Source organism: Salvelinus fontinalis, chromosome 18 (genome assembly GCF_029448725.1).
Source record: "Salvelinus fontinalis isolate EN_2023a chromosome 18, ASM2944872v1, whole genome shotgun sequence".
In the NCBI taxonomy this organism is placed as follows: Eukaryota; Metazoa; Chordata; class Actinopteri; order Salmoniformes; family Salmonidae; genus Salvelinus; species Salvelinus fontinalis.
This window is the reverse complement of record NC_074682.1, coordinates 6,640,356-6,783,823: the sequence shown is the minus strand read 5'-3', so window position 1 is coordinate 6,783,823 and position 143,468 is coordinate 6,640,356. Positions and strand designations below refer to the sequence as shown.

General features: G+C 42.9%; 3 protein-coding genes across 7 annotated transcripts; 2 read left to right on the top strand and 1 right to left on the bottom strand.

The window, feature by feature from the left end:
• The first annotated feature begins 35,482 nt into the window (after nt 1–35,482).
• On the top strand, nt 35,483–48,694 carry LOC129814864 (adenosine receptor A1-like). Its single transcript, XM_055867969.1, has 3 exons — nt 35,483–36,689; nt 45,936–46,230; nt 46,992–48,694. Exons 1-3 carry the CDS (start codon nt 36,262–36,264, stop codon nt 47,367–47,369), a joined length of 1,101 nt encoding a protein of 366 aa, XP_055723944.1. The 5' UTR covers nt 35,483–36,261; the 3' UTR covers nt 47,370–48,694.
• A 19,096-nt stretch (nt 48,695–67,790) lies between these two features.
• On the top strand, nt 67,791–122,707 carry LOC129814861 (SRSF protein kinase 1-like). Of its 4 annotated transcripts, XM_055867963.1 has the most exons (15): nt 67,791–68,126; nt 68,781–68,835; nt 97,384–97,505; nt 98,281–98,389; nt 101,300–101,475; nt 104,203–104,309; nt 104,529–104,694; nt 114,423–114,448; nt 114,661–114,865; nt 115,132–115,512; nt 115,955–116,055; nt 116,502–116,609; nt 117,644–117,713; nt 117,909–118,001; nt 119,725–122,707. In XM_055867963.1, exons 1-15 carry the CDS (start codon nt 68,027–68,029, stop codon nt 119,907–119,909), a joined length of 2,004 nt encoding a protein of 667 aa, XP_055723938.1. In that variant the 5' UTR covers nt 67,791–68,026; the 3' UTR covers nt 119,910–122,707. The 4 variants fall into 4 exon arrangements, with proteins under 4 accessions (XP_055723938.1, XP_055723939.1, XP_055723941.1 ...); XM_055867964.1 differs by lacking the exons at nt 67,791–68,126; nt 68,781–68,835 and adding an exon at nt 71,548–71,781; XM_055867966.1 differs by lacking the exons at nt 67,791–68,126; nt 68,781–68,835 and adding an exon at nt 73,689–74,022.
• Nucleotides 122,708–122,739: 32 nt separating this feature from the next.
• On the bottom strand, nt 122,740–132,695 carry lhfpl5a (LHFPL tetraspan subfamily member 5a). 2 transcript variants are annotated; one of them, XM_055867968.1, is made up of 4 exons: nt 132,416–132,695; nt 131,373–131,646; nt 129,322–129,570; nt 122,740–122,975 (listed from the first exon to the last, which is right to left on the bottom strand). In XM_055867968.1, exons 1-4 carry the CDS (start codon nt 132,542–132,544, stop codon nt 122,965–122,967), a joined length of 663 nt encoding a protein of 220 aa, XP_055723943.1. In that variant the 5' UTR covers nt 132,545–132,695; the 3' UTR covers nt 122,740–122,964. The 2 variants fall into 2 exon arrangements, with proteins under 2 accessions (XP_055723943.1, XP_055723942.1); XM_055867967.1 differs by having other exon boundaries at nt 122,740–129,570.
• Nucleotides 132,696–143,468: the final 10,773 nt, after the last annotated feature.

The following is a 143,468-nucleotide window of genomic DNA, read 5'->3' as shown; positions in this document are numbered from 1 at the left end:
AGCCATTTCTGAACCTGACACCAGAAACAGGCTGCCTGCCTGAGGGCAATATCAAAATAAATGGTCTATTGATTCTGTATCCTCAAAACAAAATCTGCAGAGCTTTGATTCTATGCCCCAAATATTCAACATTTTGTTGGTGGCAAGTATTCTACATAATAATTTTAGTTAAGTCTTGAATCTTGCATCATTTTATATATCAACTCATGGAATCGGTATATCAAAAATCTCTTCCCAACTATTTTTGCAATCTGTATGACACAGTTGTCAACATCCTGGTCCTCAAATGAAACTGGTATACTTTCCTATTTTTATTCCTCCGCAAGTTGATCCATTATATTGGGCAGACAGACCAGTTCCCTACCTCCTCCCGCTGCCTCCGTTTTTGGGGTAATGCTGTCATCAAATCAAATGTATTTATACAGCCCTTCTCTCAGCTGATATCTCAAAATGCTGTACAGAAACCCGCCTAAAACCCCAAACAGCAAGCAATGCAGGTGTAGAAGCACGGTGGCTAGGAAAAACTCCCTAGAAAGGCCAAAACCTAGGAAGAAACCTAGAGGAACCAGGCTATGAGGGGTGGGCCAGTCCTCTTCTGGCTGTGCCGGGTGGAGATTATAACAGAACATGGCCAAGATGTTCAAATGTTCATAAATCACAGTAGTTGTCGAGGGTGCAACAAGTCAGAACCTCAGGAGTAAATGTCAGTTGGCTTTTCATAGCCGATCATTGAGAGTATCTCTACCGCTCCTGCTGTCTCTAGAGAGTTGAAAACAGCAGGTCTGGGACAGGTAGCACGTTCGGTGAACAGGTCAGGGTTCCATAGCCGCAGGCAGAACAGTTGAAACTGGAGGAGCAGCACGGCCAGGTGGACTGGGGACAGCAAGGAGTCATCATGCCAGGTAGTCCTGAGGCACGGTCCTAGGGCTCAGGTCCTCCGAGAGAGAAAGAGAGAATTAGAGAAAGCATACTTAAATTCACACAGGACACCGGATAAAACAGGAGAAGTACTCCAGATATAACAGACTGACCCTAGCCCCCCGATACATAAACTACTGCAGCATAAATACTGGTGGCTGAGACAGGAGGGGTCAGGAGACAGTGGCCCCATCCGATGATACCCCCGGACAGGGCCAAACACGCAGGATATAACCACACCCACTTTGCTAAAGCACAGCCCCCACACCACTAGAGGGATATCTTCAAACACCAATTTACCATCCTGAGACAAGGCCGAGTATAGCCCACAAAGATCTCCGCCACGGCACAAGCCAAGGGGGGGGGGGGGGCGACAACCCAATTGTCATCAATTGGTTGTACTCCTGGATTGAGCAGACCGTCCCATACAATTCTGATAACTCTACCATTCCAACTTACAATATAATTTAAGAACAAAATACCCTTTTCAAACATCTTTCCCATATATACAGGTATTTTATCAACCAGCACATGAGTTCAGCCATGATATTTGTTCTCTTTTCAGGGGAAATTGAAGCCACCTCTGTAAAGCTGGTTTGAATAAGACAGATACTTTGAAAAATATATTATTTTCAATTAATTGAAAATGAGACATGGCAATCTGCAAAGGCAAAAAAAACACATTTCTAAACAATGGATGAGCTTTTCTTAGTAATCTACTTGAGAACAATTTAGGGTTCAAGTAAAACCTTTGAATAAGTGAAGCTTTTAGAGAGATTAAGTGCTTTAATAGTTAATTAATCATCTCAACCCACCCAATTCATAATATAAATAGACATGCTTTATTTTGTCTGGTTTAGCGTCCCAGATAAAGCGAAATATTTTATTTGAAAAAACAAGTCATCAGGAGTAGGCAGTGCCATAAGTAAGTGAGTAAACAGATATGACTAAGGAGTTAATCAGGGCAATTTTCCCATAAATACAGGTATTTACCTCTCTATGGTTGCAGGATCTTGTCTATTTTTACAAGTTTTATATTGAAATTCATTTTGGAGAGCTTATTTATATACACTGCTCAAAAAAATAAAGGGAACACTTAAACAACACAATGTAACTCCAAGTCAATCACACTTCTGTGAAATTAAACTGTCCACTTAGGAAGCAACACTGATTGACAATACATTTCACATGCTGTTGTGCAAATGGAATAGACAACAGGTGGAAATTATAGGCAATTAGCAGGACACCCCCAATAAAGGAGTGGTTCTGCAGGTGGTGACCACAGACCACTTCTCAGTTCCTATGCTTCCTGGCTGATGTTTTGGTCACTTTTGAATGCTGGCGGTGCTTTCACTCTAGTGGTAGCATGAGACGGAGTCTATAACCCACACAAGTGGCTCAGGTAGTGCAGCTCATCCAGGATGGCACATCAGTGCGAGCTGTGGCAAGAAGGTTTGCTGTGTCTGTCAGCGTAGTGTCCAGAGCATGGAGGCGCTACCAGGAGACAGGCCAGTACATCAGAAGACGTGGAGGAGGCCGTAGGAGGGCAACAACCCAGCAGCAGGACCGCTACCTCCGCCTTTGTGCAAGGAGGAGCAGGAGGAGCACTGCCAGAGCCCTGCAAAATGACCTCCAGCAGGCCACAAATGTGCATGTGTCTGCTCAAACGGTCAGAAACAGACTCCATGAGGGTGGTATGAGGGCCCGACGTCCACAGGTGGGGGTTGTGCTTACAGCCCAACACCGTGCAGGACGTTTGGCATTTGCCAGAGAACACCAAGATTGGCAAATTCGCCGCTGGCGCCCTGTGCTCTTCACAGATGAAAGCAGGTTCACACTGAGCACGTGACAGACGTGACAGAGTCTGGAGACGCCGTGGAGAACTTTCTGCTGCCTGCAACATCCTCCAGCATGACTGGTTTGGCGGTGGGTCAGTCATGGTGTGGGGTGGCATTTCTTTGGGGGGCCGCACAGCCCTCCATGTGCTCGCCAGAGGTAGCCTGGCTGCCATTAGGTACCGAGATGAGATCCTCAGACCCCTTGTGAGACCATATGCTGGTGCGGTTGGCCCTGGGTTCCTCCTAATGCAAGACAATGCTAGACCTCATGTGGCTGGAGCGTGTCAGCAGTTCCTGCAAGAGGAAGGCATTGATGCTATGGACTGGCCCGCCCGTTCCCCAGACCTGAATCCAATTGAGCACATCTGGGACATCATGTCTCGCTCCATCCACCAACGCCACGTTGCACCACAGACTGTCCAGGAGTTGGCGGATGCTTTAGTCCAGGTTTGGGAGGAGATCCCTCAGGAGACCATCCGCCACCTCATCAGGAGCATGCCCAGGCGTTGTAGGGAGGTCATACAGGCACGTGGAGGCCACACATACTACTGAGCCTCATTTTGACTTGTTTTAAGGACATTACATCAAAGTTGGATCAGCCTGTAGTGTGGTTTTCCACTTTAATTTTGAGTGTGACTCCAAATCCAGACCTCCATGGGTTGATAAATTTGATTTCCATTGATAATTTTTGTGTGATTTTGTTGTCAGCAGTAAAAGTATTTAATAAGAATATTTCATTCATTCAGATCTAGGATGTGTTATTTTAGTGTTCCCTTTATTTTTTTGAGCAGTGTATTTTGTGATATGAATGCCATGTATGTCTACTTCACCATCAGCTCATTTTATAGGTAAACTGCAGGGTCATGTAAAAGATCCAATACGTAATATTGTACACTTATCGTCAATGAGACATTGCTGGGATCTAGCTTGCGGACTTAATATAAAACTGGAGTCATCGGCATTATACTCCAAATGCATTTTCTACATTTTACAAACCTACTAACACATTCTCAAATCAATTTAGTCAATATACATCATTCCCCCCTCTGGAACAATGAACACCCTCATGTTCCACAAAACCTAAAAACATATTGACTTGAAAAGAAAAGAGAAACAAAGTACATGCTTAATAACTTAGCACCACTCATTGATGCGATGTAACTTAACTCTCAATACAGGGTAATACAAAACATATGTGTGTTCGTCCCAAGCTATCATCCAGTGAGTCTCCCAAACAAACCACCTACCCTCACGATGACACTTAGAGAAGTTTCTGAAACTCTCTCGGCCACATAACTGCTAGCAGCGCCCCAGCCCCTCATCGTGCTTTAGCCATTCTTTCTCGCAGTATCCCAATCACAACGAAAACTTTTGATCACTTATCCAAACCCGAATTTAGAATGACTGACCTCAGTGCTTACTTTGAGACTAAGGCTCAAATTCCAGTTTATCAACTCCGCACACATCATCCCTGTTAGAACACATTTCTAAGCAACCTTTTATTGCCGGTCATAACTCTTCTCATTACAGGCCCCCTTTGTCCCTGTTTTCCTGTCATGAGTGGCCTGGTAAAGAAAAATCAGTATCTCAATGCATTTTCAGTTTAAATTGTTAGCAGGGCGTATTACCCCCCCCCCCCCCCCCCCCCTTTCGCCCTGCACTTATCATTCTAGCGGGTCTTCTTCAGATATCGTTTACAGTTCAATTTCCCAACGTCACATGTAACTTTTGCCTGTCACATTTCATGGCCCTTGATAATGTCCCGATTTTAATATCCAATTAGATACTTCCGTTTTTTCCACGTACACGAGTCTCTCACCTGAGCTTGTTCTCTCTCTTTACGCTCATTCCACATCGGTTCTATACCCATTGCCATGTAAAATGATCCTGGTATTGTTACTGGTCCTATGTTTAATGACATGGGTAATAGTTGTATCGCCTTAGATTGTGCCCCTGTTATCCGCTGAATGTGATACTTTTCCCTGTCGTAAATTTAGCCAATTTCTCATCCGTATTCCGCAAGATTTAATCCCTGGCCTTTATTAAACAGTTCGGTATAACGTTATTTCATACGTCTTCATTCACATAGAAACTGTAATCTCTATGTACCACCTATCGATCGAACAGAGACTATACACCGTCAGGTGAAAGCTCCATTCCTCCTACTTTCCGGAGGATTTGTTGTTGCGCTTTTGAAAATGATGCAAACGCTTGCCTGGCAACATTTTCTCCGAATATAGCAAGCTCCTTACCCACTTTACACTCCCTCTTCCAATGACCAATAGCCACACACCTAATACAGGACTCAGTTTCCCTACGCTTTGATGCTTTTTCGTTACGTTTCTTAGTTTTATCGTGGCCATTGAAACTATATTCAGTGCTTTTCTCAATGGTCCTATTAACCCCTCGCACGCCTGCGAGGTGAGCGGAGTCATATTCCACTAACAAAACATAATCTTGAATTAAATCTACTACTCCCGCAATTACCGTTTTGATCAGAGGGTTCGACCTCGTCATTAAAGCAGAAGCGCAAATTCTATCAATACACTCCCGTTCCCAGTCCTTCTATTTTCTAAGATAGCACTACACACTTCCCCGGATAATAATTAATTGGACACGGCACGTAATACCTCGTATTAAAACCGATATCATGAACGTCTGCGAATCTATTACTGGAGAATGCGGATTTATTAATGTCTTTGTGCCGTATCTCCTCCAATATCCCTATTATTGATAACACATCGCCAAAATGATTCACACTTGTCTTCCTATTTCCACATAATCTGCCATGGTTCACCACCCCAACAGGACGCCTAACTAACCTTCCATTCACACTTTTATGGCTAATACAACTAGGCTCTCACCCCGTTATAGCTATGCAGGGAACCAACCCTGCTGGTATTTACCCCCTAGGACACACCCATCGCAGGTTCCAGCCTGCGCGGGCTTACCTTCCTGGATATTAATAGTAATCACAGATATTAATCCACTGGGATTTACTATTGACTTTATAGTACTAGCTGGAAACAACCTACTAGGGAGTTATCCCCTAGGACTTACCCTACAGGTACCAGCCTGTATGAGTTTACCTTCCGGGCCTTACCATTTACTATAAAGCTACGACCGGTCGTTACACAATGGGCCTTTTGAATAAACTCAGGCTTCCTAAATCCGTATTCCATAATTATTCATCCTACGATTCTCATCTCCCCAAGATGTCAAAATGAGTGGTAACAGGTGTACGAACTTGCCTACCTTATTTGCTGTGCCGGCTCCTGTTCCACTGATCTGGACTCTTTGGTTTGATTTAAAAATCGTGGTGAGTCCTGTCGACAACGCCAACTGTTAGGTTCTTATTTTTCAGAGTAAATAACTCACGGACACTAGAGAAGCTTTAACCAAGTTTATTCTTTTCCAAAGGTTCTTTACAGCTGAAATCAGACCGCTAAACATTTCAGACATCACAGTTTATATACATCCTACTTAAGACACTCCTCTTCCTTACAGTTTATGGCTCCACAGGATAGAAGGTAACCAGATAACAACCCTGATTACTCCCTTAAGGGGAACTGACCTCACCCCTCACCTCCTGACCCACAGATATCCATCGGTCTTCCCTATATCAACACATCGCTCTCCTCCGTCAAACACATTCCAAAGCCTTCTGGCTTTTTACAAACTCTTTCTTTTCAAGGCTTTGTCTCTATCATTTATTTTAAATCTTAATGTTCAAAGTTTAGTTGATTCCAACACAAGCATAGCAATCACTTGATTCTGCCACCACAACATAAATACAGAGAGGGTTTGTATTTGATTTGACTCAAGCCTGTCGTTTTTAAAAATTTAGGCCTAAAAGTACATTTTCTTTGCTGTTTTGTCTTGCAGTATTTGTAAGTGGCCTTGTTGCAAACAGAATGGATGATTTGGAGTGGATTTTCTTTTAACACAGGCTTCATTCTTTTCACTGTCATACACTATATCTACAAAAGCATGTGGACACCCCTTCAAATTAGTGGATTCGGCTAGTTCAGTCACACCCGTTGCTGACCGGTGTATAAAATCGAGCACACAGCCAAGCAATCGCCATAGACAAACATTGGCAGTAGAATGGTCTTACTGGAGAGCTTAGTGACTTTCAACGTACCACCGTCATAGGATGCCACCTTTCCAACAAGTAAATTCAACAAACGTCTGCCCTTCTAGAGCTGGCTTGACTGCAAGTGCTGTTATTGTGAAGTGGAAATGTCTAGGAGCAACAACGGCTCAGCCGTGAAGTGGTAAGCTCACAGAATGGGATCGCTGAAGCGCATAGCATGTAAAAATCTGTCCTCGGTTGCATCACTCACTACCGAGTTCCAAACTGCCTCTGGAAGCAACGTCAACACAAGAACTGTTCGTCCGGAGCTTCATGAAATGGGTTTCCATGGCCGAGCAGCCGCACACAAGCCTAAGATCACCATGCGCAATGCCAAGCGTAGGCTGGAGTGGTGTAAAGCTCGAGAGCAGTGGAAACGCGTTCTCTGGAGTGATAAATCATGCTTCACCATTTGGTAGTCCGACGGACGACTCGTTTGGTCATGTAGTGTGTATGTTGCCCTGAAGAGTTGTACAAAGTTGGTAGAATCTTATTCAATATGATTCACAGCTGTAATGGATGCCAAAGGTACTTGCACTAAATGTTAACTCTGGGCTAAGACATTAACAATCAAGACATCTTTGTTTTCTTTATTCATTAGGATCATTTTCTATAATTTCTTTAACTTTGGAAATGTGTATTAGGTTGTACATCAGTAGAACAAAATATAATGTTTAATCAATTGTTAGGTTTATTTTGAAGGCATCAAAATGTCAAATCAAATCACATTTTATTTGTCACGTGCCAAATACAACAAGTGTAGACTTTACTGTGAAATGATTGCGTAGGAGCCTTCCCAATGATGCAGAGTTAAAAATAGGTCCTGGGCTGGAGTGGATAGATGTCATGAGGCCAGTTGGACATACTGCCACATTCTCTAAAACGACGTCATGGTAGAGAAATGTACTTTAAATTCTCTGCAACAACTCTGGTGGACATTCCTGCAGTCAGCATGTCAATGCCATTCTCCCTCAACTTGAGTTTACATTGTAAACTTTCGTTCATAGACTAGGTTGTTGCAACTTCATGATGGGTAGTCCTATAGGGAAAATCTGAGTATCGTGTAATAGCCTAAAGCTATCGATGTTACATTGAGCTGGGTGACTGGAATATGAATGAGTCATCCAATATGGTTTGAATAGAAATAAGGCCATGTTCAGGAACTGATTCTTTAGAAGGTTGGGTAATCTTAGTAATGTGTCACAACTGACTGGCTGTCACTAATGTGGGAAGGGAAGTTGGTGTTGGCTCCCCACCATGAGAAAATACCTCAGTAAATATGTGCCAGTACAGACACGTTTAACTATTCGTCTACTTTGGAAATGGCATGATGTTGTGGTTGGCAGTGCCAGTACTAGTAACTACGGCAGTCTTACAGTAGACACTTACACTCTCACCGTCCTGTACTCTCTTCATCCATCCCCGCTTTCTCGCTCTCTCTCTTCTCCATCTCCAATCACAGAGTGATTCAGACATCAGATTAACTGTCAGATCCTATCTTTACTCTAGCTATCTATCCAGACTCCAACACTTTGAGATGGTCTATAAATATATTATTGAATTCGGTCGTGCTTCTACCCCTGGTATCATCCAAACTCACAAGACATGGAAAAATGTGTAGAATTGCAGGAACATAGCTTTAAAACTGCACCATTTTTTTCTTTGCCAACAAGAGGTTGTGAACAGTTTGGGGTCGCATGGGTGGAGGTTTGTTACTACGCTGATAAATGACTATTTTAGTAATTGTTTTATCTTGTGATAAAGTGTCCTGGTTTAAGGTTTACTAATGCAGAAATCGATCCGCCATTTCTCCAAGGCCAACTATTAAAATTCTAATAGTTCGCCTAATTTCAGTTTAAGTGACAAGACAAGTAGACATTGTGTAGAGAATCATTGTACCGTCTAAATCGCTGTGCAATGTATTTTCCATAACCAAAAATATTGTATTTTCAGCTGTTTGAAGCTGGTTTACAAAACTGAAAGTTAAAAGACGAAACTTAAGAACGGGAAGTGATGAAAGAGTGCACATAAATTAGAACAGATCTACCACTTCTTAGACTTACTTTCAATGACAATGAAAGATCTATAAATCATATTTCTATGACAATTTGGTTGGGTCACCCAAAAGTGACATTATTTTAGCTTTAAAGAGAAAATGGAGTATGAAATTTACAGTAACTACAAAATCCAAGGAAAACGGCAGTAAATGAAGTTCCTGCAGTGTGTCTTTGTTTCAGCATATTTAGACTGCAGTTACCCGCTCTGCCCTACAAAGGCAAAGAGCAGTAACTATGCAAACAGTGAAACTGAGAAAAATGCCTTTAAAGTTTTTTTTGTTGCTGTCCAGCCAAGTATGTTTGGTATTTTGGTATATTATTAGCATCCCCATTAGCTGTTGCAAAAGCAGAAGCTACTCTTCCTGATGTCCACACAAAGCATGAAACATAACATAATACAGAACATTTATAGACAAGAACAGCTCAAGGAAAGAACTACATTAATATCATGGAACTCCTTTCTCCCATGAGCTAATAATGTTCTTTCTTTTAGAGTCACTGTGAAATCACAAGTTTGCTTCTCGCATATCAGTTACCAAACAAATGATCTTCAGCTAGAATGAGTTAGTAATCTGCTTCTATAGTCAGAGCTAGCAATATGCTCCAGCTCATGAGTTTCCAGAATAGCTGTATTTGCGTAAAATTAACACTGTCTGCTATTGTGGCTAATTGTTAGTGTTGCCAACTTCACACTGTCAGTGTCCGTTCACACTGCTACTATCCCGTTCTATGAATGACATTATGTCTAAGTCCAATAGTGACAGTTTTTATTTCCTTTCACTGTAGTTCAATGTCCGCAAAAAAATCCAGCCCAATGACCACTCAAAACTCGCCCACAAGTCCTGAAAACTAGCCCAATTTCTTTTTCCCAGAAAGGGAAGATTTGCCATATTTATGCAATAAACCCTTTTTCCATAACGCTATCGAGCCAATTAAGAAGGAATATCGTAGTAACTTGTAATAATGGCGTTAGAAGCAAAATTCTGTTTTCTTCAAAATAATAATAATTGCGAGCAATGAAATGACAAAAGGAATTTGAATATGTCGCAAGAGAAAATATAATTCACCGTTATTTAATTCGGCAGATCATTTTCCATCAACGGATGTCGGTTTAACTCGTTTGACTGCTATGATTAAAACTTCTTAGGGATAGGGGGCGACATTTTCACTTTTGGATGAATTGGTGCCCAAATTGAACGGCCTCGTACTCTGTCCTAGATCATATGATATGCATAGTATTATTACTATTGGATAGAAAACACCCTGAAGTTTTTAAAACTGTTTGAATTATATCTGTGTAAAACAGAACTCATATGGCAGGCAAACTTCCAAACAGGAAGTGAAAATTCTGAAATGGGTCGCTGTGAAAGGCATCGCCTATTCAATTCTCCTATATTTATGGATCTGTATGCACTTCATACACCTTCCACTAGATGTCAACAGGCAGTAGAACGTGGAATGAAGCATCTAGCTTGATGTGGGACCGGATGAGAGCCATTGGAGTGACAGGTCAGGCAGATTGCCAGTTTTTGGTCACGCACACTGGGAATGTGATGTCCTTCTCTGCCATGAATTATATAGACATGAAGAAATGCTCCGTTTGGGACGTTATTGGATATATATGAGAAAAACATCCTGAAGATTGATTCTCAACTGAGTTTGACCAGTTTATTCGATTTGTAATATCACTTTTTGAAGTTTTCGTTCATTAGCGTAAAGTTCTAAGGACACGTGAACTACACATGCTAGCCAAAGTTGCTAATTCGACAGAAGTAATGGACATTATAAAACAAAAAAACTATTTATTGTGGAACTAGGATTCATGGCACTGCATTCTGATGAAAGATCATCAAAGGTAAGGGAATATTTATGATGTAATTTCGTATTTCTGTTGACTCCAACATGGCGGAGAATGGCTGAGCGCTGTCTCAGATTATTGCATGCTGTGCTTTTTACTAAAGTTCTTTTTTAAATCTAACACAGCGGTTGCATTAAGAACCAGTGTATCTTTAATTATATGTTAAACATGTATCTTTCATCAAAGTTTATAATGAGTATTTCTGTATTTCATGTAGCTATCTGTAATTACTTTTGCTATTTTGGAGCCAGTTCTGAACATGGCGCCAATGTAAAACCACGATTTCTGGCTATAAATATGCACATTTTCGAACAAAACATAAATGTATTGTATAACATGATGTCATATGACTGTCATCTGATGAAGTTGCTCAAAGGTTAGTGATTAATTTTATCTCTTTGTGAGTTTTGTGAAAGCTATCTTTGTTGTGAAAAAATGGCGGTGTGTTTTTGGATATTGTGGTGAGCTAACATAAATATGTGTTGTGTTTTCGCTGTAAACCATTTAAAAAATCGGACATGTTGGCTGGATTCACAAGATGTTTATCTTTCATTTGCTGTATTGGACTTGTGATTTCATAATATTATATACCTGGGGCGCTAGGCTAGGCTATGCTAGTCAGCGTTTCTGATGACAGTTATCCCGGATCCGGGATGGGTGGTCCAGAGAGATTTTTAAGCAATAAGGCACAAGGGGTTATGGTATATGGCCAATATACTATGGCTACAGCCCCGTGCACACTAGCACAAGATGCCGCGCGGTTAAACACCGCTTCCCATTCATTTTCAATAGAAGGAAAGCGGTGAGAAGCGAAGAGGGCGGGGACCTTTTGGGCAGTGCGAACATGGTGCAAGAGGTGGCGAAAAATAAACTTTTCCCAACGTTATGCATATCACCAGCGGAGACCGCTGAGCGATGACCAATCATATCGAATGGTTCCCATTATGAATTTTACGCTATTTGACCCAAGGCTAGAGACTTTCTTCAGCAAATATGGCTGACAAAAATACTAAGATGGAAGCAAATGTAAGTGATTATAACATAATGAATCATGCAAAAAATGTACACTTGATAGGAATCTGTTAATGTAGAAACAAACAATTATGCATATTTTTTTTATCATAAAGCTAATTTATGATAAATGTTAGCCAGATAGCTAACATTTAATTTGGGCACACTCAACAGCCTTGGTTTCTCTGATTGCCTTGCCTGGTTCACTAACTATTTCTCAGACTGAGTTCAGTGTGTCACATCAGAGGGCCTGTTGTCCGGACCTCTGGCAGTCTCTATGGGGTGCCAGAGGGTTCAATTCTCGGGCCGAGTCTCTTTTCTGTATACATCAATGATGTCGCTCTTGCTGCTGGTGATTCTCTGATCCACCTCTACGCAGACGACACCATTCTGTATACCTCTGGCCCTTCTTTGGACACTGTTTAACTAACTTCCAGACGAGCTTCAATGCCATACAACTCTCCTTCCGTGGCCTCCAACTGCTCTTAAATGCAAGTAAAACTAAATGCATGCTATTCAACCGATCGCTGCCCGCACCTGCCCGCCCGTCTAGCATCACTACTCTGGACGGTTCTGACTTAGAATATGTGGACAACTACAAATACCTCGGTGTCTGGCTAGACTGTAAACTCTCCTTCCAGACTCACATTAAGCATCTCCAATCCAAAATTAAATCTAAAATCGGCTTCCTATTTCGCAACAACACCTCCTTCACTCATGCTGCCAAACATACCCTCGTAAAACTGACCATTCTACCAATCATTGACTTCGGCGATGTCATTTACAAAATAGCCTCCAACACTCTACTCAGCAAATTGGATGTAATCTATCACAGTGCCATCTCTTTTGTCACCAGAGCCCCATATACTACCCACCACTGTGACCTGTATGCTCTCGTTGGCTGGTCCTCGCTACATATTCATTGCCAAACCCACTGGCTCCAGGTCTTCTATAATAAGTCTTTGCAAGGTAAAGCTCCACCTCATCTCAGCTCACTGGTCACCATAGCAACACCCACCCATAGCACGTGCTCCAGCAGGTATATTTCACTGGTCATCCCCAAAGCCAACACCTGCTTTTGCCGCCTTTCCTTACAGTTCTCTGCTACCAATGACTGGAACGATTTGCAAAAATAGCTGAAGTTGGAGACTTATGTCTCCCTCACTAACTTTAAGCGTCAACTGTCAGAGCAGCTTACCGATCAATGCAGCTGTACACAGCCCATCTGTAAATAGCCCATCCAACTACCTACCTCATCCCCATATTTGTTTTAGTTTTAATGCTCTTTTGCACACCAGTATTTCTACTTGCACATCCTCATCTGCACATATCACTTCAGTGTAAATTTCTAAATTGTAATTACTTTGCCACTATTGGCCTATTTCCTTACATCCTTACTTCATTTGCTCACACTGTATACAGATTTTTCTATTGTATTATTGACTGTTCTTTGGTTTATCCCATTTGTAACTCTGTGTTTTTGTCACACTGCTTTGCTCTATCTTGGCCAGGTCACAGTTGTAAATGAGAACTTGTTCTCAACTGGCCTACCTGGTTAAATAAAGGTGAGATAAATAGAAAATACTGTAAAACCAGTTCATCTCAATATCTAATTTCCTTAATCTGCATTGATCTGATAAACACAGGACAGGTGTAGTATTTCATCAAATGAGACTTAATTTCAACCAGTAGCAAATGTGAAACGCTTTATTGAAAGAAGTTCATTATTCAAGTGGTAAAATGACATGCATTATACATATTGTAATATTATAAATACAAGTTCAATCTTTACTACAATGCACGTCTGTTGTGCATTATAAAAACAGAGGAAGAAAGAGGTGGTGAGAGAGATGGGAAAGAGTTAAGAACATAGGATAAAGGAAGGCAGCATATGATTAATGAATCAGTGCTACCCTAATATTCTCTCAGTTCATCACAATTACATAGTGTCTCTAGCCGGCCCGAAGGTTATCTTAAGAGCAGGTGAGGTGGCGATGACTGGACTGGGGGTTGGCATCCTCTCTTACATCAACACATACCTGCAGATGAGAGACAGATGGAGAGAGAGCATGTTTAAGCCTTGTGTTTTTTTAATATTCTAACACTGTCAGTCATATAATCAGGAGGTGAAATGCAAAACTGACCTTGGATCATTAACTCTGGGACTACTACATCTCTATCTGTATTTCAATGTAAAGCATATCTTTAATACTTCCTGTTGGCCTGACCTCTCACCTCTGATCATGCTGTGCCCTCTATGTAGCCAGTTCAGATGCAGGAGGGGTTCACCGACACAGCTGAAATGACCTAGAGCAGGGGTGTCAAAGTCAAATGGACGGAGGGCCAAATAAAAAATTTAGCTACAAGCCGAGGGCCGGACTGTTCGAATGTTCATTGAAAATTTTTTAAATGACGCATATAGTCTAGTGAACCTAATTGAACCTACTGAAAACCTAACAAATATATTCCAATATGATCAGATAAATAAAGCAATATTTTCTTATGGCTCTGTCAGTAATCTTTAATTTTCAACAGACACAAAAGACAAATTTCCTTTATATAAAAATCCCCATAACATGAACATTAAATGAAAGAAACCGGTATTCAAGGCACCATCAGTAGCCTATATTTTCTATTTTAGCAAAAGTGGGCTAAATTTACTTCAAAGAAAAAAACAATAATAGCAATTTTCTATCATCCACTCAACTGAAATATTTTTTAAATATAATTGGATTGAAATACAATAAAATAAAGTGCAAAAATCTATTCATCAAAAACAACACTTTGTTTAAGGAGAAGTAACATGCAGTGAAAACAAATATTAAACTTTAACTTTTAAACTTGAACTGAGTAAAAACTCTAAATATGTGATTGCACAGTAATGTTCACTTGTTTGAGGTTGAGGGTGATACTTGGTGGTGTCCCATCTTTTCCACAAGTTCATCAATGTTCGGGGTAAGGCTCTGAGCTGAGGAAATCCTCAGAATTGAGTGGAGGTGTTCAGCAGTAAGTCGACTTCTGTGTGATGTTTTGTTCAGGTTCATCAAAGAAAACAGTTGTTCACACAGGTATGTGCTGCCAAACATAGACAACGTTTGAGCAGCCTGGATGCGCAGCTGGGGCATTGTGTCGGGGAGGAAACGGGCGAACTCCGCAGCACCCACTGCCGCATATTTTGCCCTCAGTGCATCATTGCATTGGAGGTCAATCAACTCCATTTGGAGGTTTGGTGGTGAGCTTTCCACGTCAACAGCAAATGGGTTACCGAGCAGTTCCAACCTGCTTTTTTGTGCTTCAAAGTCAGCAAATCGGCGTCGAAAGTCAGCGGCAAGCATACCTATTTTATCAGCCAACTGTGCGCTCGGGAACGCACTGGTAGAGAGCTTCTCTTTCATGGTCTGGCAGCTGGGAAAGTGGCTCAAATTTTCTTTCCGCATCTGCGTCTCCCACAGAGTCAGTTTGGTTTTAAATGCCTTCACTGTACTGTACATATCAGAGATGACATGATCCCGACCCTGCAGCTGCAAGTTCATTGCATTCAGATGACTCGTAATGTCACACAGAAAAGCCATTTCACACAGAAACATTTCGTCTCGGAGTTGTGTTGTGTCTTTCCCTTTGCTGTCCAAGAACAGACAAATCTCCTCACGAAGCTCGAAACATCTTTGAAGCACCTTTCCCTGGCTTAGCCATCGCACCTCTGTGTGATAAGGCAAATCACCATGCTCCGTTTCTAACTCCGTCAGAAATGCCTTGAACTGGCGGTGATTCAAACCTTTGGCTCTGATAAAGTTAACTGTGCGCGTGATGATGCTTATTACATGCTCCATTTTCAAGGCTTTACCGCACAACGCTTCCTGGTGTATGATACAATGATAAGCTGTCAGCTCACCTGTCGCGTTTTCCTCTTGCATCTTTTCCCGTCCGCTCCTGTGTCCACACATCGCAGGTGCTCCGTCGGTTGTCAAACCCACGAGTTTTTCCCAAGGCAGCTCCATCTCATTTACACATCTTGACACCTCTTCATACAAATCATGCCCCGTAGTTGTGCCATGCATAGGACGTAAAGCCAAAAACTCCTCTGTCACGCTTAGGCTGGAGTCCACTCCGCGGATGAAAATTGACAACTGGGCAATGTCAGAAATGTCGGTGCTCTCATCCACAGCCAAGGAATATGCAATGAAATCTTTTCCCTTTTTCACAAGCTGCTCTTTTAGATTGATGGACAACTGGTCTACTCTCTCGGCAATGGTGTTTCTGCTCAGACTCACATTTAAAAAGAGTTGCCTTTTTTCTGGGCAAACTTCGTCACAAACTTTAATCATGCAGTTTTTGATGAAATCCCCCTCCGTAAATGGCCGGGCTGATTTAGCGATCTCTTCTGCCAAAATAAAACTGGCCTTGACAGCAGCCTGGCCTTGTGATTTGGCTTTTTTGAACAGAGCCTGTCGAGATTTGAGGCCTCGTTTTAATTCCTCTGCCTTTTGTAGCCTTTGTTCCATGTCCATATTCTTGTTTTTGTCCGCGTGTTTCGTTTCATAATGTCGTCTCCGATTATACTCTTTCAGTACCGCCACACTTTCTCCACACAGAAGACACACAGGTTTTCCAGCTACCTCCGTGAACATATACTCCGACTCCCACCTTGTTTGAAACCCCCGGTTCTCAGTGTCCACCTTCCGTTTTGCCATTTTTGATGGGTATCTGAAAGTTAATTTTACTGTGATGCTGACGACTGCTGTGCCAATAAATATTGAAATGAAGCAGCCTACTGCTCGGTGCGTCACCGTTGCATTGTGGGAAATGTAGTATTGGTGCGTGTAAAAGATCTGCGGGCTGCCGGCTTGCTGCGGTCTGCGGGCCGGTTCTAATAATAAATCAAGATCATCCCAGGGGCCGTAAAAAACCTTCTCGCGGGCCGGATGTGGCCCGCGGGCCTTGACTCTGACATATGTGACCTAGAGGATTTAGGGTGGAGAGAGGGATGACGTGAAGGAGAGAGACTGTTATTGCGAAAATAAGGTAGTTATAGATTCCTGTTGAACACAGTGTGGACAATCTATAAGAAAAAGAAACCTATTTAGGCGAGGTGCTGGCTAGCGGAGTAGAAAACTTAAATAAAGGAGAGCCGCACACTCTAGGAGCTCAGATGCAAAAATCACCACACACAAAGTGGCTGTGAGGCCACACACAAAGTGGCTGCAGAGTACTTTATGCTGAAAAACATGAATGGACACACGAGGACAAACAATATTGCGTAGTTATAGAAATAAAGAAGTGTCTTACTATTCTCCATGGTTGGCCCTCTTGCCTATTCTTTGAAGGTGAGTCTGCTTACTACACAATCCATCAATCATATTGATACAGGAGTGTATGGGTTATAGGGTATCTAGACATCACATCCTTACCTAAACAGCACCCTCACCTGAGAAGTAGAAGGGAGAGAAACTGGGAATTGAATAACTGCAGTTGATATAGCTAAGTAAATGGAAGAATACTCTTAAAAGAGCCTTTGGTTGTGCATAGTGTAGACTATGGTGTTGCCAGGGAACAGCGCCCTCTTTGAAGAAGTAGGAGGTGAAGATCTCCCGCACACAAATTGCCTCTCTTGCTGCGTTGTTGGACCCCATCCTTGAAACATCCTGCAGAGCAGCAGACTTCTCCTCTGGAACACGTCGGCAAGCTGCAGATCCCCTCCTTGTCCTCGTGTCCATCCTCATGAAGTTATGCAGGACACAGGTAGCCTTCACACACCTGAATTCCTCCAGGAGGCAGTCCCAGATGGCCCTGGTCACCCAACCTTGCAGTGCCCTACATGTTAACTGTCGGCAATTGTTTTGAAAGAATCTCCAGTTACAAGGTATCTGTAGGAATATGGAAGATAATGTCATTATTAGACTTTTACATCACCAGGTCATTGTGGACTATTGAAGTATAATTTACCTTATAACAAATCATGATAACATTAGATTGATAGATGCATGTGACAATAACAGGATCATATCAAGGAAGCGTCACAAATGAATACATAAATACCACTTGAAGCTTGATGATGAGTTGATCATTTGAATCAGCTGTGCAGTGCTGAGGCAAAAACAAAAATGTGCACCCCTTTGAGTCCCCAGAACTGAGACCCACTTCTCTTCATTGGGACCTCTTCATCTGTAGACAGGCTTTCACAGCTCTCTTTATCTGAGGACAGAAAACCTCACAAGAAACAGACTTCATTATACTCAAATTACACCGCACTGAATATTATGTTACTATTATCTCTGTCCTCACTTCTAGGGACAGGAACTACACAAAAGTACCTGCCCCATCCAGAATAGCCTACTCTCTCACTTTGACAGTTGGGGCTGCTATCCTTTCACCCTCCTCCGTGGCTGTTATCTAGCTACCTACAAAGGCATTTGGTGTTTGTTTTTTACAGTGATAAATACATCAAGATAGCTACCTAATGTGATGTTAGGTAGCTGCTCATTTAGCAGCTCATTTGAGTTAGCCTGCACTGTAGCTACTATAGTTAGCTAATAATACATATTTTTTTTTTTTTTTGCATCTTCTAAATGTATTTACTTCCTTGATCCAATCACAATCCCCCTGGGTGCCTTAGTGCTATTATAAACTGGTTACCAAAGTAATTAGAACAGTAAAAAGTATTGTCATGCCTGTGGTACATGGTCTGATATACCACAGCTTTCAGCCAAAACCACATTCAGGGTTCAAACCAGGTTTATAATTGTTTAAAAAAATGTCCTTTGTATTTTACTGGGTGATTTCCACTTTTACTTGAGTAACTTTCTATTAAGGTATCTATACTTTTACTCAAGTATGACAATTGGGTACTTTTTCCACCACTGCTCAACACACACACACACACACACACACCCCTTCGGCTCTCCTCACCACTCACTCAGCAACAACCTGCCTCACTGCCTGACAGTCAGCAGCAGGTCATAGTGAAATATATATTTGTATAAATGCCATGGCGGCCGCGGTGCAACTTAGCGGATGTACAATCATTGCAAATTGAATTATAGCCAGTGTTGCCATGTTCACGGTTTTATAGCAAATTGGACAGCTTTGAAAACGATGTCTCGGGTCAAAATGTATTGGGGGTTTTTGGGCTATTTTTAAGAAAAGTCAGCCAAAACTTAAAACCTCAACATCAATATGGAGCCAACATACAAGTGTAAGTAAAAACGAACGGAAATAAGTTAGAAATTGTGCTACTAATGCACAAACATGTCTCATAAATGTGATGTTTTTGTTTGGTTAGCTTTTGGAAATTGGAGAAATATAAAATTTTCCTTCTTCAGAAGTAGCTAGGCAGGCTAACGTTAGTTAGCTAATTAATTTGCTAGCTATCATACAGTAGGCGTATATTAATAATTATATAGTTAATATAAGTAGACATGCAATCCTAATTGACTATAGCGCATATAAAGCACCCACAAGCTACCAGTGGCTGAAAACACAATCATCGCGTGCCAATATATCCACCCAACCCCGGCTTCTCGGGCATTATGACTTAAATCAACTATCCCTTACATATACTGTCAGTCAGGAAGTCGTTTACAGCGATACCAGCTTCCCACACACAAGCACGTACATATACTGTCAGTCAGGAAGCCATTTACAGCGATACCAGAGATGTGAGATTAAGAGTGATTTAACAGTGAAGATTAAGAATGAAGATGACCAAACAAACATGACAGTCAACTGTGGGAACCACAGATGCTTCAGTCCTGCTAAAACTATAATTGTAGCAATAGTGTAGTGATCGAGAACAGACAGAAAATGAGTTGAAGAGGCCTAGATGATGTCAAAGATATGATTCAGATGCCGCCAAATATATTGGCACCCTTGCACTTTTCATAAATAACAGCCTTTAAAATAACTTGAAATTGATAATAAACATTGGATCACCACACATTGCAGAACCAATTTTATTTTTGTAAACATGAGTTTACAATTTGAATGTAGAAAATAAAGACAAATGACATGTACAAAATGATCGGCACCCCGGAGCTAGTACTTGGTTTCACAGCCTTTGCCAAGATAACTGCAGACAAACACTTCCTGTAGCTTGCTGCATCTTTCAACTGACAATTTGGTCCCCTTTTCAGAAGCAAACTCCTCTAAGTCTTCAATATTTGAGGGGTGCCCTCCACCAACTGATGTTTTCAGATCTCGCCGTAGGTTTTGGATGTAATTTAGATCTGGACTCTTCACTGGTCACTCCAGAACCGTCCAGCATCTCATTATCAAAAGCACCATTCCTGGCTTTTTGATCGTTGTCCTGCTCAAAGACCCACAACCTTCAATGGAGACCCAGTTTTTAGACACTGTGTTGAACATTGGACTTCAAAACACCTGATGATCGTTCAAGGCCCCCAGTACCGGAGGCAGCAAAGTAACCCCACAGCATTATCAAAGCTCCCCCATCTTTGATTACAGGAAGAATGCTTCATTGGAAATTAGGCTACCTGATGTGACTTTTGATGCTGAAAATGGCTCATCAAAATAAACGTTCTACTACAATGACCATGTTCATTTTGCAAAGACTATTTAGTTCTGAGATCGGAAATATAACTTTTGTATGTGAAAATTATTTCTAAGCTGCAGACTTTCCGTTTTTCGAACTCACCGAACACTCTCATGCATAAGAGGGAGGATTGCGCTACTGGTGCTGGCACATATAAATAAGAATTTGTTCTTAACTGGCTTGCCTAGTTAAATAAAGGTGAAATCTAAAAAAAAATGTATATTATTTATCTCTGTCAGACTTGTTACATTGACATACAGTGAGTCTACAGAAGCTTTTAGCCCAGATCTTTCCATGTAACACATCACCAACAGGGTGTTGCACGTGAGGAGAGGCTCCCACCGTCCGTTCCCCACGGGGTCAAACAAACTTTTCTATTCGCCACCAGCCAGAGAAGGGCAGTGGGGTCTCTCTCACTTAACGTTCTCTCTCTCTGGCCAAACCTAATGTAGCAGGCGTACAAATAAATGCCTGAAACTAGATCCCCTACATACTGGTCTTGATGAGAAGAAAAATAACTGTCAGTGAGGTTCTCTTTTGCACTGTTCATCCAATCCAGTAAATGTGGAGTTAAGATGGAGTGTCATCTTGTTAACGTCCAAAAGCGGAAGCTCTCTTTCTATTTCCCTTGCATACCGGAAGATCCACTTGTTGGTGACTCGGCAGCGCAGAGTCTACTCTGGCCTGAGCTACCGTTACGCCTCAACAACCTTCAGAACAATCTGATCCCTCTCAACCATCTCATAATCAGCCTTCCAATTAAGACGACACCGACATTTCAGTTTGCAGGTCTATAACGGTTTAAAGCATATACACAATGGGTTTGAAAATGAAACATATCCGGAAAACACATGAAAACACATAATTATGGGCAAACTAACCTTTGTCTGAATAGCAAATGATGTCCATATTTGCTCTCTCCTTAAAATGATATAGGCTATCTCTTAAAGTAACTTTCCAGTGTTTCCAAATTTCTATGAAAGATGGACTATAATTAATTACAATATGAGTGAATTAGTTTTCCTTCCAATTAAAAAAAATAAATAAGTATGTTAAAAAGCAGCTTTCCTGTGTTGGAATGGCGTGGGCATATACCGGTCATAAAAAATATGAATGTGAATAGACCGCTGATTGGCCAGTTTATCTGCCGAGGTTGGGTTTTTGAAGTGTTTTTTCTACAATTCACAAAGCATTATTTGGGTATGAGTTTACAGAATATGAACTTTTAAAAGCGAGAATTTCACAGGACAGTTACTTTAAGCTCTCTCTTGTCAAAACACTGCCATTTCTTAACTAGGCAAGTCAGTTAAGAACAAATTCTTATTTACAATGACAGGCTACGGGGGAACAGTGGGTTAACTGCCTGATTCAGGGGAAGAACGACAGATTTTTACCTTGTCAACTCGGGGACGTGATCCAGCAACCTTTCAGTTACTGCCCCAACGCTCTAACCACTATGCTACCTGTCACCTCATTGTTAAAAAGTCTTTCCAAACAGTGGATTCAGAGCTTATTTTGGCACTGTGGTTCTATTGGCTCTGAGACTGAACAAGCACTCCAACATATACCTTGAGTCATGTCATTGTAGTTGGTGAACAGTAGGCCTAGGACTGCAGTTAGCCTCCGGAAACAAATACAAAGACATAACAACACTTTCGCAATCTTGCTCTACATTCCAACCAACATTACCATATTTAGCTTGAGTCTCTCTGACCTCAACACATACCACTTGTTCTTTCTTAAACTGTAAATAGGGACGTTGTGGTTAGGAAGCGCCGTACTTCCTCCTTGTCTGGCCAGATGGGTCATAGCCAGTGATGTAGTGATAAGAAAATAGGTGGGTAAACTCCAACTGACAGTCGCAGTGAAAACAAAAACACTCCCTATACTTTCAATGCAAATAGATGGGTCAACTCCACTACACCGCTGGTCATAGCCTGAGTAATACCATGTTATATGATGGCAGCAACCTTTTTATATTTACATTTAGCCAGGCCTCTAAACACAATACATACACACTACTTATGACTCTTCTCCTTACAAACAATTCTGTGGCTGCTCTATAACTGCACCGTGATGTTGTTTCTGGAATGTGGTTTCCTGTGTGAGTAAGAGCGTAAAGTGTGCCGACAAACAGTGTGAATAAGGTGGAGTCAAGGACAAGCTCAGTAAATATCAAGATGTTCTGTACGATTGTATACGGCCTTGGGAGGCTGTGGGCGAGGATGACTTAGAAGAAAAGTAGCTGGTAAGTTCTGTAAAAGGTGCCGGCCACACACACACAACAGTGGCGGTCGGTGCCGTTTAAGACGAGTGAGGACGACTCTTTTTTTTTCATGAGCATGGCCTTATTTCTATTGCAGCATATTGGATGACTGTCATTCACTGTCATCTATTCACCCAGCTCAGTGTAACGTTGGTAGATTTAGGCTACTACACGATACTCAATGTTCCTTTTACCTATCAACTTAGCCTATGAATGAACGTTTACAACGTAGGTGCACAGGTCGAGAGGAATTTGAGTATTCAAGGTGACAGACAATAACACATTCAATACCGCCTTGCACACTCTTGCCTGCATTTAGCTGATCTAGGGTGTAGTCATTAGTTGTTCAACTGTTCCAAACATGAGTTTCTATTGGACAAATTCAGGTATGTTTATCCCCATTTCGTTCTGTTTAAGAAATGTTTTTCAACAGAATTGACGGAATGAATACACCCGATCACACGCAAACAGAGTTCACTTTCATAGCAGCCACATACAAACAGCATGATCCCTTTGATTGTTGTATAATTCCTTCAAGCATCTACACGCTCTCCTCTCACCTTTTCCCTCAGCTTGTGGACTTCAGCGCACAACACATCAGCTGTCTGTGACCAGGCAAAAATAATCTGTCCAAACCAAACCTTCATATCATAACCGCTAACCTCTACACACAGCCTACATCGTTGTCACCATATTAGCTAACGTCATAATCAACATAGCTACTACATCTAACGTGTTAGTGTTATAGAATTTTGTAATCAATGTTCATAAATTTCAATTATCTTAATCGGTCTGCAACCCAGAGGTTGTAAAGTTCTGGTTTTAAATGAAACAGACAGAATTCCCAGCTCACAATTGATCAAATCCAAGTTTATTTGCGAGAGCTTTCCTGTGCCTATCCAAAGATGTTCCTCTTATAACATTCTCTTAAAAACTTCTCTAGGATAGGGGGCAGAGTTTTCACTTTGGGAAAAATAGCGTGCCCAATTTCAACTTCCTTCTACTCATCCCCAGAATATAAGATATGCATATTATTAGTAGATTTGAATATAAAACACTCTGAAGTTTCTAAAACTGTTTGAATCATGTCTGTAAGTATAACATAACTTATGTAGCAGGCAAAACCCTGAGGACTAACCATTTATTTTTTTATGTCACTGTCTGTTCAATGAGTTTTCATTGGAATACAACATTTCTGATCACCCTGTTCTCAGTTCCTACTGCTTCCACTGGATGTCACCAGTCTTAGGAAATAGGTTGAGGATATTAATTTGTGCAATGAAGAAGAAGGCCATCAGGAAGTAGAGTAACGTCATGTGTACTGTTTGAGAGTTGCGCAAGACTTGAAAAGTAGCATTAGTTTGTTGTCCTCCTGTATTGAAAACAGATAGACCCGTCTTCAATTTGATCGATTATTAACGTTTACAAATACCTTAAGTTGTACTACAAAAGTAGTTTGAAATGTTTTGGCAAAGTTTAGAGGTCATTTTTTTAGATATTTTGTAGTGACGTTCTTCAAAGTGGAAGCTGTTTTTTCTGGATCAAACGTGACAAATAAATGGACATATATGGACGGAATTAATCGAACAAAAGGACCATTTGTGATGTTTATGGGACATATTGGAGTGCCAACAAAACAATCTCGTCAAAGGTAATGCATGTTTTATATTTTATATCTGCGTTTTGAGTAGCGCCGGCATGGTTGAAATATGCTACATTCTCTTTGTTGACATTGTGCTATCATCAGATAATAGCATCTTATGCTTTTGCCGAAAAGCCTTTTTGAAATCTGACATGTTGGCTGGATTCACAACGAGTGTAGCTTTAATTTGATATCTTATATGTGTGATTTAATGAAAGTTTGATCTTATATACATTTTTTGAATTTGGCGCTCTACATTTTCCCTGGCTATTGGCCAGGTGGGACGCTACCGTCCCGCTATCCCAGGGAGGTTTTAACCTACGCACATACATACACACTAACAGGAGGAGAGCTATCCTATCTACTTTTCTACCATTCTCACCACAGTTTATTACCACTCAGCTGACAGTTCCAGTCCCCCCAGATACAGGAAACCTGGAGGGGCTCTCCCTGTCCTATCTTATCTCCCCAGAGTTATAGCTGGGTTGGTTCAAACATCGGTTAAGAAGTCTCTTGTTTTCTTTCGGCACACACATACATTTCTCTCTTCCCCAATGGTTATCAGCTTTAATTACTCCTTGTCCATGCTACATAACCTCTAATCCTAATGGTTAAGTTTCCGGGTAGAATTATTTAATCATTTATCTTAAACCTTGATAAAATATTTTAATAGTTAGTAAACCCCCTACAATCATGCAGTGCAGTTTAGCAGTTACACTGCCGGGCCCCGTGACAGTAAATGTATAAAACCAAAAGCTTAGCTTGACTTGGAAGAGTTCCAGTGTTGGATAGTCATAGCCAGCTAGGTGACATAGCACCCCTCTCTGTTTGAGCCTGGTGTTTGAGTAGGCTAAACTAGCTGGCAAACTCAGCGAGCTAAAGTAAGTGAACATGAAAAAAATATAAAATATATCTAGTGCTCTCTCTTTCTTGAGTCTCCTTCAATTTATCAGAAATTAATTTAATAACTATTGTCTTTCTCTCTCTTTGTGTCAACTATTCACCACATGTTATGCACTGCAGTGCTAGCTAGCTGTAATTTATGCTTTCAGTAATAGATTAATTCTCTGATCCTTTGATTGGGTGGACAACATGTCAGTTCATGCTGCAAGAGCTCTGATAGGTTGGAGGACTTCCTCCGGAAGTTGTCATAATTACGGTGTATGATGGCACTGACAGAGATGGTCGCCTCGCTTCGCGTTCTTAGGAAACTGCAGTATTTCGTTTTTTTATGTATTATTTCTTACATTGTTACCCCAGGAAATCTTAAGTCTTATTACATACAGCCGGGAAGAACTATTGTATATAAGAGCAATGTCAACTTACCAACATTACAACCAGGAATACGACTTTCCCGAAGCGGACTGTTCGGACCACCACCCAGGACAATGGATCTGATCCCAGCAGCCGATCCAAAACAACAGCGCCACAGAAGGAGTGGCCTTCTGGTCAGGCTCCGTAGATGTGCACATCACTCTCTTGACAACAAGGTATTTGAGCGAGGGTTTCCTTCCAGAGAGACATCAGAGATTGTAACATTCTCTGTTTCACAGAAACATGGCTCTCTCGGAATATGTTGTCAGAATTGGTTCAACCACCGGGTTCTCCATGCATTGCGCCAACAGAGATAAACACCTCTCTGTGAAGAGGAAGGGCAAATGCTTTATATATTTTACCAAGCAAGTCAGTTAAGAACAAATTCTTATTTTCAGTGACTGCCTAGGAACAGTGTTGTTTAGGGGCAGAACATCATATTTTTACCTTGTCAGCTCAGGGATTCGATCTTGCAACCTTTCAGTTACTAGTCCAACGCTCTAACCACTAGGCTACCTGCCACCCCACGATTAACGACTCATGGTGTAATCATAACAACATACAGGAACTGAAGTCCTTCTGCTCACCCAACCTAGAATTCCTTACAATCAAATGTCGGCCATTTTACCTACCAAGAGAATTCTCGTCAGTTATAGTCACAGCTGTGTACATTCCCCCTCAAGCGAACACCAAGACGGCCCTCAAGGAACTTCACTGGACTCTATGCTGTAACGGCTGTCCTCCTCTTCTTCATCCGAAGAGGAGCAGGGATTGAACCAAGGCGCAGCGAAGTTTGAACACATAATGAATTTAATGACAAGACGAAAAACGAACACGAACTACACTTGAAATGATACAAAATAACAAACGACGTAGACAGACCTAAACATGAGAACTTACATAAACACGAAGAACGCACGAATAGGAAACAGACTACATAAACCGAACAAACCGTATACAGTTCCGTATGGTGCAGACATAACACAAACACGGAAGACAATCACCCACAACGAACACTGTGACAACGCCTACCTAAATATGACTCTTAATTAGAGGAACGCCAAACACCTGCCTCTAATTAAGAGCCATACCAGGCAACCCAAAACCAACACAGAAACAGAAAACATAGAATGCCCACCCAACCTCACGTCCTGACCAACTAACACACATAACAACTAACATAAATAGGTCAGGAACGTGACATTACCCCCCCCATAAGGTGCGAACTCCGGACGCACCAGCACAAAGTCTAGGGGAGGGTCTGGGTGGGCATCTAACCACGGTGGTGGCTCAGGCTCCGGGCGAGGTCCCCACCCCACCATAATCCATCCTAGCTTCCTCCCTCTAAGAATGTCCACCCTCTTTTTACCCCCACAAAATCCTCTTAATAACATCACTAATAAGGACAGCACCGGGACAGAGAGATAAATCAAGACAGAGGGATAGATAAGAATTTAGAGGTAGATCAAGATAGAGAGGGAGATCAGGATAGAGGGGCAGCTCCGGACAGAGAGACAGCTCTGGACTGATGGGCAGTTCTGGGTATCTAGCCGTTTCAGGCTGAAGGGCAGCTCATGGCTGACTGACGAATCTCGACGCTCATGGCTGGCTGACGGCTCTCGACGCTCATGGCTGGCTGACGGCTCTCGACGCTCATGGCAGGCTGACGGCTCTCGACGCTCATGGCAGGCTGACGGCTCTCGACGCTCATGGCAGGCTGACGGCTCTCGACGCTCATGGCAGGCTGACGGCTCTCGACGCTCATGGCAGGCTGACGGCTCTCGACGCTCATGGCAGGCTGACGGCTCTCGATGCTCATGGCAGGCTGACGGCTCTCGACGCTCATGGCGCTCTGACGGCTCTGGCTGCTCATGGCGCTCTGACGGCTCTGGCTGCTCATGGCTCTCTGACGGCTCTGGCTGCTCATGGCTCTCTGACGGCTCTGGCTGCTCATGGCTCTCTGACGGCTCTGGCTGCTCATGGCTCTCTGACGGCTCTGGCTGCTCATGGCTCTCTGACGGCTCTGGCTGCTCATGGCTCTCTGGCGGCTCTGGCAGATCCTGTCTGGTTGGCGGCTCTGGCAGATCCTGTCTGGTTGGCGGCTCTGGCAGATCCTGTCTGGTTGGCGGCTCTGGCAGATCCTGTCTGGTTGGCGGCTCTGGCAGATCCTGTCTGGCTGACGACTCTAGCGGCTCCTGTCTGGCTGACGGCTCTAGCGGCTCCTGTCTGGCGGATGGCTCTGTAGGCTCATGGCAGACGGGCGGCTTTGCAGGCTCATGGCAGACGGGCGGCTTTGCAGGCTCCTGGCAGACGGATGGCTCAGACGGCGCTGGGGAGACGGATGGCTCAGATGGCGCTGGGGAGACGGATGGCTCAGATGGCGCTGGGGAGACGGATGGCTCAGATGGCGCTGGGGAGACGGATGGCTCAGATGGCGCTGGGGAGACGGATGGCTCTGGCCGGATACGGTGCACTGTAGACCTGGTGCGTGGTGCCGGAACTGGAAGCACCGGGCTAAGGATAAGCACCTTCCTACTAGTGCGGGGAGCAGGGACATGGCACACTGTATTCTCAAAGCCCACTCTATAACTGATGCGTGGTACCGGCACTGGTGACGCCGGGCTGAGGACAAGCACATCAGGATTAGTAGGGGGAGAAGATACAGTTTGTACAGGGCTCTGGAGACGCACTGGTAGCTTAGTGCGTGGGGCCGGAACTGGAGGCACCGGGCTAGATACACGCACTACAGGGAGAGTGCGTGGAGGAGGAACAGGGCTCAGGATACGCACTGGTAGCCTAGTGCGTAGTGTAGACACTGTAGGTACTAGGCTGGGGCGGGGAGGTGGTGCCGGAAATACCGGACCGTGGAGACGTACTGGCACTCTTGAGCATTGAGCCTGCCCAACCTTACCTGGTTGAATGCTCCCGGTTGCCCGACCAGTGCGGGGAGGTGGAATAACCCGCACCGGCCTATGTAGGCGAACCGGGGAAACCATGCGTAAGGCAGGTGCCATGTATGCCGGCCCGAGGAGACGCACTGGAGACCAGACGCGTTGAGCCGGCCTCATGACACCTGGCTCAATACCCAATCTAGCCCTACCAGTGCGGGGAGGTGGAATAACCCGCACTGGGCTATGCACTCGTACAGGAGACACCGTGCGCTCTACTGCGTAACACGGCGCCTGCCCGTACTCCCGCTCTCCACGGTAAGCCTGGGAAGTGGGCGCAGGTCTCCTACCTGCCCTTGGCCCACTACCTCTTAGCCACCCCCCAAGAAATCTTTGGGAATTACTTGCGGGCTTTTTGGGCTTCCGTGCCAGACGCGTTCCCTCATAGCTCCGGTTCCTCTCCCCGGTAGCCTCTGCTCTCCTCAGTGCCTCCAGCTGTTCCCATGGGAGGCGATCCCTCCCAGCCAGGATCTCCTCCCAAGTGTAGCAACCCTTTCCGTCCAATACATCGTCCCATGTCCATTGCTCCTTCTTTTCCTGTCCCTTTCTCCGTTGACTCCGCTGCTTGGCTCTGGAGTGGTGGGTGATTCTGTAACGGCTGTCCTCCTCTTCTTCATCCGAAGAGGAGCAGGGATTGAACCAAGGCGCAGCGAAGTTTGAACACATAATGAATTTAATGACAAGACGAAAAACGAACACGAACTACACTTGAAATGATACAAAATAACAAACGACGTAGACAGACCTAAACATGAGAACTTACATAAACACGAAGAACGCACGAATAGGAAACAGACTACATAAACCGAACAAACCGTATACAGTTCCGTATGGTGCAGACATAACACAAACACGGAAGACAATCACCCACAACGAACACTGTGACAACGCCTACCTAAATATGACTCTTAATTAGAGGAACGCCAAACACCTGCCTCTAATTAAGAGCCATACCAGGCAACCCAAAACCAACACAGAAACAGAAAACATAGAATGCCCACCCAACCTCACGTCCTGACCAACTAACACACATAACAACTAACATAAATAGGTCAGGAACGTGACATATGCAAACTGGAAACTATATGTCCGGAAGCTGCGTTTATTGTAGCTGGGGATTTTAACAAAACAAATTTGTTAACAAGGCTACCTAAATTCTATCAACATATTGATTGCACGACTCGCAGGGCTAATACTCTTCACCACTGTTACTCTATCTTCCGTGATACATACAAAGCCCTCCCCCGCCCTCCCTTCGGCAAATCCGACCACGACGCCATCTTGCTCGTCCCTTCTTATAGGCAGAAACTGAAACAGGAGCTGCTGGCCCAGACGGCATCCCTAGCCGCTATAAGGGCACAAGGCGAGACCCAGATGCAGACACAGGAGGCAGATGGTTAGAGTCCAAGATGTTTATTAACAATCCAAAAGGGGTAGGCAAGAGAATGATCGTGGACAAGCAAAGGTCAAAACCAGTTCAGAATTCCAGAGGTACAGAATAGCAGGCAGGCTCGAGGTCAGGGCAGGCAGAATGGTCAGGCAGGCGGGAATGGAGTCCAGAAAACAGGCAAAGGTCAAAACAGGGAGGTCTAGTAGAAGAGAATAGAAAAGCAGGAGCACGGGCAAAAACACGCTGGTTGACTTGAACATACAAGACGAACTGGCACAGAGAGACAGGAAACAAAGGGATAAATACACCAGGGAAAATAAGTGACACCTGGAGGGGGTGGAGACAATCACAAGGACAGGTGAAACAGATTAGGATGTGACAACTGCATCCTCAGAGCATGCGCAGACCAGCTGGCTGGTGTGTTTACGGACATATTCAATCACTCCCTATCCCAGTCTGTTGTCCCCGCATGCTTCAAGATGGCTACCATTGTTCCTGTACCCAAGAAGGCAAAGATAACTGAACTAAATTACTATTGCCCAGTAGCACTCACTTGTGTCATCATGAAGTGCTTTGAGAGACTAGTCAAGGATCATATCACCTCCACTTTACCTGCCACCCTAGACCCACTTCAGTATGCATACTGCCCCAACAGGTCCACAGACAATGCAATCGCCATCGCACTGCCCTATCCCATCTAGACTTAAAGAATACCTATGTAAGAATGCTGTTCATTGACTACAGCTCAGCATTTAACACCACAGTACCCTCCAAGCTCATCATCAAGCTGGAGGCCCTGAGTCTCAACCACGCCCTGTGCAACTGGGTCCTGGACTTTCTGATGGGCCGACCCCCAGTTGGTGAAGATAGGAAACAACATCTCCACTTCGCTGACCCTCAACACTGGGGCCCCACAAGGGTGTGTGCTCAGCACTCTCCTGCACTCCCTGTTCACCCACGACTGCGTGGCCATGCACGCTTCCAACTCAATCATCAAGATTGCAGATGACACAACAGTAGTGGGTCTGATCACCAACAACAACGAGACAGCCTACAAGGAGGAGGTGAGGGCACTCGGAGTGTGGTGTCAGGAAAACAACCTCTCACTCAACATCAACAAAACATAGGAAATGATCGTGGACTTCAGGAAACAGCAGCGAGAGCACCCCACTATCCACATCGAAAGGACAGCAGTGGAGAATGTGGAACGTTTTAAGTTCCTCGGCGAACACATCACAGACAAACTGAAATGGTCCACCCACACAGTGTGGTGAAGAAGGCGCAACAGCACCTCTTCAAACACAGAAGGCTGAAGAAATTTGTCTTGTCACCCAAAACCCTGACAAACTTTTACAGATACACAATCGAGAGCATCCTGTCGGGCTGTATCACCGCCTGGTGGTGCGGTTTGCACAACGCATCACCGGGGCAAACTACCTGCCCTCCATGACACCTACATCACACGATGTCACAGGAAGGCCAAAAAGATGATCAAGTACAACAACCACCCGAGCCGCTGCCTGTTCACACCGCTATCATCTAGAAGGCGAGGTCAGTACAGGTGCATCAAAGCTGGGACCGAGAGATTGAAAACAGCTTCTTTCTCAAGGCCATCAGACTGCTAAACAGCAATCCCTAACTCAGAGAGGCTGCTGCCTACATTGAGACCCAATCACTGGACACTTTAATAAATGGATCACAAGTCACTTTAAACAATGCCACTTTAAATAATGCCACTTTAATAATGTTTACATATCTTACATTACTCATATCACATGTGTATACTGTATTTTATACCATCTACTGCACCTTGCCTATGCCGCTCGGCCATCGCTCATCCATGTACTTATATGTACATATTCTCATTCACCCCTTTGGATTTGTGTGTATTAGGTAGTTGTTGGGGATTTGTTAGATTACTTGTTAGATATTTCAGCACTGTCGGAACTCGAAGCACAAGCATTTCACTACACTCACATTAACATCTGCTAACCATGTGTAGGTGACAATACAATTTGATTTGATTTGAGTCTCTGGAAAGGGGTGAGAACAACGAGCCTCCTAAGTTTTGTATTAAAGTCAATGTACCTAGGACGGAAAGTAACTGTCCTCCGTCTACACCATGGTGCTACCCTACAGAGTGCTGTTGAAGCTACTGTAAACCTTCATTACAAAACAGTGTGTTTTTATCTAAAAAGGATAACTTTTTCAATGTTTCACAATTGTTTTTTAAATGAAATTCACTGAGGAGGATGGTCCTTCCCTTCCTCCTCTGAGGAGCCTCCACTGATATACACAAGCGTCAACAGTGTGTGTGTGTGTGTGTGTGTGTGTGTGTGTGTGTGTGTGTGTGTGTGTGTGTGTGTGTGTGTGTGTGTGTGTGTGTGTGTGTGTGTGTGTGTGTGTGTGTGTGTGTGCCTGCTTGTGCGTGTACAGTCGTGGCCAAAAGTTTTGAGAATGACACAAATATAAATGTTCTGTCTGCTGCCTCAGTTTGTATGATGGCAATTTGCATATACTCCAGAATGTTATGAAGAGTGATCAGATGATTTGCAATTAATTGCAGAGTCCCTCTTTCCCATGCAAATAAACTGAATCCCCGAAAAAACATTTCCACTGCATTTCAGCCCTGCCACAAAAGGACCAGCTGACATCATGTCAGTGATTCTCTCGTTAACACAGGTGTGAATGTTGACGAGGACAATGCTGGAGATCACTCTTTCATGCTGATTGAGTTCGAGTAACAGACTGGAAGCTTCAAAAGAAGGGTGGTGCTTGGAATCATTGTTCGTTCTTCCTCTGTCAATCATGGTTACCTGCAAGGAAACACGTGCTGTCATCATTGCTTTGCACAAAAAGGGCTTCACAGGCAAGGATATTCCTGCCAGTAAGATTGCACCTAAATCAACCATTTATCGGATCAAGAACTTCAAGGAGAGCGATTCAATTGTTGTGAAGAAGGCTTCAGGGTGCCCAAGAAAGTCCAGCAAGCGCCAGGACCGTCTCCTAAAGTTGATTCAACTGCGGGATCGGGGCACCACCAGTGCAGAGCTTGCTCAGGAATGGCAGCATGCAGGTGTGAGTGCATCTGCACGCACAGTGAGGCGAAGACTTTTGGAGGATGGCCTGGTGTCAAGAAGGGCAGCAAAGAAGCCACTTCTCTCCAGGTAAACATCAGTGACAGACTGATATTCTGCAAAATGTACAGGGATTGGACTTCTGAGGACTGGGGTAAAGTCATTTTCTCTGATGAATCCCCTTTCCGATTGTTTGGGGCATCCGGAAAAAAGCTTGTCCGGAGAAGACAAGGTGAGCGCTACCATCAGTCCTGTGTCATGCCAACAGTAAAGCATCCTGAGACCATTCATGTGTGGGGTTGCTTCTCAGCCAAGGGAGTGGGCTCACTCACAATTTTGCCTAAGAACACAGCCATGAATAAGGAATGGTACCAACACATCCTCCGAGAGCAACTTCTCCCAACCATCCAGGAACAGTTTGGTGACGAACAATGCCTTTTCCAGCATGATGGAGCACCTTGCCATAAGGCAAAAGTGATAACTAAGTGGCTCGGGGAACAAAACATCGATATTTTGGGTCCATGGCCAGGAAACTACCCAGACCTTAATCCCATTGAGAACTTGTGGTCAATCCTCAAGAGGCGGGTGGACAAACAAAAACCCACAAACTCCAAGCCCACAAATTCTGACAAACTCCAAGCATTGATTATGCAAGAATGGGCTGCCATCAGTCAGGATGTGGCCCAGAAGTTAATTGACAGCATGCCAGGGCGGATTGCAGAGGTCTTGAAAAAGAAGGGTCAACACTGCAAATATTGTCTCTTTGCATCAACTTAATGTAATTGTCAATAAAAGCATTTGACACGTATGAAATGCTTGTAATTATACTTCAGTATTCCATAGTAACATCTGACAAAAATATCTTAAGACACTGAGGCAGCAGACTTTGTGAAAATTAATATTTGTGTCATTCTCAAAACTTTTTGCCACGACTGTGTGTGCGCGTGCTTGTGCGCGTGTGTCACTGACTGAGACAGTCACATCTGGAACCTGCCAATGCTTCTGCTTAAGCATCCAGTTTAAAGTCTTCCCAGTTCTGATTCCATCAGAATAATTTCTTCTAACCTTTCACAGGCACGCACACAGACACACACTGTGTTAGCTTGGTTTTGTCTGTATATCATCTATTTACCTCCACTCCTATCTCTCTCTTTGTTCCTCTGTGAGTAGAGAAGAAATCCTTTGTTGGTCTGGAAGCCTTCTTTCCTGGAACCGTCAATCAACCTATTAACCGGCTTTGTCCACCTCCATGGGGGTGGACAAAGCCATGGAAACCACCGAAACGTTTGAATATGAAAGCACACATTTAGTTGAGAAGCAGATATTTGATTTACATACATGGGCGTTCTTAAGTCACAGGCTACATTTCCAGCTTATGACGTTATTGTGTATTCATTGCGCTTTGTGTCATTATATTGCACCCCTTCTAGCATAAAAAAAGGTGGATTTCACAATCACACCAAATGACCTTGACAAATGCATCCAGTAAATAAAAGCACTGGCTAGGCCTTGATAGCATTCAACATTTCTCCGTCTCTCACCTGCTCACATTACCTTTTTACTGCAGTGTGCTAAATCAGGGTCCTACAGAGTGATTCTTGGTAGTAAAACACATCTACTTTGAAACACCTCACACACATGGTTATGGGCTTAAAAATAAAGAAGACACCTGTACCATGTCAGATATAGAGTTGATATTTATTTAATTTGAGTTTGCATCCCAATATTACACATTACGTACATCACAGATTGAAATATAATTAAACCGTTTGACATAGAAACACCGGATTTTCGTCATTAGTAAAAAAACAAAAACAAAAAAACTTTTTTATTTAGCCTATGAAGTTATGAAAAATATGAATAACTGTCCACTTATGACGCCAATGAGGGAGCATTTGGTCATTGACTGCAAGTAAGGGCTACACAATATCGATTTCATAAACAAATAAGATAGCTTTTTCTGTTTTTCATGAGAATGGGCATGTCACGTTCATGCGCACTGGCCAATGCTGGGATAGATTGGCGGCACCATGTGTCCTCTCTCTCTTTCTCTCGATTCAATTTCAATTGAAGGGACTTATTGGCATGGGAAACATATGTTAACATTGCCAAAGCAAGTGAAGTAGATAATAAACAAAAGTGAAATAAACAATACAAATTAATATTACACTCACAAAAATTCCAGAAGAATAAAGACATTTCAAATGTCATACCTTGTGCAAGTAGTACAAAAGGCATTACAGAGGGTAGTTAAAGTACAAATGGGAAAATAAAGAAACATAAATATGGGTTGTATTTACAATGGTTTTTGTTCTTCACTGGTTGCCCTTTTCTTGTGGCATCAGGTCACACATCTTGCTGCTGTTATGTCACACTGTGGTATTTCACCCAATAGATATGGGAGTTTATCAAAATTGGGGTTGTTTTCTTTGTGGTTCTGTGTAATTGGAGGGAAATATGTGTCGCTAATATGGTCATACATTTGGCAGGCGGTCAGGAAGTGCAACTCAGTTTCCATCTCATTTTGTTGACAGTGTGCACTCTCTCTCTCTTTCTCTTTATCCCTCTCTGCATAGATGTCCGCCGGTGCATTTAACAGAACGTACAGAGAACGGGGAGAAGACAATTCCCTCGCCGCAATTACTAGAGATTGTATTGGAGCTGATCGTACCGTCAGTCAGCATCCTGTGTCTGAGTTCGGGACAGTTGCCGCTGTAGCCTTTAAAAAACACTCTGCTCTGCGTTTGTGAGCAAACTTAGGTTTTGGCAAAGAAGACTGGATTCTACGCGGAACACCTTTGTAAAAAGAACCGGAATATAACGGACGAACGAAATAGAGGAGAATGGGGGAATAATCAATCTGATTAAACGTTCCGGAAGTAGCCTAAACATATTTATATATTTTTTAATTCCTTGACAGCTTTCTCCGTTTATGACACCAGCGTCATATATTTAATTTTTTAATTTTCTATTCTTACTAATGATGACAACTAGTGGTGGTGCGAACTGAATTGAGGAACTATGTGGCCAGTGTGACTCAATTACACATTCTCTGGCAAAATTGTTCCTCCTCATTTTTGGGGAGTGGGACACCAGACTTTCACTAAAACCTCAATATGCATGATGTGTCCAAACCAAGGTCCACATTCTGCCCAGTAATGCAGGCTCAAAAATGACTTTTCAACCAATAGATCTAGATTCATATCCTCCTAAGGATCGAACGACAGAACACCATGCGCAGGCTTAAAGAAGAGTTCCAATGGCTCTGCGAATTCCACAAAGGAATATGAGGACTTATCCACTCTGTCTTTCTGAGATACTAGCAGCACCAGACAACAGGACCGACCAGGCTAACGGCACGATGACCGTCGAAGCCATCTACATCGTGATGGAGGTGATCATCGCAGTGACTTCGGTGATCGGAAACGTGATGGTTATCTGGGCAGTGCGGATCAACCGTTCGATGCGAGACACCACCTTCTGTTTCATTGTGTCTCTGGCTCTGGCGGACATTGCGGTGGGGGCTCTGGTCATCCCGCTGGCCGTCACCATCAACATCGGTTTCAAGATGCACTTCTACAGCTGCCTGCTGGGCACGTGCATCGTGCTGGTGCTCACGCAGAGTTCCATCTTCGCGTTGCTGGCCATCGCTATCGACCGTTACCTGAGGGTGAAAATACCCATGAGGTAATAATAAGAGAGAGAGAAAGGGGAAATATTGGGCTTGGCTGAGTTTTCTTTTGTCTCTGTTTGCATGCTTTCTTTGCCAAGGTCAGTAGGTCAAACATTTGTCTCGTTTGTGTGTTGGCAGTGGGATTTGAGATAATGTGCAGTATAGGCTATTTTGTTGCAGATTGCCTGAATAGGCTACTTAGCCTATTTTACAGTAAGCTCCAAATGTATTTGGACAGTAACTTTTTTTCTTTCTTATTTTTTGCTCTGTACTCTAGAACTATGGATTTGAAATGGTACAATGACTATTAGGTTAAAGTGCAGCCTGTTAGCTTTCATTTTAGGGTATATAGAAATGAATTGTAAATAATGTATTGCATCATTTTGGAGTCACTTTAATTGTAAATAAGAATAGAATATGTTTCTAAACACTTCTACAACAATGTGGAAGCTACTATGATTATGTATCATCCTGAATGTGACAAAAAACAAAATACACAATACATTATTTACCATTAATTTCTATTGGTTACAAAATTATCTGATACACAACCAAAACAAGCAGCAAATGCATCCAACAAATTTGTAGAGTCACAAGCTTGATGTAGTCATTGCGTGCTAATACTTAAATTTGTATTAAAATAGTAAAAAGTTAAGTACATTTTTCCTAATACTTTTGGTGCCCTAAAATGGGGGGGACTATGTACAAGTGCTGTAATTTTGTAAAGATCGTCCTGGGAAGAAGGAGTGGACCAAAACGCAGCGTGGGAAGTGTTCATGTTAACTTAATAAATAAACTGAACACTGAAATAACAAAAACAACAAAGAGAGTAAACGAAACGAAACAGTCCTGTCTGGTACAGACACAAAACAGAAAACAACTACCCACAACACACAGGTGGAAAAAGGCTACCTAAGTATGGTTCTCAATCAGAGACAATGACAGACAGCTGCCTCTGATTGAGAACCACACCCAGCCAAATACACAGAAAGGAAAACATAGAACACAAGACATAGAATGCCCACCCCAACTCCAAAATAGAGACATAAAAAGGATCTATAAAGTCAGGGCGTGACAAATTTCGAAACGGTCCACCTGATATGGATGAAAATAGACTCAAATTAAAGCTTTAACTTTAACCTCATAAGTCATTGTAGCATTTTTAAATCCAAAGTGCTGGAGTAGAGAGCCAAAACAACAAATCATTTGTCATTGTCCCAATACTTTTGGAGCTCACTGTAGCTGCAACTACACAGCCCATTAACAGTTTTGCCAGACAGGCCTTTTATCAATTCGATTTGCTCACCTCCTGCGTCCTCTCTCCTTCGTCCACTCTCACTCTCCTCCTTTTGGAAAAGGTCAAAGTTAATCGAGTCGGCAAGGAGAGTGTACATATTATTGGCAATGCGCAGGCTTGAAATTTAGACGGTGCTTCTGCACTCGCGCAAAGGCAAATTACGTTAGGCAAATTACAAATTACTTTAGGCAAATTACGTTAGGCAAATTACGTTTACAGAGGCGGATCCCAAAATAAATGTGCAAAGTGTTCAAAACAAATGAAGCTAGTTGTGCAAGACATTTTTATAGATAAAACAATAAGTAGCATATTGATTTCAAATGTGTGCATGTTTTTCTCCTCTGGCAAAACAAAAGCTGATTCAAAAGGGGGTGTGGCAGATTTCCAAACTCTTCCGTGGTAGGATACACATGAATATCTTTGGCGAAAGGAGGAGGGGGCTATCGAGGAGGGGAGGATACTCTTTAGTTTGCCTATTAACGAATTGACACTCCTCAACCACTTATCAGTTTCCGGGTTGCGGAGGAGAGAGGATGGATGACAGTCCTTTGCCCAAATGAGAATCTCCCACAATCAGCTCTTAGACAGAGCTACATGTCAATATGATGTTGCTTCCAGCTGGAGAAGCATTAACTGTATTTTATATCACATTGTATATCAAATATGGAATTCATTCATCTACAACTGATATTCCCCAACCACAACAGACTGCAGACAGACAGTGTATTCATAGCCAGTATCCGTTGGTGTCAAGTCCATAGTCAAGATGAGATGTGTGTAGCAGACCCGCTCTATTTGAATTCCACACCAGCTGTGAGGTTTGCTCTCCTAGTGAGTCTGTAACGCTCTCCATCTGTTGACCGACTTGGTAGTAATGTGAAGAGAAAATCATTATATATTTCACTTACAATGAGCTGCTACATATGGACTTAGGTAGATGTACTTTCTGCACTCCACACCCAGTTCTAATATGTTAACATGAATCAGGATATTTCAATATGTCGAGTTGGAGCCGAAGTTAAGATGACACCGAAGAGGATGGCTGACGTTTTACGTGCTCCTAACCTACTGTGCTATTTTGTTAGTTTTTTTGCGTTGTTTGTAACTTCTCTTTTAACTTATTTTGTACATAATGTTGCTGCTACCGTCTCTTATGACCGAAAATAACTTCTGGACATCAGAACAGCGATTACTCACCTTGAACTGGAAGAAGCTTTTTCTGATGAGAAGGATATACTGCTTTCCAAACTCCTACCAATTCTACTGGCTAACATGCAATCATTGGAAAATAAAATTGGTGACCTATGATTACGATTATCCTACCAACGGGACATTAAAAACTGTAGTATCTTATGTTTCACTGAGTCGTGGCTGAACGACGACACAGATAATATAGAGCTGGCGGGATTTTCCATGCACCGGCAGAACAGAGAAGCGACATCTGGTAAGACGAGGGGTGGGGGTGTGTGTCTTTTTGTCAATAACAGCTGGTGCGTTATGTCTAATATTAAAGAAGTCTCAAGCTATTGCTCGCCTGAGGTATAGTACCTTTTGATAACCTTATGATCTACCAAGAGAGTTCTCATCTATATTATTCGTAGCCGTCTATTTACCACCACAGACCAATGCTGGCACTAAGACCTTAATAAAACCAAATAAAACCAATGCCATAAGCAAACAAAAAAATGCTCATCCAGAAGTGGCACTCCTAGTGGCGTGGGACTTTAATGCAGGCAAACTTAAACAGTTGAACTACATTTTTACCAGCATGTCATATGTGCAACCAGAGGGGAAAAAACTGTAGACCACCTTTACTCCACACACAGAGACGCATACAAAGCTCTCCCCTGCCCTCCATTTGGCAAATCTGACCATAATTCTATCCTCCTGATTCCAGCTTACAAGCAAAAACTAAAGCAGGAAGTACCAGTGACTCACTCAATACGGAAATGGTAAGATCAAATCACATTTTATTAGTCACATCCGCCGAATACAACAGGTGTAGAGACCTTACAGTGAAATGCTTACTTACGAGCCCCTAACCAACAATGCAGTAAAAAAGAAAAAAATAATAAGAATAAGAAATAAAAGTAACAAGTAATTAAAGAGCAGCAGTAAAATAACAATAGCGAGACTATATACAGCGGGGTACCGGTACAGAGTCAGTGATGTACTGGGCCGTACACACTACCCTCTGTAGTGCCTTGCTGTCGGAGGCTGGGCAGTTGCCATACCATGCAGTGATGCAACCGGTCAGGATTCTCTCAATGGTGCAGCTCGAGAACCTTTTCAGGACCTGAGGACCCATGCCAAATATGTTCAGTCTCCTGGGGGGATTAGGTTTTTTCGTGCCCTCTTCACGTCTGTCTTGGTGTGCTTGGACCATGTTAGTTTGTTGGTGATGTGGACACCCTGTAACTGATGTGGATGCTGCGCTACAGGACTGTTTTGCTAGCACAGACTGGATTATGTTTCGGGATTCATTCAATGACATTGAGGAGTATACCATCTCAGTCATCGGCTTCATCCATAAGTGCATCAACGACGTCGTCCCCACAGTGACCGCACATACATATCCAAACCAGAAGCCATGGATTACAGGTAACATCTACATTGAGATAAAGCTGCCACTTTCAAGGAGCGGGACACTAATCCGGACGCTTATAAGAAATCCTGCTATGCCCTCAAACGAACCATCAAACAATCAAAGCGTCATTACAGGATTAAGATTGAATCCTACTACACCGTCTCTGATGCTCATCGGATGTGGCAGGGCTTGAAAACTATTAAGGACTACAAAGGGAAACCCAGATGTAAGCTGCCCAGTGACGCGAGCCTACCAGACAAGCTAAATGCCTTTTATACTCGCTTCGAGGCAAGCAACACTGAAGCATGCACAAGAGCACCAGCTGTTCTGGACGACTGTGTGATAACGCTCTCGGTAGCCAATGTGAGCAAGACCTTTAACCTCTATCCCACCTCGACAACAGCCAGTGAAATTGCAGGGTGCCAAATTCAAAACAACAGAAATCCCATAATTAAAATTCCTCAAACATTTTCCTTAAAAATCATACAATGTGATTCTGTATTTCTGTATTTTTGTTTTAGATTCCATCTCTCACAGTTGAAGTGTACCTATGATAAAAATTACAGGCCTCTACATGCTTTGTAAGCAGGAAAACCTGCAAAATCGGCAGTGTATCAAATACTTGTTCTCCCCACTGTACATGTTTCAAGCAGACCACCATAGTCCTTGTGCCCAAGGAAGCAAAGGTAACCTGCCTAAATGACTACCGCCCATAGCACTCACGTCGGTAGCAATGAAGTGCTTTGAAAGGCTAGTCATGGCTCACATCAACAGCATCCTCACGGATTCCTGAGACCCACTCCAATTCGCATACTGCCACAACTGATCCACAGATGACGCAATCTCAATCGCACTCCACACTGCCCTTTCCCACCTGGACAAAAGGAACACCTATGTGAGAACGCTATTCATTGACTACAGCTCAGCATTCAGCACCATAGTGCCCACGAAGCTCATCACTAAGCTAAGGACCCCGAGACTAAACACCTCCCTCTGCACCTGGATCCTGGACTTCCTGATGGGCCGCCCCCAGGGGGTAAGGGTATGCAACAACACGTCTGCCACGCTGATCCTCAACACGGGGGCCCCTCAGGGGTGTGTACTTAGTCCCATCTTGTACTTCCTGTTCACCCACGACTGCGTGGCCAAACACGACTCCAACACCATCATTAATTATGGATAGGGGGCAGCATTTTCATGTTTGTATGAAAAGGGTGCCCAGAGTAAACTGCCTCCTACTCAGTCCCAGATGTTAATATATGCATATTATTAGTAGTATTGGATAGAAAACACTCTGAAGTTTCTAAAACTGTTTGAATGATGTCTGTGAGTATAACAGAACTCATATGGCAGGCAAAAACCTGAGAAAAAATCCAACCAGGAAGTGGGAAATCTGAGGTTTGTAGTTTTTCAACTCAGTCCCTATTGAATATAGTGTGGGATATGGGTCATCTTGCTTCCACTAGATGTCAACAGTCTTTAGAACATTGTTTCAGGCTTCTACTGTGAAGCGGAACTGAATGAGAGGGGAATGAGTCAGAGGTCTACCAGCAGCCTCGGTCTCGTGATGCGCGGTCATGAGAAAGTTACCTCTCGTTCCATTGCTTTTCTACAGACAGATGAATTCTCCAGTTGGGACATTATTGAACATTTATGATAAAAACATCCTAAAGATTGATTCAATACATCGTTTGATTTGTTTCTACGACCAGTAATATAACTTTTTGGAATTTTCGTCCGACATTTCCGCTGGACTCCGCGCCTCGTGAGTTTCCATTTGTTTACTAAACGCCCTAACAAAAGGAGGAATTTGGACATAAATGATGGACGTTATCGAACAAAACAAACATTTCTTGTGGAACTGGGATTCCTGGGAGTGCATTCTGATGAAGATCATCAAAGGTACGTGAATGTTTATAATGTTATTTCTGACATGTTGACTGCACAATATGGCGGATATATTTGTGTCTTGATTGGGCTCTGAGCGCAGACTCAGATTATTGCATGGTTTGCTTTTTCCGTAAAGCTTTTTTGAAATCTGACACAACGGTTGCATTAAGGAGAAGGGCATCTAAAATTCCATGCATAACAGTTGTATCTTTTAGCAATGTTAATTATGAGTATTCCTGTAAATTGATGTGGCTCTCTGCAAAATCAAAGGATGTTTTGGAACTTCTGAACGTAACGCGCCAATGTAAACTCAGATTTTTGGATATAAACATGAACTTTACCGAACAAAACATACATGTATTGTGTAACATGAAGTCCTATGAGTGTCATCTGATGAAGATCATCAAAGGTTAGTGATTAATTTTATCTCTATTTCTGCTTTTTGTGAATCCTCTCTTTGGCTGGAAAAATGGCTGTGTTATTCTGTGATTAGGCACTCACCTAACATAAGTATTTGGTTTGCTTTCGTCGTAAAGCCTTTTTGAAATCGGAGACTGTGGCTGGATTTACAACAAGTGTATCTTTAAAATGGTGTAAAATACATGTTTTAGGAATTTTAATTATGGGATTTCTGTTGTTTTGAATTTGGCACCCTGCAGTTTCACTGGCTGTTGAAGAGGTGGGATGCTACCGTCTCACGTACCCTAGAGAGGTTAACTTGGCTTTCGAAGACCTTAGAAAGGCAGGGTAGGGTAGATATAGGTCTATAGCAGTTTGGGTCTAGAGTTTCATCCCCTTTGAAGAGGGGGATGACCGCAGCAGCTTTCAAATCTTTGGGAATCTGAGACGATATGAAAGAGAGTTTGACCAGGCTAGTAATAGGGGTTGCAACAATTTCGGCAGATCATTTTAGAAAGAGAGGGTCCAGATTGTCTAGCCCAGCTGATTTGTAGGGGTCCAGATTTTGCAACTCTTTCAGAACATCCGCTATCTGGATTTGGGTGAAGGGGAAATGGTGGGGGCTTGGACGAGTTGCTGTGGGGGGTGCAGGGCTGTTGATCGGGGTAGGGGTAGCCAGGTGGAAAGCATGGCCAGCTGTAGAAAAATGCTTATTGAAATTCTCAATTATAGTGGATTTATCTGTGGTGACAGTATTCCTAGCCTCAGTGCAGTGGGCAGCTGGGAGGAGGTGCTCTTATTCTCCATGGACTTTACAGTGTCCCATAACTTTTTTGAGTTGTGCTACAGGATGAAAATTTCTGCTTGAAAAAGCTAGCCTTAGCTTTCCTAACTGCCTGTGTATATTGGTTCCTAACTTCCCTGAAAAGTTGCATATCACGGGGGCTATTCGATGCTAATGCAGAACGCCACAGGATGTTTTTGTGCTGGTCAAGGGCAGTCAGGCCTGGAGAGAACCAAGGGCTATATCTGTTCCTGGTTCTACATTTTTTGAACGGGGCATGCCTATTTAAGATGGTGAGGAACGCACTTTTAAAGAATAACCAGGCATGCTCTACTGACGGGACGAGGTCAAAATCCTTCCAGGATACCCGGGTCAGGTCGATTAGAAAGGCCTGCTCGCAGAAATGTTTTAGGGAGCGTTTGACAGTGATGAGGGGTGGTCGTTTGACCGCAGACCCATTAAGGATGCAGGCAATGAGGCAGTGATTGCTGAGATCTTGGTTGAAAACAACAGAGGTGTATTTGGAGGGCAAGTTGGTTAGGATTATATTTATGAGGGTGCACGTGTTTACGGATTTGGGGTTGTACCTGGTGGGTTCATTGATAATTGTGTGAGATTGAGGGCATCAAGCTTAGATTGTAGGATGGCTGGGGTGTTAAGCATGTCTCAGTTTAGGTCACCTAACAGCACGCAATCTGAAGATAAATGGGGGGCAATCAATTCACATATGGTGTCCAGGGCACAGCTGGGGGCAGAGGGTGGTCTATAGTAAGCGGCAACGGTGAGAGATTAGTTTCTGGAAAGGTGGATTTTTAAAAGTAGAAGCTAGAATTGTTTGGGTACAGACCTGGATAGTAAGATAGAACTCTGCAGGCTATCTCTGCAGTAGATTGCAACACCGCCCCATTTGCTTCTACACCTGCATTGCTTGCTGTTTGGGGTTTCAGGCTGGGTTTCTGTACAGCACTTTGAGACATCAGCTGATGTAAGAAGGGCTATATAAATACATTTGATTTGATATGGCAGTTCTATCTTGTTGGAAGATGTTGTAGTTAGGGATGGAAATTTCTGGGTTTTTGGTTCCTAAGCCAGGATTCAGACACGGCTAGGACATCCGGGTAGGCAGAGTGTGCTAAAGCAGTGAATAAAATAAACTGAGGGAGGAGGCTTCTAATGTTAACATGCATATCGTTCACAATTAGCTGTCCTTCCTCTACTACGAGATATCTCCTGTATCACTATACACAGAGGGGTATCATTCCCCAGAGACTCTATTACCTACTTCCTTAATTTATGAGCCACACAGATCTCCTCCCCAGTCACATTCCATTCTGCTCTCCCAATTGCCTGTAACATTAAAGCCTTGGTTTTTGGGACTCCATAGAACACACGGATGTCGGTCCTGCCAAACTCTGCAACTAACACCCTTATGCAAACATTCTGTCTTTAACACAGAATGTGTATGTACCTTGCCTCCGGCCACAATTACAGTACCAGTCAAAAGTTTGGACACACCTACTCATTCAAGGGTTTTTCTTTATTTTTACTATTTTCTACATTGTAGAATAATAGTGAACACATCAAAACTATGAAATAACACATATGAAATCATGTACTAACCATAAAAGTGATAAACAAATCAAAATATATTTTATATTTGAAATTCTTCAAAGTAGCCACCCTTTGCCTTGACAACGATTTGTAGTGCAGGACACAAATTTCTTCTATTGATTCAAAGTCAAGAAAGTATCAGGTTTCAGGTAAGACCCAAGTGCAGACTGTGTAGAAGTAACAATTTTTATTGTAACACGGGCAGGCAAACGACAGGTCAAGGCAGGCAGGGGTCGATAATCCAGAGTGGTGGGGCCAAGGTACAGGACGGCAGGCAGGCTCAGGGGCAGGCAGAGTAGTCAGGCAAGCGGGCTCAGAGTCAAGACAGGCAGGGGTCAAAACCAGGAGGGTGAGAAAAGAGAAACTGGGGAAAAAGCAGGCGCTGAGACACAAAACGCTGGTAGACTTGAACAAACAAGACGAACTGGCACAGACAGACAGAAAACACAGGTATAAATACCCAGGGGATAATGGGGAAGATGGGCGATACCTGGAGGAGGGTGGAGACAAGCACAAGGACAGGTGAAACAGATCAGGGCGTGACACAAAGAAAGCACTTGGAAGCATATAAACAGGGAAAACAGAAAAGTATGCACTAAAACTCCAGCAATTGTTGCTCAATACACACACGCACACACACCAACCCAGTATACTCTAACTCCTCATTCTTGTCTTATCCCCCATCTCCATAGCTACAAACATGTGGTGACACGGCGGCGTGCAGGAACGGCGGTGGTGGTGTGTTGGATGGTTGCCATAGTGGTTGGCCTGACGCCCATGCTGGGCTGGAACAACCGGCAGGGTCTCCATGACAATGTCTCCCAGGTGACCCATGACTTCTTAGTGATGTGTAAGTTTGAGAAAGTCATCAGCATGGACTACATGGTCTACTTCAACTTCTTCGGCTGGGTGCTGCCGCCCCTCGTCCTCATGCTGCTCATCTATGCTGAGATATTCTACAAGCTACACCACCAGCTCAACAAGAAGGTAGCTCACTGTCTGTAGAGAAGTACCTGTCTTGAGAATCAGATGACTAGAACAGGGTAACCCTACCTTCTTTACCATGAGCTATGTGCATTGTCTCTATTATATGTGCAAGAATGATCTATGCTGCGGTATTGTATGATCCAACGCCAGCTCGGTAAGAACATTAGCCTGATTTAGTCTTACCAATGTCTTGCCAAGGTTAGCTTGAGCTAGTCTTTCCAATGTCTTGCCAAGGTTGGGTTGAGCTAGTCTTTCCAATGTCTTGTCAAGGTTAGCTTGAGCTAGTCTTGCCAAAGTTAGCTTGATCTTGCCAACTCCTATGGTCATTCTCACATGGCCTGAGAATGATCCTAGGAGTTGGCAAGACCACACAAACAGTTCTGGGACCAGGTTACATGAAGGTCACTGACTAGACTAGAGTCAGGTGAATGAAGCGGGTGCATTTGATGAGTACAGCAGGGAGGTGGAAGGAGATAATGGGGTGTTGAAATTCGCTGTCCTTTGGCGTAACAGATTACTTATTCCCCTCAGGGATGAAAGCTTAGACAGGCATAATGAGCAGAGATGTTGATTTGTTTCTAAATCAGGTGTCAACTCACTCCACCCAGGACACAGTGCTGTGCAAATCAAACACACTTGGAATAGAATAACCCAAAAATGTACCGTCAGTTAACATCAGTTAACTTTTAAGTATGCATTGCAGAAATGTACAGCCTCTGAATCTAAAGTCTAAATCCTCTTCTCCCTCCCTCCTACCCCAGGTGATGGAGAGCCAAACAGACCGTAGCCATTACTACAGTAAAGAGCTGAAACTAGCCAAGTCATTGGCTCTGGTCCTCTTCCTGTTTGCCATCAGCTGGCTTCCTCTAAACATCCTCAACTGCATCACGCTGTTTAGCCCGAATGGTGACAAGCCCGCGCTTCTCATCTACATCGCCATCCTGCTCACACACGGCAACTCCGCTGTGAACCCCATTGTCTACGCATTCCAGATCAAGAAGTTCCAGAATGCGTTCCGGAAGATCTGGAAGCAGTATGTGCTGTGTAGGGACCCGGTAGGCAAGCTGCCCCAGAGAGGGAGTCAGAGGTGCCAGAGCAGATTGGAGAGGATGTTGAGGGCGAACGATGATGACAATTAAGTCTGATCTGGTGATGAAGGTCACAGGGGGCACGGGTCTGTCGCATCCCGCAATGTGTGTGTCGTGTGTTGTTTGTTAACCATCTGTCAATGATGGCTTTTCAGTGGTGGGGTGTTGGACTGATCTTGTTGATCGCGTATATACTCGTTATTAACTTTTACTGCCTCTGAAACCCGGATCCGGGATCCCCCCCCACCCCCCCCCCCCCCACACTGATTAGCATCGCTAGCATAGCGTCACATTTAAATAGTAGCATCTAAATATCATTAAATCACAAGTCCAAGACACCTAATGAAAGATACAGATCTTGTGAATCAAGTCACCATTTCAGATTTTTAAAATGTTTTACAGGGAAGACAAAATATGTAAATCTATTAGCTAACCATGTTAGCAAAAGACACCCTTTTTCTTTGTCCACCATTTTTTCTCAACACCAGTAGCTATCACCAATTCGGCTAAACTAAGATATTGATAGCCACTAACCAAGAAAAAAGCTCATCAGATGACAGTCTGATAACATATTTATGGTATAGGATAGGTTTTGTTAGAAAAATGTGCATATTTCAGGTATAAATCATAGTTTGCCATTGCAGCCACCAACACATCTCACCAAAGCGACTAGAATTACTATAGAGAGCAACGTGTATGACCAATTTACTCATCATAAAACATTTCATAAAAATAGACAAAGCATAGCAATGGAAAGACACAGATCTTGTGAATTCAGACAACATTTCAGATTTTCTAAGTGTTTTACGGCAAAAACACAATAAATCGTTATATTAGCATACCACATATGCAAACGTTACCAGAGCATAGATTCTAGCCAAAGAGAGCGATAACGTAAACATCGCCAAAAGATATAAATTTTTTCACTAACCTTTTCAGAATTCTTCCGATGACACTCCTGTAACATCATATTACAACATACATATATTGTTTGTTCGAAAATGTGCATATTTAGCCATAAAAAAACGTGGTTATACAATGAAAATAGTAGCAAATCAAGCCTGAACATGTCGGACGCCATCTTTCATAGTGATCTAGTTTAATTGAAAGCTAATCATATACTTGACTAAAAAATACAGGGTTGACAGGAATCGAAAGACAAATTAGTTCTTAATGCAATCGCTGATTTACATTTCTAAAATTATCCTTACTGTGCAATACAGGGTTCGCCAAGCGAAGCTATAGCAAACAAAATGGCGGATTATGCGTTTAAAATATTTCGACAGAACAACGATTTATCATATTAAATATTTCTTACTATGAGGTGATTTTCCATCAGATTCTTGGGCAATGCATCCTTTCTTGGGTCTAATCTTCTTTTGGTTCGAAAGATGTCCTCTGTCCGTCGAAATGACCACTAACGTTCGACCGGGACCCATAAACGTGCCCGGTGCTTGAAAGTGCATAACAAAGCAATGCCTCAAAATCGCACTAAACGGATCTAAATTGCTATAAAACGGTTCAGATTAACTACGTTATGATGTTTCTAACTCCTATATCGAATTAAATTACAGACAGATACATTTCACGTTGATAACCGAGCCTCTGAAAATGGCGTCCCGAGGTCCTCTTCTGCGTAATGGCAAGAGTCGAAAGGGGGGCTACCCTCACTCCTTCGCGTTTTATAACCTCTGAGAGCTACGCAGAAAGCCCATTCCACTTCTCATTGGTTACTGACATCCAGGGGAAGGCGGGTGCAGTTCATGTCGTTCCATAGGATATACAGAGACTTTCAAAACTGATCTGAAATCAGAGCTTCGCTCTCAGACCATCGCAGTACCTGTCATGGATTTCGCTGTAGAAAGAGTTCTGGGTCACCCACAGACAAAATTCCAACGTCTATAGAAACTAGAAAGTGTTTTCTATCCAATAGAATTAATAATATGCATATTGTACGATCAAGAATTGAGCACGAGGCAGTTTAATTTGGTGACACTCAGAAATAAAAAATGCTAATTGCGCCACCTATTGGCAAAAGGTTAAAGGACTGTTATGGAAACGCTGCTGGCAGCGGAATCCAATACAGCAGAGAGTTTCTACTACAATTCAACTCAAACACGAACGTAATGGATATCCCAAGGGCTCATCTAATCCCTGATTGTCTGCGAGTGGATTACAAACCCAAATGTAAACGTGGAAAACGCAGGGGAATCAGACAGAGAAGTATGACAAGGTAGTAGACAGTACCCACCACCTTGCTGATCAACGCCCAGTCACTGAGGGGGAAAGCGGGTGAGCTGTCAGCGAATCTGCGCTTCCAACATTAATACTGGGAGGCCTGTTTGCTGGCGTTTACTGAGACTTGGCTGGATGAGTCCCAGACAGGGAAGTGGAGCCAGCTGGCTTCACACTGTTCACATCGTGATCTGACTGTCACAGGGACCAGTGGTGTAAATGGACCCCGGTAAGAGAGAGACTCTGTACCCCTGACATTGAACTGTTTTCTGTGTCACTGCGACCCTACTATCTGCCCCGTGAGTTCCCCCAATTGTTTGTTACCGTTGTGTACATTCAACCAAACGATAATATAGCGAAGGAATCAGAGATGAATTTTTTTTTTTTTTTTTTTTTTTTTTGGGGGGTGGATCAGCTTAATATTGCGGAAAGAATGTTGCTTCCAATGTAATTGTCTGCATCATTTCCAATCCCCCATATTTTTGGGGGTAAATATATATATCCATTCACGTATGCATACATATACACATATATACATACACATACCTACATAGACATACATACTTTTTTTAAAGAGTATACCTTTATTATTATTCCCCGCAAACCCTACTACCGATCCCCTAATTGGAGTAAACTGATAAACATTTCTGTTTTTACCTTCAATTTATACATCTTATACACATTTTACAGACACAGTCTACTTTATAATAGTTCTCTCTTGTTTGTTCTTAGTCCTTCCTCTATTTCTGTTGTCCATCCAGTTTGATTTCCACTTGTAACTGTGCTATTTCACAATAGCTCCGCACCTATACACATTTCACAGATCCCGTATGCCCTACATTGTTTATCTTGTTATTAGTCCCACCCTTCAGCTCCACTCAACCTTTCCCATCTATCTTCCAACATCATCCATTTCGGATTTTTATTTGCCATATATTTTTCAACTGTGCTGTGATGCTTCACAAAAGATTTGAATCTTCCTATTCTCATAGCTTCCACGGATTGTAAATTAAAAATAAACATTTTTGCTAAAATAATTATCATATTATTGATTGATTGACTATGGCTTTTCAAATCCTCCAGTATTGCTATCTGTAGCGTTAGTTCTACGCAAATGTTGCAATTCTTCAACCATTCCTGGACCTGTGACCAAAAACGAGCTACATGCGGACAATACCAAAATAAATGGTCTAATGACTCTGCCTCCTCACAGCAGAATCTACAGCGCTGGGAAGATTGTATCCCCCATATATATAACATTCTATTAGTTGCAAGAATTTTGTACAATAATTTAAATTGAAAAATTTGAAGTTTTGAATCCGGCGTTGTTTTGCGTATCAATTCATAAACCATGTGCCATGGAATGGGTACATCGAAAATCTCTTCCCAACTATTTTGCAATTTATATGGCACAGCTGTAAGTTTTTTGGTCCTTAAATGAAATTGGTATATGTTTTTATTTATCACACTTTTCTTTAACCATTTATGTTCTTTAATATAAGGCCGACATACAAGTTCCTTACTTTTATCCCCTTCCACCTGCCTCTTCCATTTTTGTGGTAATGCCGCAATTAATTGGTTGTAATTTTGGGTAGAGCAGACATTTCCATATGTCTGTGTTAGCTGCATGTGTGACATTACTCCACCAGTCCTATTTATGATATCATTCACAAAAATTATACCTTTTTTAAACATTTCTTCGATAAATACAGTTTTTTTATCAATTACTATATTTGAATTTAACCACAAGATTTGTTGTACTATTTGTTCCGTCCTTTCAGGTGGATTAAACTGAAATTGCAACCAACTTTCTAAGGCTTGTTTAAAAAATAAAGATATTTTGGAAATTATTTCCTTTTCAAGCAACCGAAAGTGAGCAGGTGTAATCTGAATAAAGGGAAAAAGGCCCTTCTTGAACATAGGATGAGACATTCGTACCAATCTACTAGAGAACCAGTTTGGATTTAAGTATAACTTTTGTATGACTGATGCCTTTAGTGAGAGGTCTAATGCTTTAATATTTAATAATTTCTGCGAAGATGATTTATAATCTGTCACAGAAACTGGAGTCCATCTCCCCCGACGCACCCACATTTATTTGAAGGGATTTTAACAACTGCACTTTGCACAAGGTCCTGCACACGCACCACCAGTATGTGAAATGTCACACTAGGAAAAATAAGACTCTTGATTTGTGCTATGGGAGAATACCAAATGCTTTCTCTGCCACCACCGGACCTCCCCTAGGGACATCTGACCACAATGTTGTCTACCTCCAGCCAACCTACTGTCAGCTCTTGGAGAGGGAGAAACCCACAGTTAAAACTGTCCAGATCTGGAACGACAATAGTATCACTCCTCTCCAAGGGTGTTTTGACTGTACTATGTGGGAGGTATTTGAAGACAGCAGCTCGGATCTTAACAAACTCACAGATGTTGTTTCAGTGTATGTCAACTTCTGTGTTGAGTCAGTTGTGCCTACAAAAACCTGTAAAATGTTCCCTAACAATAAGCTTGGGTATCAAGACATCTAAAATCACGAATTAATAGGAAGAAGGCAGTTTATGCTGAGGGTGATAAAAAGGCTTTAAGAGATGCACAACGTGAGATCAAAAGACAGATACTGGTGGACAAGGAGGCATACAAGCAAAGGGTGGAGAGGACCCTCTCCTCAGGAAACTCAAGGGTGGCCTGGTAAAAGATTAAATCCATGGCTAGTTCCTCCCACATAGGCAGGAGAAAACCAGTGCTGAGCTTGGGAGACATGAGGGACAGAACATGGCTAATGAACTGAATGTTTTCTTCTCAAGATTTTAATCAGACGACTTAGGAAGCAAACAAACAAATGGAAGCATCATTACAATTGTTTGAGAGGGTTGTTGTTAAACAGGCGGATGTTTTGAAGTTGTTCAGTGGATGTAATGCACAAAAAGGCCCAGGCCTGGGCAAAATAAGTGGACATTGAAGCACTGTGATGAACAAATAGCTGGTGTTTATACAGACATTTTCCAATCCTCGCTCGACCGGCAACACGTGCCAGTATTGTGGAAAACTCAATAATTATACCCATTCCTAAAGCATCTAATCCCTCTTTGCTGCATGACTACTGCCCTGTCGCCTTGACATCCTTAGGAATTAAATGATTTAAGAAAATTGTGAAAGGTCATATTCTCAGCAACACCCAGAAGCTCCTCGACCCATTTCAGTTTGCCTATCAGCCCAGCAGAGGAGTTGATGATGCCATTCTTACTCTTCTCAACATGATCTACAGACCTCAAGAGGGCGCCAAATCCGTCAATGTTCTGTTTGTTGACTTTTCTTCTGCCTTCAACACAATCCAGCCTTATATTCTGGCACAGAGAATCATAAGTGACTTCCCCTGAGATGGGGTGGCTGGTTTTGTAGCTGTTGGACTTTCTGAACCAGATGTCACAGCGGGTCAAGTTGTGTCCCCGAGTGTCGGACATATGCACCACCAACACAGGCTCCCCACAGGGATGTGTTTTGTCCCCACTCCTGTACATTTTGTACACTAATAGTTGTACTAGTTCCCATCCTGACAGACACTTTGTTAAGTTTGCTGATGACACTGCCTTGATCAGCCTGTTGCATGATGACGAGGAACAACATGGCCCGGTCCAAGATGACTTTGTAGAGTGGATCACACTTGGTCCTCAATACCAACAAGATCAAAGAGATGTGCATAGACGTCAATAAGCATACAACACCTACCTCTGCAACATCTGTCAGAGGTCAGAACATAGAGATAGAGGAATACAAATTTATGGGTGTCCTCTTGGACAATAAGCTTCAGTGGAGTAAGTGTACAACCCTGATCTACTAAAAGAGTCAACAGAGACTGTACTTTCTAAAAAAGCTGGGATCTTTTAATGTTGAGAGTATTTCAAGTTTTTGTATTGTTTGTTGGTTTGGCAATGCCAGTGTCAGCCAGAAAAATATGCTGAGAAGGATTATCACCACAGCAATCAAGGTACTTAGAGTCAAACAGATAGGCCCTCAGTAAGGCTCATAAAATTATTTTAGACCCAAGCCACTCCATGTACCCGGACTTTAAACTACTCCCCTCTGGGTGCAGGTATAGGGCACCCCCTGGCATGAAAACCAAACTAGACAATAATTTGTGCCAGGTGTGATATCCCTCCTAAACAGTTCAGGCTGATGTTCCTATCGACCCAGTAAGGCCAGCAAGCTAGTCTTTTTTTTATTTGTGTCACGCCCTGACCTTAGAGAGCCTTTTTATTCTATATTTTGGTTAGGTCAGGGTGTGACTAGGGTGGGTACTCTAGTTTTTTGTATTTCTATGTTGGCCTGGTGTGGTTCTAAATCAGAGGCAGCTGTCTATCGTTGTCTCTGATTGGGGATCATATTTAGGCAGCCTTTTCCACCTGTTTTGTGTGGGATCTTGTTTTTGTATTGTTGCTTTTTAGCCCTACAAAGCTGAACGTTTCGTTTGTTACTCTTTCTTGTTTTTGTGCCGGTTATCATAAATAAAAATGATTAACCTACCCCACGCTGCATCTTGGTCCGACCATCCTTCCAACAACGATCGTTACAGAAGATACCACCACCCACGGACCAAGCAGCGTGCCCAGGAGGAGCAGGGATCCTGGGCCTGGGAGGAAAGCCAGGAGTGGAGGACATCCTGGACGTGGGATGAAATCATGGCAGGAGACAGAAGCCTGCCATGGAAGCAGGCGGAGGCAGCGAGGGAGCAACAACGACGACACCGGGGTTCGCGGCCACGACGGAAGCCCGAGAGGCAGCCTAAAAAAAAAAATAGGGGGAGGCACACGGGGTGGTCGGCAGAGCCGATGGGTGAACCAGAGCCAGAATTTGGAGGGGAGTGAATGGAGTGAATCAGAGACAGTTAAGAAGTTGATGGGGAAATTGGAGGAGGGAATTATGAGAGAGCTGTTGTGTTGGTGCATGAGGGACGACATTCGCCCTAAGGAGCGTGTCCTCAGTTTAATGCCACCTGAGTCAGCTCTCCGTACTCGTCCCGAGGAGCGTGCTAGCCGTCTGGTGAAGACTGTGCCAGCCCCACGCACCAGGTCTCCAGTACGCCTCCCCAGCCCTGCACGTCCTGTGCCAGCTCTCCGCACTCACTTTGAGGAGCGTGTTATCGTTCCGGTACAATGTGTGCTGGTTCTACACACCGTGTCTTCAGTGCGCCTCCACAGCCCGGTACGCCCTGTGCACGCTCCAGGCATCCTGTGCGTCTCCCCAGCCCGGTACGTCCTGTGCCAGATCCACGCACCAGGCCTCCTGTGCGTCTCCCCAGCCCGGTACGTCCTGTGCCAGCTCCACGCACCAGGCCTCCTGTGCTTCTCCCCAGCCCGGTACGTCCTGTGCCAGCTCCACGCACCAGGCTTCCTGTGCGTCTCCCCAGCCCGGTACGTCCTGTGCCAGCTCCACGCACCAGACCTCCAGTGCGCCTCCCCAGCCCGGTACGTCCTGTGCTAGCTCCACGCACCAGACCTCCAGTGCGCCTCCACAGCCCGGTACGTCCTGTGCCGGCTCCACGCTCCGGGCCTCCTGTGCGTCTCCCCAGCCCGGTACACCCTGTGTCAGCTCCACGCACCAGGCCTCCAGCGACGGTCTGCAGTCCAGAGCCTCCAGCGACGGTTCCCAGTCCGGAGCCTCCAGCGACGGTTCCCAGTCCGGAGCCTCCAGCGACGGTTCCCAGTCCGGAGCCTCCAGCGACGGTTCCCAGTCCGGAGCCTCCAGCGACGGTTCCCAGTCCGGAGCCTCCAGCGACGGTTCCCAGTCCGGAGCCTTCAGTGATCATCCATGGCCCGGAGCCTCCGGCGACGATCTACGGTCCGGAGCCTCCGGCGACGATCCACGGTCCAGTTCCTCCGGCGTCGATCCACGGTCTGCAGTCCCCGGCGACGATCCATGGTACGGTTCCTCCGGCGACGATCCACGGTCCGGTTCCTCCGTCGACGATCCACGGTCCGGTTCCTCCGGCGTCGATCCACGGTCCGGAGTCCCCGGCGACGGGGGAAAATGTATGGCAAATCCAATAAGGATTAATCTCAGGGAAAATAGGGAAAACCAGGGAAAACCAGGGAAAACCAAATACTTTTAGACTTGACCTAAAGTAGGATTTTACTGGGTGACTTTGACTCGAGTCAATTTCAATTAAGGTATCTTTACTTTTACTCAAGTATGACAATTGGATACTTTTTCCACCACTGACAGAAACAACCACACACAAAGTTTATAACAATCAATTAGTTCAACTGTAGTCAGATACAAACATTAAATGTATTATTATTACTATTATTATTATCATGCTAGTCACCTACACATCCTTCACAGACTCCTGTAACGATCTTCTTTGGGAGAAAGAGAAGAGGACCAAAGCGCAGCGTGGTAAGTGTTCATGATGAATATTTAATGGAACAAACCTGAACACTGAAATACAAAACAATAAAGTGAACGAACTAAAACCGAAACAGTTCCGTGTGGAACACACAGACACAGACACAGAAGACAACCACCCACGACACCCAGGTAAAAAAAGGCTACCTAAGTATGATTCTCAATCAGAGACAACTAACGACACCTGCCTCTGATTGAGAATCATACCAGGCCAAACGAAAAAAACAACATAGAAAAACTAACATAGATAACCCACCCAACTCAGGCCCTGACCATACTAAAACAAAGAAATAACAAAAGAACTAAGGTCAGAACGTGACAGTACCCCCCCCCAAGGTGCGGACTCCGGCCGCAAAACCTGAACCTATAGGGGAGGGTCTGGGTGGGCATCTGTCCGCGGTGGTGGCTCTGGCGCTGGACGTGGACCCCACTCCACCATAGTCTTAGTCCGCTTTAGTGGTGTCCTTTGAGCGGCGACCCTCGCCGCCGACCTTGGCCTGGCAACCCTACTAAAGGACCCCACTGGACTGAAGGATGCCTCTGGACTGAGGGGTGCCTCTGGACTGAGGGGCGCCTCTGGACTGAGGACAGACGGACGGCTCTGGCTGCTCAGGACAGACGGACGGCTCTGGCTGCTCAGGACAGACGGACGGCTCTGGCTGCGCTGGACAGACGGACGGCTCTGGCGGCGCTGGACAGACGGACGGCTCTGGCGGCGCTGGACAGACGGACGGCTCAGGCGGCGCTGGACAGACGGACGGCTCAGGCGGCGCTGGACAGGAGGGAGACTCAGGCGATGCTGGACTGGAGGAAGACTCAGATGACGCTGAGCAGGCGGGAGCACCTGTAGTGCGGAGACGGAGAGACAGCCTGGTGCGGGGGGCTGCCTCCGGAGGGCTGGTGCGTGGAGGTGGCACCGGATAAACCGGACCGTGAAGGTGCACTACAGGTCTCGAACACCGAGCCTGCCCAACCCTACCTGGCTGAATGCTCCCCATAGCCAAGCCAGTGCGGCGAGGTGGAATAGGACGCACTGGGCTGTGCTGGCGAACCGGGGGACACCATGCGTAGGGCTGGTGCCATGTACCCCGGCCCGAGGAGACGCACTGGAGACCAGATGCGTTGAGCCGGCTTCCTGGCACCTGGCTCGATGCCCACTCTAGCCCCGGCCGATACGAGGCGCTGCTATGTACCGCACCGGGCTATGCTTGCTCACCGGCGACACCGTGCGCCTCATGGCATAACACGGTGCCTGCCCGGTACCTCTCTCTCCACGGTAAGCACGGGGAGCTGGCTCAGGTCTCCTACCTGACTTAGCTACACTCCCCGTGTGCCACCCCCAATACATTTTTGGGGCTGCCTCTCGTGCCTGTTGCGCTGCCGTGTGCGTGTCGCCAACTCCATTCTCCTGTAACCCTCCTCGCACTGCTTCAGAGAATCCCAGGCGGGCTCCGGCACTCTCCCTGGATCGACCGACCACCTTTCTATTTCGTCCCAAGTTGTCATATAGTCCAGATCTCGCTGCTGCCCGATACCATGCTGCTTGGTCCTTTGGTGATGGGTGGTTCTGTAACGATCTTCTTTGGGAGAAAGAGAAGAGGACCAAAGCGCAGCGTGGTAAGTGTTCATGATCAATATTTAATGGAACAAACCTGAACACTGAAATACAAAACAATAAAGTGAACGAACTAAAACCGAAACAGTTCCGTGTGGAACACACAGACACGGAAGACAACCACCCACGAAACCCAGGTGACAAAAGGCTACCTAAGTATGATTCTCAATCAGAGACAACTAACGACACCTGCCTCTGATTGAGAATCATACCAGGCCAAACGAAAAAAACAACATAGAAAAACGAACATAGATAACCCACCCAACTCACGCCCTGACCATACTAAAACAAAGAAATAACAAAAGAACTAAGGTCAGAACGTGACAACTCCTGAATTTCATACTCCTCCAATGACCCGTTAATCGTGCTCTCCAGGGTAGCAAAGCCGCTGCCACCTGGAGAGTAAAAACCTTGCTCGAGGCATCATCATCCTCCCCCACAAAATCAAACATCATCTATATAACACAAGACCAACATTAACTATTGTAATTCAGCCTGAAATGTACATTTATCGTGCTGAGTTTCTCAACAAGTGAATGAATGACTTACCTGAATGGATTCAGAGAGCCGGAATCTCTTCCATTAGGCTGCTCTGGATGAGAGACCACCCTCTGTCTTCTCTCCTCTATTGACTACAATATAAATTACTGTTAGTGTTCGGTTATAAATATAGTTATATCACAGCTTTGTTGAATTCTAGAACTGCACGTAGAAATAAGTTGAACCATTTATTTTAAGCAATGAATAATGCAAGTCTTCGAGATATAGGCTCTGCTCCTTCAGGGTAGCTCACTGCCCAGGGTAAAGCGTCAAAATAAAATAGCCTACAGAATACTTATGTAAATGTAATATTTCAGTTTTTGTTTTTTGTGCAAAAATGTCTAAAAACCTGTTTTTGCTTTGTCATTATGGGGTATTGTGTGTAGATTGATGAGGTAAAAAAAAGCTATTTAATACATTTTAGAATAAGGCTGTAATGTAACAAAAAGTCAAGCGCTCTGAATTATTTCCGAATGCACTGTATTGGCCTACAGTTGTGCGCAGGCCAGTTAGGCTCGTGCTACTTCTCTATGCGAAATCAGGTGCGCACCCTTACTCAACATTGACAGAAGCATGTCAAACAAAAGACGATGAATACATTGACAAAACTCGTAAATGGAATGAAATAAACAAAAACGTGTTTCTTACAAGTGTAGCATAGGTTGTGAGTTTTGCAAAACACATGTTCACTCTGACAATGAGAAAGGTAAATGACTGGAATAAAATATATTGACTGCAACCAAACCAAACAAACATTGCAGATGAGAAATGATGGGAATTAACGGTAAATGTAGGCTACAGCTAGTTATATACTGTAGGGTAATGGGGAATTGATAGAAACAGCAAACAATGTACACAATAAAGTTAAGAATTGTAAAAAGAACAACGTGCAAATATTGTACAATCCAGACGTGCATAGCTCTTAGACACTTTCCCAGCTGCCCCGGTCAACTGCAAGGGGTTGAATACTCATGCAAATTAGATATTTCTGTTTTTCACGTTAAGTAAATGTGCAAATATTTCTTAAAACATGTTTTCACTTTGTCATTACGGGGCATTGTGTGTAGATGGGTGAGATTTAAAAAAAAACATCTATCCATTTTGATTAGCTGTAACACAGGCTGTAACACAACAAAACGTGGAATAAGTCAAGGGGTATGAATACATTCTACTATATTTGACTGCTATTTCAATCCAGGTGTTATTTCCCACTGGCAAGCAGCAGCATAGAAAAGCTTCTGGACCCCCTTCTTTCAACAACACTCCCTCTCACACACAATCTACCCTATGAATATATTTAGGTCAAAGGTCCCTGCAGCACCTCAGGTCTCCGGGCATTTTTTACCGTAGTCAGTTGACAGTTTTTGTTGTTCATCTGTGGGACTACATGCTGAGGAAAGTGTTTGCCTTGCACCTGTGATAAGATGTGATGTTTGACTTCTCTACAGTATCTTTTCACAGTATAGGGAGTATAGACTCAAGCCTCATCATCTTGGTGTGAACTGTGGTGACCCCTGCCACTAAACAGCCAACTCACCTCTGGTTTAGGACAGGAAACGTTCAAGCAGATTTTTGGGCTTCGGCTGAAGTACTGTATGTGAAAATATGTAGTTGCCGTGATAGATATTCTTGGCTTTTTGTTGTGTCTACAACTAAGGATGTATTTTTTTTTAAACACAGTAGTTGCTGCAAACACCCTAGCCTCAGTGTACAATCCGATATGTCGTCTGACATGTAGGTACATTTTGTGAAGATGTGTGTTTGTGTGAGGACGCATGCTTCTCTCACTGTTGCCACAAAACATGAAAAAATTAAATTGCAACAGAAGACAACAGTGTGATGCCTGGTCACCAATACATATCCTAATATAAAACATATTGCTGAGTATGGTTAATCCCTCTGTGATCCTATTGTCATCAAATGGTGTGTATGGCAACATTAGGAGGGAGTACTTTCTAGAGAAAATAAGTAAGACGCTGTTCTCTAGTGGTCAGAAGTTAGAATTACATCACCACATTCTCTCTCGGTGAGAAGCAACCCGATCACGTTGAGCTCATGTGAGAATGTGGGAGGCAACCCGTCTGCCTAGCGAGACTAGATCACGTTTGGTAGACTAGTACCAGCCAGGTAGAGTGCCAAGCCGTCCGGCCTACATCTGGCAAAAGACTAAGCTGTATGTTGTTTGACATCAGTTGCTTGAACTCACTGATTGAAATGTTGTTCATGGAATTGAACAAGCCGTCTGAGTCATCATACAGACTGAACCAAATACAGAAGACTGAGATTACAAATACTGGTAATAATTAACACCAAAACACTGAGACACAGTCCAGCTGTTTCACAATGCAGCTCTATTTTTTATTAAAAACATAAAGACACAATTACACACAACTAGGCACAACCATACAATTGAAAACAAAGTTGTTTTGAGTGACCAGTGTAATTTCTTATTAATACCTTGTTAAAGTGAATCTTAAAGGGCTAGGCTACATATTGAACTTCAATCTTTTCTGGCCAGTGGCACAGAATATTAATTTATTGATAAATTTGAATCGCCCTCATAATCATTGGCCTGTCAACACCATAAGTCCAAATCCACATCTCCATCTATGGAATAGGAATGGGCTGATTTAGCAAGCTAGCTACTGCAGGACATCAACACAAGTGGACAAGAAATGAAAATGATGTACTTAGGATGTGATTTGATTGGTGTGAAGCCAAATCCAAACTGGCCTCCATTGGGAGGCATTTTGCTGCACCAGGACAACCCACAGCTGAGATCAGCTCAACACTGATTGGCAAATTATTTTATTTAAAAAATATAAAAAGGGAGCATCAGATACATGGGCTACACATACTGAGACTGAGGGGTTCTGTTTCCCTCGCTCTGATGATTTCTCCGGTGAGATTCAGCCACTGAGGAAAATTATGAAAACACAGAGGCGAAAAATCAATAATTGAATAGTAATAAAAAAAATATTGGTCAAATATTTGGGGAAGCCTGGCTTGCCTTGGCATCCATGAATACAAGCCATAGGTTGCCTGCAAGTTACCGCTGGATTTCTCTATTAAATGGGAGATTACGCAGCGCTCCTAGCTAAAATAACGCTGCTTGCAATGAAAAAAAAAATCGAAATAGCAGACCAGCTGATCTGACGCTGTTACGTGTCTATCCGAAAGTTGGAACTACACCACCATTCATAATTTGACTGGAAATGTAGCCTGTGTCAATTATGATGATTTAGATAACATGTTTACTTGCAGACAATTACTTAGCCAAATTATGCCTAGGTCGAGGCTACGCTTCTGCGTCAATATATTTCTGACCCATCTACACACACTACCCCATAATGATGATGTGAAAACATGTTTGTAGAATGTTTAGCAAATTTACAGAAACATCTAATTTACATAATTATTTACAGCCCTTTGCTTTAACAATCCAAATTTAGCTCAGGTGCATTCAATTTCCTTTGATCATCCTTGAGATGGCACTACAACTTGATTGGAGTCCACCTGTGGCCAATTCAATTGTTTGGAGACAGGCACAGGAATACGAGATAGGGGTTTTAAGAGTCGACCCCAAAATACAACATGCCATGAAAAGGCACGGGAATGAAGCCCAAAACAAGTATACAAAAACACAGGGATGAAACCCAAACAAAGGTTAAACCTCTAATAAATACACACGGGACGAGACCCGTAATAGCATCTACACAATGGTGAACAGAGAGCACATATATGCAATTACTAATCAGGGGGGAATGGGAACCAGGTGTGCGTAATGAGACAGTTCAGTAATGCCTAGAGGCCGTTGACGTAGACCTCCTGTACTGGTGCATAAAATGACGTGCTGCACCAGCAGCGGGACGACACCGGCCTCGAGGTTGACCACAGGGAAGCAGTGCGGGTCGGTCAGGGCCAGTTGTAGCTGCCAAAGTTGTGTCGTCAGACGGGCTAGTTGCAGCTGCCGTAGTTGCGGCGGCATCAGACGGGCCAGTTGCAGCTGCGGAACTGCAGCTGCGTTGGACGGGTCAGTTGGAGCTGCGTCGGACGGGCCAGTTGGAGCTGCGTCGGACGGGCCAGTTGGAGCTGCGTCGGACGGGCCAGTTGGAGCTGCGTCGGACGGGCCAGTTGGAGCTGCGTCGGACGGGCCAGTTGGAGCTGCGTCGGACGGGCCAGTTGCAGCGGCCAAAGTTGCGGCCAGAAAAGGTTGAACACATTGGCCATGCTGTCAATTCCACATGGCTTCTGTCACGTTCAAAACAACTGGAAACTCGGAACTGGGAAATCTCAGACTTCAGTGAGTGCAAGACAACTGGTAACTTCAAAATATTTTTGGGGGGAAAAAATAGCTTTGAACAGTCATCTAACTCGAAATTCCAAGTTCGGAAACTCAGGCCTCTTCGACCTGAAGATCACTGAGGTCATAATTCGACCTTGTTTTTTTTCAGAGTTCCGAGAACGGTAGGGAGTCGTGGGCCAAGTTGTACTGTAGTGTTAGTTGGAGTGTTATTGTCACCTTGGGAGGACCCTAAAATACCACACTTGTTCTATATTAAACCTTGTTGATCCTTCTGTGAGTCCCAAAATGTATTGTATGCTGCTACATAAATTATGTGATTGGCCAGGGAGATATGTATACTGTTGCTAAGAAAGTAATACTAAGTGTTCGTTGTGTAGTAATTTATTAGTAGCCCATGTGCCTCATCCTAATAATTTGGTCCCTTTCCACATCATAACTTAGCCTACTGTTCTGACTGTGGTGCACATGTAGCCTATAGCCTGTTTTAGAGAAATGTCATCATCGAATATTGTAAGAGAGTAAGGATCGACTCTGGTAGAGATGAGAAGCAGGTACAGGGAGTGAACATTTAATTATCAACGGACATGGAAGAGCACAGGACAGGGCAGCGTCTGGACAAGAACACATAAAACATTAATGCAGACACCAGGAACAAACGGGGGAGCAGACAGTTATAGACGGGGCAATCAACAAAGTGAAGGAGTCCAGGTGAGTCCAATGAGCTCTGATGCGCGTAATGACGGTGACAAGTGTGCGCAATGAAAGGCAACCTAGGGCCCTTCCCTTCCCTCGGCGACGGCACCTGGACCCGACATCACCAACCAAAACAAAAACAAAAAACTCCCTGATGCTTCTTTTAGTGGTGTCAGCATTCTGAAAAGATCGACACTGGTAGAGACGAGAAGCAGATACAGGGAGTGAACATTTAATTGTCAACGGACATGGAGCGAAACAGGACAGTGTCTGGACAAGAACACATTACGACATTAATGCAGACACAGGGAACAAATGGGGGAGCAGACAGTTACAAACGGGGCAATCAACAAAGGGAAGGAGTCCAGGTGAGTCCAATGAGTGCTGCTGCGCATATTGATGGTGAAGCTGTGCGTAATGAAGGGTAGCCTGGCCCTCGAGCACCAATGTGGGAGAGTGAGAGCAGGCGTGACAAAGAGCTTTCATTGTCTGCTTATATGCCTCCTTTATTTATCCTACGGTTCTGACTTGGTGTACAGGGAGAATACTGTAAGAATGGCCCATGTTCTGAATTATGTTGCTGTACATTTCAAAGGTGCTGAACAAATAGTTATATTGACTACGTCCGTCTTAGCTCGTTCATTAATGTCTTAATCGGAATTACAGATTGCCTCTTATCTGCTCATTGTTCCATTATCTTATGCCATAGTTTATGCATTTCTATTGTCATTAGAAACCACATTTGTTTAAGCAAGTCAGCCATATCAGCTATGTTTTTTAAGAAGGCAGTAAATGAGGCTGAATGAACTGTTTCGCTGCCAGACAAGGATCCGCTGATAGCCAGGTGTAGCGGTGGAAAGGATTCCCTCCATGGTGCTGAAAAGAAAGCTCTGCTGTTGGGACAGCTATAAGTAGGCCCTAACAGTTTGCGGGCACCATTTGTCACCGTTATAGTGCAATTCAGGTATTGTTTAGTGTTGTGTAGTGGCTTTGCTGGCATGAATAAAAAAAAAAATGATGTTGAGTTTTGTAAAACGAATCCTGTCCGAATAGGGCTATATATGGAGGGTTTTACGCATATCCAAACGGGACCTGCATGGGTAAAATAATGTGGGCCTGCCTACAATGCATATATAAAAAGGGAACGTCAGCTAACTGTTTTACACCTCTCAAACTTTTCATATTTTAATAAAGCTTTGGTGATTAAAATGTATTTCCAATTGGTCTCAGGAGCCAAACCCTTTATCGACAATCTTGGCTACTTTGCAATTGCATTGGGCAGACAAAACAAAGCCTTAATTGAGGAAGGGGCCTATTGGAACTGGATTCATTTTACTGGGGAAGGTCGGGTTATGTAATTATGTGCAGGAGCAAAAAACACCACATCTGTCATTTTAGTACCATTCATTTTTTAAATTTAATTTAAAGTACTCCAGAGCTTTTTACTATAATTCTTTATATAATTTATTCTATATCCACAAAAGCATGTTGACACCCCTTCAAATTAGTGCATTCTGCTATTTCAGCCACACTCTTTTGCTGACAGGTGTTTAAAAGCGAGCACACTGCCATGCAATCTCCATAGACAAACATTGGTGGTAGAATGGCCTTACTGAAGAGCTCAGTGACTTTGAACGTGGCACCGTCATCACCGTCAAGTATGTTCGTCAAGTCAGTTCGTCAAATTTTTGCCCTGCTGTTATTGTGAAATGGAAACATCTAGGAGCAACAATGGCTCAGCCCCAAAGTGGTAAGCCAGGCTCACAGAATGGGACTGCCGAGTGCTGAAGTGCGTAGCGCGTAAAAATCGTTTGTCCTGGGTTGCAACACTCACTACCGAGTTCCAAACTGCCTCTGGATGCAACATCAGCACAAGAACTGTTAGTCGGGAGCTTCATGGAATGGGTTTCCATGGCTGAGCAGCCGCACCCAAGCCTAAGATCACCATGCGCAATGTCAAGAGTCGGCTGGAGTGGTGTAAAGTTTGCCGCCATTGTAGCAGTGGAAACGCATTCTCTCCCTTTGTTGTTGGTTCATCACACCAAATTATTTAATCAGCCTCCTGAGTTTTCCTCACCACTGTTTGTGTGGATGGACCATTTCAGGTTGTCAGTGATATGTACGCCGAGAAACGTAACGCTTTTCACCCTCTCCACTGCACTCCTGAAGTCCACGATTAGCTCGTTCATAAGAGGTTATTGTCCTGGCAACACTTAGTGCAGCTGTACAACTTTTTGAGGATCTGAGGGCCCATGCCTGAATCTTTACAGCCTCCTGAGAGCGAAGAGGCATTGTCGTGCCCTCTTCCCGACTGTGTTGATATGTGTGGACCATGATAGTTCCATAGTGATGTGGACCCTGAAAAACTTGAAGCTCCCGACCTGTTCCACAACAGCCCCGTGGATGGGGGCATGCCCGGCCTTACATTTCCTGTAATACATGATCAGCTCCTTCAACTTGCTGATGTTGAGGGAGAGGTTGTTGTCCTGGCACCTCACTACCAGGACTCTGGCCTCTTCTCTGTAGGCTGTCACATCGTCGTTGGTGATTAGGTCTACCACCATCATGCTGTCTGCAAACTTAATGATGTTGTCGGAGTCATGTGTGGCCACGCAGTCGTGGGTGAACAGGGAGTATAGGAGTGGACTAAGCATGCACCCCCGAGGGGCCCCCATGTTGAGGATCGGCGTGGTAGATGTGTTGTTGCCTACCCTCTCTACCTGGGGGCGGCACGTCAGGAAGTCCAGGATCCAGTTGCAGAGGGAGGTGTTTAATTCAAGGGTCCTCAGCTTAGTGATGAGCTTTGTGGGCACATTGGTGTTGAACGCTGAGCTGTAGTCAATGAACAGCATTCTCACATAGGTGTTCCTTTTGTCCAGGTGAGAAAGGGCAGTGTGGAGTGCAATAGAGATTGCATCATCTCTGGATCTGTTGGGGTGGTACAGGAATTGGAGTGGGTCCAGGGTGTCTTTCAAAGTATGTCATGGCTACAGATGTGAGTGCTATGGGGGCGATAGTCATTTAGACAGGTTACTTTGGCGTTTTTGGGCACAGGGACTATGGTGGTCTGCTTGAAACATGTAGGTATTACAGACTGGGTCCAGGAGATGTTGAAAATGTCAGGGAAGACACTTGCCAGCTGGTCACTGCATGCGCTGAGTGCGCGTCCTGGTAATCAGTCTGACCCTGCGGCCTTGTAAATGTTAACCGGTTTAATGGTTTTACTCACATCGGCTATGGAGAGCATGATCACACAGTCGTCCGGAACAGTTGGTGCTCTCATGCATAGTTCAGTGCTGCTAGTATCGAAACGTGCATAGAAGGTATTTAGCTTGTCTGATAGGCTCGCGTCACTGGACAGCTCATGGCTAGGTTTCCCTTTGTAATCTGTGATAGTTTGCAAGCCATGCCACATCCGACGAGCATCAGAGACGGTGTAGTAGGATTCAATCTTGGTCCAGTATTGACACTTTGCCTGTTTGATGGTTCGTCAGAGTGCGTAGTGGGGATTTCTTATAATCTTCCGGATTAGTGTCCCGCTCATTGAAAGCGGCAGCGCTAGTCTTTTGCTCAATGTAGATGTTGCCTGTAATCCATGGCTTCTGGTTGGGATATGTACGTACGTACTTAATCCCATCAGATTGATCCTGGAACATTTCCAGTCTGTGCTAGCGAAACAGTCCTATAGCTTATTACTGAAAGGTCGCTGGTTTCGAATCCCTGAGCCAACTGGGTGAAAAATCTGTCTATGTGCCCTTGAGCAAGGCACTTAACCCTAATTACTCCTGTAAATCGCTCAGGATACAAGTGTCTGCTAAATGACGTTCATGTAAAATGATTCCCTACACTTCCTTGTGTTGTCACATAAACTAAAATTAGGTTAACTATTCTAATTTTAGCAACCAGGAGGTGGCGGAGCGATTTCTGCATATTGCACATTAATCTCTTGTTACTTTTTCTTGTTATTATGTGTATATTGTTATTGTATTGATAAATATATTGCTGCATTGTTGGAAATGCAAACATAAGCATTTTGCTGCACCTGCGATAACATCTGAAAAACTGTGTACACAACCAATAAACTTTTATTTGATTTTACTGTACCTATGATCAGGGGTATAATCATTAGTCAAAACAGTTGCAAAACGTTTCGTTTTCCAACTAAAACGAGAGTTTCTATTTTACAAATTCAGGTAGGTCACTCCGTTGTTTGCTTCCGTTTAAGAAACGTTTGCAACAGAATCGGCGTAATGAATACGCCCCAGGTATGGTGTTGTGCATACTGCTACCACTAGGTGGAACCACTACACTGGTGTTGGGTTGAACACGTTGGCTCTTGACAGTGCAGCATCCATCCAACCTGCATGCAGTTCTGGAAAATGTAGTAATCGATTTAATGCATGGCAAACTCCTATTATTAATAAAGTGGGCCTAGATTTGGCCTGGGCCACATCTGCATGATGAAGATAGATTTTGGGGCAAGTGAACCAGGAATACTGTTTATCCAGTTAAAGCGATTCGATATAATCATATATCAATATGATCCGTAAACATTTGTTTTCTAAGAGGACATGTAGCAAAAATTACCATTTTGTTTCATGTAGGCCTATCAAAGGGACAGACGGTAACGATGACGCCGTGGTCAAAGAGGGAACGTTTGTGAAGTTTTGCCTGTAAGGGAACGCCGGCCGTGCTCTTTTGGATCGTTGGGACGTCCCCCAAGGATGGCCCAGTAGTCACAAAAAATAGATGGGTGTTGGTTAAATTGTGATTTTAATGAATGGAGCGGCCGTTTTTTTTTCCTGAGAGCGTGAAGCGGTAGGAAATTACATCGATCGATGAGCGCTCAACTCCGTTCACATTCTCTGGTACAGATTTGGGTTATGGACGTCCCAAGAATTCCAGATTGCAATGACCAAGGGACGCCTGCGCTCTGACTACTACACTGAAAACATCGCTGAACTCCAATTTGAACCCCATCCCCGGCCCGTTTACAGCATGGAAAGGAAAGGTAATCTGCTTAAAGAATAAGGATGATAAATGAACAGTATCAGTGAATGCGCACATCAATGATCCAACAAGCTGAGGCCGCTGATTTTGGACATATGACTGTTATTGAAGGAATTGTCAAGGCCGTGGATTTTTTTGTGGAACTAGACAATAGCGAACCACGCGTTGTAGCTAGCTAGGCACGAAATGCTAACTATCATGAGCTGTAAAGCTAGTTAGCTAACGTCACTAGTTAGCGGTGGAGGTTTTCACAGCTGCACAATCCTGATATTATTTGATAAACATTATTAAACTCGTTTGTGCAATTGAATAAACAAAACCCACGTGTGGGAAACACCTGTATTTTGTAGCTAGCTAACTTAACTAAGTCTGGCCATTTCAGCATCTAACACCTGCTTGCTAGCTTTCTTAGCAGCTAACGTTATCTGGCTAGTTAGTTCCATATTGCAACTTTGTGCGAATATACTTTAGCCCCCCCTTATCACTGTAACACTATGGTGTTTACGTTATAACTAACAACCAATATTATAATTAACTAGCTAACGTTAGCTACAAGGTTGTGTATCAAACTAACGTTAATACGTGCTGTTATGAAAGTGAAAGGTCTGCCAAATGAAACGATGGTAACGTTATTTTGTCATCTACCCCGTGACAGTTCTTGCACTCCAGGCGAGGAAGAAAAGGACAAAGACGAAAAAACCCGGCAAAAAGTGAGTGCCTAGTAACTTTTATTAGTTAGTAATTTGGACTGTCGAGAGAGCGCCCCTCTGTATGACCGAATTGACTTTATAGTCTTCGATCCTGGTTATCAGTTAGATATGTCTGATTGGAATCTTTCTTGTTGGTATTTGGTTTTCATTATGCCACAAAATCCTAATTTTGCTCTCGTCCATTAAGTGCATTCCGTATCCTGGTTTGTGTGGTTGACTCATTCACTGAACTGACATGTGAAGTGAATGTTGCCCGATGCCATTGTTTTGTCCAGAGCTGCATCTCAATTGTGTCAATGGGGTTCCTCCCCTCCTTCACTACCTCAGGGTTTAATGGAGAAGGAACCTGCGCTTTTACTACTCATGAATGAATTAACAAATAAATGAAAGGACAGTTGACATTATTCCTGTTGACAGTGGTGCTCCTATAACGGTATGGTCCATTTTATGCTTTCACTGAATACCTGTGTGTGTGGGGGGGTGGCGATTCAGGGAGATGATGCTCGAGCCAAAGCTCTGCCAATTATTGATGAGCTCGATTAGCTTCTCCTCTGAGCACACAAACACTGACACACACACAATCTATCTCCCTCAGTCAGTATACATCACACACAACCCTACAGACCTTCGGCCCTACGAGCACTGCTATGCAATCACACCTACAGCCCAAAGCATGAGAGCAGTACAGCCTTATTCTAAAATTGATCAAATGTTTTTCCTCATCAATATACTGGACAATGAAAGAAAGTTCATTTGAAAAACAATATGGAAGTCTTTATTAAAAAATTACATCCGGATGTGGTTGGATTTTGGCTAGGCTACTTTGAAGCAAGGTAAGACATGCCTCATAATACGTAGTAAAACGTTAAGGTTTCAAATTAAGCATATGCTTTCAAAATGCATACTGCCTCCAGCTCATTGCAAAGTGAAGCCTGTCTTCTGTTGCCTATGCATTTGAATGGTGAATGGGAAGCGCACTTCAATTACCAGTTGAGAAATAAAAATAGTTGCTCTTCGTAGCCATCAAAACAGTTTTTAACACGCAATTACGTGTAGAATTGTTGCGCAATGATTGGGCTAATAAAAGCAGGTTTCACTCCAGCAGCAACGAAAGAGCTGTTTGAGGACCTGTAGCATCAGCTCTCGTGCTGTCTGGCATATTTTCTGCTCAAAGGCAGAAAATGCTGTGTAAGATACAGAACGAATATACACATGCCAATTTAATTGCACCAAATGATGCAAATTAACCGAATAGACCGATAAGCATGACTGGTCAAATGAATTACATTGACTCCAGTGGTAGGCTTGATTACCAACAACGACGAGACGGCCTACATGGAGGAGGTGAGGGCTCTCGGAGTGTGGTGTCAGGAAAATAACCTCACACTCAACAAAACAATGGAGATGATCGTGGACTTATGGAAACAGCAGAGGGAGCACCCCCCTATCCACATCGATGGGACAGTAGTGGAGAAGGTAAACAGTTTAAGTTCCTCAGCGTACACATCATGGACAAACTGAAATCGTCCCCCCACAAAGACAGTGTGGTGAAGAAGGCACAACAGCGCCTCTTCAACCTCAGGAGGCTGAAGAAATTTGGCTTGTCACCAAAAACACTCACAAACTTTTACAGATCCTGTCGGGCTGTATCACCGCTCCACCCACAACCGCAAGGCTCTCCAGAGGGTAGTGAGGTCTGCACAATGTATCACCGGGGGCAAATTACCTGCACTCCAGGAGACCTACACCACCCAATGTCACAGTAAGGCCAAAAAGATCATCAAGGACAACAACCACCGAGCCACTGCCTGTTCACCCCGCTATCATCCAGAAGGCGAGGTCAGTACAGGTGCATCAAAGCTGGGGCCGAGAGATTGAAAAACAGCTTCTATCTCAAGGCCATCAGACTGTTTAACAGCCTTCACTAACATTGAGTGGCTGCTGCCAACATACTGACTCAAATATCTAGCCACTTTAATAATAATAAATTGGATGTAATAAATGTATCACTAGTCACTTTAAACAATGCCACTTTATATAATATTTACATACCCTACATTACTCATCTCATATGTGTATATACTGTACTCTATACCATCTACTGCATCTTGCCTATGCCGTTCGGCCATCGCTCATCCATATGTTTATATGTACATTTTCTTATTCATTCCTTTACACTTGTTTGTGTATAAGGTAGTTGTTGTGAAATTGTTAGATTATTTGTTAGATATTACTGCACGGTCGGAACTAGAAGCACAAGCATTTCGCTAAACTCGCATTAACATCTGCTAACCATGTGTATGTGACCAATAACATTTGATTTGACTGGTATTTCCATCAATGAATAGGCACAAAAGCATTATTTCGCAATGGGATTTTATTTCTTCTCCTGGACAATTGGCCTGGCCGCAATTTTGTTTGTCGGCATTTAAATTACCATCTAAAGGAAACCCAGACACACACACACACACACACACACCTCCAGTCCTCCGGCTCTGTCTCTGGTTGTCCTAAAATGGCCTAACAGTGCCAGTCTCAATCTACACAACACTGGGGAAGAATCTTCCCGTTTTTGAATTCCGCTGCGGCGCTCTCGCACACTTGCCTTCGATTCTCCTGTCTCAGTCCTGCTCTCTTCTCTCCTTCCTTCCCTCCCTCTTCTCTTTTTCCAGTCTTCATCCCTCCACACCCTCCCTTTCCTCCTCTCTTTCTTCCTATTTCTCTCTCGCCTCAGTAGCTCACTAGCATTAGTTGCGCAGTGTGTTCAGTTCTGGTGTGGTACAGGGGAGAGCTGGGGAGCGGTGTTGCGAGCGAGCCCCAGATCCGAGCACCGTTCCTGGGTTAGCCTGGCCGAGCCTTCCCCTGCCTCTGGGCCATGTGGCTTCTCGACTGGATTGTCTCTCTCAACACCGCCGTTGTCAAGCTGGCCACCGGCCTGAGGTGCAAGTGAGTGGCAGATTGGATGCTGTGTGTGTGTAGGGCTCTACGTTAGTAGAAGTAGAAAAAAAGAAATTGGTCATACAACCAGAATACAGATTTCAGTTGTCATAATGGACAAGTAAAATAAAAAAAATCTCTCGGTTACTCCGATCAGAATTGGATCAGGCAGGGCAGTGCATGGTTGACATTGAGTAAATTGCCTGTATTCCTAAAGCCTACTTCAATAAATGTTATATTTACACAAAGCAAGAGAACAATGTAGCCCGAGCTAAGAGTTTCACCAAAGCAGCGCAAAATATCGTTTTTTTTTCTCTCTCAAATGTCAGATGATCTAGGCCAATAGACACTCACGTGTCTTATTGTTAAAGAAGGCCAACTGTTCAATGTTCTCTCCACTTGATATGAATGTGCGTCCCTATTAAGACACTCCTTCAGTTTCATGCATACTAGATCTCTTCTGCCGCGCTATTTCATGATCAAACGATGAATGAATCGAACGGTGTTCTCGGCTACCTCTAAGTTTTAAGTTTGTTTTTGAATAACCCCAAAACATGGGAAGCCTAAGGTAATAATGAGAGAGATTGAAGAAACAATAGCAGGATGTACAAATCCAATGATACATTTTAACAAACCTTACAGTTGAGCAAAGCATTATAAGACTGAAGGAAATCCCTTGTCATTGCGAACCAAACGACCAAAGCCTAATCCTACTAGCTGAAATTTCATTAAAGCATGAAGATAAATTATAGTTATGAAGAGTTTTCCAAACTATTCCAATAAAGTGTTTATTGTCCTAAAGTTGCAGCTTTTAAATTGGAATGAATTATGAAAGTAGGAGTCTATGCTGTTCTCATTCACAGATTTATTTTTAATGACATATTTTAGGCCACAATGAGTGATGGCGCAAACGATCCTCAGATGGTCAAATCTAATGAGTCAAAAGAACTTACGCTACAGCTGAGGAAAACCTATAAAATAAATGATGCATAGTTGGCCTAGGCCAATTGCCATATTATTCTAGCAATGTGCAACCTACCTACAACACATGTAGTAGCCTAGGCCTAAGAGAGGAGGATGAGGCAAAACAAAAAGCAAATCAGTTTATATTTATCCAGTTCTGAGGACAGCAGATTTGCTCTGCAGCCCATGATGATTTACAACCCATCACAGACACACAGCCAGCAAGGCTTGTTGACTGTCACTCATTCCACCTGTGCGCTTCGGCCGACACAGATAGCCAGATAGGGTTAGGCTACTACACATCTCTGACGAGCCACAGCTCCACCAGAGTGGAATGGGCTATTTGAAAAGATTTGTCTCCACTAAATATATTTTGTCAATGTCATGATTCCTCTCGTCTCTCGAGCCAAATGCGTAGCAGTCTTCCATTTTTTTTTTTACTTTTTAAAAACAGTTTGGGGATGGCCGCTAGGGGGTGATAACATTGTCAATGAGCAAGCGCCCTTTTGGACGAAAGTGTTAGACCACAAGTGGCTTAAGCTTTTGGACAAGTAAAAAAAATCTGTCGGGCCAAAAAAGTTAATGTCAATCCCTGATCTGTGTGTGCAGCACACCTGACTTACTGGTGGCCTGATCAATTTTCTTTACTACGCAGCAGATGTTGACTGACATCACTCCACTGGGCACCTGATTAGATGAGAATGCCGAGTTTAGGAGGAGTGGTGTGTGTGTGTGCATGGTGTATTACATGTGTACATGAGGTGAATGCAGAATTGCGTGTGGCGTGTTTGGAGACGTGTGAGTAGGGTTGCAAAATGTATTGGAAGTTCCTGGATTTCCAGAAATCCTGGTTGGAGGGTGTGCAATTCCTGCCCAGTGGAAATGCTCGTTTAGGTCCCACCTCCGAAGGATGACGCAAGCTACTGACACAGGCTAGTGTATTCACGAATTTGGGGTGGGAAAGAATCTCCTGGTGATATCCACGTTCGAGCTCTGCTACCCGAGTCCGACGGGCCGCGACATATGGGTTAGGGTCGGGTAGGGCCTGTTTTAAGACGGGAGAGATTATTTCACCGAAAATAATGTTCCTTGAGTTTTGTCGGTGTCTCGTGTGACAAAAAGTAGCTGACGGCTAACTGTTCTCATGTGTCTTCATTGAGCAGAGCAGCCCAAGCAGAGCCGTTGCTATGGATACTCAGACTGAGCTGCCAAGAGCAGAACTCATGCGGCTTGCTCTTCATGCAGGGAGCAAGTGACAGAGGACCAGCTAATGGATTTACTAATGGAGTAAGTTATTTTGGGCCTGGCCTTCATTTTGGCAGATGCACTCAGTCCTGGGTAAAGTAGGGCCTGAACGTTGCATCTTGGCCTTAGGCTTAAAATGAATGCCAACAAATAGGGAAATGACAGCTGTTAGTGTATCTTGCTAGCTAATGTTATCTGTTGCTGATTTTTGTTTTAACTACACTGTTCTCAAAAGATTAGCCAGCTGGCTAATAGTTCTGGAGCTGGGTTTGTCACTCACATAAGGAAAACGTTGCCACAGATGTAAATCGGTTTCTTTGACTTCGTTATCTATTATCTCCAAAGTTTTGGCATCTTCCACCAGAGACATGTGCTTTTTCTACATTGAAATGGACATGGTGCTGTCTTTGGTAGGTAGACTACTGGTAGGCTGCGGTACAGCAAAGCCAAGTCGGCCCTTGCTCATGGTGCTCACAGGGGCTGCACCAATCAAAGCAGTAAAGTGTGTAGTGAAGTGGTCAAAACCATTCATCTTGGGTTGACGGGGGGAGCAGGGTATGCAAGTGTAACCGACGTGAAATGCCAGTCAGCTCTACTGCGTGGTGTCGAGTTGGAATTGGTTCTACATCGTCTGTCTCATCACAGTGTCGTCACCATCGACAATGTAGGTCAATCCTCTTCGATATCTGATACTATTGTAATATCGCCCAACCCTAGTGTATGTGTCAGATTGATGTCTCAGCGTCCCTGGCTGTAGCCCCAGGTGACTGTATCCTGCTGCTCAGTTCTCATTTAAGCAAGCCTTTATTGGCCCATCCTAGGGCCCTATAAAATCTGCGTTGTGGAGAACCCGGACCGAATCACGGAATCCAGACATTATAAACGGAATTCAACAATATTCAAAAATGTATTGAACAGTAGGAAATCTCCTAAATGTATTAAACTTAGGAATTCCTTAATTTGCCCAGGGGTAATCATAAGACTTTAATAAAATGCATCAGTGATTCATATTTTCCTGGAACTTTTTGAAAGGAAACGTGTGTGTGAGATGCGGGGGTACGTCTACACAGAAATATAGCCGGTATGATGCGTTTTGCATTAAATAATAACATTAAATGGGTGGATCTTCCCATGGCTGAATGATATCATGATTATTTGCATCAATTCAGTGGCAATTTATTTTGCAAACTACAATAACATGAGCGCTACAGACACATCAGCAAGCAGTACATATGTTCTATGTTTGCTAACATGAGCGCTACAGACACATCAGCAAGCAGTACATATGTTCTATGTGTGCTAACATGAGCGCTACAGACACATCAGCAAGCAGTACATATGTTCTATGTGTGCTAACATGAGCGCTACAGACACATCAGCAAGTAGTACATATGTTCTATGTGTGCTAACATGAGCGCTACAGACACATCAGCAAGCATTAGATATGTTCTATGTGTGCTATTTCTATGGTTCCCACTCTGAAGTTTGGTTTTTGCGTCTTTTAATTGTGGTTTTGTACACCAGCTTCAAACGGCTGAAAATACAATATTTTTCGTGATTGAAAAGATATTTCACAGTGGTTTAGATGGTACAATGATTTTCTACAATGCTTCTTTTGTTACAAACTGAATTTAGGCAAGTATTACAATTTTAGCAACCAGGAAATGGAGTAGCGATTTCTGCATAGTGCACCTTTTAATAATAATGGATAAGGAAAATACATTCTAGACCTGATTTCACCAAATGTTATTCTGCAACCAAATGTTTTATGTTTTCAATTAAATTATACATATTCTCTTACGGAAAGTGAATAGATCAATTGATAGTGACAGAGTCACATTGGACATTGCTTGGGAAGTAATCTTATACAATTTCTTTGTCATGGAGACAAACCAATGTGCATCAGTCGCGTCTTCCTCTAGCATTTTACCTCTAATTTATAGCCGAAAGCAGTGTGGATTTATGCGTAATTTTAGATGGGTAAAACCAAGTGTGAATTGTACCAAAAGTTCTTTATTAACATACACTACTGGTCAAAAGTTGTAGAACACCGACTCATTCAAGTGTTTTTCTTTATTATTACTATTTTCTACATTGTGGAATAATGTGAAGACATGAAAACTATGAAATAACACATATGGAATCATGTAGTAACCAAAAAATTGTAAAACAAATCAAAATATATTTGAGATTCTTCAAATATCCACCCTTTGCCTTGATGACAGCTTTGCACACTCTTGGAATTCTCTCAACCAGCTTCACCTGAAATGCTTTTCCAACAGTCTTGAAGGAGTTCCCACATATGCTGAGCACTTGTTTGCTGCTTTTCCTTCACTCTGTGGTTCAAGTCATGTTAATTGAAATGCATTCCAGGTGACTACCCCCTGAAGCTGTTTGAGAGTGCAGACGCAAAAACCATCAAGCGCTATGATGAAACTGGCTCTCGTGAGGACCGCTACATGAATGGAAGACCTGTAGAAAATAGGAAAAATAAAGAATAACCCTTGATTGAGTAGGTGTTCTAAAACTTTTGACTGTGTGTGTGTGTGTATGTGTGTGTGTGTGTGTGTAAGGGATGCACGATATATCGGTGAACATATCGGATTCGGACGATTTTAGCTAAACATGCCAGCATCGGTATCGGCCCGATGTCTAGTTTTTTTACGCCGATGTTATAAACCCATGTCAAAGCTGACGTGCATACCTAATATAACGTAGGTACATGATGTAATGATGCCACGGAAAATGTTGCTTTATACGTGCAACATAGCATTCCTAACCTAGCCCACAATGTCTGCTGTGTGGATCGAGCAGTCATTTGAAAGAGCAAGAAAACTCAAAGGCGAAATCCATTAAAACCAAGATGATGGGATTCATTTCCCTTGACAATCAACCGTTCTCTGTCGTGGGTGATGTTGGCTTTCGTCGATTGGTCGGGCACCGGTACACACAACCAAGTGCGCTTTTTTTCAGATGTTGCACTACCGGAGTTACACAGTAATGGCATCACTGCTAGAGAAAGATACAGTAGCACTGTCAAAGCTGTACAAAAAAGTCTGCAAACACAGGCCACGAGAGATGTGTTTACAATACCGCAGTGGTAATAAAGCATAATTTGTTCGACCGCAACTTCTGGCGTTGCTAGCTTTAGCTTGGTACCTAGCTAGCACCAATACAACCAGCCTGAAAACAATGACCAGTAGAAACTGCAGTCATTTTCATTATTCTTAACAACGATTTAGGAATCCTTGTGAGTAAGTATTAGCTAGGTTGTCACTTGTTGTTTGCCTATTGAAATTGAACTTCAGTTCATGAAAATAAATAGCTAGCCAGCTACTTAACCCTGTTGCCCAAAGCTTTTCGGTTTGCTTTCAAAATTAAAGTATGGCATAATAACAGTGACGCAAATGAATACAAATAGTAGAATGTATGCCATACTTTTTATTTTGAAGGTTAACCGCAAAGTCCACTATTGTGGCTTATCCTTATTGTAGATAGCTTCACATAGATGGGTCCGACCACCATTTATCAAATAAGAACTGTCTTTTATAACTTAGAGATGATTTAGATGACACCTAGCTATATAGTTAGCTAGCTAGCTATAGCTACTGAAAAAGATTGTCGTTTTGCAATGTTTTTGGGGAAGAGCATTGCTTGCATCCATGAGCTGGCTAGCTTTTTTAATTAAATGCCAACAAAACAACTTTTTGGTGTGTGTGTAAACTTTATTTAACCTGGCAAGTCGGTTCAGAACAAATTCCTATTTACAATGACGGCCTTCTCCGGCCAAACCTGGACTACGCTGGTCCAATTGTGCGCCGACTACGCTGGTCCAATAGGACTCCCAATCACGGCCGGATGTGATACAGCCTGTATTTGAACCAGGGACTTTAGTGATGCCTCTTGCACTGAGATGCAGTGCCTTAGACCGCTGCGTCCATGTGTGTGTGTTAACTATTTAACTGTACTAGAATGCTTAAAAGGCCGCAAAAAAATGTTTTCATAACGGTATCGTTTTTTTTGTTGCAAGGAAAATAATGGATATCGGTATCGGCCAAAAATGTAATATCGACGCATCGTGTGTGTGTGATATATTGTTTTTAACCCCCAAGTCAAGGTCCACGAAACGTTGGCACCCACTATGGGGGCTGTGACCCCTAGGTTGGGAACCCCTGATCTAGTTTATTCCTTTCCTCCCAATCCTAACCATTGTCCCACAGATTTAGAAAGGGAAGGCCAGTCACTTCCAGTTGTATTATCCAGGGCAATGGACTGTATGTTACTGTAGGGTTTTTCTAACGCACTATAATTCTCTGCTCCATTTTCATCCTCGATCTCGCTCTGCTTGCATAGCCGTTGCTCTTGCTCTTTATGTAACCCATTTCTTCCTGCAGTGAGTATGTGTGTGTTGGACTGCAGAGAGCCCCCCCAGCAGTGAGACTGAGTTAGTTAGGACATGAGGAGAAGGGGCGGTAGGGGGTGGGGGAGGAGCACTGCAGACTGTATGTGTGAGTGTGCAGATAGGTTACAGAACTACGGTTGTAAGTTAACTGTTTTGTACTGACTGTCTCACTGATTGACACTCCCTGACTGACTGATTGTCTCTCACTGACTGACTAGCTGATTGTGAGTGGACTAGGCAGACGTAGGAAATTAAGAAAAGGCCACCTCTTAGTCTAGCTGGCAAGTCACATTCTGGTGTTTTTCCTGCCTGAAGTTTTAAAGGTCCAATGTAGCTGATTTTACAATTAAGTACCATACTGTGATTGTTTTCAATTTAAATTGTTGAAAAGAAACAAAAATGGATTCTTAGCATAAAGTAATTTCTCAAGCTAGAAGTTTGCTAGGACTGTCTGGGAGTTGTCTGAGTGAGGAGGGGAAATCTGAAAACTTGCTGTTATTGGCAGAAAGGTTTGGAACCCTCTTATTGGTGTATTAGTTAATTTACCTCCTGGTGATGTCACCAGGCAGGCTTCAACTCCATCCCCCCCAAAGCAGGTTGAAATCTCAAACGGTCTTTTCAAATGACTTTTACACTAAAAAGAGTCATTTTCATACTTATTCCAACTTCATAGTGTGGAAATACTTTTGGTCATGTAGATCAGAAATATATTTCACAGCGGTTTAGCTAGTACAATGATTCTCTACACTATACTTGCTGGTTTTGTAGCAAACTGAAATAAACCAATGAATACAAGTCCCATGATGGTAGTACCTGCCCATTACTGCTTATCACTTATTAACAATAATTTATTCACATTACTTCACTTAAGTCAAATTTTTCGGTTGTGCATATTACATTTTTGTTTGATTACTATTATTTGATTCCATGTCATCCTCTCATCTCAAGAGCTGCTGCCTAAAAAACTATTTTAGTAGTTCTTCAAAGTAAATAAGGCTTACTGGTCGTCTAAATTTGCAATGCTGTCAGTCCGTCCATTAGTTTGGTTTGGCTTTCCATTGTGAACCACACACACTGTACTCGGTGTCTGATTTGACTCTGAGGGGAGATTATATACCATTTCCAGCCTTTCATAATCAAATAATTAGACCGCCCACAAATAAATATTCGTAAAAATATAAAAAGGATATGTTTTGTGTTATTCTACAAAGGCATACTGCAACACACAGACCTGGCCTATTTTAGTTTCTCTAAAGGACAGCCATTACAGCTGTGAATCATTTTAAGAGTCTACCAACCTTGCACAACTCTTAATGCAACATATTTCTTGTTTTTAGCCTAATTGCTCAAGCTCAGTAAATTTGGTTGGGAATCATGGATGGACAGCAGTATTCAAACCGTGTCTCTGATTTTCAAGCAGATTTAAGTCAGTACTCAAACTGGGCCGTTCAGGAACACTCAACACCTATTGGACAGTCATTCTGATGCGTCTTTGGCATTACTAATTTGTGTAATTGTTCCGCTGAATCCCAGGGTTAGCTTTGCCAAAGACTACGGCGTGACAAACTCCCCAGTCCCTTCTGGTGACAGGCATACCCATAACATTATGCTGCCACCACAATACTTCAAAAATACTCTGGGGTGTAAAGACCTTGGCCAGTTGAATATGGATTTACATTACTCTGTCTGTTGCTCAAGTCATTGCTAACAGCCATCTGAGTAAAAGGAAATGTACTACGGTCAAATATCATCTTTGTTTAGCCGAGATTCTTGGAGACTATGCTGTACATGTTTTGAGGTGACAGGACAGTGTTCCGTGTGTGCAGAGTTACCCCTGGCTCCATAGTAACAGTAATAAGTGGGGAAACATTGAGAGGAACACAGTAATGTAGGGTAATGGGCTGAGTAATTTATGAATAAACTCTCTGCCACTTTACATAAAGAGAGGGAGATGCACATGGACACAGAGACGGACGACCACGTTGTGCAGCATTGCTAAGAGTAGTGAACACAAAGAGAGTGAATAGGGTGAGATGGTACAGATGCAGATTGTGATGCGTTGTAATGATAATGAGAGAAGGAAGCAGAGAGAGGGAACGAGAAGAAAGACTGGATGAGGGGCGGGGGGGGGGGTTGTTTTGGTCTGAGGTGGAGGAGGTGTAAGCATTCATCACCTGCAATGCAGTGCTGGGCTGAGTCAGCCAATCATAGCTGAGCAGAGAGGGGAGGAGGTTGGGCCAGGCGCTGACGACAGCCAAGGAGAGTTCTCGGTCAGCGAGAGGGTGAGAGTGAATGAGCGGGGGAGAGCGGGGGGGCAGTAACAGCAGTGTCTAGCTCCTTTGCCTGAGCCTGCAGCGAGACTGGGGCTCACAGATTTCTCCTCTTCATTCTTATCCTCTTCTCCTTCTCTGCACTGCTCTCTCCCTCTCCCGCTCTCTTCCTCCCTTTGTACTTTTCCCCTCTGTTTTCTGGACTCTGTTCATCTCCACGCTGATCCCATCTCCTCCTCTTCACTCATCTCCTCATTCTGTTGTATTGTGGTGTATGGAGTGAGGATCTCAGGTCCCGCCTGCACCCATCCTCTCTACACCTCCTTCCATGGGCATCCGAGCATCCTGCAGGTAAGAGCAGGGGGAGAGGAGGTGCGCGTGTGTGTCAGGGTCTCTGCACTTGCATGTCCTTGAAGTACCCCTGATATATATATATATGTGTGTGTGTGTGTGTGTGTGAGCTGTAACAGCTGGGCTTTGTCCTCTGCAGTGGTCCTGAGGAAGCAGGAAAAGACACTTCAGTGATTTTAGGGAGAAGAGTCTGACTGAAAACACTGGTCTTTCTGCCTGTCTGTCTGGTGCTATAGCCCAACTGAGAATTCAACAGTGGTCAGGGAGGTCTGTGAGTTTTTTCTGTCTCTGATGTTTGACCCTGGTCAGGGTATTAAAGGTTAGATTAGCGAAGTAGTGACCGAAGGAGAAGAGGGTTAATAGAGAAAGGAAGTGTGTGTGTGTCCGGGCGTGACATGAACTTTTTTAGCCACATGTCCTTTGGACAAGTAGGACAGATTGTATTTACTCGTCAAAGAAATATAAAATGGTCTAACACCATTTTACATCATTGTATGACGCAAGGAACCACTTTAAAAAATATAATGCATTACAATGTTTTTACGATAGAAAATGTAGGCTACACTCTACCTATTAGCTTCTTTGCATACAACCAAATACTTTTGTCTTTATAAAATGAATAGAATTGGCATAATAAAGCAATCCCCATAAATCTGTCGGTTTAAGATAGAAATATTGCACTTCAGCATCTGTGGTGAAAGGTGAGGAGTTAGAGCAGTTTGTGTCAGACCATAAGACCAAAATCGTCTGTAGCGTCCCAACGATTTGGCCTACAAACATTTTTGACCCCTCAATGGAAAGGCGATTCTCGCGAACACATTTATGTCTGTTGTTTTGCTCTTGGAAGTATATATGGAAACTGTTTAGTGACACAAATAAGGGGTTAAATTATTTTGTGTGTGTGGACAACCCTTCAAATTAGTGGATTTGTCTATTTCAGCCACACCCGTTGCTGACCGGTGTATAAAGTCGAACACACCGCCATGCAATCTCCATAGACAAACATTGGCAGTAGAATGGCCATACTGAAGAGCTCGCAGAAAGGGGGCGACCGCTGAAGCGTGTAGGGCGTAAAAATCATTTGTCCTCTGCAACGCTCACACTGCCTCTGGAAGCAACGTCAGCACAAGAACTGTTCATCGGGCTTCGTCAAATGGGTTTCCTTGACCAAGCCGGCCCACACAAGCCTAAGATCACCATGCGCAGTGCCAAGCATCGGCCGGAGTGGTGTAAAGCTCACCGCCCTTGATCTCTGGAGCAGTGGAAATGCCTTCTCTGGAGTGATGAATTACGCTTCACCATATGGCGGTCCGACGGACAAATCTGGGTTTGGTGGATTCCAGGTGAACGCTACCGTTTTGGGCTAGGCCCCTTCATTCCTGTGAAGGGAAATCTTAATGCTAAAGCATACAATGATGTTCTAGATTATCATGTGTTTAACTTTGTGCAACCGTTTGGGGAAGGCCCTTTCCTGTTTCAGCATGACAATGCCCCTGTGCACAAAGCGAGGTCCATAAAGAAATGGTTTGTTTCGAGATAGGTGTGGAAGAACTTGACTGGCCTGCACAGAGCCCTGACCTCAACCCCACCGAACACCTTTGGGATTCATTGAAGCGCCGACGTCGAGCCAGGCCTAATCGCCCAACATCATTGCCCGACTTCACTAATGCTGCTCTTGTGGTTAAATGCTATGGGGACTTGCTTCCAATGTTCCAGCATCTAGTGGAAAGCCTTCCCAGAAGAGTGGAGGCTGTTATAGCAGCAAAGGGGAACCTACTCCCTATTAATGCCCATGATTTTGGAATGTACTTTTGGTCATATAGGGTCAGTTTCCTGATCTTTCTTATCTCTCAGATATAGGACAGACACTTCAGAACAAAGTTCCTTTTTTTGGGGGGGGGGACAACTATCTGTTGTACCGTGTAGTGAATCTGTGATTCAAAGTGTTTGTTTGGGCTAATAGCAGGAAGGCCAAATACAATTTTTCATCAAATAATATACATGTATGTATGTATATGTGTGTGTGTGTGTGTGTGTGTGTGTGTGTATAAATGTATTTGATACTTTTTAAAATCTTTAAAATTCCTAATCAAATAGCGAAAGGATCCTTGGTATGACCTTAAAAGGTCATATGTTTTCTAGTTTAGTAGAAACCCCTCTCCTGGCTTAGACAGGGTTTTGACTGGAATGGGTTAAAGTCTGGCTACATTTTCTGGTTCCTGCCTCATGTCAGCATCGGTTTGGACATGAAGCTGTAGCCAATATGCATATCACCTATAATTTGACATGTTGGCTTGTTATTTATGTACATGAACAATAGATTTGAATATTGTGCCAATGTTTGGCCTCTTCTGATCGACGTTATTGATATTGTGATGACATTTTTTAAATATATATTCCGTGTCCATTCAGACAACTTAAATCTATATTCTTGTCTGATTTATATATATATATTTTTTAAACTTGTCTCGGACAAGAGGACAAGCATTAATGTCGAGCCGTGTGTGTTTTTGCGAGTGTGTTGAGCGTGTGTCAGGAATGAATGCAACAGCAGCTGTGACGGTTGCTCATCAATGGAGACGGGAAAATGTCGGTGACATTGTCGACACGTCCTTCCCTTTCATAATTGTCCGGCACCCTCTCTCGCTCCACCTCATTCTCCACCCCTCTCTCCCCGCTAGGGTTGTGAACTTTTAAACGATATGGGGATCGTTAACGTTGAGACAATGCCTAACCGAATCCTTTAAAAGAAATTACTAAATGAAAATCTGTGTAGTTATCACAAAACTACCACTAAGAGGAACGGATCATCCTCATCATAAAGGGAACATTTTCGTTAGGCATTTAACAATGCTATAAAGTTAGTAGGAGGATATGTGCATCTTTGAAATGATTTGCCGTGGATATAAAGCCCTCGGCATTAACAGTTGGGAGAATGGCAGACGGTGAGACAGGGAAGTGACTGCAGCGAAGTCCTCTATGGCAATATTTAATTACATGAGGTGGTGGTTAAATAAATGCAAACCTTGTGAGGTGGATTTAATTTACAGTGACTGTGTGAGAATGTTGCTTGTTTATTCCTGGTGTGTGTTTTGTGTTTTGTTGTGTAGGATGATGGATCCCTGTAGCCTACAGCTGTCGTCGATGAGGACCTTGGTTCTTTTGCTATTGATTTTTCCTTTATTCCTTGTATCCTCTTCATTTCACCTCCTTTTCAAAATGCTATGAGATGGGAATCAAGGACGGGTGAATTTGTAGTTGTCCCTGAGGTTCAGAATAGTGTTGCTATACTTGATCCCAGTCAGCTGACAGGTGTGTGTGTGTGTGTGTGTGTGTGTGTGTGTGTGTGTGTGTGTGTGTGTGTGTGTGTGTGTGTGTGCGCTCTCGAAGAAGGAAATGGGGAGAGAGCAATTCAATACTAATTTTTGATCCACAATCCAGTTTTCCTCAGTAGACTTCCAGTGTTGAACAGAAAAACACCAGACAGTGTCTTAGTCTAAAAACAAATGGGACGTGCTGCTCTGTTTTCACCCACTGATTACCCCATGGCAAACATCAGCCTCTCAAGCTGACTGGAGAACTTGCACACCCGCTGAGGCTGTGGCGTAGATATAGAATGAATTCTAGTTCTGTGGGCTGAGGTCCCATGCGTCTGAAGGCTGAAATAGACTGCACGATTTTTGACCGGTCTACAGGCTCTAACCAGAGAACTTCTCACATTTGAACTATTCAGTCAAGCCAAATCGTATTGAACTTGTAACCATATCTAGTAAATGCAGCTGGTGGCACAATCAGGTCAGATTCGTGCTATATTTTGCTGGGCAGGTTTGCACGTGTAGTAGGGAAATCATTAGGGTTCTTTCCCTTCCAAGATGATTCGATACGTCTAGATACAGTGCATTCGGGAAAGTATTCAGACCCATTGATTTTTTCCACATTTGTTACGTTACAGCCTTATTCTAAAATGTATTCAATCAATTTTTCCCCACATCAATCTACACACAATACTCCATAATGACAAAGAGAAAACGGCTTTAAACATAAATAAATCACATTTTATTTGTCACATGCTCCAAAAAAAATGCTTGCTTAGAAGCCCTTAACCAACAATGCGGTTTTAATACCTTATTTACTTAAGTCTTCAGACCCTGTGCTATGAGAATCAAAACTGAATTCAGGTGCATCCTGTTCCCATTGATCATCCTTGATGTTTTTTTCCTACAACTTTGAGTCCACCTGTGGTAAATTCAATTGATTTGGACATAATTTGGAAAAGCACACAGCTGTCTATATAAGGTCCACATCAGAGCAAAAACCAAGCCATGAGCTTGAAGGAATTGTCCATAGAGCTCCAAGAAAGGATTCGAGGCACAGATCTAGGGAAGTGTACCAAAAAATGTCTGCAGCATTGAAGGTCCCCGAAGAACACAGGGGCCTCTATCATTCTTAAATGGAAGAAGTTTGGAACCACCAAGACTCTTCCTAGAGCTGGCCACCCGGCCAAACTGCGCAATCAAGGGAGGAGGGCCTTGGTCAGGGAGGTGACCAAGAACTCGATGGTCACTCTGACAGAGCTCCAGAGTTCTTCTGTGGAGATGGGAGAACCTTCCGGAAGGACAACCATCTCTGCAGCACTCCACCAATCAGACCTTTATGGTAGAGTGGGCAGACGGAAGCCACTCCCCAGTAAAAGGCACATGACAGCCCGCTTGGAGTTTGCTAAAAGGCACTTAAAGGACTCCGACCATGAGAAATAAGATTCTCTGCACTGATGAAATGAAGATTGAACTCTTTGGCCTGAATGCCAAGCGTCACGTCTGCTGTGCAGCCTTGCGCCCTATCCAACCTGACAGAGCTAGAGAGGATCTGCAGAGAAGAATGGGAAAATCTCCCCAAATACAGGTGTGCCAAGCTTGTAGCGTCATACCAAAGAAGAGTCGAGGTGCTTCAACAAAGGACTGAGTAAAGGGTCTGAATACTTATGTTAAAGATATTTCAGTTTTATATTTGTTTATACATTTGACCAAAATTGATAACCTGTTTTTGCTTTGTCATTGTGATATTGTGTATGGATTGATACATTTTAGAATAAGGCTGTAAAGTAATAAAATGTGGGAAAAGTTACTTTTCACTGACAATTCCAACTCAACAATAATCTGTTTAAACTGCGGGCGCTGCCTTTTCTTCTTACTATAGGCAATGCGATTTAAAACAAGCCACAATTTTTTTTTTGCCTTCAAGAGGTGCCCATTGCATCCAACATTTTAATAGGACCTCGGTTGTTCGAGATGGTCAACCTCGCCTATTTTCTTGTTGTATTCCATTACAATATAAGTTCCTAACACTTTTAAAAACAACTCCAGAACCTCGCTCTCTCGCCAATGAACTCTGTTTGTCAGGCAAGAAAGCAAAACTACAGAGTTTGCCAATGTTCGCTGATTAGTTACGAAGCTGGGACAGTTTCCAAATGAATTGCATTGGTCAAAACAAGCAACTTGTTAGCTGGCTATGTAAACAAATATCCAACTCATCATCAAATCAAATGTATTTATAAAGCCCTTCTTTTTTTTTTTTTTTTTTTTTTTTTTTTTAGGAGTGGATCAGCTTAGTATTGCGGAAAGAATGTTGCTTCCAATGTAATTGTCTGCATCATTTCCATTCCCCCATATTTTTTTGGGTAAATATATATATCCATACACGTATGCATACAGATACACATATATACATACACATACCTATATAGACATACATACTTTTTTAAAGAATATGCCTTTATTATTATTCCCCGCGACCCTACCACCAATCCCCCAATTGGAGTAAACTTATAAACACTTCTGCTTTTACCTTCAATTTCTACATCTTATACCTATCTTACAGACACAGTCCACTTTACAATAGTTCTCTCTTATTTGTTCTTAGTCCTTCCTCTATTTCTGTTGTCCATCCAATTTTATTTCCACTTGTAACTGTGCTATTTCACAAAAGCTCCGCACCTATACACATTTCACAGATCCCGTATGCCCTATATTGTTTATCTTGTTATTAGTCCCACCCTTCAGCTCCACCCAACCCCTCCCATCTATCTTCCAACATCATCCATTTCGGATTTCTATTTGCCATACATTTCTCAACTGTGCTGTGATGCTTCACAAAAGACCTGAACCTTCCTATTCTCATAGCTTCTACAGATTGTAAATAAAAATAAACATCTTTGCCAAAATAATTATTATATTATTGATTGATTGACTATGGCTTTTCAAATCCCCCAGTATTGCTATCTGTAGCGTTAGTTTTAGGCAAATGTTGCAATTCTTCAGCCATTCCTGGACCTGTGACCAAAAACGAGCTACATATGGACAATACCAAAATAAATGATCTAATGACTCTGCCTCCTCACAACAGAATCTGCAGAGCTGGGAAGATTGTATACCCCATATATATAACATTCTATTAGTTGCAAGAATTTTGTACAGTAATTTATATTGAAAAATTCGAAGTTTTGAATCCGGCGTTGTTTTGCGTATCAATTCATAAACCATGTGCCATGGAATGGGTACATCGAAAATCTCTTCCCAACTATTTTGCATGGCACAGCTGTTAGTTTTTTGGTCCTAAAATGAAATTGGTATATGTTTTTATTTATCACACTTTTCTTTAACCATTTTTGTTCTTTAATACAGGGCCGACATACAAGTTCCTTACTTTTTTCCCCTTCTACTTGCCTCTTCCATTTTTGTGGTAATGCTGCAATTAATTGGTTGTAATTTTGGGTAGAGCAGACTTTTCCATATGTCTGTGTTAGCTGCATGTGTGACATAACTCCACCAGTCCTATTTATGATATCATTCACAAAAATTATACCTTTTTTAAACATTTCTTCGATAAATACAGTTTTTTTATCAATTATTATATTTGAATTTAACCACAATATTTGTTGTACTATTTGTTCCGTCCTTTCAGGTGGATTAAACTGAAATTGCAACCAACTTTCTAAGGCTTGTTTAAAGAATAAGGATATTTTGGAGATCATTTCCTTTTCAAACAACCGAAAATGAGCAGGTGTAATCTGAATAAAGGGAAAAAGGCCCTTCTTGAACATAGGATGAGACATTCGTACCAGTTTACTAGAGAACCAGTTTGGATTTAAGTATAACTTTTGTATGACCGATGCCTTTAGTGAGAGGTCTAATGCTTTAATATTTAATAATTTCTGCCCTCCGAATTCATATTCGTTATATAAATAGGCCCTTTTAATTTTATCTGGCTTGCCGTTCCAAATAAAATTGAATATTTTTTGTTCATATAATTTAAAAAACAGGTCACTAGGTGTAGGCAAAACCATAAGCAAATAGGTAAACTGTGATATGACTAAAGAGTTAATTAGGGTGATTTTTCCACAAATAGACAGGTATTTTCCTTTCCATGGTAGCAAGATCTTATCTATTTCTGCTAACTTTCTATAAAAATTAATTGCAGTGAGATCATTTCTTTCTTTTGGGATTTTTATACCGAGTATGTCCACATCTCCGTCAGACCATTTAATTGGTAAACTACATGGCAATATAAAATGTGTATTTTTTAGTGATCCAATACGTAATATGGTACATTTATCATAATTTGGTTTTAATCCAGAGAGGATAGCAAAGGTATCTAGATCCTCTATGAGGCCCTGGAGAGACTCTAGTTGTGGTTTTAAAAGAAAACATGAATCATCAGCGTACAATGACACCTTAGTTTTTAAGCCATGGATTTCTAATCCTTTAATATTAATGTTTGATCTAATTTTAACAGCTAACATTTCGATGGCAATAATAAATAGATATGCCGATAGTGGACAACCTTGTTTTACTCCTCTAGATAGTTTAAAACTTTCTGAGATGTAGCCATTATTTACTATTTTACACCTAGGGTTACTATACATAATTTTAACCCATTTTATAAGAGATTCCCCAAAATTGAAATATTCTAGGCATTTATATATAAACTCCAGTCGTACTTTATCAAAAGCCTTTTCAAAATCAGCTATGAAAACCAGGCCTGGTGTCCCCGATATCTCAGTGTTCTATTGTTTCCAGTACTTGCCTTATATTATCTCCAATGTATCGTCCATGTAAAAAACCTGTCTGATTAGGATGAATAATATCTGACAAAACTTTTTTTATTCTATGCGCCAAGCATTTTGCTAGGATTTTTGCATCACAACACTGAAGTGTAAGAGGTCTCCAATTTTTTAATTGGACTGGATCTTTATATATACCACTTGGGTCCTGTTTCAGTAATAACGATATCAGACCTTCTTGTTGTGTGTCTGATAATCTACCATTTATATAGGAGTGGTTAAAACAAGTTAATAATGGTCCTTTGAGTATATCAAAAAACGTTTTGTATACTTCCACTGGTATGCCATCCAGCCCTGGAGTTTTCCTATCTTTAAAGGCCCCAATTGCAACAAGCAGTTCCTCCTCTGTAATTTGGCCTTCACATGAGTCTTTCTGTTCAGATGTTAATTTTACATTATTAATAGGAAAAAAATCCATACAATTAGTTTCAGTTAGTGGAGATGGAGGAGCCTGAAACGAAAACATATTCTTAAAGTACTTTACTTCCTCTTTCAAAATATCATTTGGTGAATCATGCGTGACTCCATCATTTGTCACAAGTTTTAATACATTTTTTTTGGTAGCATTTCTATATTGAAGATTGAAAAAGAATTTGGTGCATTTTTCCCCATATTCCATCCAGTTCGCTTTATTTTTATAATATATTACACTGGATCTTTCTTGAATAAGTTCCTCCATTTCTTTTTGTTTTTCCTCTAAATTATTCTGTGCCTCTATGGTACCGTTTTTATTGCTATCTAACTGTACTGTTAGTCCTTCAATTTCCTTTGTTAATATGGACTCTTTTGATCTAAATTGCTTTTGTTTTATAGATGAGTACTGAATTGCATGGCCTCTAAAGGCACACTTAAAAGTGTCCCATACAATAAGGGGATCTGCTGTACCTATGTTATGTCTGAAAAAGTCAGTTATAAAATCTTCTGTCCTAGTTCTAAACAATTTATCATCTAGTAGACTTTGATTAAATTTCCAATATCCTCGCCCACGTGGAAATTCTGTAAGAGAAATATATATGCCAATTATGTGATGATCCGACCGCATTCTATCCCCTATCAACACTTTTTTAACTTTTGGTGCCAGAGAGAATGGAATAAGAAAGTAGTCAAGACGACTAGCTTGATTCAGCCTCCGCCATGTATATCTCACTAAATCAGGGTATTTAAGTCTCCATTTATCCACTAATTCCAATATATCCATGACATTCATGATTTCCTTAAGTGCCTGAGGGTGATAATTTGTAGTGTGATTTCCTTTCCGGTCTATAGAGCTATTTAAGACCGTATTAAAATCTCCCATTATAATAATAGAGTCTAGTGTTGCTGGTAGAGTTGATAAGTTCTTATATATATTTTCAAAGAAGCTTGGATCATCATTATTCGGACCGTATAGGTTAACAAGCCATATTTGTTTATTGTCCAATAACATATTTAAAATAATCCATCTACCTTGAGGATCTGTTTGGACAATTTGCACATTTGGATCAAAATTATTGTTAATTAAGATCATCACCCCTTTTGAATTTCTTTGCCCATGGGAGAAATATATTTTGCCCATCCAGTTCTTTTTCCACAAAACTTCATCTAAAACTGTTGAATGGGTTTCCTGTAAACAATAAATATTGTAATCCTTCTCTTTTAGCCAGGTAAATACTGATCGTCTTTTCTTATTATCTGCTAAGCCATTACAATTGTAACTGGCTATACTTATTTCACCACTTACCATGAGACACACCTTTCATTCTTTTAATCAGAATATATTTTTGTAAACGTACTATTAAAAAGTAACATAATGATTGAGTGTCTATATAGTTGTACCATGATATTTGCATTTCTACTAAGTAAACCTCCAATTGGTCCCTACTATTCCACCCGCTAAAAGGCCTCATCTCGAGATGGCTTGTCATCCCAATGCCCGGCAGACCACCCTCGACCCCCTGTATCCCATAGCCCTGAACCGACTGGGATCCATTCTTTGAAAAGAGCATACAGTTCCATTTACCGAATTGAAGTAAATCAATTGCCATATGCATTTCCATTGCCGTCACCTCGATTTGTATTATATATAGCTGTGGATCATCCTCTATTGTACCTTACATCTTTTACTTCTTCTTTCGCAACAGTTGTGGGATACACACATACACACTCAGCCCTTACCCCCACACAACCATAAGCTCACTTTCTCAACAGTTGCACCATCCCAGAGCCCAACTCAAGATGGGTCATGATTTCCAAATGCTATTGCAGTTGCAGCTGCATGAGAAGGCCTGCAAGACCGCGCAAAAAAATAAGCAAAAAGTGAAATTTATTTACCATTGTCATATCCTAGATAATGGCAGTCAAATGTACACCCTATTCCTGAAAAAACACCCACAATACGGCCATCAGTCATGACCATGTCCCCACGCATCTCCATGCAGTCCGACCTTGATTCTGTGCCGCCAGGGCCACAATAATATACCCCCTCTCTGAATGTCCGAGTGTGACCCCATCCCCATGGGTTACTGCAGCTAGTGTTGCCAGCACTGCCACTGCCTGGGTGGGGGTACCCCACCGGAATCCCCACCGGCTAGGTACAAGGTCGTCAAGGTTCTCATTAGCAGCTTTGAGAAATTCCTTGTATATTTTCCTCTCCCTTTAGGGGGCTTTGGCTTTGCAGGACCAACCCTGCCAAGCAGGCTCAGAATCTTGAGGGGGCAGTGCTGCTCTTGGTCTCTGACCTCATTTTAGCTGCATATAGACCGCTTACAGCGAGCACATAAAACAGTTAGGGACTTCTCCTTAATATCTGGGTCATTCAGGTGGGTGTCTAGGGTATAGGGCCATAGACAGTACCATTAAAATAGGATAATAATTAGATATAATTTATTAAGATAAAAAAAATGTAGTTTTCCATGATAGGACAATAAATAAATAAGACGTATAATTCATTATAAAAGTATATCCATCATCTGAACAACATTGAAAGCCCTCTCATACCCGGCTCACAGCAATACATTGGCTCTGGGATATGCAACCATTTCATTACTCACTCACTCACTCAACTTTCCAAACATAACAAATAAGATAAAAAATAAAATAAACACAAACCATACCATCCACACATACTGTGCCTTCTGTTTACTTAGTTTTTATCTTCACTGTGTAAAAATAGTGCTTGTGTGTTCAATTAGTTATATGTGAAGATTTATAAAAAAGCTATATTTTTTGTTGTATTGTTACAATCGGTAACCGGGCTTGAATTGTGTTTATTTTCCTCGTTTATGAGAACTTTGTAAATTTTAAAATAACCATGGAGTAGTCTTTGTGTCTCTGAACAACTGGTTATCAATATATAGTTTATCAACGACGAGAGCTACTCGTTTCGCTTTTAATCTGTTTTCTTTGAAAATTGGATACAGAACTTTGCGCCGTTCTGCAATTTCTTTCGGAAACTGATCATTCATGCCAATTTTGGTCCCAGCAAGTCTTTTACCTAGGCTTTTAACCATTATTTTATCTTTAAATTAAGCAAATTTTGCAACGATTGGGCGTTCGTACCTCTGCCCTCTCTGTCCGAAGCGGTGAACACGTTCAAGTTGGATTTTGTCGACAACTTCGCATGGAATCTGAAGCGCTGTACGGAGGAACTCTCTAACTATAGATTCAGGAACTTCTCCTTCTTTTTCTTGGATACCTGTAAGTACCAAATTCTCTCTCATGGATCTAGTTTGAATCTCCAGTAAGGCTTCCTTCAGAACGATGTTCTCTTTTTTAATTCCAGTCATTTCGGTTTGAATCTTATTGACTGTCCCTTTTAGCGCGTGTGTTTCCTTCTCCAATGTCGCAGCTTTTTCATCACTCATCTCTAGGCTTGCCTTTAACTCTTTTATATCCTTACTAAGTAATTCAAGTAAACCCAGTTTGTCATTTATTGATTTTAACAGATCGGTTTCGACCTTTACCATTCCCGGTGGTGAGAATATTAAATCGTCAGTATCTGTCGAAGAATCTCGCTTGCGTTTTGTAAACGGTTCCCCTGTCTTACTCTCCGTCATGTTTGGTTGTTGCCTGTTTTCGTAATATTTGTCGATAAATGTCTCTAGTCTTAGGATTTGTTTTGTGTTATTATCCAGATTGAAGGTTTATCACTCACCAGATTATGTAGTGCTAATATTTTAGTCTATTTAGCAGATATTTCGAATATTATGTTTTATCTTGAGGTGCTCTACATAACTTCGTTCAGTCCGCCATTACCTTTACGTTACCTTTACGTCCGCCCCCCAAAGCCCTTCTTACATCAGCTGATATCTCAAAGTGCTGTACAGAAACCCAGCCTAAAACCCCAAACAGCAAGCAATGCAGGTGTAGAAGCACGGTGGCTATGAGCTCCACTGCACGGGCATCTACCCTACACAGCTAAGCTGTAAAATAATGTGAAAACGAGGCAATGTATAGCCTATGCATTTCTGCACATAGCAAACATGACAAACCCTAACCTATGCCAAACAGATGAACACACATTACTCTAGCCTTCATTTCAGTGGTTAGAAGTGCAAGATGACGCCATACTGGATGGCCGCAGTTTTGCAAGCTCCGACCCAACATTGCTATTTTGTTGTTTATTTTAACTCTATTTTCACAATTATATCTGTTATTGTTTCTTTTGAACATCAGATCGGCAGTTACTTAACCCAATTCCGGCTTCTACTTCGACTCATCTTCCCTGGGCTCTAATTCTGACCAAATGTTTGGGCTGCCCAAGCGGAAATGCCGGAGTTACAGAGGCAAGCGATGGGGATAATGATGAGATTAATGCGAAGGGAAAACTGGCCACCTCTTCCCTCCATTCTACTGGCTAATGTACAGTCACTTGATAATAAGATGGATGACCTCCGATCACGGATTTGCTACCAACGGGGGGGGACTGCAATATTCTTTGCTTTTCAGAAACATGGCTCTCGGCGAAGATACCCCCCCACGGCTATCCAACTAGATGGGTGAACAGTACAATGGAGTCAGGGAAATTAAGGGGGGGGGGGGGGTGTGTTTGCCTCTTCATCTACACCAACTGATGTGCTAATTCTGTTATTCTGTCTTGCAATACCTGATGGTCAAATGCCGACCCTTCTACCTCCCGAGGGAGTTTTCAACTGTTATTGGGACTGCAGTATACTTTTCACCTCAGGACAATAAAAATAGCAACCTGGCGCTTAACAAATTGTACAAGGCTATAAACAAGCTGGAAACCCTACACGCGGAGGCTGCTTTTCTGGTTGCACGCGATTTTAAGACACATGATGCCCAACTTCAATCAACACGTCTCTAACGCCACTAAGGGCGATAAAGTCCCAGACCACTGCTATTCTACCCTCAAGCATGCATACAAGACCTTCCCTCGTCCGCCATTTGGCAAATCAGATCATGACTACGTACTCATGCTTCCTGTTAACAAGCAGAAGCTGAAACAGGAAGAACCCGCAATTTTCTATGTTGAGAAATGGTCACCAGAATCAGAGGGTATACAGGACTGCTTTGCTAGCACTGATTGGAATATGTTTAGAGACTCCGCCGATAACGTTGATGAGTTAGCCACCTCCGTCACTGGCTTCATTAGAAAATGCATCGGTGATGTTATACCCACGGTGTGGGTTCACTGTGTCCCCAATCAAAAGCTCTGGATTAACACAGAGGTTGGCGCTAAACTGAAGAGCAGGGCTCCCACACACAGAGCTATCGTAGACAACCCTCGTGCTACGGCCGAAGACAGGAATTTTCCTTATTCTTATTTCTCGTTTTGTTTTTTGTAATACATTGTTATTGATTATTGCATTGTTGGGTTTTGAGTTTGCAAGAAAGGCATTTCACTGTACTTGTGCATGTGACATTTATTACTTGAGACTTGTCTGTATGGCTGGCGAGTGAAAGTGACAGCTGAAGTTGACGCTTCGTGAGCGCAGCCCAAATTTACCGCTACACACACAACTGTTTTTGCTTGGGTTGTTAACATAGTAATTAAATCGGAAGGAACAAGACAAAACAACTAGTTGACTATATACAGCTAAAAACCAACTATTTCCATGAGACAGAGAGCAATCATTTGAGCTCCACTGCTGATGTGCTCGCCTGTACCAACAAAGTTATCATGACAGGACTTGATCATCTGAGAGCAATTCCCCAAGTTTCACAGCATCAAACATCGACAACACCAAACATAGAAAACCAGTCAAATGTTGACACACCTACTCATTCAAGGGTTTTTCTTTATTTTTTTTACAATTTTCAATTAGTGTAGTAATAGTGTTGTAACCAAAAAAGTGTTAAACAAATTGAAATATATTTTAGATTCTTCAAACTAGCGACTCTTTGCCTTGATGACAGCTTTGCACACTCTTGCATTCTCTCAACCAGATTCACATGGAATGCTTTTCCAACTCTCTAAGGAGTTCCCACATATGCTGAGCACTTGTTGACTGCTTTTCCTTTACTCTGCGGTCCAACTCATCCCAAACCGTTTCAATTGGGTTTGAGGTTGGGTGTTTGTGGAAGCCAAGTCATCTGATGCAGCACTCTCCTTCCTGGTCAAATAGCCCTTACAAAGCCTAGAGGTGTGTTGGGTCAATGTCCTGTTGAAAAACAAATGAAAGTCCCAATAAGCGCAAACTCGATAGGTGGCGTGTCGCTGCAGAATGCTGTGGTAGCCATGCTGGTTAAGTGTGCCTTGAATTGTAAATAAATCACCAACAGTGTCACCAGCAAAGCACTATCACACCACCACCTCCATGCTTCACAGTGGGAACCACATACAGTGGGACAAAAAAGTATTTAGTCAGCCACCAATTGTGCAAGTTCTCCCACTTTTAAAGATGAGAGAGGCCTGTAATTTTCATCATATGTACACTTCAACTATGACAGACAAAACGAGGGGGGTAAATCCAGAAAATCACATTGTAGGATTTTTTATGAATTTATTTGCAAATTATGGTGGAAAATAAGTATTTGGTCAATAACAAAAGTTTATCTCAATACTTTGTTATATACCCTTTGTTGGCAATGGGAGAACTTGCACAATTGGTGGCTGACTAAATACCTTTTTGCCCCACTGTATGTGGAGATCATCCGTTCATCTACTCTGCGTCTCACAAATACATGGCATCTGGAACCAAAAATCTAAATTTGGACTCATCAGACCAAAGGACAGATTTTCACCTGTCTAATGTCCATTGCTCGTGTTTCTTGGCGGAAGCAAGTCTCTTCTTATTGGTGTCCTTTTAGTAGTGGTTTCTTTGCAGCAATTTGACCACAAAGGCCTGATTCACTCAGTCTCCTCTGAACAGTTGATGTTGAGATGTCTGTTACTTGAACTGTGAGGCATTTATTTGGGCTGCGATTTCTGAGGCTGGTAACTAATGAACTTATCCTCTGCAGCAGAGGTAACTCTGGGTCTTCCTTTCCTGTGGAGGTCCTCATGAGAGCCAGCTTCATCATAGTGCTTGATGGTTTTTGCGACTGCACTTGAAGAAACTTTCAAAGTTCTTGAAATTGACTGACATTCATGTCTTAAAGTAATGATGGACTGTTTCTCTTTGCTTATTTGAGCTGTTCTTGACATAATATGGACTTGGTCTTTTACCAAATAGGGCTATCATCTGTATACCACCCCTACCTTGTCACTACACAACTGATTGGCTCAAACGCATTAAGAAGAAAATAAATTGTGCAAAGCTGTCATCAAGACAAAGGGTGGCTTTGAAGAATCTCAAATATAAAATATTTTGATTTGTTTATCACTTTTTTGGTTACTTCATGAATCCATGTGTGTTATTTCATAGTTTTGACGTCTTCACTATTACTCTACAATGTAGAAAATAGCAAAACATTTGAGAAAAACCCTTGAATATGTAGGTGTGTCTAAACTTTAGACTGGTACTGTATATGGGCCCTGGTCAAAAAATGTGTACTATAAAGGGAATAGGGTGCCATTTGGGACACAGATTCCTCAATATCACTTTGGCCTATTGCCATTGAGGCCAATTTGATTGAATATACCAAGGCATCACAGCTGTCGATGGAGTACTATTTAGAGGCCTGACCTCCCAGCTTCAGGGAGCACCAAAGGGACATATAAATTAAAGTATGTCACGTTTTCCGACCTTAAAAGTAGAATGTCAAGATGAAACCACGTCCCATGACATCGGTTGTGTAGATCCAGCAGCTATACGCCTCAATCCCAGGTTAACGGAAAAGGCTCATTTACAATAACCCTGCCCCCTCTCTCTCTCCAGACCAGACCCTGCGCCGCGGGGAGGTGCGTCCAAGCAGAATGATTCTCCTATCCCAGACCAGGATGAGGAGATACTGGGCTCTGATGACGAGGAGCAGGAGGATCCCAACGACTACTGTAGAGGTATGATACACTGTGTACACACACACAGTCTTGTACAGCGCTTGTGGGGATACACAATTCAGTCCCATTCAAAATCCCATTTTCCCCTAACCTTAACCCAAAAACCGAACCATAACCTTAATCTTAACTCTAGCTCCTATCCCTAACCCTTAACCTAATTCGAACCGTAACCCCCTAAAAGTAGCATTTGACCTCGTGGGGACTAACAATCTATCAATCAAATGTATTTATGAAGCCCTTTTTACATCAGCCGATGTCAAAGTATTACACAGAAACCCAGCCTAAAACCCCAAACAGCAAGCAATGCAGATGTAGAAGCATGGTGGCGAGGAAAAACTCCCTACAAAGGCAGGAACCTAGGAAGAAACCTAGAAAGGAACCCGGCTCTGAGGGGTGGCCAGTCCTCTTCTGGCTGTGCCGGCTGGAAATTATAACAGTACATGGCCAAGATGTTCATACATTCGTAGATGACCAGCGAGGTCAAATCATAATAATCATCACAGTGGTTGTAGAGGGTGCAACAGGTCAGCGCCTCCGGAGTAAAAGTCGGTTTGCTTTTCATAGCCAATCATTCAGTTAGAGACAGCAGGTGCGGTAGAGAGAGAGCGAGAGAGTCGAAAACAGCAGGTCCGGGACAAGGTAGCACGCCCGGTGAACAGGTCAGTGTTCCCAGTTGGTGGAATTGTTGTTTACTATTCTTGTGGGGACTTCTGGTTATAGTTAAACACGTCCATACACAGTCACGCACACCAACTACCATATGTTACTATTGCAGGAGGTTACCACCATGTGAAGATAGGAGACCTGTTCAATGGGAGATACCATGTGATCAGGAAGCTGGGCTGGGGACATTTCTCCACTGTGTGGCTGGCCTGGGACATACAGTAAGTGTTGACGGTGTACAGTATCTATAATGTCTGTCTGACATACACCCTTTGGAATTACCTGGATTTTTGCATAAATTGAACATTAATTTTGATCTAAGCTCCATCTAAGTCACAACAATAGACTTAAACTAATAACACACAAACAATTATACGTGTGTTTGTCTATGGAGATTGCATGGCTGTGTGCTCGATTTTATATACGTGTCAGCAACGAGTGTGGCTGAAATAGCAGAATCTGCTAATTTGAAGGGGTGTCCACATACTTTTGTGTATATACAGTTGAAGTCGGAAGTTTACATAAACCTTAGTCAAATACATTTACTCTGTTTTTCACAATTCCTGACATTTAATCCTAGTAAAAATTCCCTGTCTTAGTTCAGTTAGGATAACCACTTTATTTTAAGAATGTGAAATGTCAGAATAATAGTAGAGGTGATTTATTTCAGCTTTTATTTATTTAATCACATTCCCCGTGGGTCAGAAGTTTACATACATTCAATTAGTATTTGGTAGCATTGCCTTTAAATTGTTTAACTTGGGTCAAATGTTTCGTGTAGCCTTCCACAAGCTTCCCACAGTAAGTTGGGTGAAATTTGGCCCATTCCTCCTGACAGAGCTGGTGTAACTGAGTCAGGTTTGTAGGCCTCCTTGCTTGCACACGCTTTTTCAGTTCTGTCCACAACTTTTCTATAGGATTGAGGTCAGAGCTTTGTGATGGCCACTCAAATACCTTGACTCTGCTGTCCTTAAGCCATTTTGCCACAACTTTGGAAGTGTGCTTGGGGTCATTGTCCACTTGGAAGACCCATTTGCAAGCTTTAACTTCCTGACTGATGTCTTGGTGTTGCTTCAATATATCCACATAATTTTCCTTTCTCATGAAGCCATCTATTTTGTGAAGTGCACCAGTCCCTCCTGTAGCAAAGCACCCCCACATGATGCTGCGACCCCCGTGCTTCACGGTTGGGATGGTGTTCTTCGGCTTGCAAACGTCCCCCCTTTTCTTCCAAACATAACAATGGTCATTGTAACAATGGTCATCGCCCCTATCTTGGCTCGAACCAGGAACACATCGACAACAGCCACCCTCGAAGCATCGTTACCCATCGCTCCACAAAAGCCGCGGCCCTTGCAGAGCAAGGGGAACTACTCCAATTCTCAGAGCGAGTGACGTTTGAAACGCTATGAGCGTGCACCCCGCTAACTAGCTAACCATTTCACATCGGTTACACCAGCCTAATCTCGGGAGTTGATAGGCTTGAAGTCATAGTTTCATATTGCCTGCTAACATGAATTTCTTTTAGCTAAATATGCAGGTTTAAAAAATATATACTTCTGTGTATTTATTTTAAGAAAGGCATTGATGTTTATGGTTAGGTACATTCGTGCAAAGATTATGCTTTTTTCGCAAATGCGCTTTTGTTAATCATCCCCCGTTTGGCGAAGTTGGCTGTCTTTGTTAGGAAGAAATAGTCTTCACAGTTTGCAATGAGCTAGGCGGCCCAAACTGCTGCATATACCCTGACTCTGTTGCAAGAGAAGTGACACTATTTTTCCTAGTTAAAAGAAATTCATGTTAGAAGGCAATATTAACTAAATATACAGGTTTAAAAAATATATACTTGTGTATTGATTTTAAGAAAGGCGTTGATGTTTATGGTTAGGTACACATGGTTGACAGAGGAAGACCAATTATTCCAAGCACCACCCTCCTTTTGAAGCTTCCAGTCTGTTATTCAAACTCAATCAGCAAGACAGAGTGATCTCCAGCCTTGTCCTCGTCAACACTCACACCTGTGTTAACGAGAGAATCACTGACATGTCAGCCGATCCTTTTGTGACAGGGCTGAAATGCAGTGGAAATGTTTTTGGGGGATTCAGTTCATTTGCATGGCAAAGAGGGACTTTGCAATTAATTGCAATTCATCTGATCACTCTTCATAACATTCTGGAGTATATGCAAATTGCCATCATACAAATTGAGGCAGCAGACTTTGACACAAATATTAATTTTCACATTCTCAAAACTTCCCATTAGTTGTGTTTTCCACGTAACATTACGAGGATCACGCAACCTGATAGACTGTAACTATAATTATGAGCCACGTCACAAAAAGCATTACAAATGTATAATCCAAAATAAATATGAACATATTGGCATTAAATGGAGTCGAGAGTTTAGAAGACTGCGCAATGAAGAATGAATGCGTGTCCGGTTTTAGCAATAGAGGCAATGCTTCGAAAAAGCCTTTTCACTAGATTTGAGATTTTATCAATTTCGAAACTCTGAAATGATGTACGCGTTGCAAAGAAATCCAATGGGCACTTTTACATCGGCTGAAACACCGGACTATTCTAGCTAACAGCGTTCAGATTCCCTTTGCTGTAGCCTGCTTAAGCTTTGCGTAGCCAGTTTGCGGTCTGTCGACGCTATCATTTTGTTTATCTTTTAAATGATTTTGCTTTTAGTGTTGATTAGGAACCGTTTCTAAAAAGCCAATATTTGTGAGCTGTCCCTCGTGATTTGCCCTGTTTTGAGAGGCGACAAGCGTTCTTCTACTATAGAGACTAAACTTGGGGGTTCATGTGCTAAGAAAAACGGTATATATAATTATCTCCATTCTACACTGTACATGGAATAAACATACAATCTGTGCTAATTCCACCAAACATGTATTTTTTTTATATGTTCTGTACTTATCAGTATGAATTTATTTAGGTTTTGTAAGTACCTTTTCAGAGGACTGAACTGAACCAGGTGCGAGCAATTATGTTTGTCAAAGCACATGAATCTCCAATTTTCTGCGCGCGTCTGGTACTCTAAAAAGTTGGACAGGGTTGGCAGGTCTGATATTAGTATGGTGTTCCTAATGTTGGTACACTGTGTAAGTTGTCCTGTATCTCCAGGGGGAAGCGTTTTGTGGCCATGAAGGTGGTGAAGAGTGCAGAGCACTACACTGAGACAGCCCTGGATGAGATCAAGCTGCTGAGATCAGTGAGAAACACGGACCAGAACGACCCCAGCAGAGAGAAGGTGGTTCAGCTACTAGACGACTTCAAGATCTCTGGCATGAACGGAAGTCGTATCCTCAGTAAAACAATGACAACAGTGCTTTATCAACTTTTATACACACAAGCATGACAACAGACCAAGGTTATTATAGTTTCGTGATTTTACAAGTTTTTTTGGTTTTTATTTGAGTTTCAGTTTTGTGACCTTGATTTACTAGTTTTTATTCAGTTTGATATAAACATTTCTATTTCGTTATATTATTTAGTTTTGGTGTTAGGGACAGAATGTAGTTTATGGGAGGGGAGGGGCCATTTATTGTGTTCTAGGTTGTATTTCTGTAAGAATCAAATGTTTGGTCACGTCCTTTGTAAACATGGTATGGATGTACTGGGTCGTACTCACCACTCTCTATAGCGCCTTGCAGTTGCCGTATGAAGCAGCGATGTAGCCATTATGTGTGTGCGTATGCGTCTCTTCACAGTCCGTGTTGTGCCGTAAGGGGTTTTATCTGTTTTTAAAATCTGATTTCACTGCTCGCTTGAGTTACTTGATGTGGAAGAGTTCCATGTAGTCATGGGTCTATGTAGTACTGCACGTTTCTCAGTCTGTTCTGGACTTGGACTGTGAAGAGATCCCTGGTGGCATGTCGTATGTATGTATGTATGTATGTATGCATGCATGTAAACTCAGCAACAACATAAAAACGTCCCTTTTTCAGGACCCTGTCTTTCAAAGAAAATTCGTTTAAAAAAATAACTTCACAGATCTTGTTCAATGAACCATAAACAATTAATGAACATGCACCTGTGGAAAAGACATTAAGCCGATTTGTCTCCAGCAATTAATTTCTGGATAACAATTAAGTACCTGACTGCCCTGCTACACTACGGCAATCGAGTGTCTTGCATTGCCATCAGCCATTGAGGGAATGCTTCCTTTGAAATGAAGGCAAGCTACTATACTGCCCGTGTTGCGCTCGCGTTGCGTCACGTCCAATGGCAGCATAGAAGCTCAAGAGTTTTTCGGTTGCATATGGCCTCGACTATACACCACTGGTTATTTTACTAAGATTTCGAAAGTCACGACGCTACCAGCTAGCAGAAACTCTAGCTAGCTACATTGACTATGTTTACAATGCACACACGTTGCTTTTGTTTAATCAGAGGATCATTTAGTACAACCACTAGCAACAATTTTAATGTGTACTTACAAAAAACAGGACCAACACTATTGTACTTGCTGTAGTTGATGAATATGGTACAGCAGAGGAAAATAGAATAAAGACCCTCTTCCCCTCTGCTCTCCTGTTAAAATGCAGAGCAGTTAAAATGTCACATTGACGCAACGCTGATGCATATAACGGAGCTGAAGTGTTAGTGGTTTTCAATTAAAATGGACAAAAATAAACAAAAATAGCTTCTTGCAAAGTGCATTTTCTCAAGCAATAATTTTGGTCTGAGTGGGAAGGGGGAAAATGAAAATGTGCTGTTATTGGCAGAGATGTTTGGAACTCTTGTTATTGGTCAATTGAACTAATTTATCACATGGTGATGTCACCATGGAAGGCCAAAACTCCATCCCACCGAAACAGGCTGACGTTTCAAGTGGTCTTTCAAACAGCTCTTACACTAAAATGGCGCTATCATAGTTTTCACAATTTCGCAGTATTATTCCAGCCTCAAATCAAATTTTATTTGTCACGAACGCCGATTACAACAGGTGTGGACCTTACACTTACAAGCCCTTAACCAACAATGCAGTTCAAGAAATAAAAATATTAGCTAAATAAACGAAAGAGGGGAAAAAAGTTGCACAATAAAATAACAAGGCTGTATACAGGGGGTACCGGTACCGAGTCAATGTGTGGGGGTACAGGTTAGTCAAAGGTAATTTGTACATGTAGGTAGGGGTAAAGTGACTATGCATAGATAATAAACAGCGAGTAGCAGCAGCGTAAAAACAACATGGAAATATACTACATGGCCAAAAATATGTGGAAACCTGCAGAAATAGCCAATCCATTCAATTGGTGACCACATACTTTTGTGTGTATGTATGTGTATATATATACTGTATAAAGGACAATCCCATTTTTGACTGCACTAGTCTTTTTAAAGAGTGCTCGATGCTCCCACAGCAATTCAACATTGATAGCCAGTGGTCATGATGCACAAGCTAGGCCAATTTGAAACATCACTATCTCCTCTTAGCAGTTAGCTGCCAGATTCGGAAGCTTGAAACCCCCATTAGAAGAAGAAGAAAAAAAAGCTTAGTTTAAGTTGTAGTTTACTATAATAACCCTGAAACAGACAATCAAAGGACGCAGGCGTACTCCATCTACTCAGTACTCCCTAAGATCAGTGCGTTAGTATTAGTCAATATTATGAGCCTTAACATCTTTATTGCCCTAGTCCTGGCACTATCAGTGTTTCACAGATGTTGCACTGATGTTTGGCCGGTGTGGTACAGCTGTTGGCAGCACAATACACTCCAGCTAGATGACACGCACAGAGCCACAGATGGAGTGACAGTTTGTCTGTCCGTCCCAGCAATGCTTACATCCTGGTCACAGCTGGGTGTCTGGGCAACGCGTCCAGACTTCCTCCGTCCCAGCATGCCCAGCTTCTGGAAGAGGTCTTATTGATTTCTGGGTTCGTTGGCCCACTTCCATCTTGGTTCTTGGCAGAACCTTAGGCGTTCACATTTTTTTATATTGGGTAGGTGTCTGCAAAATGCATAGGCGTGAATGACAAGGGTGTGTGTGTGTTTTTGAGTCCTTGACCCAGCTGCCCATCAGATGTCTGTATGGTGTTTGAGGTTCTGGGTCATCACCTGCTGAAGTGGATCATCAAGTCTAACTACCAGGGCCTTCCTCTGCCCTGTGTCAAGAGCATCATTCGACAGGTAAAACAAAACCTTATTCCTCACACAACATTGAGTGTGTTCCAGGTTGGGTGCATTCTTTTTTTAGCAAAAACAAGCATTCTACATAACTTTTACGTCGAAACAGGGTTGAAAATTCTAAAGGTTCCCTGATTCATGGAATCCTCCAACTGGAATTCTCCTTACTGTTGAAACCCTATGCAGCAGTGGTCTTACTGATGCTCTACCCTCCTCCTATAGGTTCTCCAGGGGCTGGACTACCTCCACTCAAAGTGTAAGATCATCCACACGGACATCAAGCCAGAGAACATCTTGTTGACTGTTAACGAGCCCTACATTAGGAATATGGCTGCTGAAGCTACGGAGTGGCAGAGGACAGGAGCTCCACCCCCCTCTGGATCTGCAGGTACATACACACAGACACACCACAAAGAAGGAGACGCATATATACAGTCCTGCGATAGGACGATGGCTGATGGGGCTACAGAGTGACAGAGGACAGGAGTGCCAGCCCCCTCTGTATCCACAGATGACGGACACTTTCTCTGGACCAATTGGCACACTGAATTAACATAGTGAACAGTTTAGGAAGGTTTTATCAACGTGAACATAACGTTACCATCAGGGCTTGGGATGGTGAATAATGGGATTGTAAAAGATAGACTCCTTCATCTTAAGCAATGAAGTGGTCACCCTGCCTGTGTTTTGGCACCCTCAGAGGGTCGGAAGAACCCGAGGCATATGGTTTTCAGGGAAAAGGCAGAGCTGAGGCGAAGCCTGAACCGGATGCTTCCGGTTTCTTTTAACCCCGCACGGACGTTTCTTTTACGCCTTCTACATTACATGCTGACCACACCGCCCGCGTTGCAAAAATGAACGAACGTCTGCATAGCCAGGCGCTAAAATCTAACTTTTTGGAGCATATACCCACGTGGGTGATTGAAAGAAAGAGGGCCACACTCCAGTCCATTTGGTGGTGGTAATGCGCCTTAAAGTTGGTTTCTAACTTTCATATAAATTCCACAGAAGAAGAATGAACAAGGAGAAAAACGAACTAGCTTTCCCGTTTTTTCATCTGGATGAATTGTCCGAGTAGACAACACACGATGTTGTATGACTCAACATGGGCCAAACATTCTACAAAGATCTAGCAAAAATAAAAGGGACCATATGCATTTCAGGTAAAATTCAACCCAGGACAAATTAGCTAGCAACAACAAGCTAGCTAAATGTCCATGAATGTTTCATGTGTGTTTCGACCCGTCCCCAAATGAATATAGTTGGTTCAGTTGGTTTAAGTATTTTAGCCTGCTTGTCATAAACGTGTCTGGTGGGGATCGACAAAATCAACACCTGCACGATGACGCACGCAAACACGCGCAGAGCCTGTTGGGTAGGCATGTTAGGTCAGTGTTTTGGTAAAAAGCTGAGGGATGGGCCTGGAGAAATGTAACCTCTCAAATGAACAGACAGAGCTATGGATTAAAGGACTGACTATCCATGATGTCAAAATTATAACCATATAAGTGTTTGTTTCCATTTTATATGATTTTACTCCAATGTTTGTTTACGATCTTGTATTTTCAGTTCTGATGAAGTACGACAGTTGAACTAAGCTTTCATACGACAGTTGAACTAGGCTTTCATAAGTTATATTCTTCAACAATCAGTGGGTATACAGTTAATTCGGAAAGTATTCAGACCCCTTCCATTACAGCCTTATTCACAATTTTTTTTTTTTTTCCTCATCAATCTACACACAATACCCCATAATGACAAAGCAAAAACAGATTTTTCGGGGGGGGAATTATGTATTAAAAAATTAACTGATACCTTATTTACATAAGCATTCTGCAGCTGAAAAACATCCCAACAGCATGATGCTGCCACCACCATGCTTCACTGTAGGGATGGTGCCAGGTTTCCTCCAGATGTCGCTTGGCATTCAGGCCAAAGAGTTCGATCTTGGTTTTATCAGACCATCCTGTTTTCGCTTTGTCATTGTGGGGAATTGTGTGTAGGTTGCTGTGAGAGAAAAAAAATATTTAATCCATTTTAGAATAAGGCTGTAATGTAACCCAATGTGGAAAAAGTCAAGGGGTCTGAATACTTTCCGAATGCGCTGTATATCGGGAGTTGTACCTGTACACACACAAGTCTGCCCTCTCCTTGGCTAGAATGGTCCCACTGGATCTTGTCTCCTCCCGACTGCCTTCTAGTCTGAGTACCAGTCTCTTTAGCTAACATTCCACTCCTCGCCACTCCTTGTCATTGCAAAAGACTGGCCTTTCGGCAATCTCAACATTCAATATGCGCTGGATTTACAATGGAGTTGCTCATTAGTTGTTCAAAATAACTTTTTCCATGACATGTGGATCCTCAAAAAGGACAACAAATGTATAACAAAGTCAAAAACAAACATTAACACTATATACAAAAGTATGTGGACACCCCTTCAGATTTGTGGATTCGGCTATTTCAGCCACACCCATTGTTGACAGGTGTATAATATCGAGCACACAGCCATGCGATCTCCATAGACAAACATTGGCATTAGAATGGCCTAACTGAAGAGCTCAGTGACTTTCAACCTGGGCTCAACCCCATCGAACACCTTTGGGATCAATTGGAACACCGACTGCGAGCCAGGCCTAATTGCCCAACATCAGTACCCGACCTCCGTAATACTCTTGTGGCTGAATGGAAGGAAGTCCCCGCAGGAATATTCCAATATCTAGTGGAAAGTTTCCCAGAAGATTGGAGGCTGTTATAGCAGCAACGGTGGCACCAAGTCAATATTAATGCCCATGGGAGAGCACGAGTAAGACAGTGACTCAGCCCACGTAATAGGGTCAGAGGCAGAGAATCCTAGTGGAGAAGGGGAGCCAGCCAGGCAGCGACAGCAATGGTGGTTCTTCACTCCAGTACCTTGCTTTTCACCTTCGCACCCCTGGGCGATAGTAATGGTGCCAGAGGGGATGGCTGCCGTTTTATGGGCTCTTAACAAACCGTGCTATTTTGTTTTGTTTTGCATTTTTTGTAACTTATTTTGTACATAATGTTGCAGCTACTGTCTCTTAAGACCCGAAAACAGCTTATGGACATCAGAACAGCGATTACTCACCTTGAACTGGACGAATAATTTTTCTTTAATGAGTCGGACGAGAGGGATTTACTCCAGACACCCGACGAGGGCCTCATCCTTGTCGTTCGCAGGAGAAAGACGGAGATATCGCGAAGGAGATCAAGGTGCCTTGTAAGGATCCGGCGACGAGTGGCTAATCTGCCTTTGCCATCGGTACTATTGGCCAACATACAATCGTTGGATAATAAAGTGGACGAACTACAGCACGTATATCCTACCAACTGGACAATAAATACTGTAATATCTTATGTTTCACCGAGTCGTGGCTAAACGACGACGTGAATAACATACAGCTGGCCCTCTGGTAAGACATGGGGTGTCGGTCTATGTCTATCTGTAAACAACTGGTGCACAATATCTAAGGATATCTCAAGGTTTTGCTCGCCTGAGGTAGAGTTTCTCATGACAAGCTGTAGACCACACTATCTACCAAGAGTTTATATTCTTCGTGGCTGTCTATTTACCACCACAAACCGATGCTGGCACTAAGACCACACTCAGTGAGCTGTATACGGCCATAAGCAAACAGGAAAACGCTCATCCAGAGGCAGCGCTCCTAGTGGCCGGGGACTTTAAACAGATTTGAGTTTGCCTGCATTAACCTAATTTCTACCTGCATGTTAAATGTGTGACCAGAGGGAAACAAACTCTAGACCACCTTTACTCCACACACAGAGACGCGTACAAAGCTCTCCCTCATCCTCCATTTGACAAATCTGACGACAATTCTATCCTGATTCCTGCTTACAAACAAAAACTAAAGCAGGAAGAACCAGTGACATGGTCAGATGCTAAGCTACAGGACTGTTTTGCCTGCACAGACTGGAATATGTTCCGGGATTCTTCCGATGGCATTGAGGAGTACATCAATAAGTGCAGCGATGACGTCATCCCCACAGTGACTGTACGTACATACCCCAACCAGAAGCCATGGATTACATGCAACATCCGCACTGAGCTAAAGGGTAGAGCTGCCGCTTTCAAGGAGCGGGACTTTCGGAAGCTTATAATAAATCCTGCTTATGCCCTCCAACGAACCATCAAACAGGCAAAGTGTCAATACAGGACTAAGATCGAATCGTAATACACCGGCTCCGATGCTTGTCGGATGTGGCAGGGCTTGCAAACCATTACAGACTACAAAGTGAAAGCACAGCCGAGAGCTGCTCAGTGACTCGAGCCTACCAGACGAGCTAAACTATTTCTATGCTCGCTTCGAAGCTAACAACACTGAAACATGCATGAGCGCTTAAGCTGTTCCGGACAACTGTGTTATCACGCTTTCCGCAGCCGATGTGAGTAAGACCTTTAAACAGGTTAACATTCAGAAGGTCACCGGGCCAGACGGTTTACCAGGGCGGTGTACTCCGAGCATGCGCTGACCAACTTCACTGACATTTTCAACCTTTCTCTGTCTGAGCCTGTATTACAAACATGTTTCAAGCAGACCACCATAGTCCCTGTGCCCAAGAACACTAAGGTAACCTGCCTAAATTACTCCCGACCCGTAGCACTCACGTCTGTAGCCATGAAGTGCTTTGAAAGGCTGGCCGTGGCTCACATCAACACCATTATCCCAGAAACCCTAGACCCACTCCAATTTGCATACCACCCCAACAGATCCACAGATAATGCCATCTCTATTGCACCCCACACTGCACTTTCCCACCTGGATAAAAGGAACACCTATGTGAGAATGCTATGCATTGACTACAGCTCAATGTTCAACACCATAGTGCCCTCATCACTAAGCTAAGGACACTGGGACTAAACACCTCCCTCTGCAACTGACTCCTGGACTTCCTGACGGGCCACCCCCAGGTGGTAAGGGTAGGTAACAACACATCCAACACGGGGGCCCCTCAGGGGTGCGTGCTCAGTCCCCTCCTGTACTCCCTGTTCAGTCATGACTGCATGGCCAGGCACGACTCCAACAACATTAAGTATGCCGATGACTCAACAGTGGTAGGCCTGGTCACCGACAACGATGAGACGGCCTATAGGGAGGAGGTCAGAGACCTGACCGTGTGGTGCCAGGACAACAACCTCTCCCTCAACGTGATCAAGACAAAGGAGATGATTGTGGACTACAGGAAATGCATGATCGAGCACTCCCCTGTTCTCATCGACGGGGCTGTGGGGGAGCAGGTTGAGAGCTTCCAAGTTCCTTGGAATCCATATCACTAAAAAACTAACATTGTCCAAGCACACCAAGACATTTGTGAAGAGGGCACGACAAAACCTATTTCCCCTCAGGAGGCTGAAAAGATTTGGCATGGGTCCTCAGATCCTCAAATTTCTACAGCTGCACCATCGAGAGCATCCTGACTGGTTGCATCACTGATTGGTATGGCAACTGCTTGGCCTCCGACCGCAAGGCACTACAGAGGTGTCATGACGTTGCCTGCTTGGGTATTGCAAACCCCATCCCCCTCTCCCTGCCTTTCCCTGCCCCTTCAACCCATGCTGTGGTCACAGAGAGACGTCGTAAATTCCTGAGAATCTCCTCATGGCCCAACAGTATTAGACAGAGGGTAAACCTTCAGGACAAAGGAATTTTCTCCCACCTCACAGAACTTGAGGTATGAACATATTTCATGTTCCTGCAAAAGTATAAAAGATCGGTGTAGAGTCCAGCTATTAACATGCCCATTGGTCACCACGTGGGAAACTCATGAGAGACTGTGGGACCACATTACCATACCGCTGTTTATATAATAACTTTAGATATGAGGTTTACATCTGTTTGTTGTATAAAATGAATGAGTGAGTATGATACTGTTTGTATAATTGTGTAATATGATTTTGGACTGTTTAACCTTTCAGGAGCCTCTACCCCGGGTCCGGGAGCACCCCCCCCCCACACTGATTAGGCCTCGCTAGCATAGCGTCACAATTAAATAGTAGCATCTAAATATCATTAAATCACAAGTCCAAGACACCTAATGAAAGATACAGATCATGTGAATAAAGCCACCATTTCAGATTTTTAAAATGTTTTACAGGGAAGACACAATATGTAAATCTATTAGCTAAACACGTTAGCAAAAATCACCATTTTCTTTGTCCACCATTTTCTCTCAACACCAGTAGCTATCACCAATTCGGCTAAACTAAGATATTGATAGCCACTAACCAAGAAAAAACCTCATCAGATGACAGTCTGATAACAAATTTATGGTATAGGATAGGTTTTGTTAGAAAAATGTGCATATTTCAGGTAGAAATCATAGTTTACAATTGCACCCACCGTCACAACTAGACTAGAATAAATACATAGAGCAACGTGTATTACCTAATTACTAATCATCAAACATTTCGTAAAAATACACAGCATACACTAATCGAAAGACACAGATCCTGTGAATACAGACAATATTTCAGATTTTCTAAGTGTCTTACAGCGAAAACACAATAAATCGTTATATTAGCATACCACATGTGCAAACATTACCAGAGCATTGATTCTAGCCAAAGAGAGCGATAACGTCAACATCGCCAAAATATATAAATTTTTTCACTAACCTTCTCAGAATTCTTCAGATGACACTCCTGTAACATCATATTACAACATACATATAGAGTTTGTTCGAAAATGTGCATATTTAGCCACCAAATCATGGTTAGACAATGACAAAAGTAGCTCAGCTGGTCAGAAAATGTCCTGCACCATATTAGACAGTGATCTAGTCTTATACATAAATACTCATAAACTTGACAAAAAAATACAGGGTGGACAGCGATTGATAGACAATTTAATTCTTAATACAATCGCGGAATTACATTTTTTTAATTATCCTTACTTTTCAATACAGGTTGCGCCAAGCTAAGCTATAGCAAACAAAATGTTGGCATAAGCGTTTAACATTTATCGACAGAAACACGATTTATCATCATAAATTGTTCTTACTATGAGCTGTTCTCCCATCAGAATCTTGGACAATGAATCCTTTCTTGGGTCTAATCTTCTTTTGGTCGAAAGATGTCCACTTGTCCGTCGAAATGCCCACTAACGTACGACCGGGACCCTGAAACGTGCCCGGAGCTTCAAAGTCTATTACAAAGCAATGCCTCAAAATCGCACTAAACGGATATAAATTGCTATAAAACGGTTTAAATTAACTACCTTATGATGTTTCTAACACCTATAACGAGTAAAAAGATGACCGACGCTATATTACTGGCTAAACCAAGGCTTGGAAAAAGGCCAGTCAGATATTTTATTTTTATTTTTTTATTTCACCTTTATTTAACCAGGTAGGCAAATTGAGAACACGTTCTCATTTACAATTGCGACCTGGCCAAGATAAAGCAAAGCAGTTCGACACATACAACAACACATAGTTACACATGGAGTAAAACAAACATACAGTCAATAATACAGTGAAAAATAAGTCTATATACAATATGAGCAAGTGAGGTGAGATAAGGGAGGTGAAGGCAAACAAAATATATATAGAAATAAATAAAAAATATAAAAAGGCCATGGTGGTGAAGTAAATACAATATAGCAAGTAAAAAAAAAACACTGGAATGGTTGGTTTGCAGTGGAAGAAGGTGCAAAGTAGAGATAGAAATAATGGGGTGCAAAGGAGCAAAATAAATAAATACAGTAGGTAAAGAGGTAGTTGTTTGGGCTAAATTATAGATGGGCTATGTACAGGTGCAGTAATCTATGAGCTGCTATCCTCTAATCTATGAGCTGCTATATCCTTCTTGCGTTGAGCGCACAGTCGAAAGGAACGCTACTTCCGGTATTTGGTGATTTATAGAGCCAATGATTGCGCAATCGACCCCATTCAAAACGTCATCCAGGGGAAGACGTAAGAAGACGTAAGAAGTGTCTGTTTCTCCATAGCATTTACAGTGAGCTTTAAACTGACTCCAGATCAGTGGCCAAAATATTTGAAATCTGACTCCCTATCATGAAAAGTGCTGTAGAAGGAGTTCTGTTTCACTCAGAGACAAAATTCCAACGGCTATAGAAACTAGAGAGGGTTTTCTATCCAATACTAATAATAAAATGCATATTGTACGAGCAAGAATTGAGTACTAGGCAGTTTAATCTGTAGAGGAAATTATGCTAATGCGAAACAGCACCCCCAAGAAGTTAATGAAGAAAAATACAAATCCCTTTTTGATTTGAACTAAACCCGAGGACCCGCCCCTGAGCCAGTTGGGTCAGACAGCAGGAAGGGGCTGTCCTTGGATGTCTGAATAAAAGTAAACTCTGAGAAATTACCATTAGACCATGTTTATCCTCCAGGAGGAGAACGAAGGTTAACTACAATTGCTGAATCTTTAACCATACCACGTGGTTAAACTCTTAGACGAATAATAACAAGTTTTGATATTGACTACTAGTCTGCAGCTAGGAATTCGGTATCATTGAACGCGAAGAAAGACAACCGCCGAAACATTCATTCTATAACGAATGTCACTGAACTATCCACAATAACCGAGACAGAAGGAACTCCAACAGAAACTAACTTCTCTCCAGCGATCAAGACGACACACACCGAGCGTAAATATATATATATTGATTGCAGTTGTTCCCGAATGAGTGAGCGTTCATGTGTAAGGATTAGCATGTCAATTGTTATAAAGAGTATACTCTGTAGTGACTTCTGAATCGACCCCCCCATTCTCCATTTTGTCTAACGAGCCGCCATGCCGGTTCAGCCACTAGGGCATATTTCTCCCATTTCATGTAACCCTTTTTAAGTTTGTTTGTTTTGTTTGTGCATTTCTGTGAATTAATTAGTTAGTAATAAATAAATGATTTAAGACAATTGATGTATGGATGACTCATAGTGAAGACTGGGTTCGTGCAGATAATCAACAATTTACGACGTTTGGAATGAGACGTGAGGTAAAGTAAATAAATCATTAATTAAAAGACTATTGATCATATATGAAAATATCTGAAAGGTTATATTGGAAAATTATAACTTTGTAATCTGACTACTTTCCCTGGTGCTCCCAAATTCATAGTTAATTAGGTACGTCATTACTCAGTTGATCGCGTAATCCCTAATTACAGGAGTCTTTGATAAAAACTATAAGTCTTCAATTTAATGATAGCAAAGACACGACAGAGGGTTGTGTGTACGGCCCAGTACGTCACTGGGGCCAAGCTTCCTGTCATCCAGGACCTCTATACGCAGGCAGTGTCAGAGGAAGGCCCTAAAAATTGTCAAGGACTCCAGCCACCCTAGTCTTAGACTGTTCTCTCTGCTACCGCACGGCAAGCAGTACCGGAGCGCCAACTCTAGGTCCAAGAGGCTTCTAAACAGCTTCTACCCCCAAGCCATAAGATTCCTGAACCTCTAATCAAATGGCTACCCAGTGTATTTGTATTGCCCCCCCCCTCTTATGCTCCTGCTGCTCTGTTATCTATGTATAGTCACCTTAATAATTCTACCTACATGTACATCTTACCTCGACTAACCGGTGCCCCCCCCCCCCCCCGCAAAATGACTCTGTACCGGTACCCCCTGTATATAGCTTCGCAATTGTTATTTTACTGCTGCTCTTTAATTATTGGTTACTTCTATTTCGGTAGATTCGATTTTTTTTAACTGCACTGTTGGTTAAGGGCTTGTAAGTAAGCATTAATACCTGTTGTATTCTCCCTGCATGTGACAAATAAAATTTTATTTGATTTGTGCCAGACTACACTCAATTGTAGGACCTACTGAAGAGATGAGTCTTCAGTAAAGACTTAAAGGTTGAGCCAGAGTCTGCGTCTCTCACATGGATACAATGGTCTGCCGACCATTCCATAAAAATGTGGATCTATAGGAGAAGGCCCTGCCTCCAGCTGTTTGCTTAGAAATTCTAGGGACAATACAATACAGACAGACACTGTGCTACTGGTACTGTATGCTAATTACTGAGGCAGATTTGACATAATCTTGTGCTGGTTTAGTCATTATCTAGCTGAGGATATGACAGTCGAATGTTCTCTTTCTCTTCTTTCTGCCTAGTGAGCACAGCCCCTGCGCCCAAACCAGTAAGTCTCTGTTTTTCTGCGTTATTTATAAAAGCATGATGTTTTTATTGAGTGTGGTTGCTGCTACCAGGTAATGCATGGGAGTGGGTGGCTCTCTGTTCACACGCATCAATGGAAAAGCAGTTTTACAAATTGTATAGTAGTCTAAGCCTTGAACTCTCTTCCCTTCTTCACTCCTCTCTTCATCCCCCTCTCCTTACCCCTCCCCTCAGACGGCGAAGATGTCAAAGAACAAGAAGAAGAAGATGAAGAAGAAACAGCGGAAGCAGGCGGAGATGTTAGAGAAGAGGATTCAGGAGATGGAGGGAGCGCCGGAGGGAGGAGAGGAGGAGGGGGAAGAGGAGACTGAAGGGACCACCACAGACTCCCCCCCGCCCACCGACACGCTACAGGACATCGCTAATGGTGTCACAGCAGGTAAACAAACACCATGGTTTTAGAGAACACAACCAGTGTGGGGAGATCAATTGGAGGCACAGAATTGCTAATCTTCATTACATAATGAGTAGTCTTACGGCATGCAAGGGGATTTGTAGATCAATGATTCTGGCAGCCCGGCTGCCATGTAGTGGATTTCAAACAATATTTGGACCAAATGTCATGGGACCAGGGTGGCTGATCAGTAGTGTGTTGACATAGGACAGTCAGTCACATAACCCTATCACTTACCCTCTGTCCCCTAGACCCAGCTCCAGATAAAATGGAGGAGGAGAGCAGGATGGAGGTGAACTGCAATGGCCATGCCCTCTCAGAGAGCCATGTGGTACAGAGGACCAACGAAGAAGAAGAGGACCAACAGAACGCCAACAAACTTGACGCCGTAGCCCCCGACAATGTCAGTACCCAGGGACGGGACTCGCCAGCCAACGCAGTTTACCCAGAATGCAATGGCAGAGGGCCCGGTGACCCTGGAACACACGATAAAGAAGGAAGAGGGAGAGGAAAGGAGGGCGAGACGGAGGAGTGTAAACGACCAGAGAAGGATGAGGAGGAGAGAAAAGACGAGGAGATGGAGACGGATGAGGTGCCTGGAAGAGAGGATGAAGAGGAGTGCGAGAGGAATGGTTAGTGGAGGGGGAGAGATGGCACTTTGCTGCGCGCTTCATCAGGAGGGGAAACCTTATAGAATAAAGATCACGGAGTTCAGACATGTCTCTTTGAAATGTAGATTCAAGTATCATTTCGGCTCTATTCCTCACATTTCTAGTTGCAATGTTCTGTACGGTTCACCTCACTGAAGACACTCGCGTTGATGGCGTAAGTGTTATTTGTGAGTGTCAATAGCTGTAATGTCTCTCTTTCTCTACTTTTTCTGTCATCTTTCTGAGGGCTCCTTATAATATCACCACCTCAGTACTTCTCTTTCGGTCTTTTCCGTCGTCTTTCTCTTCCAGTTGACTCGGCAGAACTGACTGCAGCATCACACAACGCTCACATTATAGATAAATATTGTTTTGTTCCTCTCCTTTTTCTCCCTCCACTTTCCACCCTCTTCTCTCTTTTTAGATAAAGTAGCAGCAGGTAGTCTGTTGGTCAACCCTCTGGAACCTCTCAATGCAGACAAGATCCAGATCAAAATCGCTGACCTGGGGAACGCCTGCTGGGTGGTGAGTATAGTACAGCCATTTTTTTGAATTTTTTTAAATCTTATTTGGGCCCAAGTCATCCTTCCTCGCTCGCTAGCGTGATCGTTAATCAGGACCGGATGCTGTGGAAGACCCACTTCTCATCCCGTCGACTCGAAATGACCAGACTATTAACTAAATATGACCGGATATGCGACAGACGGCAAGGGTTTTTACCACAGTCTATGTTAGATATTGCCGCACTGTCGGAACTAGAAGCACAAGCATTTCGCTACACTCGCAATAACCTCTGCTAACCACGTGTATGTGACCAATAAAATGTGATTTGATTTGACTTAAAGGCTCACACCAATACGAGTCATGTCAGATCAGTGATGCCTTCTCTTTCTCTCTCTTTCTCCCACTCTATTTCTTTCTTTCTCTCTCTCTACCCCTCCCTCTATCCCTCTCTCTCCATTCCTCCTCAGCACAAGCACTTTACAGATGACATCCAAACTCGTCAGTACCGTTCTCTGGAGGTGCTGATGGGAGCCGGCTACGGGACGCCTGCTGATATCTGGAGCACTGCCGCAATGGTGGGTAGAGATATGATGGAGGACACACACACACCCCGACACACACTCCTCACGCTTGTCAGATCAACCCAAAACATGGCCTCGCCTCTGTTCCTGCCAGTAGGGACACGCAAAGGAACGTCTCCGCACTTACCAACTACCACAGGTCAGGTCTGGCTTTATGTTGACGTGGTCATGTAAAGAACAAAATGTGGGTTACAACTCACAAGTACAACCACGTTTAATAAATGGTTTAGTTTCCCAAGGAGGTCCCGCAAGAATGTGAAACAACTTAGTCAGTGTATAACTAGCCTCAGAAAATCTTGCGCTAACTAGCCCAGCAGACAGTGCTCTGATATGTATTTGTATTAAGCTGCGGGGCTTACTAGTCATCAATCTATCCCCCTGTCTGGTACAACTCTGCATTTGAGCCTTTTCACACGTACCAACAAACAGGTGTGCTCATTCTACAGTGGTCGCTGGAGCGTACGCTCAAACCCGGTGGGATTAGAACGTTTATTTGGAACGTCCAGTTTCGATTGATGCAACAGTCCGCGTTTGAGCTGGCCACGCTGTCCTTACTGTGTTCTGTAAGGGACCACTGTAGAATGAGCACACCCGTTTGTTGGTACGTGTGAAAAATGTTCAAAGGCAGAGTCCTTACTGTGTTCTGTGAAACCAAACTGAGATGGTTTGGGATGAGTTGGACCGCAGCGTGAAGGAAAGGCAGCCAACAAGTGCTCAGCATATGTGGGAACTCCTTCAAGACTGTTGGAAAATAAATCCAGGTGACTACCTCATGAAGCTGGTTGAGAGAATGCCAAGAGTGTGCAAAGCTGTCAAGGCAAAGGGTGGCTACATTCAAGAATCTCAAACATATTTTGATTTAACACTTTTTTGGTTACTACATGATTCCATATGTGTTATTTCATAGTTTTGATGTCTTCACTATTATTCTACAATGCAGAAAAGAGTAAAAAATAAAGAAAAACCATTGAATAAGTAGTTATGTCCAAACGTTTATCTGGTACTGTATATGTGACTGTCCCTTCTAGGCTTTTGAGCTGGCTACAGGAGACTACCTGTTTGAGCCTCACTCTGGGGAAGACTACTCTAGAGATGAAGGTATGTTCCCCTCCCTGTAAAGGCACAAGATTGTGCCTTTTTATAGTATCTCAAATATTTTAGACCTCAAGACACACTCACTCTCACATCCTGTTGTGTAGATCCTGCTGCTGTGTCTGTGAGGATTCTGCAGACCTTCATCACAACTGAGATTGGCACCGTCTAATTTGTTTGTCCTCTTCCTCTCTTGTGTAGATCACATAGCGTTGATCATTGAGTTGTTGGGTAAAGTTCCTAAGAAGCTGATCCTGGCTGGAAAATACTCCAAGGAGTTCTTCACCAAGAAAGGTAAAGAAGCACTAGAGTGTTATACTACAAACCAGGATCAGTAAGTTAGCCAGCAACCTTTTTTTAGAAGGGTATGCTTGAAATGGGAATGGACAAATTAACTCAACAAAGAAAAACCATATCGGAGTTTAGCTTTGTTAATGAATGACAAAATCAATAGTTATTTCTGGTTGTTTATCAAAGTTAGCCGGCTAACGCATTGATTCTGCCTCGTCGTTTATCCCTCCGCTGTGTGTTTTCATAGTTATCATAGTTTGTGTGCACGTTCGTGTGCCTGCCGTAGCAGGTTTAACCTGTTCACACGTACCAACAAACGGGTGTGATCCTTCGACAGTGGTCCCTGCAGCGTACGCTCAAACCCGGTGTGATTGGAAAGCTTATTTAGAACGTCCAGTTGTTATTGACGCAACAGTCAGCGTTTTAAGCTAGCCACGCTGTTTTCTCACAAACATTTTGCACAAACAAAGTCCTTGCAAAATGATGTCCTGAATGTGAAGTTTTATTTTTGGATGCAATGTTACGACATTCACAGAAGTAGAGACCTCATACACAGTCATCCAAACCGGAAAATGTAGGCTACAGTAACTCTCGGCTGTCAGAAAACACTATGAATTAGCTAATAGCAACTATTATTTATATTTCATCACGGGTGAGCTGATCATTGATCTAAATATTTGAGTAAAACACTTTCTAGAAATCGAATGTAATCCGAAGATGGGTAGTTTGTGCGCGCCGCCATGTTTTTTTTCTCTTTCGCGTCAACCAAAGAGGAGACAAGATTAGTTTGGTCCGTTTGCAGTAGGCATGTTGAAGGGGGTGTGTTGTCAACGATCATTCACTTCCTGAATTTGACCTTTTCACCTCCGGAATTTTACCTTTTCACCTCATTATAACATCTTTGGTCTGACAGACGTTAACGGGACACCCAGAATGCATTGTATAATGTCAACAAACATGGCGCCACACATAGCTGGCAAATAGTTTAGCATTAGGTCATTAAAATCAGTACAACCTTCCAAAAAGTATTTTACACGCATCATAGGTGTCCATTACAATATATGCAATAATCAGAATGCATTCTTTTTCACCAGTACTTGAAAACGCAAGTAAAACTCTAAATACATTGTTTCATACATACATGCTACACTAGAAACGCCAACACGATATACAGGAAAAAAAGGCAATTACTTTGTTAGGAACGCACACATATCCAAAGTCTGAATGTGCCAATTCGTGCAAGACTGCGCAAATGTCTGCATACTGATCTGCGGAAACATTGGTGAAGTGCTTGGGCTCTCCTCGAGGAGAGAAGTTTGTCCGGCTCAGTAAAGCTTCAAACATAAATTGTCCGCAATGCTGAAATGGGCTATGTGAATTAATGAGGAGGCGGAACACACCTAAATTCGGACTGTTAGAAAATAATTTGAAATTGACAATTGAAACATAGCCTATAGATAATTAGCAGGCAGCACGCGTTAACTCTCTTGTTGCGTAACAATCACGTTTTGGAATAGTGAGTGCATTCTGACATTACGTGCATAAAACAACTCACGCTGGGGGCGACCGTTGGAGATATTTGTTACTCGCGTGTGAAAAGGTTAAAGTTGAACCTTGTCTAAAAGTGTGGGTGTTTTTTGTCTTTTTCACATGTAAACTGTCTTGGGAATGTGTGTGTGTAGTTAACTTTCTCCCTCCCTCCCTCCCTCCGTCCCTCCCTCCCTAGGTGACCTGAGGCACATTACCAAGCTGAAGCCGTGGGGTCTGTTGGAGGTGCTAGTGGAGAAGTATGAGTGGTCTAAAGAGGAGGCAGCTACCTTTGCTAGCTTCCTTTTCCCAATGTTGGACCTGGTACCAGAGAAGAGAGCTACGGCTGCAGAGTGCCTCCGACACGCATGGATCGCCCCCTAGAGGAGCCACAGCGCTACCACAGCCAACAAGCAGCTCAAACAGTACACACATACATACATACATGGACATATGTACATATACACACACACAAACATACATACATACTCACGTACTCACAAGCATTCACACACACACACACACACACACACACACACACATATAAATACACACTAAGAGGAAGCCATTGCCAGCACCATGCCTGCATTGCCTCCCTAGTGGCTCAACACACGCACAAACCACGCTAGACTGGCTACTGAAGCCCTACTGGTGGCCTTCATAGAAAACACTGGTTCCAGATGAATAAACACAAGGACGCCCGATCCAGCAGCACTATATCTATTTATGTCTCTCTCTTTTACTTTGTTTCTTTTTGGTACTGACTGGATAGGACTTGAGTATCTGATCACTTTTTCTTTATTTACTCGTGTTTTTCTCTGTGCCAATGATGACACCGCTCACAAGTTTCATTCGGAGTTTCTCTTTTGTTTCTATGTTTGACAGACGTGCATGTTCAGAGTTAAGATCAGACCTCCAGTGGACAACTTCAAGACCGATCCAATCATATCTACAAAACACCCACTGTACCACTATACTAGCACATCCGATTGGTTGTTATTTTATATACAGTATTGATAGTTAGTTTGAGTCTTTTCCTTCAATAACAAAGCATATTTACAATGTGTGTAGGATTGTGGGGAAGAGTAAGCTACCTGGAAAGTAATGAAAAGATTCTAAGGATTCTCCATGAAGTATTCCCGAACTGACTGAATGCAATGGAACTTGTTCTGTCTCTCTTCTATGACATCATCCCTGTCCTATCCCTCCTTGTCTCATTCCAAGCAGCCGTTTTGGAATGGCACTTACCACAGTGTGGAGATAGTACCATCGTACTCTGTCCCGCGTTTCATGTACTACCTTCTGTTACCCGCATTGATCCACAGACCATGACTAGACCTATGCTACTGAATAACCATGTTTCAAATTAGCCCGCAGATTCCGACCTTGCCGTTACGCTTGTTTACACTAAGCTGCACTGGGGTCGGAATGCAATCGTGGTTAGATTTAGACAGCGCGGAGCCGGCGCGGTGTCAAACGTTCCTCAATGCAGCGACGGTATGTGCCACTGTGTCCCAAATTGTACTTCAATTCAAACTGCCCTTTTTCCTTCTCATCCGAGCTAGCAGTAGGCACAGCAGCCATTATGGAATGGCACGTCGCGTTGAACAACAAAGAGGCTGATTGGCTGACACTGCCATTCCAAAATGGTGGCGGTGGCTACTGCTCACTAGCATGAGGATGAAAGGGCATTCTTCTAGTAAAACTAGCGGTATTTCAATCTTCTTGATGTATCAGTTTGGATATAGGTACACTTTTCAGTACCGTGTTACATCCAAGGATGTATATAAAACCTGGATTGCTGATGCTATGTATTGGCCAATGAGTGGCTTTGAAGCAACCGGTCGACCATATTGGCACTCCCTAGAAGAGGCAGTCCTTCATAGGAATTAATGGAATTCCAATTAAATTAAAGGACAAAATGACCTGTATTTACATATTTTTTGTAGTGGGGACAGTATGCATTAAGGTGTCTAACAGAGTAAACTTGGTAAAAACAGACGTCAATGTAGACATTAATAAATGCATTTTTATAGCTTCCAAAATATTTTGTACAATGGTGAAGGAGTGCCAAAATGACAGTGCGGTGGCTTCAAAACAGTGACCCCTGTAAGTCATCTAGTGTGTGTGTGTGTGTGTGTGTGTATATATATATATATATCATTGGGCACATCCCATCCCTGCATTGAGAAGTTTTTCAGCCCATATCTCGCTGCGGCTCTGTGGTGTCTTAATCTAACCATGATTGTGTTTTGACCCCAGTGCAGCTCAGTGTAAACAAGCGTGACATAGGATCAAGAATCTGCTGGCTAGTTTCATACCTCTCCTACGGTTCTAGATAATGTTTGCCTCTGAGAAAATAATGCTTATTTTTATGCTAGATGATGTGATACAAGATCGTGAGAATTTTCCCGTTTCAGAAAAATTATCAGAATCAGAATAATTCTGTATTCGATTCCAGAACTGATTTAGAAAAAAAATGACGCCTTATTCTTTATATAGTTGGAACAGGGTGCCATTTTAGGCGCACACCATATCTGAACCCCTATCTTGTACATATCTGTACCAAAGAGTTGGCCTTGTCTCTCTGAACTTCTGTTTGGAGCTTCTGTTTGAACTGTGTATATTATGAAGGAGAGGAAGCTCTGCCTGTGTCCCAAATGGCACCCTATTACGTATTTAGTGCCCTATTCATGACTAGAGTCCATTTAGGCTCTGGTCAAAAGTAATGCACTATTTAGGGAATAGGGTGCCTTTTGGGACACACTACACACACACTGCTAAGGTGCAAATGTTTGAATGAGTTATGAGGTTGATTGATGCCTTGAGACGCATTTGCTAGTTTTTTTTGCTGCATTTTTAAAGCTTATTTTCATACTGACGTTGCCCCCCTTGCAGTGTAGGACTGTTTTAAATGCATCAAAGAGAGAAATGTATAATCGCGGATTGTAATAAAGAATGATGACGCTATTATAATGCTTTGAAGGGTGCCCCCCCCCCCCCGATCCCATTGGTTGCTCTTTTTCTACAAGCCCCTCCCCTCCCTCGTTCTCAATGTGCTCTTTCCCTGACCTCTCCTTGCCCTTCTTCCTCCCACTCTCCTGACCTCCCTCTCTGCATTTGATTGTTCACTGCTAAACTAAGCATTTTCTGTAGTTGAATAAACATTTAGATTTTGAAAATGGCTGACTTGTACTTGTTAGGAGGCTGTGCGGTATATTCTATATTCCAGTAAAGCACGGTCAGGATATATTAATATGGAACATTTATTATCACTTATCAGTGTTCTACCAGGTGCATGTGTTATTGTAAAGTGATGCACTAAAGTGGAGTTGATATTGCCTTTTAACTAGCTGGGCTTTTTTTCCACACCACCACCTCACAGGTCCTTCTGTCATGTTGTATGTAGTACGTCTGTCTTCTGTGGTTGATAATGAGCTCAGGCTTCCTCTGAAACAGAGAGAGAAAGAGGTAAGACTCTTGTTGTACTATGGGAGCATTCTTTTCCGACAGATGGCGTCACTCCTACTTATCCAAACTAAATGCATGCTCTTCAACCGGTCGCTGCCCGCACCCGCCCGCCCGTCTAGCATCACTACTCTGGACGGTTCTGACTTAGAATATGTGGACAACTCCAAATACCTAGGTGTCTGGTCCAACTGTAAACTCTCCTTCCAGACTCACATTAAGAATCTCCAATCAAAAATCTAGAATCGGCTTCCTATTTCGCAACAAAGCCTCATTCACTCATGCCACCAAACATACCCTCGTAAAACTGACTATCCTACCGATCCTTGACTTCGGCAATGTCATTTACAAAATAGCCTCCAACATTCTACTCAGCAAATTAGATGCAGTCTATCACAGTGCCATCTTTTTTGTCACCAAAGCCCCATATACTACCCACCACTGCAACCTGTATGCTCTCATTGGCTGGCCCTCGCTTCATTTGTTGCCAAACCCACTGGCTCCAGGTCATCTATAAGTCTTTGCTAGGCAAAGCCCCGCGTTATCTCAGCTCACAGTTCACCACCCGTAGCACGTGCTCCAGCAGGTATATTTCACTGGTCATCCCCAAAGCCAACACCTCCTTTGGCTGTATTTCCTTCCAGTTCTCTGAGTTTGATGGCCTGCTGGAGGTCATTTTGCAGGGCTCTGGCAGTGCTCCTCCTTCCACAAAGGCGGAGGTAGCGGTCCTGCTGCTGGGTTGTTGCCCTCCTACGGCCTCCTGCACGTCTCCTGATGTACTGGCCTGTCTCCTGGTAGCGCCTCCATGCTCTGGACACTACGCTGACAGACACAGCAAACCTTCTTGCCACAGCTCGCATTGATGTGCCTTCCTGGATGAGCTGCACTACCTGAGCCACTTGTGTGGGTTGTAGACTCCGTCTCATGCTACCACTAGAGTGAAAGCACCGCCAGCATTCAAAAGTGACCAAAACATCAGCCAGGAAGCATAGGAACTGAGAAGTGGTCTGTGGTCACCACCTGCAGAACCACTCCTTTATTGGGGGTGTCTTGCTAATTGCCTATAATTTCCACCTTTTATCTATTCCATTTGCACAACAGCATGTGAAATGTATTGTCAATCAGTGTTGCTTCCTAAGTGGACAGTTTGATTTCACAGAAGTGTGATTGACTTTGTTACATTGTGTTTAAGTGTTCCCTTTATGTTTTTGAGCAGTGTATTTCAAATTGGCCTAGTTTCGGTGGCTACTAGCTATGTCTTAAGCAGCTGTAACATCTCACTGCCTTCAATATTATGGGATGAAGATGTAACATTCTGGCCAATTTTATTACAATATTTGTGAGGAAGAACAGGGCTACCCGGCTGGCAATGAGCACACTGCAGGCAGGCTGCCCTCCAAAGTGATGGTACACTGCAGACAGAGCATACTTTCCATCCGATCTGGCAACTGCCTCTACAAGTAGGCCGTAGGATTTTGCTTTATCTTGACTCCAGTGAAGTGACGTGATACACAGTTTATTAGGTACACCCATCTAGTACCAGGTACTACCCCCATTGCCTCCAGAACAGCCTTAATTATTTGGGACATTCTACAAGTTATCGGAAACGTTCCACAAGGATGTTGAATCCTGGCTTAGGAAGGTCACCAAAAATCCAGAAATGTCCATCCCTAACCATAACATTTTCCGACAAGATAGAACTGCCAAAGGGGGCGGAGTTGCAATTTACTGCAGAGATAGCCTGCAGAGTTCTGTCATACTATCCAGGTCTGTGCCCAAACAATTCGAGCTTCTACTTCTAAAAACCCACCTTTCCAGAAACAAGTCTCTCACCGTTGCCGCTTGTTATAGACCCCCTTCAGCCCCCAGCTGTGCCCTGGACATCATATGTGAATTGATCGCCCCACATCTATCTTCAGAGTTCTTTTAGGTGACAAACTGGGACATGCTTAACACCCCGGCCGTCCTACATTCTAAGCTAGATGCCCTCAGTCTTACAAAAATGATCGAGCAACCTAACAGGTACAACCCTAAATCCGTAACCATGGGCACCCTCATAGATATCATCCTGACCAACTTGCTCTCTAAATACACCTCTGCTGTCTTCAACCAGGATCTCAGCGATCACTGCCTCATTGTCGGCATGCGTAATGGGTCTGCGGTCAAACGACCACCCCTCATCACTGTCAAACGCTCCCTAAAACACTTCAGCGAGCAGGCCTTTCTAATCGACCAGGCCTGGGTATCCTGAAAGGTTGTTGACCTCATCCCGTCAGTAGAGGATGCCTGGTTGCTCCACAAAAATGCTTTCCTCTCCATCTTAAATAAGCATGCCCCATTCAAAAAATGTAGAACTAAGAACAGATATAGCCCTTGGTTCACCCCAGACTTGACTGCCCTTGACCAGCACATAAACATCCTGTGGCGTTCTGCATTAGCATTGAATAGCCCCCGTGACATGCAACTTTTCAGGGAAGTCAGGAACCAATATACTCAGTCAGATTGAAAAAGCTAGCCTTAGCTTTCCTAACAGAAATGTGCTTCCTGTAGCACTAATTCCAAAACGTTTTGGGACACTGTAAAGTCCATGGAGAATAAGAGCACCTCCTCCCAGCTGAGGATAGGAAACGCTGTCACCACCGATAAATCTACGATAATCGATCATTTCAATAAGCATTTTTCCATGGCTGGCCATGCTTTCCACCTGGCTACCCGTACCCCGGCCAACATCTCAGCACCCTCTCTAGCAACTTGCTGTTAGCTTGTACAATTCTCTCCAATCTCATTCGTCCTCTCCTATCAACAAGCTTTTTTCACCCACAGGACTGCTGCCGACTGGGTGTTTTCTTGTTTGTCGCACCAAGACACTGTCTTGCGTGAAAATCTGTGAGGGCAGCCATTTCTGAGATACTGGATCCGGCACGCCTGGCACCAACAATGATACAATGCTCAAAGTCGCTTAGGTCACTCATTTTGCCCATTCTAACATTCAATCGAACAGTAACTGAATGCCTTGATGCCAGTCTGCCTGCTTTATATAGCAATTCACGGCTACGTGACTCACTGTCTGTAGGAGAGATCCATTCGTGAACCAGGTGGTGTACCTAATAAACTGGCCGGTGAGTGTATATCCCTAGTTATATTATATTATATAGTTATATCCCTAGTGTATATCCATGAATGACTTTCAACTCCAAATGCAGGTGTAAAACAGTTTATTTCTGTAACCGATCTTGCGCTTTGAAAATGCGTCTCCGTTTATCAGGGTTGGGTAGGTTACTTTGTAAATGTCAGTAGTTAGTTACTGTGCAAAATGTGTAGACTTCCCAAATCAAATTTTATTGGTCCCATACACGTGTTCAGCAGATATTGCAGGTGTAGCAAAATACTTGTGTTTATATCTCCGACAGTGCAGTAATATCTAACAATTTCACAACATGTACCCAATACACACATCTAAGTAAAGGAATGGAATTAAGAATATATAAATATATGGACGAGCAATGTCACAGCAGCATAGACTAAGATACAGTAGAATAGAATACAGTATATACATATGAGATGAGTAATGCCAGATATTTAAACATTATTAAAGTGACTAGTGTGCCATTTATTAAAGTGGCCAGTGATTTGAAGTCTATGTATGTAGGCAGCAGCCTCTAATGTGCTAGTGATGGCTGTTTAGCAGTCTGATGGCCTTGAGATAGAAGCTGCTTTTCAGTCTCTCTGTCCCAGCTTTGATGCACCTGTACTGACCTCACCTTCTGGATGGTAGTGGGATGAACAGGCAGTGGCTTGGTTGGTTGTTGTCCTTGATGATCTTTTTGGCCTTCGGGTGACATCGGGTGCTGTCGGTGTCCTGGAGGGTAGGTAGTTTGCCCCCGGTGATGCATTGTGCAGACCACACCACCCTCTGGAGAGCCCTGCGGTTGTGGGCGGTGCACTTGCCGTACCAGGTGGTGATACAGCCCGACAGGAAGCTCTCAATTGTGCATCCGTAAAAGTTTGTGACGGTTTTAAGTGTCAAGCCAAATTTCGTCAGCCTCCTGAGGTTGAAGAGGCGCTGTTGCGCTTTCTTCACGACAGTGTCTGTGTGGGTAGACCATTTCAGTTTGTCAGGGATGTGTACGTCGAGGAACTTAAAGCTTTCCACCTTCTCCACTGCGGTCCCGTGGAGTGGGGGGTGCTCCCTCTGCTGTTTCCTGAAGTCTACGATCCTCTCTTTTGCTGACTTGTGGGAATTTACCTGTAAACAACGGTTGTGAACAGTTTGAGGTTGCATGCGTTGCAACCTTTTGCCACCTAGGAAATTTGTGTGACCGGTCCTTCTCAAATAGTACACCATAGACATAATTTACACACACACAGAGAAGTCAGCTCAGACAGATCCAGCTCAGAGCCATCAGCAGCATATTTGAATTTAGAATGGAAAATAATGTTTATTCAGCTAATGTTTAGTGCATCAAATTGTAATCCAACCGAATCGTTTCCAAATTTTGCGAGGATTACTGCATCGCCAAAGAGGGAGGTAAAAATAAGCTCACTAAACTTCCAATCGGTCAAAACCATTTGATTTCGAGACGGGTGAAATCCATTGGCTATGTCATATCTCATTTGTAAATTATAAATATTCATACATTTCTAGCGCAAACAGTTAATCTGCAAAAATGGTAAATTAATTAGTGGGTGAGAACCAAAGTGTACGCTACCTCCAAAGCTACACTACCTTCCCCTTAATCTGATGTGGGGTGGGGTGGCAGATACCTAGTCTCCCTTATGGCTCAGATCAGGTCCCTACACAGTAGACATACATTATTTGCACACACACACCTTAAAGTACATCATTTACGCACACCCACCCTACAGTACATCATTTACACAAACACACACACCTTACAGTACATCATTTATACGCACACACACACACACAGTCAACTCAGACAGATCCAGCTCATGATATCCATCAGCACCAGATTTTAATTTGGAATGGAAAATAAATGTGTTTAAACAACAAATGTTAGTGCATCGAACCGAATCGCACCAACTCATTTCAAACTAAAACGTATCGTATCGGAGCCCATGTATCTAGATACGTATCGAATCGTCTTGAAAGGCAAAAAATGCACATCCCTAGGAGTGGTACATGTGGTTGTTACAGTTGTTAATGCATACTGGTATAAGGGGTTATTTAAGTCACACTGAGACCAATGTCTCTTTCACATATTAGCCCTGTATACACATCAACATTCACATCAGTACACAAAAAGAAAAACACATAGAAAACAACACATTCTTCAGTCAAAAGGTCCTCTATCAGCCTTCTGAATTTCCCCAGAGGCACCAATTCATCCATTTTTAGACAGCTTTGGAGATCATTCCACAAGTAAGGTGCAAAAAAACTAAAAGCCGATATACCTAACTCAGTAGAGATGGAAGGGATGTCGACTGAATAATTCGTTTTTGGCTATTTAATGAAAGGTATTACCTATTCCTATAAAAGATACCCAGATATTTCGAAGTAAAGTATTACAAAATGGTGACATTTTTTTATGTACTTATTATATTGCGCTGAAGAAAGGACGTGACTAAGAGTTTCATAATATTCCTTAGAGAGGAAAGAGGAAAGTTGTGGTTAAGTGGGTTGGGATGTTTGAAACTTCCTAATGAGATCTTAAAGGGCAGCGATGAACCATAACAGTAATTGCTGTATTACATCGTGGCTAAACACTGTGTTGGTTACACTAGACTTCCTCTGCGTTTCTAAACAGTACATGCAAGACCTGTAAAGTGGTGTCACAACACCACTTATTGAAGATCTACACAAGTTCTCTGCTCTCCCAATGAATTCCTCTCACTAACTGAAGAATAGTGTTTATATGTGTGTGTTTATAGTGTTTCGAGAGGTTGCCTAAATGTATTTTTAATAATGGTGCGTTTTGAAATGGTCTCAGTTTCTCATTATGCCCTCTGTGAAATGATATAAACTCTCTGGGTGATCTGATTCCAGCACTAATGATTTGGATGAGGACAAGGACAACAGTCAGAGACTAATGTTTGAGGAACATTCTTTGGAGGAACGCCTTGTCTTGGAGGGAACAGTCTGCTCACACACATCAACACCACTGCTAGAAATTATGTTATAGACTTCCTCTTTTGTCTCTCTCTTTTGTCTCTCTCTCCACCACTGTTTTGATTTCCAGTTTTTTTTAATAGGACGTCTGGAGATGGACGAGTTGAGGTAACATTTTATAATTCTATAATTCAACTTTTCCATGTACCTCCATCCCACTCCCCTACCTCTCACCCCTTTCCTCTTCTCCCTCAATACCTTTGTCTTTTTCTTTCCCGTCCACCTGAAAGTTGTCAGGCAGTAGTTGGTCCTGTCTGTTTCCCAGGGAGAAAGCTAAGAAGGAGAGGATGAGGGAGTCCATGATGCTGATGATAGCCAGGATGTAGGCCCAGCGCACCGTGCAGTTACCCAGGGTGTACTTATCTGTTCTCTGTCCACACATCCTCTTCACCTCCTCACTGTCCCAGCCGTCAGGGTAGATCATACAGCCTATCACCATGCAAGTGGCTAGGAAAGAGAGAAAGTGATGGACCAGTTAAAAAGCTAATTGTAGTACAGGTGACTCTGGAGGGAGCGGGAGCAAGACAGATGGACAGACCAACAATCAGTTAGGTAGATGAACAGAGACAGATGGACAAGACCAAGACCCACACAGCAATGAAAGTTACGGCAGTAGTTGCTTGGCAACTCCAGTCTTGAGTTAGATAAACTTCATCCATAATTCACCCCTAAACTCAGTCATCTCATCTCTCCTCGGCACACTAAGCTACATGTGATGGGATCACATTACCTGTCCTGAAACATTACACACTCACTTTCTAACCTGGCACATACAAACTCACTTTCTATTCTCTGAGCATATACTTTCTCCCTTTTAAATTCAGACTCAGCTTTATATTTGGCAACAGTTTGCCTTGCTCTCTTAAAACTTGCTCATGGTCCTGGAGAGTTTATGGGTATGTTTTGTTCTAGCCCAGCATTAACTTATTTAATTAGTTGAATCAATGTGCCAGTGTTGGGCTAGAACAAAAGCCTGCACCACATAGCTTTCCAGGACCAAATTTGGTGACCACTCTGGATTTCCTCTTTCCTCTTCCTCTTAGGTAGCTGTCCTTGGTGCTGAAATACTCAGTTGAACTAATTTTGTTCATTTCCCGGGAGGTGTTCACTCAGTGATGTTGCAGCCTGCTTTTCAGAAGTAGATAAAAGACAGTTTTCACCACAAGCACAAATAGACTGACTGCGTTGCCATGGAGAAAAGCCTCAGTGTCGCATTACTCACAGGCGCAGGTGTGGGATTGGTGGAGGAGGAAGAAGAAAAGGAAGAGAAGGACTACTACTACTGTAAGTGGAACAATACCACTAATCAGACTCTCAATACTTAGCCTACAAACAAGTAAACAGCACAGAACACACACTATCCTAATCATACACAGTAACAAATTGCTGGAAATGTACAGCAATTTTTAAAAATCTACTGTATTTCTATATTACAGTACTGTAAAGAGCAACACATTAAGGGGGATCAATAGCATTCTTCTACACTGCTGTAAAATTACAGCAATTGCTGTATTTTTACAATATAATATTACAGTAAAGTACTATATAAGCTGTTTTGCTGTACATTTACAGTGGTATACTGTGAATAATGGTGTGTTGTGGGAAAATGTTGTGGACGGCGAAATAATCTCTGGCTCATTAACATTGAGGCGTGCCTTGTGAGAGGCTATATTTGTTGCAACCATTAATGAAAATGCTGTACCCCACAGACCATACCCTATTTTAAACCTTTTCTCTAAACCTTTTCCCATAAATTTACACCAATCCCATGTAATTACAGTAAAATATTACAATTACAGTAGCAAGAGCGTCTGCTAATTTACCAAAATGTAAAAATGCAAAGCACACTGCTGGGTATTATAATGATCTCCGCCCTCAAACGTCTTCAATTGTAGGCTAGTGAAAAACAGAATAGATATTAAAATACCTTGATCAAATACATGTAACAGACCCTGCCCATCGTTGGCACTAGATGCCTGCACTGTAAATCAAACTGTTTATTAACCCCTGTGCTTCCAGTAATGCCCTATACATTCTAGAAATACCGCATGTTGCTATAGTCAGGTGTTCCAGTAATATGCTGTAAATTTGCGTTTCAGTAAAGGTCCTATAAAGCTACAGTAATTTACTGGCTTTTGTGCTGCCAGTAATGTATTGTAAATGTACAGTAACCTACTGACTACTGTGCTGCCAGTAATTTACTGTACAAATGAAAGGAAATGTTTTAGTGTATGGCTTCTTCTACTCACAGGAGGCCAACTGCATCCATGCGCAGATCTTGTAGACGCTGCCGGCATTACAGAAGAAGAAGAGGCTGAAGCAAACAATGCTGCCCACAACCAGCAGCATGGAGATGCCAACGAAGAACATGGCTGTCTTGAAGGCCCCGGACGGGATGGAGCCGAAGTCCAGCGCGCTCCCTTTGCAGATGAGCTCGCCGGTGAGCGCGTTCCCGATACAGTAGTGGAACAGGCCAAAGTAGCCCGCCTGCGGCGTGTTGACGCTGTCACCGATCCAGTAGGGCTGGACAAGAGGGACATCAAGAACAAGAAATATGCACACAAGGGTTTTGGTTACTTACAGCATCATCGGGGGCTGTGTACAAAATCATTTTAAAAAGAAGAACACCAGAGGATGACACAGGGAAATGTTAAAAACACTTTATGGTGGCCTCCCAAGTGGTGCAGCGGTCTAAGGCACTGCATCGCAGTGCTAGAGGCATCACTACAGATCTGGGTTCGAGACCGGGCTGTGTCACAGCCCGCCGTGACCGGGAGACAAATGAGGCGGCGCACAATTGGATCAGCGTCGTCTGGGTTAGGGGAGAGTTTGGCCTGGCCGGGATGTTCTTGTCCCATCGCGCTCTAGCGACTCCTGTGGCGGACCGGCCGCATGCACGCTGACAAGGTCGCCAGTTGGACGGTGTTTCCTCTGACACATTGGTGCTGCTGGCTTCTGGGTTAAGCAAGCAGTGTGTCAAGAAGCAGCGCGGCTTGTCAGGGTCGTGTTTCGGAGGACGCATGGCTCACACCCGAGTCCGTACGGGAGTTGCAGCGATGGGACAAGACTGTAACTACCAATTGGATATCACGAAAAACTAACCTTAACCCTCATTCTAAACCTACACCTAATCTTAGCAAGCAGTTGCTTAACAGATTTTGTTGATAGACACATACAGATGGTTATGCTATCCAAATAAAGTGTGACCACACTTCTTTCCAATGTGGTCCTCGGGATATAACACACAGCAATGTTAATCTAGAAATAGTTAAAGAAATAACTGTCTACTGACCTGTATGAACACCACCATCACCAAGATGGCGAAGCAGATGGTAAAGATGGTCCACAGGACACCCACGGCGCGTGCGTTACGCACGTAGTTGGTGTGGTAGATCTTAGCCGCTTCCTGCGCGGGGAGCATGGCGACAGTTGGAGAAACTATTTCTAGATGATAACTTTTTCGATGGTTTCCAAGTCAAGAGAGGGAAAAAAAAGGGGGGAAAAAGTTCCGTTCCTTCTTTCTACACTCACTCTGCCTCGTCTGTCCTGATGAACACTGCTGCTCGGAAATTCAAAACCATGGACAGCTCCCGGTGCTGAAGGCGTCACTTACTGACATACAGTATCTCTCACACACACACACACACACACACACACACACACACACACACACTGAATGCATCAACCAACACGGACCCCACACGGAACAGATAGATGAGTGGACACTTGTGCTGGCCACCCAGTCAGAATACCACCTGTTGAAGTAGTTGGTTCATAAATGAGGCATGCAGTGCAAGGGAAGCCTAGTGGGTGATTCCCCGTGTTTCTCAGGATTCCAATGAATGATTAATTGATGGTGGGAAACAGATCCTTGGAAGAACGAGGAAAGTTCTAGACTATTTTAATTTATTGATGGACGGATAAACGGGCTCTTACGTGGATAGTGAGAGTAATTTGGGGAGGAAGACACTGAGATTGTTTGTCTACAGAGGAAAGGCAACGTAGGCTATAGGCTAAGCAGCCATACTCAGGCATCTGAAAACAGTGGTGTCGCAGCAGAGTTTTCAACACTTCGTCAGTGTGTTTTATAGCCTCTATGAAGGCCTGCTCACTGGGCATATAATGGTCAATGTATTGTGACGTGGAAAATACATTTGATTTTCAAAAATGTCAACCACAGGATTATGTCACCATGATAACCACATTTCAACATAGACAAACCTTGTGTAAAATATGTTGAATTTTGAACATTTAAAACAAAGTCAGATCTTCAACGTTATATCCACTATCAACATTTGAAGGACAGATATCTTCTGCTTAGTTCCATCTGTGCCGCTGACTTAGGCTGGCTTTAATTCCAGTTTGTCAATAAATTCATAATTTATACTATGCAAGCAGAAGATAAATCTCCTTCAAATGTTGATATTTGGTTGCGTTCAATATTACTTTTGCAATACAGTCAATAGCCTAAAGTTAAGTCTATTTTACAAGCGAATGTAGCCTAACAGGGTAATGTCTTTTCATGATAATGGCACCAGAGGAGATCCTAACCAATCTCCTAACCAATTGGGATATTTTGTGTTTTTTCGCGTCATTTGTAAATTATTTTGTACATCATGTTTCTGCCATCATCTGCCATGCCCGAAAAGAGCTTCTAGATATCAACACGGCGATTTACTCACCTCGTACTGGACCAAGATTTTTTCTTGAACGAGTCGGACGTGAAGGATTTACACATTTAACATGGTTGCGTATGTTAAATGTGCAAACTGAGGGAAAAACCTCCAGATCACCTTTACTCCACACACAGAGACGCGTACAAAGCTCTCCCCCGCCCTCCATTTGGCAAATCTGACGATAATTCTATCCTCCTGATTCCTGCTTGCAAGCAAAAACTAAAGCAGGAAGCACCAGTGACTCGGTCAATAAAGAAGTGGTCAGATGACGCAGATGCTGAGCTACAGAACTGTTTTGCTAGCACAGACTGGAATATGTTCCGGTATTCTTCCGATGGCATTGAGGAGTACACCACAACAGTGCATTGATGACGCCATCCCACAGTTTGACTGTACGTACATACACCAACCAGAAGCCATGGATTACAGGCAACATTCGCACTGAGCTAAAGTGCGAGCTGCCACTTTCAAGGAGCGGGACTCTAACCCGGAAGCTTATAAGAAATCCCGCTATATCCTCAGACGAACCATCAAACATGCAAAGCATCAATACAGGACTAAGATTGAATTGTACTACACCGGCTCCGACGCTCGTTCGGATGTGGCAGGGCTTGCAAACTATTAGACTACAAAGGGAAGCACAGCCGCGAGCTTCCCAGTGACACGAGCCGAACAGATAAGCTAAATTACTTCTATGCTCGCTTCGAGGCAAGCAACTTTGAAGCATGCATGAAAGCATCAGCTGTTCTGGACGACTGTGTGATCATGCTCTCCGTAGCAGATGTAAGACCTTTAAACAGGTCAATATTCATAAGGCCGCAGGGCCAGACGGATTACCAGGACGTGTACTCCGAGCATGCGCTGACCAACTGGCAACTGTCTTCACTGACATTTTCAACTTGTCCCTGACTGAGTCTGTAATACCAACATGTTTCAAGCAGACCACCATAGTCCCTGTGCCCAAGAACACTAAGCTAACCTGCCTGAATGACTACTGACCCGTAGCAGTCACGTCCATAGCCATGAAATGCTTTGAAAGGCTGGTCATGGCTCACATCAACACCAATCTCTATTGCACTCCACACTGCCCTTTCCCACCTGGACAAAAGGAACACCTATGTGAGAATGCTATTCATTGACTACAGCTCAGCGTTCAACACCATAGTGCCCTCAAAGCTCATCACTAAGCTAAGGACTCTGGTACTCAACACCTGCCTCGTCAACTGGATCCTGGACTTCCTGATGGGCCGCCCCCAGGTGGTAAGGGTAGGTAACAACCCATCTGCCACGCTGATCCTCAACACGTGGAACCGTCAGGGGTGCGTGCTTAGTCCCCTCCTGTACTCTCCTGCTCACTCATGACTGAATTGCCAGGCACGACTCCAACACAATCCTTAAGTTTGCAGACGACACAACAGTGGTAGGCCTGATCACCGACAACGATGAGACACCCTATAGGGAGAAGGTCAGAGACCTGGCCGTGTGGTGCCAGGATAACAACCTCTCCCTCAACATGAGCAAGAAAAAGATGATTTTGGACTACAGGAAAAGGAGGACCGAGCACGCCCCCATTCTCATCGACAGGGCTGTAGTGGAGCAGGTTGAGAGCTTCAAGTTCTTTGGTGTCCACATCATCAACAAACTATCATGGTCCAAGCACAGCAAGACAGTCGTGAAGAGGGCACGACAAAGCCTATTCCCCCTCTGGAGACTGAAAAGATTTGGCATGGGTCCTCAGATCCTCAAAAGGTTCTACAGCTGCACCATCGAGAGCATCCTGACTGGTTGCATCATTGCTTGGTATGGCAACTGCTCGATCTCCGATCGCAAGGCACTACAGAGGGTAGTGCACACGGCCCAGTACATCACTGGTGCCAAGTTTCCTGCCATCCAGGACCTCTATACCAAGCTGTGTCAGAGGAAGGCCCTAAAAATTGTCAAAGAATCCAGCCACCCTAGTCATAGACTGTTCTCTCTGCTACCGCACGGCAAGCAGTACCGGGAGCACCAAGTCTAGGTCCAAAAGGCTTAATAGCTTTCACTCCCAAGCCATAAGACTCCTGAACAGCTAATCAAATCGCTACCCAGGCATTGCACCCCCCCCTTTTACGCTGCTGCTACTCTCTGTATATTATCTATGCATAGTCACAAACTCCACCTACATGTACATATTACCTTGACTAACCTGTGACCCCGCAAACTAACTCTTTACCAGTAGGAAAGTGATATCTATTGACAATGTAAGATATTGAAATATGTCTTATGTACCATGTGAAAAACGCATCGTATGAAATAAAACAAACCATATAACCTATAGCATCCGTACCTTGTTCCAGCATTCAGGACCTCGGTCACTCAAGATGACCTCAGGAGAACCGTGGGTGCTGAAGATAGTCCACTATTGCCTTGGAGGTGGCCTCGCTAGTCTCGTCCTCGATGGGTATCATACAAAACTAAAATCTATTTTTGGTTCCAAGCACCCTTTTTAATGGGTTACAGAAGGGGAATTTAGAGTTAAGCACATATTCTTCCTTTACTGACCTTTGCCTTCACCCACTTGGTAAAGTGATCGGTCGCCGGCAAACACCAGCTGTTGCCAATCCTGGATTTAGTGAAGGGTTCCGATGAGGTCCAACTCCTAACATTTAAAGTGTTAGAGAGAAGATACCTTTATTCTTACCCGTATCATACAGTCTGCAGATTTTCTTATTTGTAAGGACACACACACACACACACACACACACACACACACACACACACACACACACACACACACACAATAATATTGAACTCTGCTGTGGTCAAATAAAGAAACCATTACTAAACAACTTATCAGGGCAAAATTTGAATTGGGACACTTACCGATCATGTGCTTTGATGGGCTTCAACTCCGGCGCCACAGTCTTCACCCTCTCAAACTTCTGGCAGGCTAGACAGGGTACTGACCTTAAAGAGAAAAGTGACATATTGAAACATTGTGTGCTCTCTGATATGACATTAATTGAAATCATAATCATTTCAGAAATAATAGAATGTGATTGGTAAGCACAAGGTTATTTCACTTGCCCAGCTGTCCACTTTGACAATTCCCTGTCAGAAGAAGCGTAGCTTAATTTTGGCATTCATGTGCTTCATTCCGAATTGGCCAGCACGCATCTTGGTCAGCACGGCCTCCTTCCCCTCCTTAGTAAAAATCACCCTCCTGTGTGGCTGGCCATCCTTCCCCCATAGGTAGATATGATTGCTTAACAAGTCGGACGAGAAGAGTTGTTGAAATACTCAAGTCTAAGTATATTTGCACTGCTGTCTTTCTCTGTTTCTCTCTCTCCATCTCTCTCTGGGTCTGTCTTTCACTCTCTTCCCAACTCTCCCACGATTCATCTCTGCCACAAGATGTTTAAACATAGGACGCGGGTGCTCTGGGGAGAAGAGAGGGCAGCTAGTCACGATCATGGCTAAGGGATCCATGTCAAGTTAACATCAAAAGTAGATTTGGTTTGTTGCATTTTAGCTAACCCTAATCCTTTTTCTAACTTTAACCTAATTCTCATAATCTCCTACGTTAATTCTCCTAATCTGTTGCAAAAGTGATCCTAACCTGCGAGGAAAAGTCAAATCTGATCATTTAACAAACGCTAGATCCCTTCCAACTAGTCATGACAGTGCCACAGTAATAAACGTAAAAGTTATTGGAAGGTTACAGTAAGACTATTGAATGCTCTAGAAAAAAAAGGTTATTTGGAATTCTATATAGAACCTTTTGGTTATTTGGACGAGATTAGAGAACCCTAATAAAGGTTCTATATACACTGAGTATATGAAACATTAGGAACACCTTCCTTATATTGAGTTGCACCCCCCTTTTTGCCCTCAGAACAGCCCCAATTCGTCGGGGCATGGACTCAATAAGGTGTAGAAAGCGTTCCACAGGGATGCTGGCACATGTTGACCCCAATGCTTCACACAATTGTGACAAGTTGGCTGGATGTCCTTTGGGTGGGGAACCATTCTTGATACACGCAGGAAACTGTTGATTGTGAAAAACCCAGCAGCGTTGCAGTTCTTGACATAAACCGGTGTGCCTGGCACCTACTACCAGGGGCGCAACTTTCACTGGGGACAGAGGGGGACTTGTCTCCCTCATTCTAAAATTGCATTTTGGTCCCCCCAGTTTTATCATTGGAATGTGATACAAAACGAGGCAACTGTGTGCTTTAAGACCATGCGGGCTCCTCTGAGCGTTCAGGTAGGCTGTTTGGAGTGTTTATCCGATTTTTTTTTAAACATTTTTTTAATAGAATTATTGAAAGCATGAGTTTGTATCAGCCTGTAAGGCTTTCATCAGATTCACTGCTCTTACACTGCCATAGAAGTGCAGTGTGCACAGATCACCCAGATCCTCAATGCAGGGACTGACATTCGCTGTGAGTGGTTCACCTGACCAAAACAAAAAGGGAAATTATGCGAGAGGTAGATACATAGATCAAGTCTGTGTGGAAGGGCATGATCATTTTGCAATCTATCCGGTGAGTAGCTAAGTTAGATAACGTTGGCTAGTTATCTTGCTACAGAAACAACGAGCTAGCTAGCTAACGTAACAAGTAGCCTAAAGATAACTTTCATGTTTCACTTACCTTTCCAACAACGACGTGAACTTCATTATACACTCACCGGACAGTTTATTAGGTATACGTTCACAAAAATGTATCCCTCCTACAGACAGTGAGTCACGTGGCCATGGCATGCTATATACAGCAGGCATTGAGGCATTCAGTTACTGTTTGATTGAATGTTAGAATGGGAAAAAAACGAGTGACCTAAGAACTTTTAGCGTTGTATGATTGTCGGTGCCAGGCACGCCGGATCAAGTATCTCAGAAAAGGCTGTCACACACACTACAGTGTCTAGGATGTCCAGAGAATGGTTAATACAAACAAAAAACATCCGGTCAAGCGGCAGTGCTGTTGTTGAAAACAGCTTGTTGGTGAGAGAGGTCAAAGGAGAATGGAAAGAATAGTGCAAGCTGACAGGCAGACCACAGACAAATATCGTTGCAGTACAACAGTGGTGTGCAGAATGACATTTCGGAACGCACAATTCGTCAATCCTTGTCATGGATGGGCTATTGCAGCAGACGACCACATCAGGTTCCACTCCTATCAGCTAAAATCAATAAGAAGCAGCTCCAGTGGGAATGCAATCAACAACACTGGACAATTGAGGAGTGGTAAAACATTGCCTGGTCCGACGAATCGCAGTTCCTGTTGTGTCATGCTGATGGCAGAGTCAGGATTCGGCATAACAGCATGAGTCCATGGACCCATCCTGCCTGGTGTCAACGGTAAAGGCTGGTGGCACTGGCGTCCAATTTGTGTGATGCCCTTGCGTCAGCATGGACCAACATCCCTGTGGAACATTTCCGACTTGTAGAATCAATGCCCCTGATAATTCAGGCTGTTCTGAAGGCAAATGGGGGTCCAACTTGGTACTGGATGGGTGTACCTAATAAACTGACCAGGGAGTGTATTTCTTCACTTCAATATCATGGACCCACCCAGATACAAAGTAGTTGTAGGTATCTGGTCTTTGCTGGAGTACCTTGTCTGGTACAGTAAATAATTGCTTATATCCGGAAACTGGAGTCTAGACAAATCTGTTTCGATTGCTTAGTTTGGCCAGGGTGGCAACTCTAGGAAGAGTCTTGGTGGTTCCAAACTCCCAAACTGTGTTCTTGGGGACCTTCAATGCTGCAGAAATTTCTTGGTACCCTTCCCCTGGTCTGTGCCTTGACACAATCCTGCCTCCGCTCTATGGACAATTCCTTCGACCTCATGGCTTGGTTTTTTTCTCTGCACTGTCAACATGCACTGTCAACTGTGGGACCTTATATAGACAGGTGTGTGCCTTTCCAAATCGTGTTCAATCAATTGAATTTACCACAGGTGGACTCCAAGATGAAGAAACAGCTCAAGGATGACGAATGGAAACAGTATGCACCTGAGCTCAACCTGTTTTCGCTTTGCTATTACGGGGTATTGTGTGTAGATTCATGAGGAAAATATTTTATTTAATACATTTTAGAATAAGACTAACGTAACAAAATGTAGAAAAAGTGAAGGGGTCTGAATAGTTTCCAAATGCATTGTAAAATAAACAAAATATTGGACATTGTATTCCCACTTGAATTTTAGTGTGCTTTTAAATGGTTGAAAGAGCAGTGATAGACAATTAAACCAAAAATCTGACATTGTTTTTCCATTTTAATTTGGTTGTGCATTTAGAAGGTTGAACGCATAGTGATAACACATTGGAAATTCAACTAACTTTTGTCTGTCTTTTTGAGTGGGTGGATTTAGGTTGTAATCTCATTGGTCAATATCAGCCAAATATTACCCAATAATCGACATTGAAATTACATGGTGTACCAAATGGGTATCCTGCATGGTAAGTTAAGTTTTGTTATTTTGATTTCTGAGTCAAAACTGTATTTTTCCTTTTTTGTTTTCTGAATTTGAATAACGAAAATCGGAAATCTACTTGTTTACTCATTGTGTCAACATTGGACATGGAATAAAGCAAAATAAATAACGGCCTGTGTACCTTTTGGCCAACGAACCTTTTCACGTGTGAGTTCCAAATATTTATAATGGTCGCCCCACTTGAATTTTAGTGTGATGTCATTGTAACCGATGTGAAATGGCTAGCTAGTTAGCGGTGGTGCGCGCTAATAGCGTTTCAATCTGTGAAGTCACTTGCTCTGAAAACCTGAAGTAGTTGTTCCCCTCACTGTTCCAAAATGTGATTGTTATGCAACAAGACAGTTAACCCGCGCTGCCCTCAAACCAAGGCTTGTCAATTAAAAATGATTTTATACCAAGTTTTATTTTCTAACAACAGTTTGAATTGAGGTGTGTTCCGCCTCCTCATTAATTCACATAAGAAGTTGCATAGCCTTTACTAAGCCAGACAAACGTCTCTCTTCAACGAGAGCCCAAGCACTTCCCCAGTGTTTCGTCAGATCCTGTATGAAGACATTGCGCATCTCTAATCAGAACAGGCCTTGCACAATTTTTTCCCCCCGGCACATTTTTTGGATGGCGCCCGCATTGCTTTCATTGTTGTTTTCCTTACAATTTGGACTTTGGATATGTGTGCGTTCCTATCAAAGTAAGTGGCTTATTTTATGTATATTGTGTTGTTTCTACTGTAGCACACCGTGCGTATTTATGGATCATAATGTATTTACTGTTTTCACATGTTTTCAAGTCCTCGTGACAAATCATGCATTCCGATCCTTGCATATATTGTAATGGACACATATGATGTGTGTAAAATACTTTTTTGGAGGTTGTACTGATTTATGATGAGCTAATGCTAAGCTATTTGCCGGCTATGGGTTGTGCCCTGTTTGTTTTTTGTTTTTTTAATTGAACCTTTATTTGACTAGGAAAGTCAGTTAAGAACAACTTCTTATTTACAATGATGGCCTACCCCGGCCAAACCCAGACGACGCTGGGTCAATTGCGCTCCGCCCTATGGGACTCCCAATCACGGCCGGATGTGAAACAGCCTGGATTCAAACCAGGGACTGTAGTGCCTTAGACCACTGCGCAACTCGGGAGCCCATGATGTTGACATCATACAATGCATTCCGGTTGTCATGTAAGCGTCTGTCAGACCAAATATTTTATAACAAGGGATAGTTCAATCAACAGACTTATAGTGCTTTCAAGACAACTCTGAAAAATACTAGGTCAAATCAGGATGTCAGTGATTTTCAGGTCGGAAAGTCTGAGCTCTAGAAAGAGGCCGTGTTCCCGAGTTGGATGACCGGTCTAAACAATTTTTCTCCGTCAGAGCAAAAAAAAATCTGAGTTCCCAGTTGTCTTGAATGCACTGAAGTCGGAAGTGAGAGATTTCCGAGTTCCCAGTTGTTTTGAATGCAGCATCAGATTGTAAATTTGGCACCTCATGGTCACCAGTTTAGACCCTCCTTTCCAGGGATTTTATTTTTATTTAACGTGTAAACTTCTGTTTCCCACCCATTTATTGATAAATCCCCCATCTACGTGGGAATTCCAAGACTGATGGAAAAGCATTCTAGGTGAAGCTGGTTGAGAGAATGCCAAGAGTATGCAGAGCTGTCATCAAGGCAAAGGGTGGTTTGAGATATTTAATGGAGTGAGTGACAGACAGGATTTGGGTTCTCCATGTTACACAACCAGTCATACCATCAAAGCAACATTTGCATTGCAAATTCAGGGAAATTCATTAATTTGGACACGTGCTCAGTACCTGAAGGGTGAATAGAAAAATCAGACCTCTGAAGGTGGTAGCACATTACTGCCATCTAGTGGATGTTACCTTTTACAACAGGTTATTCTGTAAATACACTACAATTCAGGATTAATGATACTAACTTCAACCCATGTCAGATTTAAGAACATTGGATACCTTATTGTACATACAGTACCAACATATGTAAGCATAGTAATATAGACTTCATCCAAAGTGCTTTGCCTTTTAAAACAGGCCTAAAAACAACCATTTGGCGAGTAGTGAATAGATGTTTAAAGACAGCAATTACATTCACTTTTATTGCATATCAAGAGGAGGAGGGGCGGTACGGGTGAGGGAGTTTCTTCAACCAAACCCATGTACACCAATCTATCCACTCTCTCCCCACACACCCACATCCCTCCATACAAATGCCATATGTCAACTTTCAGTAAAAACAACACTTGAAGTGAATTTAAACATTGAATTAAACCGATTGTCGAGGGAGAGCGAGAGAGAGATTGAGTTAATCCACTTGCTTTGGTCATGTTAACATATGTTTCCCATGACAATAAAGCCCCTTAGAATTGTATTTGAATTGAGAGAGAGAGGTAATCACTGTTGTACATTCCATTTAAAATAGTGTAAAACTGTTCTAGAGGCATAATGTCTCAGCACAGTAGGGTACAGCAGGGTTAGAGAGAGAACCAGATTTACAGCGACGGGGTCAGGATTATTGCTTCTCATCAGGGTGTAGTAGGAGGCGGTAGTGCAAGACTTTGAGAGCATCATGTCCACTTGATAGGGCTGAGTGACTGAACTTTATGAATGGTCCTGTGTGTGTGTGTGTGAGAGAATGTGTTTGTGGGGAGTGAATCAGTAACCAAGTAATATTACAGGTTCCGTATCATTGATCATCAACCCCCCCACAGGGGGTATGTACAGATGTAGGATCTTAATTTGATCATTTTCTCACAGCAGGAAGATAATCCTGCAGCAACAGGAAATATGAATTATTGTGTGGATTGTAATTTATTTATTTTTTTAAGGGTTGTTAAATATTTAGTTAGGGCAAATGAAGTCTGACTTTTCGAAGTGGTAATTACAAACTTTAACAGCATTTTAAATGCTACGTTTGCATTTCCTGAAATTTCCTTCAACAATAGGGTGATCAAATTAAGATCCTACACAGTAGGCCAATTGTCACAGCAATAGTCGTATTCACAACTAAACAGTATAGTTTACGTCTGCCTTGCAGTGAGCAGGAAATTATGTTGGTGAAAAAAACTCATACCAATAAAAAGGCTTATTTTAACTTACTTACTTTCCACATTTTGTTGTGTTAGAGCCTGCATTTAAATGTATTAAATTGAGATTGTGTCACTGGCCTAC

What these genes read in the sequence shown, in the direction of transcription:
- LOC129814864 (XM_055867969.1), top strand. Translation starts at nt 36,262, where the DNA reads ATGGCTCTGCGAATTCCACAAAGGAATATGAGGACTTATCCACTCTGT. An exon ending in AGGGTGAAAATACCCATGAG is followed by an intron (nt 36,690 to 45,935) that starts GTAATAATAAGA and finishes CCATCTCCATAG; the next exon opens with CTACAAACATGTGGTGACAC. An exon ending in ACCACCAGCTCAACAAGAAG is followed by an intron (nt 46,231 to 46,991) that starts GTAGCTCACTGT and finishes CTCCTACCCCAG; the next exon opens with GTGATGGAGAGCCAAACAGA.
- LOC129814861 (XM_055867963.1), top strand. Translation starts at nt 68,027, where the DNA reads ATGACCAAGGGACGCCTGCGCTCTGACTACTACACTGAAAACATCGCT. An exon ending in TCCCAACGACTACTGTAGAG is followed by an intron (nt 97,506 to 98,280) that starts GTATGATACACT and finishes TTACTATTGCAG; the next exon opens with GAGGTTACCACCATGTGAAG. An exon ending in TGGCTGGCCTGGGACATACA is followed by an intron (nt 98,390 to 101,299) that starts GTAAGTGTTGAC and finishes CTGTATCTCCAG; the next exon opens with GGGGAAGCGTTTTGTGGCCA.
- lhfpl5a (XM_055867967.1), bottom strand. Translation starts at nt 132,544, where the DNA reads ATGCTCCCCGCGCAGGAAGCGGCTAAGATCTACCACACCAACTACGTG. An exon ending in TGATGGTGGTGTTCATACAG is followed by an intron (nt 131,647 to 132,415) that starts GTCAGTAGACAG and finishes CCTCTTGTCCAG; the next exon opens with CCCTACTGGATCGGTGACAG. An exon ending in ATGGATGCAGTTGGCCTCCT is followed by an intron (nt 129,571 to 131,372) that starts GTGAGTAGAAGA and finishes TCTCTTTCCTAG; the next exon opens with CCACTTGCATGGTGATAGGC.